This window comes from Erpetoichthys calabaricus, chromosome 17 (assembly GCF_900747795.2).
Source record: "Erpetoichthys calabaricus chromosome 17, fErpCal1.3, whole genome shotgun sequence".
In the NCBI taxonomy this organism is placed as follows: domain Eukaryota; kingdom Metazoa; phylum Chordata; class Cladistia; order Polypteriformes; family Polypteridae; genus Erpetoichthys; species Erpetoichthys calabaricus.
Genome location: NC_041410.2, coordinates 6,286,992 through 6,399,634, shown reverse-complemented (window position 1 = coordinate 6,399,634; position 112,643 = coordinate 6,286,992). Strand labels below are relative to the sequence as shown.

Genomic DNA, 112,643 nt, shown 5'->3' with positions numbered 1-112,643 from the left:
GCATATAGGAAAATCATGTCATAAGCAAAGTGGCCAGGTCTGCTGCTGTCTTATGGTGATCTTCTTCACTAAAAGTCTTCTTCTTCAGCTGATCAGTAGAACTGGCAGCTTTTAACTCCAACATCTTGGGTTTGCATCTCATTTCTATTGTTTTGGGGAGAAAGATGCGAGAGTGTGGCAGCATCACCCTGAGTGATTTCTGATTGGTTTATGCAGGCAGACTAACATACAGAGCTGCTGTTCAAGAAAGCTGTGTCATCAGCTAATTTGCTACTGGATCTTAGAGATCTTCTTTAGCTAAGTGATTAAACTGGCGATTGTAATTCTAGTATCCTAGGTTTATGTCCCACCCTGTGAGTCATTCCACATTGGTGACTGGTGTGGAGAAGACATTAACATTATTTGAAACTGTAAGCATTCACACATTTATCCTATTTATTTCCTCAACTCGTCTTTTCCTTTATAGATTTGCAGGTAGCTGAAGGGCACAGCCAGTCCTACACAGAACACCAGTCACTTGTACAGAACACATGCTCTCATTTCGGCCAGTTTAGAGTCACTAATCAACCACCCAGATGATGTGTTGTGGGTGTTAAAGTATTTGGAGTAAAGACACAGACAGCAGGAGAACATGCAATCGCTATATAGACAGTATCCATGCCAGAATTTGAAGTCTAGCTCCTTGAACCACAAGAAGCAACAGTGCTGACTGGTGTGCCATCTTCCTGCCATTGTGAATTTTGGCAAAACAAAAACTTTGTCTGTAGACTGGCTGAAAAGAGTCCTTCAAGGGAATTAATGAAGATAGTTTGGACACATTGGATCGATGGTTTTGGGCACTTTATTGTGGGGAAGGAGGCTTAAAATATAAACAGCATTTTTATGCATTTTAAAACGATCAATAAATTATATAATATAAAACATTACCAAATAAATAAATAATTTACACATGTCCATAAATACAAAATTTCGTTTTTGGCAAGAGATATACATGCCCTTTGTCAAGTGGGCATGCATATTCCTTGTGTATATGTATATATCGATATACATTTTTAATGCACATAGACAACACGCACCTGTCCTAGTGAACTGTAAGATCATCTTAAGCTTGCTGATGGCAGAAGTTGGAGCAGTTACAGTCTTTATAGTTTATTCTTGAAAATACGCGGTGCCTTTCTACTTGAGAAATTGGAGCTGGCAGCTAGCAAGCTTCTCCACACAGAATTTGCACTCATGGAAAGAGTCAGCATTGGGCACAGAAACAGCAGGTGAATTCTGAACGCATGACACTGGAGTTAAGAATATTTGCTTCATAGGATAGAAAATAAATAAAAGTATCATCTGCGATTTTTAGGGCAGGCGCATGGAGAGGAATTCCACAAGCTAATTTTTTTTTCTGTGCTGAAATGGCTTAGAGGACGAAAGAGGTCCATGTATGGAGAATTGTTTTGTCTTTGGTGCAGCAGTGATCCCAGCCAGTCCATGTTTCTTCTTCCATTTAGCCCACACATCCGCACGCTGAAGCTGACAGTTTTTCCACCTTGTGCCATTGGTGACTAGTGTCCAAGAATGCCACATCCTCATACCTGGTGGGTCGACAGCATGGGTCACTGTATATTCGCTCATGGTGTAGGGCTGGAATGGAGCTCTTCTGCAGTAGCACAGAGAGAGTCAGGTCATGGTTGGTACGTGCTCGGGGGCAGCCCCCACTGCAATATTTAAAGAGCACGGTCTCCTCGGAGTCATAGCCCAGTCCAAGATCCCGAACCTGCAGTAGCAATGTACGGAGACGGCAGTCGTCCAAAGAGCGCTGGAAACGGCGCGGTAGTGCTCCCAGTTTATTATCTTTCCAGGAAGGGTTCTGGTGTGGCTCTGTGGAAAGACGATAAAAGTAATATAATCACTAAAGAGCAATGGATGGAAGCAATCTTTATATTAGACACAAGATTCTGAACCTGCTTAACTTAATTCAGAGTCACAAGGAGGAGTGAGGTGGGGTAGGATTTTGAGAAGTGTACTGTAGATTAACTGGCAATTCAAAACTACTTCCATATGAATGAGTGTGGGCATGTACTGTAAATGAATATGCCCTGATTTAGACTGGCATGTTCTGCAGAGTTTATTCATGTCTTGTGTTTGGTGCTGCTAAAGTTTAATGTGTTAATTTATAATGTCTCGTCTGAGCCTAACCTGTATTTGAAGTGTCAAAAGAAGATGTAGCATCTAAAAAAAATCTCCATATAATAAAGTCAAGAGTGCCTATATCCATTATGATAGACAGTACCCCCAAAAGAAATATCGCTAGAGAGCAGAGCAAACTGTTTATATAAAAAAAAAATACCTACTATACATATAGTCATATTAAAAAAAAAAAAAAGTAAGGGCACTCTTTTTTTAATATTGCAGTTTTACAAAGCCGGACATAACTAACTATTTAATCCCCGCGAAGTCCCAAAGTAAAATAGGTTTCAAATTCAATGATGGAGTTTTCATGCCAAATTGAATAAGGAGATAGTAATGGTACTCATTCAATTTCAAATAGATACCAAAAAGTGTACAATTTGTAAAAGCTTCCACTCCATTAATGTACATTCTCATCCATTATCAAACATGCTTAATCCAGTTCAGTCACTGTGTCTGTAGCCGGTCCTGCTCAGTTTAGAGTTCCCAGTTTATCTATTACACATGTCATTGGGATGGAGCAGGATAGCAGGACTTACCGGGGGGGAAAAAAAAGCCCCAGCAGAGATGGGGGGATTATGCAGACTGCCCACAATTCAGTTCTCGGGCCAGAATTTCACCCCAGGACTCAGATGGCAAAGCTAATCACTTGCCACCCAAATGATGCAGTTATCATTTATTACAAATTGCCGTCACCCCACCTTAACTCGACGTTCACTAACAGCAGATGAGTGTTCAGCTCACATCACACCATATATTCATGGCTTGTGCTCTCCCAAACAACTTGGGCTGCCCATCTTTATTTACATAACAGGACCCCTTGGTCTAAATTGTATTTTCGCTAGTCAGGACATAATCCCCAGAATGATAACACAATCGTTGTTTGAAAAACTGCATTAGCCAGGCGTTGTGTCAGCGTTCATGTTATCATCCAACTTTCAAAATATTTCAAAAACAGATGTATGGCGCAATGGATGATCTTACCTGGCAGTGACTGGACCCGACTCATTCGTTCTTGCCTTTCCTGTAGTCTGCTCCTAATGAATTGGGACCTGATCCAGTGAATAGAACAGAGCAGCATGACAACATTAAGCAGACTCTTCATCTTGCAGCTACCTCTTGTCTCTTGGGGCTGAGCAAATGACGAAGAGAGACACAAGGTTCCCCGACATTTATACCCTTCCGTCCTTGTGCGCTGGGGATGCCCTCCTCTCGCTAAGGTGAGCATTAACCTCCTGTGTACCAGTAGCAGTCACTGCGGGACCATAGAAGGATGGGCCCGTTACGTTACGGATACGTAAATAAAGGAATAAACCCTAAACTTATTATTTCCATACTTTGGAAATGGAAAATGAAAGATAGATGTATTTGATAGAAAGAGCCCAGGTAATCCTTGAGTAAATGAGTTAAAGCTGCATGATAGACTGTCTTAGTTGGACAACGGGAGCCGCAGATGTTGTAGCTGTTATTAATTAAAATATAAATACAGAAGGGGCATAGAGACATATTTGCAGACGGGTCGTGCTTCAAAGAGTTAACTGGGAAGCCAAAAACTATTTTAATGGAAATTCCAAGTCGCCTTCTGAATGAACGCATAAATTATGAGGTGAAGAGGGGGATCTGGAAGAATGGAAAGGAGTTTAATCAAGCAGAGGAGAGGGAAACCATTTCGGACAGCAGTGAGGCTTTTTTCTTTTACTGGCGGATACCTTCATGGACTATCAATGAGCAGCAAGAGGGAAGCATGCCAGTGTGCTCCCTTGGGCTATGGTGTCACCTTCATAAATCAATGAGGGTTTGGCTTCTTGTGATTGTCTCTCACATTCCCGTCCACAGTCTGTCGTTTTTTTTTAAATAGTACCTTTCAGAGGAAGTGCCACCACATGGCCTGTTCCAAAGCAAAGCAACAACATGACTTGGTGACTGGTGTTCAATGACGGTGCCTATTACTAAAATTCAAACTAAAGTTTGTTAATGGTTGAGCTAAGGGTAAATGACGCAGATGCACCCCACTGTCCTCATGATCTAAAAGTAAATGTGATTCATCAGATCAGGCCTCCTCCTTCCATTGCTCCATGGTCCAGTTCTGATGCTCATGTGCCCGTTGTAGACAGCATGGGTACTCTGACCAGTCTTCTGCGATGCTCTGTGTTTTCTGACTCTTTTCTCTCACGGCCAGCATTACGTTTTTCAGCGAGTTGTGCTGCAGTAGCTCTTCTGTGGGATCAAACCAGCGGGGCTTAGCCTTCACTGCCCATGTGTATCAATGAGCCTTGGGGGCTCGTGACCCTTCAGTTCACCTATTGTCCTTTCTAGGACCACTTTTGGCAGGCACTATCCACTGACCACTTCTAGAAACAGTTTTATTAATTTCACCTGTTAGTGGTTTTAATGTTGTGGTTGACCAAATATATTTGTTGTGAACCAAAAATAGCGTGGGCTTTATTTGTGGAGATGGAGAACAGCAAAGCTACATGTCTTTCAAATTGCATGGACAGAGAGTGTTAAAAATATAAAAAAGCTCTCTTTAAAGCTCGCTCAGAATACTATTCTACAATAATAGATAGCAATAATAAAAATCCTCGGGTACTGTTTAAAACAGTGGCTAAATTAACAAATTGGAATTCAGATCTACAGTGCAAAATACCAACAGATATTAGCAGTACAGACTTTATGAACTTCTTCAATGAGAAAATTAAAAATATAAGATCCCAGGTCTCAGCATCACAGTACAAACCGCATACTAGCTTAGCAGACCCTGCCTCACATTGCATTCAGCACTTTAATAATTTTAATCCTGTAACTGAGCAGGAAGTCTTAACTTTAATTTCTAAAATGAAACCCACCACTTGTTCCCTAGCCGCAGTGCCAACAAAACTAGTAAAAAGTGCAATGGATATTCTTGCAGCGCCTATTCTAAACATTATTAATAATTAATTATTCCATGGCACAGTACCTGATGCACTAAAAGTGTCAGTCATTAAACCATTACTTAAAACGTCAGACCTAAACCCACACATACTAAATAATTATAGGCCTATTTCAAATTTACCCTTTCTCTCTAAAATACTATAAAAAGTAGTCACCAATCAGCTTCAGTCACACCTTACGCATTACAATTTATTTGAGAAATTCCAGTCTGATTTCCGCATTGGTCATAGTACAGAAATGGCACTAACGCGGGTTGTAAACGACTCTCTGATATCCTTTGATGAAGGAAACTCCACTGTAATTATGTTGTTAGACTTCAGCGATGTTGTCTTTAATTAGTTGTATTAGTGAATTAAAGGAGTGGATGGATGAGAACTACTTGTCTTTAAACACCGATAAAACAGATAAGTTAATTGTTGGAGGGAATGACGCTGATCGCAATAATATTTTGTCATCATTTAACTTGGTTGGAATCACCATTAATTTTACTGAATCAGCCTCCAATCTCGGAGTTCTCTTTGACTCTAGCATGTCATTTAAAGCGCATATTACAAAGTTGTCTACATCAGGTTTCTTCCATCTTAAAAATGTTGGGAAATTAAGGCATTTTCTAAATAAGCAGGATTCTGAGAAATTAATTAATGCATTTATTTCTAGTAAGATTGACTACTGCAATGCGGTCTTCACCGGATGTTCAAATTGTTCTTTATACAGCCTCCAGTTAATCCAAAATGCTGCTGCAATAATTATTACAAGAACAAGAAAATACGAACGCATAACTCCAGTTCTTAAATCCTTACACTGGCTCCTGGTTAAGTTTAGGGCAGATTTCAAAATCCTCCTTTTACCATATACAGTAAAGACTTAAATGGCCAAGGTCCAGCTCACTTATATGAACTTATCATGACTGACAAACCAGAGCGCACATTAAGATCTCAAGATGCCGGTCTGCTTATGACTCCAAGAATTAATAAAATAACAGTGGGAGGTCGAGCTTTTAGTTACAGGGCCCCTAAACTGTGGAATGGTCTGCCTGCTACTATAAGAGATGACCCTTTGGTCTCAACTTTTGAAGACTTCGATTTAGCACACCCTGACTAGAGCTGCTGATTAACTGTGCATAAGTAACATGATAGTTATAATTTGTTACGAACCCTCCTCACCTATTCTGTTTCTCTTCTCAGTACTCAAATGTGGCACTTGGTGCCACTGCCCACCTGCCAAGTTGTTTTGACGGCCTAAGGTAAAGTCACCTTAGATAAAGGAGCATTGGAATCATCAGGTAGAGGGGTTCTTTCATTGGATTGGCTGGCCCAGCGCTGTTTCATCTCTGGAATGGCCAATAGGCGGAGGCAGCTTGATGGCTGAGGGCTCCAGGACTCTAAACAAATCCAAATCCTATTATGTGATATCATCTACTGTAAAAATTCTGTTCTGTACTTGTACATTTTTTCTTTTTATACTGTATTGAGGATTTGTTCTGTTCTGTGTATTGTATTGCATTGTATTGCACCCCCCCCCCCCCCCCCTTCTTTTTGACACCCACCGCAAGCCCAACCCACCTGGAAAGGGGTCTCTCTTTGAACTGCCTGTCCCAAGATTTCTTCCATTTTTTCCCTACAAAGGTTTTTTTTTTTTGGGAGTGTTTCCTTGTCTTTTAGAGAGTCAAGGCTGGGGGGCTGTCAAGACGCAAGGCCTGTTAAAGCCCATTGCAGCACTTCTTGTGTGATTTTGTGCTATACAAAAATAAATTGTATTGTAATCACATATCGGCTTGTCTTAAAATCCAGTGACACCCTGCTATTTTTCCTGTTGCTGACTTTGCTTCTCAGTTGATTTAGTTACATACTGTAATTTTCATAGCCATTGGTAGATGGTGCATGGATGTAACAAAGAGTCCTGTTTCCAGAATATTTTAATTCTACTAACTTAATAATATTAATGCAGTTTATAATGTTTTCAAATATAGTATCTTGAACTCTGATTGAGAATAAGTTGGCAAACTTCGTGTGGAAGGCATGCTTTTCAGTGACTTAGTATACAGATTTTCAGTTTATTCAGACTATAACTTTCCTTATTTTATTTCTGTCTTGCACTCAGTGCGGCCTGCATTATGTATGGCTCCCGTGACTCTAAACTGGATTAAGCAGGATTAAAAATGGTTGGAAGGGTTAGGGTATGGACCTGGACCCCACAGCCTCAACAGCTTAACTCTTTCAGGGTTGATGTTGACTTCTTGTCGAAATTCAGGGGTAGAGGACGGTAAAACTGTGACAAAATTCGCCCTTACGTTTTAGTTCGACTCTCTTTGCTTGAAGGAAAGTTACATAGCTTTGTCGATTTGACCTCGATTCCCTGCATGTGCATGTGTAGTGAAGAGCAAACAGCCCCTGAAATTGAATCAACTTCTGGCGAGACTAAAGCAAATGTGCAAAGCAAAATACCCCATGGACGTTTTATGTATTATTGCTGAACCGGACTCTGACTTTGATGCAAGTGATCTGGAGATGGATATCAAAAACGAAAGTAAGGTGCCAGCATCAGCCTATCGGTCAACTGCAGATCGTGATGCTGAACACGTTTGTGTAGCTGATACGCTTACAGCAGTGTTCGCCTAGGTGGACCACCACTTATGACGATAAGAGGTACAAACCATATTGCGTCACACTGCCACTGTCGCCCACCTGCTGTGCGAAGACGGAGAGGTAGCCAGCCCGCTGTGCATTCCTGCTGGCCATCAAGCCGCCCCTGCGCTGCCACTGCTGCCAGACATGCCAAACAGGCTCTAACAGCAGCCACAGCATGCAGCAACAGACGATTTATGTTGATCTGTGTGACAGCAGTGCATTGTGTGCTTTTCGGAAAACTGAGGTTTTTTGGAAAAAATATTCAGCCCTCAAAGAGTTAAACTGAGCAGCTGAGTACAACTCCAATAATCAAAAATGGCTGTACTGAACTTGTGAGGCCTGGCATGCTCACACCCCTAACTTTGACCTCTCTGCTTATCTGTGTCCCGAGTGACCTGTTGAAAGGATGTGTTTCGTAGCTCAGTTTCTTACAAGTGAACATCCTTTTAATTCGTGAGTACTCCGTGGCACGTGACCCGGAAGCAGGCAGACCAGAAGGGACCAGTAGAGACTGCAAGACATCCCTCCAGGGCCTCACATCATGTCATCCAAATTCCAATATTGAATCAAACAGATCAAGCCCGGCCTCTCCTGTAGTCTGCAGTCTTCCAGGATCTGGCTACTCCGTGGCCTGAGAGTACGAAATAATGAGAACAAGCTGCTGCTGCCTGAGCCATGAGTGGGGAAGGAACGTGGGGTCCAGGATTATCCCATACATCAGTCAGCTAATCCCAGGATCGTAGGTGAGTGTCAGGTTTGGAGAGCGGGCATAAATCTTGAAGAAGCGATAGGGTGAAGTCTGAACGCCAGACTGAATTCTTTCCACTTCTGCCACTCTGGCAGTGGGGCTGCAGTGTCTTAACAGTCATGACCTGCATCTAGTTGTGCCTTTATGTAATGCACTGCACAGTATATGAAATAATACTGGAAAACACTGAGTGGGTGAAACTAATAGAAAACTGGGCTGTCAGCTGGAACTATTGTTTTGAAAGTTATGTTCATCCATCCATTCTGAAAGCCAGTTAACTCTAAATTGGGGAAGAGGAATCAACCCTTGGTAGGAACTGAGTTTGTCATGGGGCACACTTAATATTAATACTGCCCTGTAATGTCTAAGACTTCAACCATTGTTACAGCTGTGTTGTTGTGTATGTTTTCTCACACAGATGCAAATGCTTAACAGCTAAAGTAAAGTAAAGACTGTAAATCACACCAGGGACCCCCTGCATTACTCTAGGTGAGTAATTTCATTCAATTCATTTCAATTCAGTGTATTCTTATTAAGTGCTCTTCCCCTTACAGTATGTGCTTTGTGCCCTACACAATAATCACATAGATAATCTGATAAGGGGCTGACTACAGAAATAGTGGCGAGGCTGGAGGAACCGAAGTACTGAGGCCCTCTAGTGGCTAAAGCATTGGGCTACAACCTTGAGCATGGGAAAGGCGCTATATAAATAAAATGTACTATTATTATTATTACAAACAAAAGCTTCAGAAGGGAAAAAAAAGGTTAAAGGTTATTTCCATGCTAAATAGGAAAGAAGGTTAAATACCTAACATTTTGGCAGTATGGGCGGCACGGTGACGCAGTGGTAGTGCTGCTGCCTCGCAGTAAGGAGACCTGGCTTCGCTTACGGGTCCTCCCTGCGTGGAGTTTGCATATTCTCCCCATGTCTGCCATGGGTTTCTTCCCACAGTCCAAAGACATGCAGGTTAGGTGCATTGGCGATCCTAAATTGTCCTTAGTGTGTGCTAGTTGTGAGTGTGTGTGTGTCCTGCAGTGGGCTGGTGCCCTGCCCACGGATTTGTTCCTGTCTTGTGCCCTGTGTTGGCTGGGATTGGCTCCAGCAGACCCCGTGACCCTGTGTTAGGATATAGCGGGTTGGACAATGACTGACTGACTAACAGTTGGGTTGGAATGAAAATCTGTAGCCACTGCGGCTCTCCAGGACTGACATTGCCCACCCCTGGTCTAGCGGAACATATAATGGACGGATGCAGGAATGTGCGCATACTGGAGTACCTTGATAGGATATGGAAAGGTGCTCTATAGAATAAATGTATTTATTCAGTCCTCGTTTGCCCTGAGGGTCTCGCTTAACCTGTGAGTGTTCTTGTTGGTTAAAAAAAACATGCAGACATTTAACCTCTAGAGCAGTGATTCCCAACGTGGGGCAATTTGATTTTTTTAGGGGGGCAATTCGAGAATTTAGGTACGTTAAACAATTTATAAAATGAAAAAACAGAAATTCACTGTTACAAATGATAGAAAAAAATAAACAAATAATGTGTATTGTTTTATGGAGACATTTATATATGTACTGTATATAAACATAGAAGGGATGGTGAAGAACCCTTTAATTTGTGATTTTACAACCGGCTTGGGTTTTTCTACTTAGAAATAATTTTTACTATTAAAATAATATGAATTGTAACAATGATTATAAAATTTTGCAATATAACAAAAATACTGTGGTGGGCTGGCACCCTGCCCGGGATTTGTTCCTGCCTTGCGCCCTGTGCTGGTTGGGATTGGCTCCAGCAGACCCCCGTGACCCTGTGTTTGGATATAGTGGGTTGCCTATAACAAAAATATAAAATGATCAAAATATTACAGAAAAAGCTGTCATGAAAGTTGTTTTATATTTATAAATATCACATTTGTTATTATATGTTTTCAGAACTGTATTTGCTGTATTTTCATCCACCCATTATCCATCCCACTATATCATATTATTTCATATTATATATATATATATATATATATATATATATATATATATATATTTTTTTTTTTTAACAATTTCTTAGTGATTTCTTTGTCAGTACTTCAACTCTCCTTTCCCTCTTTTGTTTCCATGTTCTTTGGAAGCTTGTTTAGACCAAATGAATGACATTATGGGCTTCCTCCACGTGAGTAGGAGTTCACTTTTTGAATAGGTAATAATAAGAATAAGGTATATGTTACAGTGGGGGACATCATGATTTTAGAGAGGCCTAGGTGGGGCATGGCCAAAAAAAGGTTGGGAACCACTGCTATAGATGAATGATTTGTCATAGTGAAAGTTTTCATGAAGGGACCTTTGTGGAAGGGCAGCATGGTGGCGCAGTGGGTAGCGGTGCTGCCTCACAGTTAGGAGACCTGGGTTGGCTTCCCGGGTCCTCCCTGCGTGGAGTTTGCATGTTCTCCCCGTGTCTGCCGTGGGTTTTCTCCGGGTGCTCCGGTTTCCTCCCACAGTCCAAAGACATGTAAGTTAGGTGCATTGGTGATCCTAAAATTGTCCCGAGTGTGTGTTTGGTGTGTATGTGTGCCCTGTGGTGGGCTGGCACCCTGCCAGGGATTTGTTTCTGTCTTGCGCACTGTGCTGGCAGAGATTGGCTCCAGCAGAACACCGTGACTCTGTAGTTAGGATACTGACTGACCTTTGTGGAAGAAAATTGTTACTCTAAGACCCCTTGAGTCAAAAAATCAGCCAGGAGGAAGCTTGCTTGTGTGTCTTTGATTTCTCTTTGTAAAGATGGAGCCCCCCCTGTTACAGGAGTCTGTTAATGGAAGTCAAAGTCCCATATTTATAGACAGTTGAGTTTACATCACAGTGCTGAATTAATGCTTACATGTGACATTTACTCCGATTGGTTCATTAGCTTACACATCTCTTCTACACCTAAATACAAGTCTCATTCCATTCCAGTCTTTGTCATTCTCAGTATCTCTTTAAGTTCAGCTTTTACCCTTCTATGGATTTCCTGTGTACGTGACAGCTATCAAGTCTTCCAGTTACCACTTTCTTTCATCATCACTCAGAACATTCCAGCTCCTCGTTGCTCACACAGCCTTCATCTGCTTTCCTAATATGCTTGCTTAACTCTTCATGCTACTTCTAAGACAAATGCTGTACTTTAAGGTGGAAAGCACGCCAAGACACTTCAGAAGTCAGAATAACTTTATTGTCATTGTAACAAATACAATGAAATTAGGTGCAGTCCCTGTGGTGTCAAAATATAAATAAATTTAATTACAAAAGGATAAGAAGAAATGAGGTAGAACACAAACATTCAACCTAAGACCTTAATTGCACATGGACACTATTGCACTGCTGCATTGGAGGTGATGAGGTGGCATTCAGTGCCCTAACAGCAACAGGGCAGAAAGTGTTATTTAGTCTATTTGTCTTTGTTTTGATGCTCCTCTATCTTTTGCCTGATGTCATGAGCGGTGTGTGAGGAGTCTTTTAAGATATTTTCCGCTTTCCTGAGGCAGCGAGAGCTGTGCAGGTTATCCAGAGAGGGTAAAGTACAGCCGATGATCTGCTGGTCCATCTTTACAATCCACTGAAGTGTCTTCCTCTGCGCTGTTGTGCAGCTGGAAAACCACACGCAGAGGCAGTTAGCCCAGGATACGCAATAACCAAGTGACCCCTAAATAATTATGTGACCCCTCTCAAATTCTCTTCTCTTTTCTCAGATTGCCTATTTCAGATGTGTATTTGAAGCTCAGAGATTTTTGTCCGCAGGCAGTGATCATGAAATAAAAAAAAAATATATAGACCCTAAGAGTAGTGATATTTCAAACCTGACAATTGTCTTTTCTTGCTTCCAGTTTTTTGTTTTCTTCAACCCTGCCAGAAGGCTAATCCCCAAAAGCCGGTGGTCTGTCTGGCCAGGGGCCGAGCTCCATTGTGTTTTCCTTTTCAAAAAACCAGACAAATTTTCCATACCAAAAGATTAAAAAAAGAAAAAAAAAATAGACAGCGGAAAACTGGATAACGTTTCTATTTTTTGCAGCAGGTGTTTTGAAGCCCCGGACTGATGTAACACCTGCATGCCAGCCAGCGCGCTTAACCCTTAATGAGCTCCTCCGACTGTTACTTGGTGTTCCACTTTTCCTTTTGCAATGATTTTTTCTGTTTCTTCTTGGGAAGGACTTTACTAAGTAAAATAAGGTGCTTTGTTTTGTGGTTAGTTCTGCGTTGTTCAAAGCGGTCGCCTCACTTCCATTGTGGTCGTGCTATACCCGTCCTGGCCGTACTCCACTGGATTGTAATTGTGGCCTGCGTCAGATCCAAGTGCTGCCTTATATTCAGTGGCCAGTTACACCCACTGCATGGTGAATGTCATCATTAAGGGCTATAAAATCTGCTGGTCCTGGGTCAGTGCTGGTGTTAATGTATTTCATTGGGAGAAAGTAGGGTGAAATGACACCTTTTATTGGCTAAGTAAATAGATTACAAATGCAAGCTTTCGAGGCAGCTAAGGCTCCTTCATCAGGCAAGGTGTAACTATGTATTGTATGCTATGTATTTCATTGTTATTTTTGAGATATGATGTGTCATATATTTATGTATTTTCCATTATGTCTATGAGCAGCACGATGGCGCAGTGGTAGCACTACTGCCTCACAGTAAGGAGACCTGTGGTTCGCTTCCCAGGTCCTCCCTGCGTGGAGTTTGCATGTTCTCCCCATGTCTGCGTGGGTTTCCTCCCACAGTCCAAAGACATGCAGGTTTAGGTGCATTGGCGATCCTAAATTGTGCTTGGTGTGTGTGCCCTTTGGTAAGATGGCACCCTGCCCAGGATGTGATCCTGCCTTGCACCCTGTGCTGGCTGGGATTGGCTCCAGCAGACCCCCGTGACCCTGTGTTACAATATATGGATAGGTGGATGGATTATGTCTATTAGTATGTCCTGTCTTTTCAAATGGACCTCTGTTATTTGTTCCTTGTGGGTGGAGCTCCCAGGAGGTGGGGCCACCCTGACATCACCACTCCTGACCCCTCCCTCTGACCATTTAAAGGATAAGCTCAGTATTTTTTGAAGTCAAGCTTATTTCTTCACAAACATGGTATTTATGCATTCGCCACATAAAATTGTGTTCCAAAGTCCAGCATTTTCTATAACCTTTAAAAAAAATAACTTGCCAGCACTGGAGTTTTGCATTGGAATTAATGGGACATGGGGACTGTCGGAAAACAAAAGGCATTGAAACTCACCTACCGTATATACTCGTATATACTCACATTTTTGAATGGGCGTACAAGTCGGGGTCTGATTTTATGATTGATTTTTCGTGTTTCAAGACCCGACTTATATGTGAGCATATACAGTAATACTTTCATTTTTCAAGCCAGGACAGATGTCAAATATAGATCCGCATCCTGCGATTATTACGCACACATTGTAAAATAGTTGATACACATCATTTTTGAAATTAAACATTTTTAAAGGAAACCAGCTATGCGTGATCCCTCAACGCTTGTCCCAGTTCTGGTTTCCTCTCAAAAGACTAAATCACAGTAAACTGTTTGCGCCACATGGTTGGTTTTGTTTTGACTTACTTCTGTATTTATGTGCGAACTCACACAAGCAAACAGGAAACATATCCTTACCTCTAGAAAAATACTACCAGGAATATGCGATAAAATGATTATTTCCAGATCCCATTTGTTGTCAGAAACACGGAAGGCATGTTTTCTCATATTGAAAACTTTTGTGCAGCTTCTTTGGTAAGTTTTTAGCATTTACTTCCCAGTGCCCCATTAGCCTCCATTGTAAAGTGTAAGTGTGAAAAAATTTCTCCTAAAAACTTATCGAAAATGCTGTACTTTGGAACACAATTTTGTGTGGCAAATGATTGAACACCATGTTTGTGAAGAAATAACTGACTTGAATATGAGCAAACGTATCCTTTAAGTTGGCTGAGAAGGCTCAGGTGCAGGACATCATTGTGTTTATTGTGGAGTCTGTTTGGATTTACTGAAATCACTGCTTTGGTTTCTTGGATTCTGTCTATGGATTGGGTATTGGGACTTGTTTGCTGTGAATTGCCTTTTTAGACAAATCTGTGTGCCTTGTTTTTATTCGGTGGAACATTTTTGCCTAATTTTCTGTTTTGTTAGTAAATGTTCGATTTATAAAGATTTCATGCATTTGTTAATGGGATATTTCAGTTTTTCATTTTTAACACACGAGTAAACATTCCTAAATCCTTGTTTTTGTGATACCAGTCTGAGGTATTGAATGTGGTGTGAGGTGGGGAAAAAATAATTTAAAAGATTTTGACACAAACCTAAAAAAATGTGTAAAAAAAATGAAGGGCTCTGAAGACTTTCTGAAGGTGCTGTACACTCAGCGGCTACTTTATTAGGTACACCTTGCTAGTACTGGATTGGACCCCCTTTTGCCTTCAGAACTGCCGTAATTCTTCATGGTGTAGATTCAACAAGGTCCTGGAATCACTTCTTGGGGATTTTAGTCCATATTGACATGATAGCATCACGCAGTTCCTGCAGATTTGTTGGCTGTGCATCCATAATGTGAATCTCCCGTTCCACCACATCCCAAAGGTGCTCAGTTGGATTGAAATCTGCTGACTGTGCAGGCCATTTGAGTCCAGTAAACACCTTGTCACATTCAAGAAACCAGTTGGAGATGATCTGAGCTTTGTGACATGGCGCGTTCTCCTGCTGGAAGGAGCCATCAGAAGATGGGGACACTGCGGTCATAAAGGGATGGACACGGTCAGTAACAATACTCAGGTAGGCTGTGGCATTTAAACGAGGCTCTGTTGGTACTAAGGGGCCCAAAGTGTGTCAAGAAAATATCACCACACCATCACACCACCACCAGTAACCCAAACCGTTGATGCAAAGCTGGATGGGATCCCTGCTTTCATGTTGCTGACCCAACCATCCAAATGTCGCAACAGAAATCGAGACTCATCAGGCCAGGCAACATTTTTCCAATTTTCTGTTGTCCAATTTTGTGTGAACTGTAGCCTCGGTTTCCTGTTCTTAGCTGACAGGAGTGGCCCCCAGTGTGGTCTCCTGCTGCTGTAGCCCACCTGCTTCAAGGTTTAACATGTTGTGTGTTCAGATTTGCTCTTCTGCTCACCTTGCTTGCAACGAGCGCTTATTTGAGTTTCTGTTGCCTTTCTTTCAGCTCAAACCAGTCTGGCCATTCTCTTCTGACCTCTGGCATCAACAAGGCATCTTTACCTAGAGAACTGCCAACCACGGGATATTTTCCCTTTTTCAGTCCATTCTCCGTAAGCCCTAGAGATGGTTGTGCGTGAAAATCCCAGTAGATCAGCAGTTTGTGAAATACTCAGACCAGCCTTACCTGGCACTATTTTCTACCTTTTGCAGAGTATCAGTCTGTCCCTGATGTTTTGTTTGGCTTTTTTGCTGCCCTTCTTGACCCCCACCAGGCCATCCTCCAAAAGTCTTCCCCTCCCTCCCACCTGCCTTCTGCCATTCCCGACCAAGCTCTGCCCTGGTGGTGCCCGCAGCGGAATCAACTTGGGCGCCTTGATGCTTTCTTGACCTCTCTATTGTAACTCAATCAGTGTGACAGAGTGACCTCCAGCCGTGGCCTCGTCAACACTGTCACCCGTGTGAACGAAAGGATCACTGAAATGACGTCAGCAGGTCCTTTTGTGGCAGGAATGACATTCAGTGGAAATGAGTTTTCGGGATTAAATTCATTTTCATGGCAAAGAGGGACTTTACAATTACTGTAATTGCAATTCCACTGATGGCTCTTCAGAACATTCTGGAGTCGATGCAAATTGCCGTCATAAAAACTGAGGCAGCAAACTTTGGGAACTTTCATATCTGTGTCATTCTGAAAACTTTTGGCCACGACTGTATAAAGAAGTAGCAACAGCCATTAGCATCTGTCCATTGTCAGAGGAGGTTAATAATCCAATCAGATGGTCATAAGCGGCTGAGACTAAACTTGGACATCAGTTTAGGGCTGGGGTCCCCAACTCTGGTCCTGAAGGGCCCCAGTGGCTGCAGGTTTTCATTTTAACCCTTTTCTTAATTTGTGACCTGCTTTTGCTGCTAATTAACTTCTTTTGAATTCATTTTGAAGACTCAGGCCCCTTCATTGTTTGTGTTCCCTTAATTAGCAGCCAAACAGTAATGAGATACAAAATGAGCCAAAACAACTGGTGTCCATCATACAATATCTGAAAATAAAGCAAGATGAAGGTCTCAGGAATGTTGGTCTGCTCAGGTCCCCAAAACATTTTACCAGATATCTTAGAAAAGAGAAAATCCACAATTTCTTAAATGTCTGCTATTGCACAATGAGAGCAGCAACAAGCCATGGAATTAAAGAACGAGTTTAACAGCAAGCAGCAGCGCCTAATTAAGAAACTGGCTGGAGTATGAGGCCATGACATAGTTGGTCTTCTGTCGGCTCACTCACTTCACGTTTCATTTCTGTTTGGGTGCCATTTAAGGAAAGAAATGAAGCAAATCAGAGGAACAAATCTTTAAAAACAAGTCCATTTAAATTTAAGGAAAAAGGAGTTAATTAGCAGCAAAAACTGGTGACCGATTAAGAAAAGTGTTAGAATGAAAACCTGCAGCCACTGTGGGCCTCCAGGACTGGACTTTCCCCGAGACCACTGGTTTAGAGCTCTCCTGAAAGCACAACACAAGTGGCACACATGCCATTTGAGAACTTTAGCTTTATTAACTGCAACATCTTCTGAACAAAACAGAACAGAAAACTAAGCTTCTTAATTCTTTTTCAACCTTATTGGGACACGTACACCACGAGGTGATGTTTCATTGTCCTGACAGACCCCAGCCCTGCACTGGACGGCGTCTCGCGTGCCGTCAGGTTTACACAGCAATGCAGACGCATCCATCTGGGTTATCGTGCACCAGACGAATAGAAGAGGAATGCAAACAGGGCTGGCGGTGAATGATCTACTGCAAGTATTCCTCCTGCCAAGACATTCCTTAAGGGAAAATATTCAACCAAAGCCCAGTCTTAGAATCATCTGTGGACTTACTGTAACTACAGTAGGCACACACAGGTCAGTGACAGCAACAGTAGCAAATGGGGGTGTGAAAAGGCTAATGGCTAAAAGGCTAATATCCAAATCCTATTATGTGATATATTCTACTGTTAAATTCTGCTCCGTACTTGTAATATTTTTATTTTTATACTGTATTGAGGATTTGTTCTGTGTATTGTATTGACTTGACCCCCTTCTTTTTGACACCCACTACACGCCCAACCTACCTGGAGAGGGGTCTCTCTTTAATACTGATGCTTTAATCAATTTTAATACAGACTGTTCAACAAAAGGATATTTTATTTAAGGGCAAAATTTAGTTTTTAAATATTGGATTGTTTTTTTCTTAGTCTGATCCCATTTTTTAAAAAACTGAAAGCCGTTTGTCTTACCTTTATTTGTAAATGAAGTCTATGTGCCTATCCTTCTCCACGACAATCTCCATCAATTTCTTGTAAAGGTCCTCCTTATATTCCTTTAGTTTTAAAAAATCTTAAGTCTTCCATTTTGGCAGTCAGTCAGAACAAAAAAGTAAAATAAACGGAGTGCTGCAGTGCACTTGACTTTCTGATGTTGCTAACTTATCGGTGCCTCTGTGTAGAAGAGCAGCAGCCACGAGCACCTGCTGGGCTCACATGTGCACATTCATTAAAGATATTAGCCTGTTTGTCAGACATGGCCGCTATCCAGTGACCCGAGATGAAGACTCAACTCCTTCATGTGTGTCTTTTCAGAGAATCCTCGGGTACTGCTGGTTTGACTTTGTGTTGCTCATGGAGTCCCGACTGAGGCACATGAACTTCATTGTGAGGGAGCGTCAGTTACGGCACTATGGCCATGTGGTGCAATTACCCAAGGGTGATCCAGCTCGCAGGACCCTCATTGTTGAGAACCAGGCCAAGGGAATGCCCACGTAACACCTGTCTGTGGCAGATAGCGGGTCATTTGCGGAGAGTGGGACTGGAGTGCATGTCTGCCTAGGGGGGTTTGCCAAGCAGGATCCCAAGCTGTTTGGTCGTGTGGTGGGTGTGATAACACACTGTACCAGTGCATGCCCCCCAATCTGACCTGACCTGCGGGTTATTGGACTAATCGAGGGTCCAGGTTTAGGGATGCCGGCTAATGCATAGGAAATGAAAAGCAGCCCTGCATTCACCCCAGTTAAAGACTTCCAAACTCCGTGTTACCCAGCTCCACATGTCTTGTTTCCATACAGTCCCCATGTTAAGTCAATTACGGTATCGACTTTTATTTCTATCAGTGGTTATGCCAAAACAATAGCTAAGAGACATATTCCACCTTTATTTATTACATTAGATTTTTTCAGTGGGTCACAAATTCCCATACACCAAGCTGAATATTTGTTTTAAAGAGCCTGGAAGATTCCATAAATTGATGTCATGACTTTCAGAAGCCTCTGATTGCCCAGTTCTCTTAACTGAGGGTGCACCTGTACTTTTACAGCCAGTGCCAAAATCCAAGCAACTCTGCCAAGACCTTTAAGAAAAGGTGGACCTTCACAAGGCTAGTTCTTCCTCAGAAATAATTTCCTAAAAAACTAAAAGGTACCACAAGCATCTGTACAAACAATTGTACACAAATATAGATATCTAGAGAGCACACACATCATTCAGGAAGGAAGCACAAATCAACTTCCCGGATGTCGTGAAAGGCTCGAAAGAACCACAAGTCAACAAAGGAAGAGGTGAAAGAGCTGGGAGGCATCAGGTACCAAAATACAGTACTCTCTAGTACGTCCACCATTAAAAGAGATTTTCATTGCTGTGCAAGAAAGAAGCTCCTACTCCAAGAGCGATGTACAAAAAGCCAGGCTGAAATTTGCAGGTCGCTCACCAGGACAAAGCCCTGGCCTTTTGAAGGAATGTTCTGTGGTCAGAGGAAACACAAATGGAACTGTCTGGCCATGGAGATTACCACCATGCATGGCAGAAAAAGGGCGATGGCTTTTAAGCCAATGGCCACCATTCCTACTTTGAAACATGGGGTTGGCAGTTTCATATGGTGGGACTTGGGGGTACTACAGAAAATAAATAACATCACGAGGTAGGAGGATTATCTAGAAATTCTGAAGCAACACCTCAACTGGAAAGTTCAAATTTGGTCTCAGGACATGGATTCTATCAGACCCCCTCAGAGCTGTAACAAAATTACATAAAGGCAACAAGATGAACGGATTGGAGCGGCCATCATAAAGGCTTCACCCGAATCCAACAGAAACTCAAAAAGGATGTCCAAGCAAGGAGGCCCACAAGCCCAGCTGGCTTACACCAGGAGGAACGGGGAGAAAAGTCCTGCTACGTATTGCGAGAGGATCTTGTGGAAGGCGACCCCCTAAGTGAAGCGATTAAAATGCAAGACCACCCAATACAAACACAGTGCATGTAAACTTAAATAAAGGCTGAAATTAATCTGTCCCATAGCTATCGCGGCGACATGGCCACTTACAGAAATGAGGCCGAGAGCCCAATGGACTTAACACGGGGAACATGGCGACGTGATGCGTGTGCGGCTGGGAAGTCTTTAGCAGAGGTAATGTCATTTCATACATCTCAGATGGCTTCTCTTTCACTAGTATAGCTGATGCACAGTATTCACGTACAGATTGTCATTTTTTCAAAATCTTTTTATTTACTCAGATTAGAAAAGTGCAATGTAAACATCGCTGTAAAATAAAAACAGATAATCACAGAAAAGTTGAAATGTGCTAGCGGCTCTACAAAAGGTACAATATTTATGTACAGCTTCTCTAATGCAAGTCCTCATCTCCGCATTTCCACATTTTATGATGATGCTCCTGTGCGGAAAGCGGAGGAATCCTTGCATTTGCTCGCACTCGGTGTCTTTTGGGTAAAATTCAGGAATGGTTTAATTTTCCAATAAGGTGTGACAGACAGCTTTATGGATTGGCTTGCTTCCAGGATCAAGCAGAAATTTGTATTAATTCCCAGCTATTTACCCTAAGATTCCAGCGCAGCTGCCGTCTCCATAAAAGGTCCGGCTGCTGAGCGGCCGACGGGTGACAGCGATCGTCAGGAATGCTTTGAACGGCTCAGTGGCTAATGCGAAGCATTCTCGTGGAATTAACATGGCATCCAAAACATTCCTGCCCTTGCAACCTCCGGCTAGCTGCTGTGTTTACGCCATCAATCAGCCCGCAGGTCAGTGACGACACGTTAACGGCCTTCCTTCTATTAGGAGAATGCAAATGTGCTGCCCATCATGCACAGTGGCGCACACGACAGGCCAAAAGTGCATCCCCCATTCCGCTAAAGCGCAAAAGTACGCACACCTTGGAAAAACTGCAAATGCACCCAAGTACAACTTGACCATTTCTGTTATTCAAAATGATATAAAGCAGTTTTTAATAATAAAAAAAATGACCTTTTAACAATCGCCTCACAGTCTCTGGCAGATTACTTGAGGAGGGAAAAACAAACAACTCAAAAGAAAATTCCTGTCCCTGACCTGCTACTGTGTTTCTTACTGAAAATAGAACTTTTAAATGGCAGGCCACCTTATAAGGATGCGGTCAAGTGTAACCCCCCTGTTTCTTTTTATCTTACATGGCTTACTCCTTTAGGAAAAAGTGCATCTTGTCGTTTATGCTCTTGCGCTCAGGGTTGAGCCTTTTCAGAATCTGGGCCAAGACGTTGACAGTCTGCTCACTGCTCAGCCCCGTGCGTTTCGTCTGAAATTTCTTCAGTAGGTCCTTAGTGGTCATTGGCTTTCGGATTAGATACCTGCGGACCGCATCTTCCGTCAGCTGGATGTCACTGTTGGTGGGCAAAAAAAAAAAAAAAAACAAACAAAAGGTTTTATAAGTTAGCAGCTTGCTTCTCCTGTCGGTTTTAAGTTTACTCTAAGCTGTTTGTTCAAAAATAACTAAAATGCCACCAATAAACAGGAAACCCAGTGACTCATGGGAGTGAATTTTTTTGATCAATGAATGATGGGGAGAGATGGGTCTTCAAGCCATAAAGGCAATCCCATAAGTCTTTGGGTTAATGTAATTCAGGAAGAAACTATTAAACAATCTTCTTCTTTCAGCTGCTCCTGTTAGGGTTTGCCACAGCGGATCATCTTCTTCCATATCCTCTTGTCCTCGTCATCTTGCTCTGTCATCCCCATCACCTGCATGTCCTCTCTCACCACATCCAAAAACCTTCTCTTAGGCCTTCCTCTTACCTGGTAACTCTATCCGTTTCACCCTTCTCCTAATATACCCAGCATCTCCCCTTTGCACATGTCCAAACCAACGCAATTTCGTCTCTCTGACTTTGTCTCCAAACCGTCCAACCTAAAATGACCCTCTAATGTACTCATTCCTAATCCTGTCCATCTTTGACACACCCAGTGTAAACCTTAGCATCTTTAACTCTGCCACCTGCTTTCTGGTCAGTGCCACCGTTTCCAGCCCATATAACATAGCTGGTCTCACTACCGTCCTGTAGACCTTCCCTTTCACTCTTGCTGATACCTGTCTGTCACAAATTACTCCCGACACTCTTCTCCACCCTGCGTACACTCTTTTTCCCCTTCTCTTCCACAATCCCCATTACTCTGTACTGTTGATCCCAAGTATTTAAACTCATCCACCTTCGCCAACTCTACTCCCTGCATCCTCACCATTCCCCTGACCTCCCTCTCATTCACACATATGTATTCTGTCTTCTTCCTACTGACCTTCATTCCTCTCCTTTCTAGAGCATATCTCGACCTCTCCAGGGTCTACTCAACCTGCTCCGTACTCTCGCTACAGATCACAATGTCATCAGCAAACATCACAGTCCACGGGGACTCCTGTCCAATCTCGTCTGTCAACCTGTCCATCACCATTGCAAATAACAAAGGGCTCAGAGCCGATCCCTGCTGTAATCCCACCTCCGTCACTCCTACCGCAGACCTCACCACGGTCACACTTCCCTCGTACATATCCTGTACCACTCTTACATACTTCTCTGCCACTCCCGACTCCCTCATACAATAAAGAAACCATTAAACAATACTACAGCCAAAAAAAAAATGTTTGGTATATTTTAAGATAGCGACTAGATAAAGGCACGTGGATTATGCAACACAAGCAACATCAGATTTTTTTTCTGTCTTTCTTCAATGGTCATTTTTCACAGGGCAATTCGCGAACTGTGTCCATACTGTCCAACAGACTCAAGGAGGAATGGGGAAACACTGGCAAATTGTATTGCAATTGGTTTGTACAGATTGATCCAAATAGGATTACGGCACCAATTCCATCAAAGTCATCAGCTACAATCTCTGCATATCTCATCAATACTGCAACCTCGATGAAGGAATGCCATTTTCAGTTCAACCTGGCAAAGACGGACCTTATTTTTCTCACCTTGGCTGTCTATTCAGCACCCCATCTCTGTTCAGCTTGGTTCATTATCGCTAACACCTGCCAAATTGGTATGCAACCTAGGGGTGGTGACTGATGACCACCTGTCCTTCTAAGATCATGTTTGCTATGGTCTCTCAGTCTTACAGATTCTCACTGTACAGCATCTGCAAGATCAGATCTTATGCACCACAACTCCTGGTCCAGACTCATGTCTTTTCATGGCTGGACTACTGGCAGGAGCACCTTCATGTGTCACCAAGTCGCTGCAGAGGATTCAAAATGCAGTGTTATGTCACAGCCAAGGCAGGCACATGTCACTCCTCTTTTCTGATTACTACACTGGCTACCCGTAGTGGCACATATTAAGTTCAATTCCTTGATGCTTACCTACACAGTAGTCAGTGGGTCTGCACTTATATATTGTATGAGGAACGTTTCCGCACTTTTTTTAAACTCTATTAAGAATTTCAAAAACAAATTACATCACTTTTCTACATAGTCACCTTCATTTGCGATGTAATTTTCCCAGTGTCGTACCAACTTTTTAATGCCCAATTACTACTCCTCCTGCCTTCATCGTTTCCAACGAAAATATAAAAGTGCAGAAACTTTTTGAAAGTCCCTTGTATATGAGGACACTTGCATGGTCCCATGTTTCTTCTCGAGCACTCAGGTCTGCTGATGAACAGCGTCTGGTGATGCCACTTCTGCGTGTTATCAACTCTCAATCCAGACTCTCGTCATTTGTAGCGCCTGGCTGGTGGAACGCGTTGCGCTCCTCCATTCAGAATTCTGGACTCCCTCAATGTGCTCAAGAAGCACTTGAAGACTCTCTTGGGTTTTGTAAATCTGTGAATTGTTTATATTTTGCTCCGAGGTCTTCACTTATGGTAATCAATTTTGTCCCCTTGTCCTATAACACTTGTTCCCAAACAGTCCCCCCCCAAACTGATGTTACTTGATTATGTTGACCTCTTTTTGCAAATCATTTTGGATAATTCTTTTTAACTTTGAATCCAAAATATGAATATCTATTTCACTTGGAAGTGTGCGTTACAACATTAATAAATAAAATAATGATTAATTTGTTAAGACAGGAATTTTCATTCAAAAAGGTGGCCAGTAGTACTTTTAAGGATTATTTTAAAAAGGCTTTACAAATATCCAAAATAAACAAAAACAACAGTTATGGACAGATTGCTAAGGCTTACCTGCTGCTAGGTGTGGATTTCCCAGACTGCGGCTGAGGGGTGGATTTTCCTGAAGGGCTCTGTGGGTTTGCGTCCATTTTCAGCCTCTTCGCAGCAGGTGTATCAGAGTTGCTCTGTCCCTGACGTTTTCCTGAAAATAAGAATGATCAGACTGATCACCAGGATCTTCTACAGTAGGCCACCCAATACTACATGAACACATCTCTTTCACATCCCACCTTGCTCTAACTTGGTGGCTGCAGCTCTCAGGGTGGAAGACGTGTTTCCAGATTCTATGGAAGGAGTGCCAGGGCGGCTACTCGTCCGAGAGCTTCCTGCTGAACCCTTGCCGCTGGGCTTCTTAGGCGGAGTCCGCTTTTTCTACAAGGAGATTAAAAGTAAGAATCTTATCATCTGAGGTGTGGGTACTAATGAAATGAAGAGTGAAAAAAATACCATAAAAGGCTTTAATTTGCCTGCTTCCACGCGACAAAAATTAATCAGTTTCATGATTTCCGCCACCTTTGCTGACTAGCTGCCTGTGCCGCAGCAGCTGGCTGTATGCCTGGTGTGCAGAAACTAATAATAAGTTGCATTCATAGCGCCTTTCACAAAACCAAGGTCACTTTACATATAGATGGAAAGGAAAAAAAAAAAAGATCACACAGAAGACAAAAATTTGTCGAACAGGGACAATTTGAGTTGAGATTTAAAGGTGGAGAAAAAGGAACAATTTTCGGAGAGACTGAGAAAGAGAGTTCCAGAGCTGAAGGGCCATAACATTGAAGGACCTGCCTGCCAGGGTGGAGAGACAGTAAGGAGATGACTGCATGAGGACTTGAGAGAGTAACAAGGAGTGTTAAGGAGCTAGGAGCAGAGTGAGGTAGAGAGGGGCAAAGGTTATGTAGGGCTTTGAAGCCGAGGAGCAGAATCTTGAATTCAATCCTCGACGGAACCGGTAACCAGTGAAGTTGGGACAGAACAAGGGATATGTGAGCAGAACGTTGTGTGGCTGCGGAGTTCTGAATGTACTGGTGCTTCTGTATAGATTTTGCAGGGAGTCCAATGAAGAGGGAATTACAGTAATCACTACAAGTCATTATGAAACAATGTACCAGAGTTTGAGCATCGTTAAAGGACAGAAATGGATGGAGTCGAGCAATGGTACGGAGAGGATAGAATGAAATTTTGGGCAGAGATCTAATGTGTAATGAAGTACTAATGAAGTACCCCCATTCTTTGAACATTTCGAAAACTATGCCATTATATTGTTCTTAACAGTTTAATTTTCTTTGTCTTAGATGCCACACAGACGTCCAAGGCGCAGACAATGACAGCAAAGGTGATGGGCTGGGACTCCTAGATGACTGACCTCAATCCTCAGGTATTCATTTCACACCAGTATTACAGCTTTGAAGATTTTCTGTTAAATTCTTTATGAAAATTCTTACATTTTCACCCTTTAGTAACACCTTCTGCTGGAAATAAGAAAACATAATAAAGCCAATTATACAGTGTGTCTAAAGAGTATTCATCACCTTGCAAGTTTTCACATTTTATTGTTATGTAACATTGAATCACAGTGGATTTAATTTGGCATTTCAGGCAGAAAAAAAGACTAATTCATTTAGACCACTTGGTAGAGTTCTGTTTTTCACTGTGCCATTAAAGATTCTTTTTCTTTTGATCAGTGTCAACCATGCCAAATTAAATCCACTGGGAATCAATGATGTGTAACAATAAAATGTAAAGACTTTTTATGGGCAATTTATATGTTGATGTATGGAAAGTATTGTGACAGGGTGAAAATTTTAACTTCATATTTTCAATCCTTTTTAAACGTATAGGTGTTCTTCAACACGATTTTGACTATTTTTGGAGTGCTGCCTGTGTGAGTCAATTCCACTCAATTCCCAAATAACTCGGGCAGTTATTAACAATGTAAAGTGGTAGAAGCCTATTGATGAAATCAAATCAAACTTTACTTGTCACACACAATTATACATAAGCCATTACCAGTATCAAATAATATTAATTGTACATTATTATACTTGTGCTCTCTCTCAAAATGAACAGAATTCTGGTGTTTTAGCTTAACCCTCAAGAGACAGAGGAGCAAAGAAAAATATCTTGTACATGCACACAGTTTAAACACATTTTTAAATGTATTTACAACTTATTACCGTATATACATGAGTATAAATTGGGTCCGGAAACCCGAAAAAATCAATCATAAAATCAGACACCTGTTTTTACACCTTCTTGCCTCCACCAATCCCGCACCATTTTCTCAGACACATCAAATTTTGTTGCAGCAGCGCAGTTACCAATTTTTCGCTACTTCAACAACTTTTAATTTAAAACCAGCTTCATATTTTCTTCTGATCGAATACTCCATCGTAGATAAGGGATGCTCTTACGATAAAGGTGTATGAGGGTGTGAGATACATAAAACACAAAACGGAGCAAACGTCACTTCAGAATAGTTTGGGTATTACCGTGTGGTCACGTAGGCACAAAAAGGCCTTGTGCTCCGTGGTTCCTCTCTCAGGTGGACGTTAGCATATCATAATCTCTTGGACCAAAAGAATGAGTTTTCCACATTTGAGTTATAGGACCTACATTATAAAATACCGGAAATTATACGATAAAATCAAGCTCCGACTTATCCGCAGGAAAACTTAAATGCAAGTAGATATGGTATATATCTTAGCTTGTTGTTTTCATTGATGGGAAGCACTTTGTGGCATCTTTTAGTCTTTAAATATCTGCTAGCACCACTACATGTACTTTGGGCCATTATTAAGCCAAATTAATGGTTATTTTCACAACAACACTGTGGTAAAATGGCAATGAATGAAGAAAGCAAGAACAGTAGAGGTTAAAAACCGAAAATGACGTCAAACACTGAGGTGCACCCCCCAAAGAACCTTAGGCATTGCTGCCATGCGCGGAGTTTACACTTTATTTCATTTACATTTATTTCTGAAATTTTCCATTTAATATTTTCTGGACACTGTAAAATGGTGATAACTAAAACTGTGAAAACTGTATCCATTGATATGGGAGATCTGCTCTATATAGGAAACAACAAAATGTCTGGGGTCTGGCTGTAATGTCATCTAGCATCCACAAGAGGTTTGCAATGTCCAATGAACAAAAGCACCAAGAAACACAGAGAAAGAGGGCTGTGAGGCTTAGTACTGTTTATCCGGTAAACTGAGGCTCCTATGTGCACAACGTGAATAAAACCAATGGACTTGCCATTGTACACATTTTGCTCAAGGGGCATTTGGCTGTGCTCGTTATATTATATAGATTGTGAACAAAATTTATCCCATAGATTTTGCACATGTCATAGGTATAGATGTAGGGAAAGTATTGTGATTGGGACAAAACTTTGAATGATTAATGTGTTTTAGGAAATGTACAACAATTGATATTTCTGTGTCTGTAGGTCAAAATGAGTCTGTGGGAATGATGAATAAAAAAAAAAAAAAATCACTCCATTTAAAAAAAAAAAATTAAAAAATGGCAGCAATTAATACTGAAAACCAACAGCTGCCCACTGATTTTGAACCAAGGTTTTTTTTTTTTTGTTTTTTTTTTTTTAAATTACCGAGTTGATTTTCTGTATTTTTCGGACACCTGCGTCCTAATTAACTGCAGCACAACTACTGAAAAATAAAGTGCATCCTCCTTCCACAAGACTTGTCCATTTCATTCCACATTGTAAAATACGTGCCTGCAACATTTTACTGCTAAAAACCAGTTTTATGTAAGGAATGCTGTGTGCTGGACACATCAGAATTTTTGAATATTTTCAATTCCATAGTTTTAGGCACATGTACATGTAAAAATTATTTTTCCACATATTAAATAAAATGATCTTAATTATAAGAAAACAATACAATAATAAGACAGAACAGAGTGATTGTTTTATTTAATACTGTGTCAAGTCTACAAATTCAGAGTCTTACAGTTGATCCTTCCAAGATGACAAATTATTTTATGAGGCACAGGCCTAAAAAGGCAGCCACAGTGACAGAGCAGAGAAAGAATTTCCCTCCGAGCTATAAATAAAAAGGACTTGGTGTTTGTCTTTTATCATTTTCCAGGAGAGGATTTATTAGTTATAACAAAATGACTCTAAGTGTCATATAGATTTATTTCCTTTACAATTCTGATTAGCAGGTGCACATAATGCGTAGGGTGGCGCAGTGGTAGCGCTGCTGCCTCGCAGTTAGGAGACCCGGGTTCACTTCCCTGCTCCTCCCTGCGTGGAGTTTGCATGTTCTCCCCGTTTCTGCATGGGTTTCCTCCCACAGTCCAAAGACATGCATTGGCGATTCTAAATTGTCCCTAGTGTGTGCTTGGTGTGTGGGTGTGATGTGTGTGTGTGCCCTGCCCGGGGCTTGTTTCCTGCCTTGTGCCCTGTGTTAGCTGGGATTGGCTCCAGACGACACCCATGACCCTGTAGTTAGGATATAGCAGGTTGGATAATGGATGGATGGATGGACATAATGCATACTTGGGTTGAGTGGACAGTGCATCCTTTAGAAAAGTTTCAGTTAAAAGTTCTAAACAAGGACTTCAGGTTATGTGTTTTTTTTAAATATTATTTCAAGACCTGTTTAAGGTTCCTGAAGTATTTTGATCTTAAAAGGGGTCTTTGAGCATATCAACGAAACAAAACAAGTGAAACATGCATCTGTGAGAGTTCTGACTTGACCTTAACGTAGCAGTCTAGAGAGCTCTGTTGTCAACATTAGAACCATTAGAAGATGATTTTCAACTCCAGTCCTTGGGGACTCCTATTTCTGCAGGTTTTTATTCCAACCAATTTCATAATCAATGCCTCATTCTTACTCTCAACTGATCTCATTGTTTAGTGAGTGATCTTTTTTTATTCTCCAATTCTAAGAAATTCAGAAATATTTGTATTTTTACCATAATCTCTCTCTATATAAAATCCAACGTCTGTCTGCTTTTCACGAGAGAACAACTTAACGGATTTAGATCGGGTTTTTTTCTATAATTTGCTTATCATAGTTCGCATGAGGTACTGATTTATTTGTGCAAATCCAAGAGACAGGCAGCGGGCCGAAGGCCTCCTCACTCTTTCACCAGACTCTGGGCATTCGCTTAGCTAACGAACGAGAGAACTACTTAACGGATTCAGATCGGGTTTTTGTCTAGAATTTGCTTGAACATTCCAGTTGATTTTGCAACTACTCTTATTGCGCCAAGAATCATAGTTCGCTTGCAGGAGCGATATATTCGCATTAATCCGAGACAGAGGCTGTGGGCCGAAGGGAGGGGGAAGTGTGATGTCAGGAGTGGGGAGCCGGGCGGGACCCTCAACCCTGTCCTGAATCACTACTACGCGGGTGAAGCCTTGGAAGATGGCTAGTATACAATATTTCAATTTCCTTTGTCATTTTAATAAACCATTTTCATTACTGTAGGTTTTCCTCTGTTACCAGCAACACTGAATGCTAAAGGGGAGCAATGGCTTCAATGACACATTCACGTGTCTGTTCATTTGTAAGAAACACTTTATATGAAAAATTGAAAAATTGCAATTTATACAAAATATAAAGTAAAAATACATAAAACAAATTAACCTGCACTTTACCTTTGAAAAGAATCATGGCTGGTGTGAGTGAGTTTCTAAACTCTTGTGGGATTCCACCCAACGGGACGACACGCAGAAGAGCGTCCCAAAGCAATCGCAGTCTCCCAGCACTGTAGCAGTTTGCCGTAAAAGTGAATCCGAAAAGATTGCAGACATGCTATAAGTGCCTGCCGTCGACGGGTGATACAAGGAACAAGGAACATTATAAATGCGCAGGGCACAGTACTACTTGGCCACGACCCTGCCTGACTGCTGCGTCTGTGTATAGGGGAGTGGCAGATCCCGCTACAATAAATAACTGCGCTGTTGCTGTTTCAAGCTGAATAAAGCTGGTGTTGCTAAAGTACTGAGACTCAGCTTCGTGTTTTGGGGTGCAAGACAGGGACTCAAACGTCACAGCACACACAGTCACAATGCTGTAGTAAACGGTATACGCTCGTATGGATGTTGACTATATAAGTGAGGCATGCCGACTCAGACGGAGAATAGCAGACGATTGCCCACAATTCTGCGGCAAGAGAGAGAACAACATTCAGCTCAGTTGTGATCACATGATGCTCAGCAGACAAAGCGTATACATACTACTCGTATTACAAGACCTTGTTCATTTATCAAGTCAAAATTTATTAAAAATTTTAGCTCGTCTTGCAAAACACTTGTAAACCAAGTTACTCGCAAACCGAGGTTCCACTGTACCTCAGGGTGCGTCTGAATAACAGGCTTGAGTGCAGTACCAGCACACAGGAAGGGTCAGAGTCGCCTCTATTTCCTAAGGAGAGGGAGGTCACTTGGTATATGCAGGCCACTCTTACATGTTTTCTACCAGTCTATAGTGGCCCAAGTGGGAGCCTTCTGGGGAAATGACATTCGAACAGGCGATGCCAACAGACTAAATAAAGTGATGTAAAAGCCTGGTTCAACCTTGGGAGTCAGGCTGGACTTATTGGAGGTTGTGGTAGAACAAGAGGGTCACTCAGCAAGCTGCTTACTATCCTGGACAATGACATTCACCCCCTGTATGAGGGGCACCTTCAGTAACAGGTTGAGTCAACTGCATTGTCCAAGGAGCGTCATGTGAGACACCAGGCTTTATAAGAGTTGCTCCTCGGCTGAGGTGGGTTCCCAGTGTGCTAAATGGGAATCGATCTGGCAGACATCTTAATGTAATTTCCTTTGCGATTAGTTTCTACTAGTTTCTACTCTGAATTCAATTACTTTCTCCATTTCCACACTGATGTACACTCTATTCTTGATGTCATGTCTTTTCAAGCTACTTCTACTCTGTGCCAATAATGTAGCCTTTTTTTTTTTTACTTTTTTATTGTAATTCAGTTGTAGTGATTTTATTGTGGTACAATTTTTCCAGTATGTATGGGAACGGATTCCCCCACAATTTCTCATTTAACTGAACCTGGTAAACCTCTCTCTGTCCCAAAAGACCTTCACACTATAAGTACATAATGAAAATCAGCATCCTATACAAAACTCCCCCATCAACACCACACGTTCCCACCAGCGCCACCATTACATAGTCTTGACTGTTCTTTCTCACACCGATTTGTTTCCCATCTTACCGTCATGAAAAGCGCAGATGATGCCTCTCCGTCAATATCGCTCTCCTCGGAAGAGTCTGACTCATCGCTGCTGTCTATAAAACAAGAATACATGAGAGTGAGCATCGGAGAGAAAGCCAAGTTAACTGGTTTGCCAGTGCAGAAGCCTGATCAGTCTGCCTGCCATAAAAGCCAGGTGTTCACTTTTACCACATATTTGTCTTTGTGAAAAATTTGTTACAACAGACTGAATATTTGGGGCTTCTCTCTCAGACATACAGAAATTCACCTCTTGTAGAACTGAACTACAGAAAAGGGTATATATAGTTACTGCAGCTGACAGAAATGCGCACTAATTTTATTCACTCTTAGATGTCTTTTTGTGTCCGACATTTTCATCTAACAACCTCCATCCATCCTCTTCCACTTATCCGAGATTGGGTCGCAGGGGCTGCAGCTTGAGCAGTGATGCCCAGACTTCCCTCTCCCCGGCCAGTTCTACTAGCTCTTCTGGGGGAATCCCGAGGTATTCCCAGCCCAGCCGAGAAACATAGTCCCTCCAGCATGTCCTGGGTCTTCCCTGGAGCCTCTTCCCGGTTAGAGGTGCCCGGAACACCTCATCAGGGAAGCGTCCAGGAGGCATCTGGATCAAATGCCCGAGCCACCTCATCTGACTCATCTCGATGAGGAGGAGCAGTGGCTCTACTCTGAGCTCCTCCTGGATGACTGAGCTTCTCACCCTATCTTTAAGGATTAGGGTTAGAGCCACCACCTTATCGTGGTGGAGGGGTCTGTGTGTCCCAATGATCCTAGGTGCTCTGTTGTTGGGGGGGCTTTATGCCCCTGGTAGGGTCACCCTAGGCAAACTGGTCCTAGGCAAGGACAAAGAGCGGTTCAGAAAACCTCCTATGATGTACAAAAACTTTGGATGGTGTTTTCCCCTCGCCGGGGCCCCCCTCTGGAGCCAGGCCTGGAGGTGGGGCTCGATGGCGAGTGCCTGGTGGCTGGGCCTGCACCAATGGGGCTCGGTCGGGCACAGCCCGAAGAAGCAACGTGGGTCCCCCTTCCCATGGACTCACCACCTGTAGGAGGGGCCAAGGAGGTTTGGTGCAGTGTGAGTTGGGTGGTGGCCGAAGGTGGGGACCTTGGTGGCCCGATCCTTGACTACAGAAGCTGGCTCTTGGGACGTGGAATCTAATAACCTACTAACACCAAATATTCTGACATAGACATTAAGATCTGTCATAATGCTTAATAGCAACCTAATGCCAATAAATGCAATATTGGCCTTCTGGAATTAACTCAGCTTTATTCTTTAAATTAATTTGTCTTTAATGGTTAGACGCAGACAATTTCATTGCTACTATTAAATACCTGCACTGTGTTGCACTGCATTTTATTTTTATGGGGAATTAAACTGAGGTGATGATTTATTCATTTGTGGATGCACCAGCAGTATGACATGTGGGATTGATGGTGCATTCCCATAAAACAGGAGTTTTTGGAACACCCACTTCAATGCGTTCACATGAGCTGCTGGAGAGATTTGTGGGAGAAATTTGAGGTTGTTGTTCATTTGATGTTTAGTCCAAAGAACACATTTAACGGAAGTACAGAGAAAGCAGTGCATCACTTCACTCCTGATACAATTATGCCACAGAAATTACTATTTTTTTTTTTAAATATTTTCTCTTATTGACCAAGTTGAAAGACCAATGTTATGTCACAATTCTGAAAATTCAGGTAGGACTGTTTTCTGCAAAGTGCGTGACTCGAATCTCCTACTTCGAGGGCATTGAATTTTCTGACTGGGAAACTCTGCCTGACAGCATGTGAATGTAGCATAGTAAACTTTATGCTGAATCAATCTGTGTTTGTGGATTCTGAAACTGTACCATGGTTGTCATTGTTTGTTACAGTTAAGATTTCTATTTGACTTCAAACATCCATGGAGCTGATGTTTAGTTCAGACTCCAAATTTTCCAATAACGGATTGGCTACGTTGAATGCTGTCCTGACATCCGCAAATAAGAAACCCTGCCTTTCTGTCAGCTTATTGCGTCACCTTTCTTTTTCCTTTTCTCCTGCTGCACCGGAGTTTTTTTTCCATCTTCTTCTTCTTCCTTCTTATCCTCTTCATTCTGTTTCTCTTCTTCGCTCTCCTCACTGCTTTCCGATGCTTCATCAATTCCTGACCACAAACCAAATTTGAAGTTATATTATATCTGCATGTTTGCAAAAAAGTGACCTGCTTCCTTTGGAAATTGATACATATACCTGAATGGGCCTCATACCTTTGGGAACATCATTTGTTTTTGTATTTGCTGGCTCGTCTTCTTCAGAGCTGTGAAGGAACACAAAAATTAATCAAAACCACTAAGTTTATGGCATGCTAGATTATTTATGTATCTAGTTTTCTCTGATAAATGTCCATGAGAGAACTATGCCTCTCTTCTAGTGTTGCTGTTTAATGTGCCTCTTAAGTATTTATGTCAAACCAGTACAATGATGTGGTGTAGCAGCAAAAGCCACACTACTAATCAGATTGGATTGGTTTACATGGGAAATTAAAATAAGAAATAGAATTTACAGTTTTCAGACATAGGCAACCAAAGTTTTTATATATTACTAGCCGTTCCACGCATAGTAGTGAAACAGGACAGGACTTTAAAAATCAATAAACAAACAGGTATCGCTAACTAAGTGGTGGCAAGGTACACTCCAAAACACAGCCAGAGGTAGATTGACTTGAATGGAGGCTGCCTTGTGAGTGAGGATGGCCCTGTCCAGCTCCCCACTCCTGACATCACGCATACCCCTTCCCTCGGCTCGCAGCCTTTGTCTCGGATTTACATGAATAAATTCGCTTCTGCAAGCGAACTATGATACTTGGCACAATGAGAGAAGTCGCAAAATCAACCGGAATGTCAAGAAAAAAAACCCAATCTAAATCTGTTAAGTAGTTCTCTCGTGAAAAGCGGATGGACGTACAGACAGAGAGGATGTTGGATTTTATATAGACAGAGATATCATCTTTAAAAATAAAGAGCCACAATTTTCAGATCTGCCCATTCAAGCTGTCAGCACTGGAAAAATAAGAAAATGCTTTGATGAATAAAAATCAATTTGCTCAATTTATTTTAATTGTTATTCAGCTAATGTCTAAATAACATATGAAGGTCCGAAAGCTGATATGGTCTGCTCCATTGTTTATCTGTAGTTTGTAATGTGAAGAAATACTTACCATCATTTACTTGACAAACTAACCAACAGGAAAGTACTGGAACAAGTTTGCCTTTATTTGGGATATCTCTTCAATTTCCCCATTCTAAGTTGTTAGTGGGGCTGTGTGTTATTCCGGTACTGGTAAAGCACCAAAAAAGGTAAATTTTAAAACGGTATGGTACCACCATTTGTTGGATTTTTGGTACCAAAAATAAACGTCAGCTTTCCTTTCAATCCTCACTGATGCACACTATTTCATTTGTGGAAAAATGTTTCTTTAATAGATGCCAGGAAACGAAACTACATGCTTCAACGTGACCAGAACTTTACGGGAATTACCCAGCTGTCATTGCTTTGATGCAATTGGGACATTGTGCCCAACCCTCCCGATCTGGACTTCATGGGGGACGACCAGAAAGCTTCAACATGATTGGGACTTCACGGCTATCAAGAAGGAAATGGCGCGTAGTGCAGCAGGATGACACGGCACACCAGGGAGGCTTGGGAAGGGTTTTGGAATCATTCATTACTTGCTTTGGAACTGTTCTGCTACCGGTACTGAAGTCAGGTGGTAATCTGGTGCTAGGATTAGTCAGTATATGTGCAGCAGTACAACAAAACCAGGACTTGCAAACAAAATTTAAAGAGCAATAATGCCTTACTACTTTGTGTAGTTGATGATGCAACAGAATACTTGCAACAGAACAAACTTATTCCACTCACCTGCTTTCATCGGACATATAGTCAACCTCTAATCCCTCAAAATCGCCATCATCACTGTCCTCTATGGCTTCGCTGTCTGAACCCTTTTTTTTCTTTTTCTTGTTTGTGACCTTCTTTTTCTTGGGCTCCTTCTGTCCACCTAGATCCCAGCATAAATGATGAAAGTTATACTGAACTCTTGGTATGCTGCATGACCAGTGGGGCAATATGGTACATGAACAAACATTTTTACGAGAGTATTGTGATAAAGTTGGGAGGGATTACGCCAAGGTGGTTTCCAAAAAGGTGTTACCAGAAGGAACAGAGAGGAATGAATCTCACCTGAGGGAATCTCAAGATCACAGAAGGTGAAGGGTGGGAATTTGAGGTGATTCTAAGTAAACCAGATAACGGACTGTGGTATGCGTGTGTGTACACCTGTACATAGTGTTTAGGGAAGCAAGCACTGGATTTTTTATTGGCTTTCAATTTCTAATAGTGAAGAGCAACTGACTTTTTGTCATGTATGGTGGTTACGTTCAAAGAGTCACATTTTGACTGGTGCCAGGAATTGGGACTGTTTTCCAAACAGTAGAATATAGCACCTTCTTAAAAAAACAGCACACAGCTAAGTGTTTGTGTAGATCTGTCTCTCTCTCCCTTTTAGCAGTCAATATCTAATGATTAGCAAAAAAGCAATGTGAAAAAAGGGTGACACAAAGCCAAGATGGGAATCTTGGCATTGGACCTCGGCAACATACAAGACAGGTAAGCTACCAATAAACTGATGCTACAGAGACGTTTTACCTTCCTACAAAGCTACAGTACCCTAAGGAGAAAACGGCCCACCAGACAAATCAACATTTGGATTTGGAATCAGACAGACCACAACATACAGGAGAGTTATTCATACGCAATCCCTCCACCAATTCTCACGTCAAGTCTTTGTGTTCTGACATGAGTGTATGGTCTACATCATTAAGAGCTCATCGCTGGAAGCCATATTTAAGTCAATGACTAAAATGTATAGAATGATGAACACAAAAACAAACACTAGGATATTGTACTAGTTTGGTATTTTTCAAATTGAAGCTGTTTCTTCACAAATATGGTATACTGTATTCTATTCATATTAAGCAAACACTAATATGAATTTAACTTAAAGCAATCAATTTCTAAGATTGGCTCTTACATCTACCATCTAGAACTCTGATTCATATAGAAAAATAAGTTACAGCAGAAGCCTTATTGAAAGGCCCATTAATTATTGGCTTTGCCAAAAAGTAAATCTGACAATTTATTAAGTAACTCTTCAATGAAACTCACTTTTCTTCCATGAGGGCTCTTCAGCCATTCCACATACCTTCAGCCTCGCTATCGTCACTCTCATCGCTGCTCATCTCCAGATCATCTTCCAGGTCATGAATTTTCAGTTCTGAGCCTCTCTTCTTCTTCTTTTTCTTCCCCCCTTTCTTTTCTTCTTCATCCTCATCTCCGTCATCTTTGTCCTGGTCTCTCAGACGCCGCTGCAACATAATGCTGAAATGGTTCACCACCTTATTCCTCCTACAAAGAAAAGCAAAACCAGTGTTTAACAGCAGATAGAAGACATCTGCCTCTCATCAGTCTGTTTTGTAAGTCGAGGGTTTGAGTGGGAATGCACAGAAAAACATGTAGCCACCTGCCCCATTCTTCCTCTGCCTCTTCTGCAGTTAGCGTCCTGTGCTTGGCAATTGGAATAAAGTTGTACCAGGCATTAACTGGGAAGGCCTCAAATGCTCCATCTGGACATTGTGTAAAGATGTAGTAGGAGGCATTTTCTGTTATGCCTCCCTTTTTCTGACCTTTAAATCTGAAAATAAATGAACGGTTACATCAGTATCATTTGTAGAGTGTGGAGACATTCCTGCTTCCAAATACCAAGGTTAAACAAAAACAAAAAATACCTTCAAACAAGTAAACTTTTAATAACACACCTTGTATATGTGGCTCAAAAAAATCAAACATTTTGTTTAATTAGCTTTGTACTGATGAAAAAATAAATCTGAAAAGAAATTTGCTTGGACTGGAATTTCACGTAATTAAGCACAATACTGGTTTTACTCACTTCATCTTGCTAACCCCTAAATTTCTTTTGTTTCACTTAATGTAGAATTTTATACTTAATAATGTAGGCACTTCGTTGATCTGTAAGCCTGCAGTTATTTATTTTTCTAAATACAGAGTATGCTCATCTCTCTATATATAAATCTTCCTATATAATACGCTGCCGTGGCTGTCTGTTTGTCTGTCCAGGATTTTAAATCACCTGTAGCTTGCAAACTGTTTGACCTATTGACCTGAAATTTGGTACATATATACTAGGTGATGTCTACTATCTGCTATTGGGGTTATGATTGACCCCCAAAGTTATTTCTCTTTTTATTTTTATTTTATTGTAGAATCAACTGTTGGCAGCGGACAGCAGGGAGGCTGTGAGGTGCATGAGTACGGGCGTCGTTCTCATCCCTACCACCTTCGCCGTCACTTCCCCTACCTCTTCATATCTTAAATCATTCTTGAGGCAGATTGAAGACTTATGTACCATCTTAAGTGAAAAATTAAGGAAAACGTACTAAGTAATTGCAACACAAACACCGACTTAATCATTTGTAATGCGAAAAGATGCTGACGAAAGAAGAGAAGAAGTGGGCCGCTAGGGTGGAGAAAAGAAGAGCTGCTCACGAAGCAGCAAGCGCATCGACCTCTGAACAAACGAATGGTAAACGTACAGAGAAAGAGGGTGAAAACTAGGAATGCTCAAGTCAAGTGTATTCACTGCACGTTATCGTGCAGTGTGCCGTTACTGGTATATATATATATATATATATATATATATATATATATATATATATATATATATATATATATATAAAATCCAATGTCTGTCTGCTGTTCACAACAGAATTACTTAACATATTTAGATCTTTTTTTCTATAATTTACTTGAACATTCCGGTTGATTTTGCGACACTGCACTAATTATCATGGTTCGCTTGTGGTACCGATTTATCTGCGGGAATCCGAGAGAGACGCAGCAGGCCGAGGGGAGGGGGCGGGGCCCTCCTCACTCATGGCCAGCCTCAAGGCGTATCTTACATCTGTTTAGCTAGCGGATGAGAGAACTGCTTAATGGATTTAGATCATTTTTTTTCTAGAATTTGCTTGAACATTCTAATTGATTCTGCGACTTCTCTCATCGTACTAAGTATCGCAGTTCGTTCGCTAGAGCGATATATTCATGCTAATCCGAGACAGAGGCTGCGGGCCAAGGGGAGGGGGAAGCGTGACGTTCAGAGTGGCGAGTCAGTCTACCTCTGTGTTTTGGAGTGTATCCTGCCTCCACTTAGCTAGTGATACCTTTTTGTTTATTGATTGTTAACGTTTGTCCTGTTTCACTACTACGCGAGCGGAGCCATGGGGTATGGCTAGTCTTTTCATAAAATGAAGAATCTGAGGCAGGTAGTATGGCATAGTGGTTAAAGTTTTGGACTTCAAACCCTGAGGCTGTAGGATGAAATCCTGCAAATGACTCTGTGCGATCAGGAACACATACATCTAAGCTGTGCTCCAAAAAAAACAATGAAAGAAATATAACCAATTGCACCTCTTAAAAGCTGTAAGTCTCTTAAACAAGGACGTGTCAATTAAAAAAGTAAGCCTCTCATTTCCAGCTTTTGATCTTGCACTTAGTTTTCCCAAGTTCTCAGCATGTACAAGGTGCACTCTTGATAATTATGTCCCCAGAAGCAAACAAAAACATCCTGGCCTCAGGGCTCCTTTTAACAGTACCTTACAAGGACATGAAAACGAATCATGTAATTCTGAATTGTAATCAACATCTGTAATTTAGTCATTGCCTTCCCATTACTGCATGGCTCCATGCTGGAAATAAAAGCTACTCCTTCCAGCCTGAGAACGGCTCTGTGAATGGATCTTTGACAGCTTGGCACTGCGAGCAGGGTCCCCGCCTCAGCCACTCACCTATGGTGCCAGATAAAGTAATACAGCATTTCCTGTCAATTTTAGTTGGCAACTGGGGAGGCTGGAAACCAAACAACCCACACAAGCCCTTCCAGAATTGGTAACTGCCGGTCCACTGAAGCCAAATAATCATAAATGTCTATGCGTGGAAGTGTGTGTGTGTCTGTCTGTTCAGCCCGGAAGTGCAAGGCTACAGCATGAAGCTCAAAGAGCCCGCAAGGCGGCCCTAAGTTAATGAGCCGGAAGAAATACGAGCCTACAGCATGAAGTTGAAAGAAAGCGACTCCATTGTCTAAGTGAAACTGCTGAGGAAACACAACGAGAGGGAAATTTGCTTAGCCGCTGATAAGACAATAGGGGCGAGGACGTCCGCAAAACGAAACCACCGACTCTGCATTTCAGTTTTTTTTTTTTCTGACAACTTCAACAGTTTCTAGAAGCCCAGGCTTTTTACAGCACGGGCTTACACAGCTAGTAAGTAATATTTGAAAGTTAAGTATGGTGTCCAAAAAGGCTACAAAATTAATGAATCTCTAACAGGTTGAGGCATTTAAAATGCTACAGGTAACATTAGTGCAATGCTAGCAGTTTGGTGAAGTAAAAATGGATACTCTTTACAGGAGTAAAACCAAACAAGAAATACTTTTACCTCATTGGTTGATTGTGGGACAATATAAAAATGTATAAAATAGAGTACATCCTGAGGAATTACAGTATAAGCCCACCAAAAGACAAATTATGGAATGCTTTTTGCTGTACTGTGCTGAAGGGAATATTGTTTCCTTTGTGTGCTTATTTTAACAGTCCTTATCATCAGCATTAAAACAAGTTAACCGCACCTTGTCATCGAATTTTGCTCTCCTCTACCCATTGTGGGAGTGAAAAGACAAGAAAAGTGTCAACGTTTAACACTAAAAGAACTGAATTACCAAGTAGTTAGGTAATTTCTGCTTGGTACATACATATCTGAGCAATGCCTTTATGGACAGCTACCTTTTCCGAATTCAACTACCTTTTGTTATCTTTCATTTAATGGGTGAGCCAAAAGTCCTTTTTTTTCCTTTTAACCCTGCTACACCTCTTCTTCCATAGGCAGATACCTCAACAATCATGATGTATGAACACAGAAACACTGGACACTACTGATACTCACTTGCGACCAGCTTTACCATTGACGCGCAGCAGCCAGGGTTGGTCCTCTGCTCGAAACTCTCGTGTTATAATGCCATACTTTTTCCGCCGGGACTCTTCCCTTTGCTTCTTTCCAAACTCGCTACCTGCTCCAGACTCTGGCATTTCTTCCTCCTGATACATCTTTTTGTTACTCAGATCACGTTCCATTTTTGCCTTAATTAACATGACACACAAAATGTCACAGTCTTTTAGTAAAGACAAGCTTGCTATTTATTGCACAAAGGATGCTAAAGAACCTGAATAGTTTGTAAAGTGTGGTATCAGCTTTTTGAAAAATATGCAAGAGGTTATTAAGTGTTCCTATGGCTAGCGGGTCTTCAGTAAAGAGGGTACTTACCTGCGTCCAACTGGAAAAGTTAACTTTGTCCCCAACATTGAAGGCCATCATGTTGTATTTCTTATTGGTATTCCTATAACAAGGTATAACAGAACTATTAATACTGCAAATTTGCATGGATATACAAGTTTACCATTTAGAGCTGGGCTGTCAAACTCATTTCCTTGTTGGCTGTAGTGACTGTTCAGTTTTGTTCTTGCATTCTAATTGAAATCATTTGACCGCAGGATTAAAAACAAAGAGAACTGAAGTTGGATCACTAAGGGCTACAGTAATTGCTGAATTTAATTCAAGCCCCACTCCTTATCAAAAAGCTCATCAAATGCTTTCATTACACTACTTGTTTAATTATGCCTCTCATTTACCAACATCTGCATCATTGAGGACAGACATTATTATTTTGCAAGATCCCTGAAGCTACAGATATCCATGTGCTAAATTGAAAACAAATGACATCTTGCACTTAGTTGTTTAAAATTAAAAATCCAAATATTAGACTCAAAGAGAAACAAGCAGCAATATTATGAAAGATTTCAGGCTTGAATTAAAACACCTGCCACTACCTCTGCCCTCCTGGAAAAGAATCTGACATCCCTCAGTCATGGAGTCTCATATTACAGTGAAATAAAACAGTCCAGTAGTACACTTTAGACAGGGAAACAAATAATCACACACTGCCAAATCTACACAGTGACATGCACCGGATGTTGGTCCCAGGGTAATAGCATACTAAAAGGGCAGCAATAAGATAAACATAACCACCCCATTTCATTAAAGAAATTATTTTAGTAAAAAATAAATAAGTAAAATAAAATCAGACTAGGCCAAGTTTACTCAGAAAAAAGGAACAACAACTTTGAAGATGTAACACTGCCACATACTTGGGGACTCTGACAGTGTATTCAGTAGATGACGTCCCACTGGTTCCCTGCAAGATAACCAAACACAGTCTTATAATTTGTAAGATTTTCAGACACTTTTATTCAAGCATATAATACATAACTACATTAACTGACTACTGCAACCAGAAATGATATTTTATATGCTACTTACTCCATGTGATTGGTAATGATGACCAAGAAAAACTATTAATCTTTAGTTTTCATGGAGAATGGAGATAAAAAACTTTATGATAGAATACAAGCTAATGGAGACCAATGCTGTACAATGGCAAACGATACGAAAAACATCCATGGGGGTGGAATCTCATGTTACTCTGTATAATCCACGTGTTAGTAATCCAGTTGTTTGCTTACAACATGCAAAACACATACATTTTATGTTAAAATATTTTTAAATAAATGCTTCCAGAAAATCAGCGCATATCATAAACAGGGAAAGCAATTCACACGAGACTGAGCTTATGGACTGAAGATTCGCCTCTCCTCTTCACTCATTGGTCAAGAGTCTTGTCTTCAATTTAAAACTCAGTCCCCTATAACTTGACCCGTAACTGACATGCTGATTGTGTGACACAATGACGTGAGATTTTTCCCCCCTGTGGATGTTTTTAACATTATTTGCCGTAGGACAAACGTGGTAACCATTGGCTTGTATTCTATCATTAACTTTTTTTCTACTGTGATTCAGTTGAGACACAACAAAAATAAACTACTAAATGACAACCAATACATTCTCAGTGCAAAAATTCAGATGGCAATATATTAGCCCTTACCAGCGTAGTCATGACTAGAGGAACAGCAGACCAGTGCTATGAAGGAAATCGTTTTCCTCTGGAAAAATGACAGAACAAGATAAAGGAGGTTGACTAAATGTTCACAGCCATTAGACATCAACATAATCTTTAATTTCATTAAAATTGAGGGAAAAAATATATATTTATGCTTCAAGAAAGAAAGAAAATGTCCGACTCGGCAGTTACAGTCGTACTGAGGCTTTATACATTCGGAGGGAAATATGAAACACAGGTACATCTCAATAAATTGGAATGTCATCGAAAAGTTAATTTATTTCAGTAATTCAATTCAAAAAGTGAAACTCGTATATTATATAGATTCATTACACACAGAGTGATATATATCAAGCGTTTATTTCTTTTCATTTTGCTGATTATGGCTTATAGCTAATGAAAACCCCAAAATTCAGTATCTCAGAAAATTAGAATATTGTGAAAAGGTTCAATATTGTAGGCTCATGGTGTCCCAATCCACTCAGCTAATTAACCCAAAATACCTGGAAAGGGGTCCTGAGCCTTTAAAGGGTCTCTCAGTCTGGTTCAGTAGGCCACACAATCAGACTGCTGACTTGACAGTTGTCCAGAAGACGGTCATTGACACCCTCCCTCCACAAGGAGGCTAAGCCACAAAAGGTCATTGCTAAAGAAGCTGGCTCTTCACAGAGTGCTGTATCCAACATGTTAATGGAAAGTTAAGTGGAAGGAAAAAATGTGGCAGAAAAAGGTGCCCAAACAACAGGGATAAGCGCAGCCTTGAGAGGATTGTGAAGCACAGCCCATTCAAGAATTTGGGGGAAGATTCCCAAGGAGTGGACTGCGGTGGAGTCAGTGCTTCAAGAGTCACCACACACAGATGTATCGGGGACATGGGCTACAACTGTCACAGTATTCCTTGTGTCAAGCCACTCCTGAACCAGAGACAATGTCAGAAGCGTCTTATCTGGGCTAATGAGAAAAAGGACTGGATTGTTGCTCAGTGGTCCAAAGTCCTCTTTTCAGATGAAAGTCAATTTTGCATTTTATTTGGAAATCAAGGTTCCAGAGTCTAGAAGAAGAGTGGAGAGGCACAGAATCCAAGTTACTTGAGGTCCAGTGTGAAGTTTCCACAGTCAGTGATGATTTGGGGAGCCATGTTATCTGCAGGTGTTGGTCCACTGTGTTTCATCAAGTCCAAAGTCAGCACAGCCATCTACCAGGAAATTTTAGAGGACTTCACGCTTTCCTCTGCTGACAAGCTTTATGGAGAGGCCGATTTTATTTTCCAGCAGGACTTGGCACTTTCCCACACTGCCAAAAGTACCAATACCTGGTTTGATGACCATGGCGTCACTGTGATTGATTGACCAGCAAACTCACCTGACCTAAACCCCATAGAGAATCTAACAAGAGGAAGATGAGAGACACCAGAACCAACAATGCAGACGAGCTGAAGGCCACGATCAAAGCATCCTGGGCTTCCATAACACCTCAGCACTGCCACAGGCTGATCGTCTCCATTCCACACTACATTGATGCAGTCATTTATGCAAAATGAGCCCCGACCGAGTATTGAGTGCGTACATGGACAAACATTTCAGTAGGCCAACATTTCTGTATTAAAAATCATTTTTTTATTGGTCTTATGTAATATTCTAATTTTCTGAGATACTGAATTTTGAGTTTTCATTACCTGTAAGTCATAATCAGCAACATGAAAAGAAATAAACGCTTGAAATATATTATTCTGTGTGTAATGAATCTATATATGAGTTTCACTATTTGAACTGAATTACTGAAATAAATTAACTTTCGATGATATTCTAATTTTTTGAGACGCACCTGCGTAATGTTAACAACTGACACGGGTTTTACTGTCATCTTGAGATTCTACTTTCTTCTCCACCGCCTCTGTGCGCTCTTAACTGGACCCACTTTTTCAGTTCAGGATCAGAGGGAGCCACCGAATCAGATACTAAAACCAACAGTTGTGCCGCGGAGCAAAGTGACCATTTAGTGTAATGAAATATGAAAATCCTGTAAATGGTATTATGCTGCCAGGACCAGATATCGGGCTAAGCGAAACCGAAAGGAAACAAGTTGAACGTAAGGAGTTAGGGGTTTAACTAAAGACAGGTCTGTAGGTGTATCTAATGCGATTAAAATATACCATACCATACCATACCATTTTTATTTGTTAAGCACTTAAAAACACAGCATTACAACTGACCGAAGCGCTGTACAGTTAAAACAAGCAAGACTAAAAGCAAAATATTAAAAACAAACATTAAGAGAGAATTAAAACAGAGACACTAAAAACAGGTCGGGGACCCAATAAAACAGAGAAATAGCAAAAAGCAAGTGGAAATAAGACAGGTTAAGAATTAAAAGCCAATGTGAAGAAGTGCGTTTTTAGGTGTGATAAGAACATACAACAAAAGCAAATGCCAGAGTCAAACCTGCCGGTGGAGTTCACGAAAGGCTGCTGAACTTCTTCGGCGAATAAACGTTCTTGTTTCAGTGAGGTCTTCGGGATATTAATTAAGAAGAAATGAAAAGTCCATAAAGCTACATGCGCCAACAGGCAGAAAACAAGCAAGCGAGCGAGAGGCACTGTCCCGTGGGTCAACACATTCCGTGTAGAAACAAATTCATGAAAAAATGGGAAAGAAAAACCGAGCCGGAAGGTTAACAGAGTAACCCGCCCACGACTGCAGTTCGGTCTGACACGTGACTAGGGCTGTGCGCCTCCTGGTCGTCAAGTCTGAGAAGTCAACTAACGCAGGTACGTTCACATTTGATACTAATTGTCAGAATTGTTTTTTTGCAACAGGATTGTACATCCACACTTCTGCTTCATAGCTGAAAGGCAAACCTTCCATTCGACCTCACGGTTTTTTACGGAAATGCAACGGGGGTAGGTGGGCGGGCGTGTGTCGCTTAATTAATACATCAGCAGCCCCTCTCACGTGACTGGAGTGAACGCAAACATCTTTTCACACAACCTCGGACGGCTCACTGAGTTACGAGCGGGGTTCAACAAGGTACATATTGTGAACGAGTGATAACAACGGTGTATTCTGATGTGATCACATACACGGTGTGTTGAAATGTGTGTCTTCAAAGAAAGGGGGTTGTACCTGTTATGGCTGATGCTGCCTGGTGCAGACGTGTGTTCCCTGTTAAGTCACGTAGTCCTGCTTATTCCAGCATTACCTCTTTATTTAGACCCGAATCCTGTGTGTGAAAATCGAGTCTGCTTCTTTGTTATTAATCAGTGCGGTGAATGCCATTCCGTCTTCACATCGGGTGTCATTCTTGGGTTCTTTTATGTGTGTGGTCGGTCGCTTTGTTACTGTTTCTGGGCAGTGGAGCTGGTTTGTCTTCTTGGTGAGGTCTGCCCAGAAGGTACTGTTAGAACATTAGACAAAAAAAAACGAGCAAATGACCAGATCGGACCGTTCAGCACAGCAAGCTTTGTCCAGTTCAATTAGCCCAGTTTCTCCTCTCCAAAATGACATAAGGTCGAATTTTACAAGTCTCCATAGTCGGTCCATCACATTACGTGGTTGCTTTTTACATATGTCTGTGATTCTCGGCATAAGAAGAAAAAAAATCTACCGTTGACCAGTTTCCATCTGTATTCCCGCACTCCTTACTAAGGAAACTATTTTAAACTAACAGTTGGGAACCCCTGTACTAATTCCCATAACAATTTTAAGCAACTTTAATCATGTCGGCTGTTGAGTTTGGCGTGTTAGAATCTTTAAGGTTGAGTACTATTGGTTGTTTTCGTACCCGTGCCAGCTGCCATACCACACTCACTTCAGACCAAGTCATCCATCTGAAGCTAAGCAGATGAGGTCCATATGTGGCCCGGACAGCACTTAGCACTTTATTAATCCCAAGTGGAAATTCACATACTCCAGCAGCAGCAGCATACTGATAAACAATATTAAATTAAAGAGTGATAAAAATGCAGGTAAAACAGACAATAACTATATAATGTTAACGTTTACCCCCCCGAGTGGAATTGAAGAGTCACATAGTGTGGGGGAGGAACGATCTCCTCAGTCTCAGTGGAGCAGGACGGTGACAGCAGTCTGTCGCTGAAGCTGCACCTCTGTCTGGAGATGACACTGTTTAGTGGCTCCAGTGGATTCTCCATGATTGACAGGAGTCTGCTCAGCGCCCATCGCTCTGCCACGGATGTCAAACTGTCCAGGTCCATGCCTACAATAGAGCCTGCCTTCCTCACCAGTTTGTCCAGGCGTGAGGCGTCCTTCTTTATGCTGCCTCCCCAGCACACCAATGTGTAGAAGAGGGCACTCGCCACAACCATCTGATAGAACATCTGCAGCATCTTATTGCAGATGTTGAAGGACGCCAGCCTTCTAAGGAAGTATAGTCGGCTCAGTCCTGTCTTGTATAGAGCATCTGCATTGGCAGTCCAGTCCAATTTATCATCCAGCTGCACTCCCAGGTATTTATAGGTCTGCACCCTCTGCGCACAGTCGCCTCTGATGATCACGGGGTCCAGGAGGGGCTTGGGTCTCCTAAAATCCACCACCAGCTCCTTGGTTTTGCTGGTGTTCAGGTGCAGGTGGTTTGAGTCGCACCATTTAACAAAGTCCTTGATTAGGTTCCTATACTCCTCCTGCCCACTCCTGATGCAGCCCACTATAGCAGTGTCGTCAGTGAACTTTTGCATGTGGCAGGATAGGAGACCATCTGGGAAAAGCTTGGGCTGCTGCTGGAAGAGGTCTTGGTGAGGTCAGCAGGGGGGTGCTTGACCTGAGTTCTGAATGTGGATCCCAAAATCCCAGTGCAGTGATGGGAACACCGTGCAGTACAAATGATGCCATCCTCCTAATTTCTATATATATATATAAAATCTAACATGTCTGTATGTATGTATATCTGTCCGCTTTTCGCAAGAGAGCTACTTAACAGATTTAGATCTTTCTTTTTCTATAATGTGCTGGAACATTTAGATTGATTTTGAGACTTCTCTAAAGATCATAGTTCGCTTGCAGGATCAATATATTCATGTTAATCCGAGACAGAGGCTGCGGGCCGAGGGGTGGGGGGAAGCGTGACCTCAGGAGTGGGGAGTCGGGGAAGGCCCTCCTCATTGTACTGTTTCACTAATACGCGGGCGGTGCTGCGGGGATCAGCTAGTGATTCATGAAACAGAGGTCCTGACTCTCTGTGATCATAAAAGATCCATGGGCATCCTTTGTAAAGAGTAGGGTGTATCCCAATGTCCTGGCTAAATTGCCCTCCATGGCCTAGTCAATCTGGCCCCCTAATCATCCCCCATCTCTAACTGGCTGTCTGTCTCACCTGCACACAACGCTGGACGCTCGTTGTGGGTCAAAGAGTTTTTGACTAAAAACAACATTATTGTTGCTTCACAGCCCCTCTGCCCTCCACCGTATTTGCTAGATCTTATTTCTCTGTGACGTTTTTTTGTTTCTCAAGTTAAAATTGCAACTGAAGGGAAGATGATTTACTGTCATGGAACTGAAAAATGCAGGAGGTTGTTAACATGATAATAAAAAATGTGTATAGAAAATATTAACAGGGGTGGGAGAAGCAGAAGTATTCATCTGAAGGAGAGGATTTTAAATGTGATTAAAAGGGCATTGCTCTAAGTTTTACAATAAAGTTTTTTTTCCCAAACAATTCTGGAATTTTTTAGTCCCCCCTGTATATACAGTTTATAATATGTATAAGTACTGTATATGACTAAACTCTGAGGGACTCCACTTTTAGTATCAGTTAATTCAGAAAAAGTTCCTCATCGTTGGTTATTTCATCAATGTGGTGATTGTCCGAGTAATCTGCTTAGTAGTGAACCTCCTTGGTATTGTTTCTGCATGGGCATTGTGGTATTTTTGTTAAATTCATTTTGTTTAACAGATGTACTAAATTGTGTGTTTTTTTTTCTATTTGATTCAGGTTGTTGTAATTCCATTTTGTGAAGCGTGAACATCTTTTTGGGCATCTACACTTCTTCAGCATGGTGAGCTTTAAATGCAAATATTTAATGAAATGAAATGTGTATAGAAAGTGAAAATCTTGTGTAAGTTTATTTAATGAAACAATGATATGGTGAACAAACTAGTGATTCTGCCTCATAGTGATTGTATTTGCTTCTTTTGTTCATATGTACAGTATACATTTTGGGGAGAATATCCTTAAGTTAATTGGTGTTGCTAAGCTTCTTATGGTTAAACTTGTGTGCTTGTGTTCACAATTTGTTGCACGAACAGTGAATACAGAATGAGTGCCACCTTTGCATCTGTTGCTGTTACAGTGTGTAAGGAGTTCCTAGACTGTTGGCTCACTAGATTTGGTCACGTTTATATAAAAAGAAGGTCCAAAAAGTATAAAATAAATATAAATAATTCACATTGTTTCATTTTATTTGATTCTAGGGTGAAAGAAAAGGAGTGAATAAGTACTACCCACCGGATTTTGATCCAGCCAAAGTAAGTAGGCTTTTTTGATGTACTGCCATGGTTTATTCATGAAGGTATCATCTCTCTCTCTCTCTATATATGTATATATGTTCATATATATATATATATATATATAAAATAATGTATAATCTTATATAAAAAAATATTTCAATTTGATGAGACTTTTTAGGAGACAAGACTTTTTGGAAAGGATTTTTTCAAGTCCAGCGAGATGAGAATATTGCCATGATATTTTTAAAAGTCACGCCCTCCTATCGACCATTTCCAAACAAGACCACAGTACTCTCATCTCTCAGTCTTGTAAATGCTTTTGTCAGGCACACTTCCTGCACTCTCAGCTCTTATACTTTTTAACGTTTTCCTCACTTTAAGTTCCCAATTAAAGAAGACGTATTATGTCCAAATCTTATTGAAGAATTTCATCATGAAGGGTTGTCAATAGAGAAAAAATGAGTACACAGGCAATCCTAGTACCAGGAAACAAAGAAGTCAAACAAATTTACACCAAAAATGTCGATCGGTAATATGGCAAAATAGTTAAATGCGTATCAATAGACTATGGTGATGAAACAGTTGGTGGTGATCATGTGGAAGATGAAAACAACAACTTACAATATCACGAAGATTATCTACAACCATTAACACTGTCAAGTCTTTCACCGCATAAATTGCTGTAGAAAGAAGGATGTATCCAAGAAAGGTAATGCATTACATCTTCCACAGATAATATTAGACAACAAAGGAGATCTTGAAATGCCATTCGTATTAAAATGTTAACAGTTTCCCGTTAGAATAGCTTTTGCAATGACAATTAACAAATCAAAGCGACAAACATTTTAATTCAAAAAATTGTTTTTACTTAAGTTTTACAGTAAAAGTGTAAGTTTAAAAAGTTTTTGCATGTTAATTTCAAAGCTAAACAGAACAAAATTGTTTTCTGATTTCTAGATTGTTCCCAAAATACAGAATCTGGGAAATAACAGTTCACTTAATTAGCCCAGGAGTCCAATTAAAAACAGAAGCAGGTTGGAACAAAAACCTGCAGCCACAGGGGGTCCCAGGACTGAGTTTTAAAACCCCTGCTCTAAGTGGTTCCTGTGTCCTTTCTTGAATCTGTTTCATTATTGGCTACATTTTGCAGAATTTATTTTCGTGGCCTTAACAATTTTGAACACCTGTATGTGGTGTTCACCAACTGTTTTTCTGCCCTAAACCTGTAAACAAATTGCTGCCTTTTACCCAAATTGCAGTATTTGAATGTACAGCTTGTGTCTCTGTGTGTTTCAGCATGGCTCCATCAATGGATACTGGAAAACGCACCCTCTTCGAGAACGGGCACGGAAGCTGTCACAGGGCATCCTCATCATTCGGTTAGTTTATCAATATTTATCTTCTTAAAGCCATGTAGTAATATGTTTTTTTTTTTAAATGTTAAGATCTGTAGTCTTTTTTTAGAATCTCCACAAATGGTTATCAGATAATATAAAAATGATTGTAACAGAAGTAACAAGTTATTTCCCAACATCTTTTTCACCCATTTGTAGACTGACACTATTGAACACAGTCCTTCTCTTCCTACATACTCATCACATTCTCAGTGATATTAAGAATAATAATGGTATTCTATGTTCAGGTTTGAGATGCCCTACAATATCTGGTGTGATGGATGCAAGAATCATATTGGGATGGGTAAGCTGTTTTCTGTAAATATAAACACGTGCTGTACCTTAAAAATGTACGAGAATAGATAGATAGATAGATAGATAGATAGATATATAACTGGGTATACAAAGCATTGGTCGTTACCAGGCACATGTAGGTCAGTCTGCTGTCAATGGAATGATTTGAAATTAATGCAGTGGTTCTCAACCTGTGGAGTGGGCCCCCCTAGGGGGGGCGCAAAGATGTGAAAAAAAGAAACAAGAATCGAAAATATGAAGAATACATCTATTGAAACCAAAACAAATTAACTTAAACTACATTCTGATACTAGAAAAATAAATATAGTTAGATAAATGTCGATAAAAGTTAAGTAGGTATAATAAAATATGCATCTATGATATATCATTAAGGGCGGCACGGTGGCGCAGTGGTAGCGCTGCTGCCTCGCAGTTAGGAGACCCGGGTTCGCTTCCCGGGTCCACCCTGCGTGGAGTTTGCATGTTCTCCCCGTGTCTGCGTGGGTTTCCTCCGGGCGCTCCGGTTTCCTCCCACAGTCCAAAGACATGCAGGTTAGGTGGATTGGCGATTCTAAATTGGCCCTAGTGTGTGTTTGGTGTGTTTGCGTGTGTCCTGTGGTGGGTTGGCACCCTGCCCGGGATTGGTTCCCTGCCTTGTGCCCTGTGTTGGCTGGGATTGGCTCCAGCAGACCCCCGTGACCCTGTGTTCGGATTCAGCGGGTTGGAAAATGGATGGATGGATGGATATATCATTAATTAAAAAAGAACAAATTGGTATTAGTGGGCTCCTTTCAAAAAAACATTAGGGGGGCGCGATTAAAACTGTTAGGAAAACTCGGGTCGCAAATACTTAAAGGTTGAGAAACACTGAATTAATGGTTTGTCACTGTGTTGTATCCCATTTTGCCACAAGACTATACCTTTCCTCAAGTTTGACTCATTTTCAACATACTCTTTAAAATGCTTGCTAGTAAAACTTAATGGGTATCCTTAGTTGGCTAAGTAAGGAGATGATAAAGAAATTACTAAAGAAAAGGCAGGCATATTGGTTGTGTGCTACTGTTTGTGAGTCATTCATTTTTCTAAAATATTCAAAAGCACAATGTATTTGATAGTATTCATTTTCGGAGTGCACTCCAAATGGTATGTGTCTGTCTCTCCACCGTTCTCTTGTTGATCTTTAATAAAACAGTGGAATTTCACTGTAGTGAGTCGCCTCTTTTCAGCAAAATGGTGTAGTGGATGATGCTGCTGCCTAACAGCGACAGGAGATTGAAGTTCATGTGCTCTTCCCATTTCAGTGGATTTTTCTCCCAGATCCCAAAGATGTATGTTAGGTTAGTGTTATGAGTGAGTGTAAGTGTGGCCTGTGATGGACTGGTTCTCCATTCATGGCTTGTTTCTCTTCAGAACCTGATGCTCCCCCTCGCCCAAAACTGGATTAAATAAGTTTGACAATGGATAATATTGGTTTCTCTGCAAACATAAATGCTAATTATGAGCATTCATTTCAACTTGAGCAAAGCAAAGGATTAAGAATGTATTTTCCAATAACTGGAATTGTACTATATTAAAGTAAAATTTACATAATTTCATTAAATAAAAAAAAAGTTTAAATGTAAAAATCTTTATATATAAAATATGCTACTGTGGGTGTTCGTTTTGTTTGCCCAGGATTTTAAATCACCTGTAGCTCGCAAACTGTATGAACTATTGACCTGAAATTTGGTACACATATACTACATGACATCTACTATCCGCTTTCAGGGTGATGATTGACCTCCAAGGTTATTCCTCTTTTTATATTTATTTTATTTTATTGTAGAATCGGCTCTCGGCAGCAGCCAGCAGGGTGGCTGTGCGGCGAATGCATACGTTCGCCGTTCTCATCCCTACCACCTTCGCTGTCACATCCCTACCTCTTCAAATATCTTAAATCATTCTTGAGGCAGATTGAAGACTTAAGTGCCAGCTTAAGTGAAAAATTAAGGAAAATGTACTAAGTAATTGCAACACAAACACTGACTTAATCAGTTTTAACGTGAAAAGATGCCTACATAAGAAGAGAAGAAACGGGCCGCTAGGGTAGAGAAAAGAAGCGCTACTCAGGAAGCAGCAAGCGCATCAACCTCTGAGCCAACGAATGGTAAACGTACAGAGAAAGAGGAGGAAAACTAGAAATCCAAGTCAAGTGCAGTGCGCCGTTACTGGTAGGTGATATTTAGGCCTTGGGGGTCAGATTCTGGACTGTACACCATGAGGTTGCCTGGTCAGTCCCCACTACTACAGTACTGAGTGATACATGAAGTTATTTCCAGGTACAAAGGTAACTTTCCCCCATAACTCAGCTGTTCTGGTTGTCATGCACGTTAGGAGCGTGGTGGTATATGGACGCCTGTCAAAAGAGCTCCATTTTCTGATCTACAGCAACAGGCCTTAAAGCAGCGTCTGACCAGCTGCAGTGTTTATGTGTGTTACTGAATGCTTCTGGATACGGCGCAGTTATTCACTAAGGCTTTGTGGTGGATGTCTTTGTCGTGGATCAGTTTATAATCCACGCCACCTGAAAAACCAAATCAGTACAGAAAGAGCTGTACCATTGTGATTTGGATTTTAACATGCAGCTAATAAAACAAAAGTAAATGAGATATCGTTAGGCACCTTTGTGGGTAAAGAAGACTTCACATGTAGAGACTTTCGGTTTTTAAAAGTTTATTTAATTTATATGAATTTAAATTTTTACAAGGTAGTATTCATATTTTGCCATGTGGTGCCCTGCCTCTTAGCTTATTTAAAATATGTTGTTTTGTTTCTTGATGAATTTTAGGAGTTCGCTACAATGCAGAAAAGAAGAAAGTGGGAAATTATTACTCAACACCTATCTACAGGTACAGGACTATGGTTGACCAATAAATTAATCTGTGCAGCAGTTGCAATTTTTGTGTCTGCATGACCAATTTAACTTAGCTGTTAGAAACCTAATAAAATTGAATATGATGCTGATTTATATTGGTCTTAATGCTTACTACTGTATAGATTGGTTAGAAAAATAACTGTCCTTCTAAGCGGACTAATAATAACTTTTTTCAGATTTCGGATGAAATGCCATCTGTGTGTAAATTATATTGAAATGCAGACGGATCCAGCAAACTGTGATTATGTCATTGTGAGTGGAGCCCAACGAAAAGAAGAGCGATGGGACATGAAAGACAATGAGCAGATCCTCACAACAGGTAAGTGGCTCTCCCTCTCTCCTTTTGCTCCTTTTCTGTACATTTTCACAGACTGAGATCTTATAATGCATCCCTGCTGCCTAGTGAACGCCAGCAGGTAGCGGCCATATTTACTGAAAATCATGTTTTTCTGTTACAGCTGTTGGTGTTCACCGCAGGTCTTTGTTGGGATTTCTTACATTTGTAACAGTTACAGCGGGGAAAATTAAGTATTGAAGGTGTCAACATTTTTCTCAGTAAACATTTTTCTATGCATGTGAACAGATTCCTAAATGCACAATGTGTTTGAAACAGATGACCATGGTGCCTGTTTTACTAAACAGGCATTTTGCTGTGCTAGCTAAATGGCAATTTACAGTAGTTCATTTATATTGCTGCAAAAATCACATTGCGTAATAATTCCACGTAACACATACAGCGTAGAAAATGAGTATTAAACACGTCAATGGTTTTCTCAGTAAATGTATTTCTAATGGGGCTATTGACATGAAATTTTCAACAGATGTCAGTAACAACCCAAGTTATCCACACATACAAAGAAATCAAAACAAATAAGTCCATAAATTAAGTTATGAGTAATAAAGTGGAATGACACAGGGAATAAGTACTGAGCACTCTTACTGAAATTTATTTAATACTTCATAGGAAAGCCTTTGTTAGTAATGACAGCTTCAAGACACCTTCTGTATGGAGAAACCAATCATTTGCAGTGCTCAGGTGTGATTTTGGCCCATGCTTCCACACAAACCGTCTTCAAATCTTGAAGGTTCTGGGAGCGTCTTCTATGAACTCTGATCTTCAGTTCTTTTCTTTGATTTTCAATTAAATTCAATTATGGTGAAATGATGTTCTTTACACTTCTGGATTATGGCCCCAACGGTGATCATGGGAACATTCAGAAGTTTAGAAATACATCTGGGATCGATGCCATCAGTATGTTTTGCAACAATAAGGTTGCAAAAGTCTTGAGAGAGCTCTTTGCTTTTTACCTTGGAAATGAGAAACCTTTTTATAGGCCATTAATTAGGATTAAACCAGCGGATATTCATTTGCACTGATAGGGGGCTATCAGGATTTCTTTCTAAATACTGGCAGATTTCAGCTGCTTTCTTAGCTTTCCAGGCCTTTCTGCACCTCCTGTTCCCAGTGTCATTCCACTTTATTACTCATAACTTAATTTATCGACTTATTTGTTTTGATTTCTTTGTATGTGTGGATTACTTGGGTTGTTACCAACATTGAAAATTTCATGTCAATAGCCCCATTAGAAATACATTTACTGAGAAAACCGTTGACGTGTTTAATACTCACTTTCCCCGCTGTATGTGTTAAGTGGAATTATTACGTAATGTAATTTTTGAAGCAATATAAATGAAGTACTGTACATTGCCATTTATCTAGCACAGTGAAATGCCTGTTTAGTAAAACAGACTCCATGGTCATCTGTTTCAAACACATTGTGCATTTAGGAACCTCTGTTCACATGCATAGAATACACTCCCGCTCCATATGCACAAAGCACATAATCATTCAATTTAAAATCTTTTATTGAGCACATTTATCTCATTAAAGATTGTCTAAAATTTATTCATGGCAAAATTCAAACTGTGAACGTTGCAGTGTAGTGCCAGCCTCACTGGGCCACATATTTTGGGTGTGCATCATTCTGGACAGAAATCTTTGAATGCCTATCAGACAGCCTTGGTGTGACAATCAATCTTAATCCTAATTGGTAGACTCCCAGGTGGGCTGAAAGTGGAGAAGGACAAACAAACTGTAATTGCCTTTATGTACTCTCTCTATATAAAATCCTAATCCTAAAAGTGCAACGATTTTATGTGCCTTTTTTGTCATGCTTTAAATCAGGCTTATTTTAAAACCTACATATATATGTTTGACATCATTCTTTTCAAATTTTATCAAACTTTAATGTGATGTGATTAGGTTTTCAGATTCTTATTCCATTTTAAAATTATAAATCAAAAAATATCAAGAACTCGTGTCCCGTGAGACGAGACTTTCTGCCAAAAGATTTAACCATACCCTGGGGCCAGAAATAAAAGACATAGAGTAGATGACAAAGATAGCTGCTGTACAGGCTTTTAAATGTTTGTAGTGCTGTGCGAGATGCAGATCACGCAGCACAGCAGCAGCAGCAACTATTTGTTTCCCATTTTATCACCATTTCAGAGGAGGTTTCAAAGGCACGACCGCGTCTCCTTGGGTTGCGTTCAGCCCACCTCTTCACAACACGAGCAGCAGAGATGCAAAGTGGCTGGCGCATAGTTCAGGCCAGGGGCTTGGCAAGCGAAGCGAGCAGGGGGCGAACCCCCTAGTCTCACTATTAGCACATAGACTTGTCTTCCTCAACTGGAAGAATCCCACCCCACCACTTTCAAGTCAGTAGGTAGCTGATGTTCTATACTATTTGAAACTGGAAAAAAAACAAATTCTCACTTAGAGGATCTGTTCAAAACTTTTTGTAAAATATGGCAGGATCTAATCAATAACATTTTAGAAGCTTCTATATCAGGCAAAAGGATTCTTTTTCTTCCTGGCAGCTTTTAAAGATTTGCTCTGGTTGTTGGCTCCCCTCTTTTTCTCCCGCGTGGGTGCTGAATGTTGTTTTTTTTAAGTTTGACTTGATTGTATGGAATATTATTTGCCTCAAATTAAAATGAATACGAATATATAAAAAAGGAACCCCTGTTCACTAGGCTATAAATTAGTTCTGGAAAGTATTTGAAAAGCTGCGGTGGGTTGGCACCCTGCCCAGGATTGGTTCCTGCCTTGTGCCCTGTGTTGGCTGGGATTGGCTCCAGCAGACCCCCGTGACCCTGTGTTCAGATTCAGCGGGTTGGAAAATGGATGGATGGAAGTATTTGAAAAGTGTTCAGAATAAGTTACAAATTTTGTGTATTCACTCTGAATACATTAAGGACTGTATATTCAGTATTCAGTAACGAAACACTTTATTTTAGAGTTTTCAGCCCATCACTGTCGAACAGTCATCCCTTGAGGTCACCAGCCTTGATTTGGCTTGACATACATTTGAAACCAAACAACATGCTTTAAAGTTAAAACAAGCAGTGTCATCGGGTCCTTTTAGGTTCAAATATTTTATTTTTTTTTTGCAGCTCTGCTGTAAAGGAAATGAAAAGTCAATTTTAGATACTTTTGGGTGGATTGCTTGTTAGCTGTGAAGATGCAGCACATCAGGGACACAGTGGTGTTGGGTTATTGTGTTAATGCAGACCCTTGTCTTCACCTTGGACTACAGAACATGGAGAGAAGGAGAAGCTGGAAACGGACGCAATGTTTAAACTGGAGCATGGCACACAAGACAAAGAGAAGCTGCAGCGTGCCATCCCATCACTAGCCAACATCATCGATATGCAGGAGGCCTGGAAGGACGACTTTCAACTGAACTGTCAGCTGCGTAACAAGTTCAGGGTAAGATGATTTCTGTCAAGTACTGTAAAGATCATTGTGTAAAGTCAGGTTTAATGTCATATATATGCTGTACAATGAAAATCTTTCTAACGTGTCCTTGGAACAGTTGATAAGAAAACAATACCAACAAAAGGCACAAACACACACGAAAAATACAGCCACCCATCCAGATGTGAGAATTTTACATTTGCGGTTTTGGGTATTTGTGACTTGGCCGTGAATAATTAAATGGGAAAGTTTTTGGAGCTTGCTGAAAGATCACAGAAACTAGCAGATGATGCGTAAGCCAAAAATGTATAAACTATTGTGATAATGACTTGTTTCATGTAAAATATATATATATATAATAAATTATTGTTTCTGTAAGTGAATATTATAACTTTGTTTATTTTTGGTTCACTGCTCCAGCTGGTTTGCACTCTGTCTCTATTGGCTCTTACCAGAAAGCTGCGTTACACTCTCACCATCCTTCTCGGCTATCACCTTTCTCAAGCTTCCACTCACTTGCTCACTTCTTGTTTTCCTTTCTCTCGATTTCTTTTCTCTTATATTACTTGCCCCTCTCAATTTTGTCTATGTGGCCAACCCCAGCTAAAGCTGTCCATTCGCCAAGCTGCTAAATGGCAATCGACTAAATAAGATGAGCGCACATACATGCTGGTGCCGATTAATCAGCAGAGCAAGTTTAAAAAAAAAAAAGAAGGAAAAAAAATTAATAAATTGAACCACAAGCCTATCCTGCTGTGACACTCCCCAGCACAGTTAGCGGGGCTCAAATATTCTCACATATGTCCCTAACCGTTGTGAATCTGAAGGGTTGACCTGTATGTAACAATGAACATATACAGTATACATACAGTGAAGAATAAGAAGGATCCACAATATTGAGTCACAGTGGATTTACTTTGGCTTTTCTCACATTTACAAGCAGAAAGACTCTCTTTTTAATATCAAAGTGAAATTAATTACGGAAATATTTGTAATTAATTTAGACTGTGCTGCAGAGATCTCTTTTCACTTTGATACTAAGGTGTCCTTTTCTGTTGAACAACGTAAACACAGACAAATTCAATCCATTGTAATTTAATGTTACATAACAATAAAATGTGGAATCTTTCACCCAAGGGGGTGAATACTTAGATAGTCTCTATCCATCTATCTATCTGTCTGTCTGGTTGAAATAGTTTACTGTCGAATAATGCAAAGAGTACACGACATGTGTTTCACCCTAATTCTAGGCTCATCAGGCGTACACACTCACTGCACCCCCCTCTCGGGGAATCGAACCTCGGACGTCAGCGCTAGAGGCGAAGCCTCTAACGTTGCGCCACAGCGTGTAGTTTGTTCATTTGACAGCATTATTTGACAGTAAACTATTTCAACCATTCTATGATCTGCTTCTCGCAACTGAAAGAGGGCACCATGGCGGATGTTAGCCGACTTGCTGACCAACCACAAGCATTACCTGGTAGGTAACCACCCATACAATCAGATTGTGATTCAGACTACGAATGCCATGAATATATATATATATATATATATATATATATATATATATATATAATATATGTATGTCTTTCTATCTATCTATCTATCTATATATATATATATATATATATATATATATATATATATATATATATATATATATATATGTCTATCTGTATTGTAAAAGGCGCTATATAGCACCCGACCCGGCACAGACTGACACAGAAGCACGTGTAAAAACACATAAGCACTTTTATTTTTCTTCAGCTGGAGGGCACGTCTTCTCTGTAATCCCTCCAGCCACAACACAGTCCCAAATAAAGCACTTAAGACCAATTCAATCCTTCCTCTGGCACCACCACTCCTCCCAGGCAACCTCGTCCTCTTCCTCCCGATTCTGGCTCCTGAGTGGTGTATGCCGGCCCTTTTTATAGCCCACCAGGAAGTGCTCCAGGTGCTTGATCACCTGTTGCTAATTGCACCTCCGGGCGGGGCTGTAGGGTTGTCCAGGTTGGCTCCGGGATCCATGCAGCACCCCCTGGAGGACACCCCAGATCCCCACAGGGTTGTGGAGAACTCCATCTCCCATGGAGCCCTTCGGGAAACTGAGGCACCATCGTCATCCAGGGAGGCTGCCAAATGTCTTCGTTTGGACATAAACCCAGCATATACAAACTTAAGAAGAACATGTTCATAATAAATAAAATTTGTGACCAATACCCCCCCCCCCTGCACACACTGACCTAAGACCCCCCCCCCCCCCCACCACTTAATTTTGCTATATATTGCCTTTGATGCCTCTGATGACAGCTCCTGGCAGGGGCTGGAAGCTCAGGAATAAAAGCTACTTTATGATACGTGATTCATCTTCTCCCTTTGTGGATCTCCAGCTGCAAATTTATATATATATATAAAAGATATACACACACACACAAACACAGTCTTATACAATATGATAATTTAAAAAAGGTTTTGCAGCAAGAACAGTTCACAAGTTGCATCACGTGAACAAATTGTCTTCTACTTGCAGATTTTCAGTCTGGAGCCTTTCATGGTAATTAACCTTAGACCACCTTACAAACAAACCCGACAGATTAATATATTGATGAACTCATTGTATAGTGCAATGTATGGGCAAGTAGCAATTGAGATTCCGATATAAATGATGTTGCAATCTCAAGCCTTCTAAAATAATGCACATTCCTGTTTTCAGGAGGAAAAGAAGCTCATAAAGGAGGAGGCAGAAAAGGATGAGACATTGCTAAGAAAAGCTTCTTTATGTATCCCGCTTGTGAAGGAGAACAAGGAAGACAGGAGGCTGGCCTCATTGCTAACGTTTCGCAGTGCCAACTGTGAGTCATGCCACAGCAGTTTTTGGATATTTTTCTACTGTGACATTTATAGTAAATCTTTACCATCATACAGTTGGGTCTTCATCCATTATTAGACACATTGAATTTTAACTTGGTTTCATGAAGGTCAAAGAAACTTCAAATGCAGTGGGCCATCCTGTATTCAACCAGCTGAGACGGGCACATTTCACTTCAGATCACTTCACTGGCTTCTTGTAGCAGCATGCATTGAGTTCAGATCCTTGATATTCACCTACAGAGTAGTCAGTGGGTCAGCACCTATGTACTATATATGGAGACACTCATGAGGTTCTCTGCTCCTTCTCACTCACTTAAGTCTGCTAATAAGCCGTGTTTGGTGATACCACCTCTGCATGGCATCAAGTCTCCATCTAGACTCTCTTCACAGGTAACTCCTAGCTGGCAAAGTGAGCCGATCACCTCCATCCAAACTGCTGACTCCCTCAATGTGTGTTCCGTGAACATCTGTCTAATTGATAAATGTTTTGTTGTGAGCTTCTTAGTATCTAACACATTGTCACTCATTTTCTTACCTGCTTATTCCTGAACAGAGTGGCAGGGGATGCTAGAGCCTATCCCAGGTAGTATACGGTGCAAGGCAGGAACAGTCCCCTGGACGGGTCACCAGTCCATCACAGGGTGAACAGGCACACACCAACCACATATTAGGGCCAATTTAGCGTCGCCAGTTCACCTAACCTGCATGTCTTTGGACTGTGGGCGGAAACTGGAGCACCCGGAGGAAACCCACGCAGATATGGGGAGAACATGCAAACTCCACACAGGGAAGGACCTGGGACACGAACCCTGTTCTCCTTACTGCGAGGCAGCAGCGCTACTACTGTGCTGCCCCAAGTCTTTATTGTGAAGTTGTAAAATAATATAAGGAGGAATTTTTCAGACAAAGGTAATTAAATAAAAATGAAATAGATAAATAAAGAAATAAATATATTGTGGAACATAATATTAAATAAAGATTCAATGATATGCGAGCATATAATAAAGTGGCTGCTTTGCATGTTAATTCTGGGCAGTTTGTTCATGCACTCCTATCCACTGCAGACACACCCTGTCACAACTGTAATAATTCTTTACATTTATGTATTGTGCTTTTCTCATTACTCAAAGAGCTTCAGTGAATGGGGAGACACGTCAACAAACACCAATGTGTAGCACCCACCTGGATGATGCGACGGCAGCCATTTTGGTGCCAGTATGTTCAACACACATTAGCTGTAAGGTGGTGAGAGAGAGCGCAAATTAGAGACGGGGGATGATTAGGGGACCAGAATGACTAAGCAATGGAGGACAATTTAGCCAGGACACTGGGATACCCCAACTCTTTATTTACAAAGGATGTCCAGGGATTTTTTATAACCACAGAGATTCATGACCTTGGTTTTATGTCTCATCCGAAGGACGATGCCATTTTTAAAGCAGAGTGTCCTCCATCACTGCACTGGTGGCACTGGGATCCCCATTCAGACCACAGGCTAAGCACCCCCTGCTGGTTCACCAACACCTCTTCCAGCAGCTACCCAGGCTTTCCTAGATGATCTCCCATCCAAGTGCTGGCCAGGCCTGCACTTGCTTAGTCAGCTTCAGGTGGATGACCTTTGAGTAGCGATAATTCACCAATCAAAAATCAATACCCGTTAGAGCCCACCTTCTCAACCATTGTGGTTTATGTTGTGTGCAGTGTCACTGAAATATATAAATGAAGAAATAATTTAATAAGTATATAAATAAGTAAACATATTCCAATGTTGCATTAACTTATTTGCGCTCACGTGTCTTTATTTATTGTCACATTTCACAAAACTTATTTGCTCATTTCTTTCTTTATTTTGTTGTAAATATTCCTCCATATACTTAGATGAAAATGTCGTACTTCTTTAGTTTTTGTGATAAATGGTTAAAAATAGCTCTTAAAAGTTACTCAGAAATGATTTAGAGACTAATCATTTGATGGATTAAACTTAAACAAAAGAACTGCTACATTTTCCCCTGATATACAGTACTAACTAGTTTCTCTCCTATTTCTTAACAGCTTTTGAGGATAAACAGAAGATAAAAAGAAAAGAAATCACTGAACGCCCCTGGTTTTTGACATCCCCTACTGACAAAACCGCTGGAACCCTAAAGAAGCTGGGGCTTATTGGCAAAGGCAGCATTGGCAAAACTGTGCTAAGCAAGCCCACCACTGGCACACTTGGCATCATCCGGAGGAAATCGGATACCGGAGGGCCTGATGGCACAGATGCAGCAAACTCGGCAGAAGGAAGAGATGCAGAAGAGACCAATGTGTCGTCTAAACATGAGCCAGTGGTGCCTGATGGTGAGATCACAGATAATCCATGTGAGGGACAGTCCGCAGATTCTGTGGTAAAGGTGGACGATGGTTACCAGGCCGAGGACGACAACAGCACTGCTTCTTCAGTTAACCTCTCGTCTCTCGTGCCCGATTATTCAGACTCTGGTTCAGACCCTGAAGCCTGATTAACAAAACATCGCTTTTAACTTCCTAAATGAACACAGCGTGGGGATCTCCTGAGATGTGCATACATAAAAGTGCAGTGGCTTTACATTTTCAGTCTGTTTGGCCTATGACTTGAAGTGGAGGTTGTTGGTAAGTTTGATGACAGAGGTGGCCTTAGAAACGTGACGAGTTAAGGCAAGAAGAGGTTAACAGCAGACAGGTAAAGGTAAGACCCGAGGACAGATAAACAATGGGGATGGGAGATCTCATCTGGAAGTCAAGTCTTGTGGTGGGCTGCTAAATGAATTAGCAGAGGAGGTAAGGGGAAGCTCGAGGGGCAAAACAAACTTCTGCTTTTTCACCTTTTGATGTTAGCAATGTTACAGAATGAGGCTGCGATCAGGAAAGGCACACTGGCACAAATCATTTCTTGGTAATTGTTTGTGTTGTCTTGTCCACAGTAATCTGTTGTTCTGATTGGTTGGCTGTATGTGAATCAGATCATCGGGTGTTTACCTTGTGGTTCACAAATAAAAGAATCCTGAAAAGGTCAACTGCTATCAGATGCTGCTGCCTAGCACAGCCTGGAGAATGGAGTGCTTGAGAGATTTACACAACTATGGCGCATTTGTTTTTTCTTCCTTCAGTCATAGTCTTTGCATACGTAATCTTAACAAATTAGAGACAGTTGGTGGCGCACTTAGTTATGTAGTCTAACACAGGGGTCGCCAACTCCGGTCCTGGAGGACCACCGTGGCCGCAGGTTTTCATTCTAACCCTTTTATTAATGAGTGCCCTGTTTGTGCTGCTAATTAACTTCTTGTGAATTCATTTTAATTGACTTGTTTTTTAAGATTTGTTCTTCTGAATTGCTTCATTTCTTTCCTTAAATAGCACCCAAACAGAACTGAAATGTGAAATGAGGGAAGACCAAGTAGGTCAGGGCCTCAAACTCCAACCAATTTCACTCCAACCAGCTGCTTAATGAGCCGCCGATTCTTGTTGTTAATTAAACAGATAGATACTTTATTAATCCTAAGGGAAAATTCACAAACATGTTCTTTAACTCTTTTAGGGCTAATTATTTTTTGTTCCTTTTGTCCCAGGGATGAATATTTTTCCAAAAAACTCAAGTTTTCTAAAAAGCACACAAGGCAATGATTTCACGCATAAATCAACACAAAATCCTTATTTTTGACAAATGTCACTCTGTTTTATGTTTTAGGAGCCCCTACAGTATGTTTGTCCCATCACTCATAACCTGAAGGCGCACTGTCTGATAAGAAACGTCTTGAAGTAGTCGAGTGGCTGCTAATCCATAGTGTCCACCAGCAGGCCGCGTCGTTTGGTGAAGTCCAGTTGCTAGCTGCCTCCCAGGGTGAACGTTTTCATTAGCGTGTCCGCTGCATGAGCGTGTCCAGCACTATGATCAGCTGGGGACCAGTCAGCTGATGCAGGCACCTGACTTTCGTTTTCGATCTCCAAATCACTTGTATCAAAATCGGAGTTCGAGAAGTCAGAGTCCGGAGGCTAGCGATCTGCACTGGCAATCGGAAGGTTGCCGGTTCGAATCCCATAAAATGCCAAAAGGGACTCTGCCCTGTTGGGCCTTTGAGCAAGGCCCTTAACCTGCAACTGCTGAGCGCTTTGAGTAGTGAGAAAAGCGCTATATAAATGCAAAGAATTATTATTAGAGTCCGATTCAGCAATAATACACAAAAAAAAAAAAATAATAATGTGCAGAGTATTTCGCTTTGTGCACTTGCTTCTCTCTCTCACCTGATGTCGATGCCATTCTAGACGTTGCTTACTTTACACTACTTATTCACACGCTGGGTTGCAATGTCAAGTCAACGAGTCTATCTATAACGTAATGGTGAGTTTTATCAACATTTACAGCTTTCTTTCGCCCTCTGCCCCTGATATCCATCCTCAACCCCTTGTGTCGACAATAGTCAACATCCACCCTAAAAGAGTTCATTCCATGGCTTGTTGCTGCTCTCGTGGTGCAATAGCAGACAATTCTGAAATTGTAGATTTTCTGCTTTCTAAGAGCTCCATTAAAATGTTTTGGGGATCTGAGCAGACCAACATTCCTGAGACCTTCATCGTTCTTTATTTTCAGATATTGTATGATGGACACCAGTTGTTTTGTATCTCATTATTGTCTGGCTGCTAATTAAGGAAAAAGAAACACTTAAGAGGTCTGAGTCTTCAAGAGCAAGTCGATTAAAATTAAAAGAAGTTAATTAGCAGCAAAAACCGGTCACTCGTTAAGGAAAGGGTTAGAATGAAAACCTGCAGCCATGGTGGTCCTCCAGGACCGGAGTTGGCGACCCCTGGTCTAACAAACCTAGGGAGTCAATCCAAATAGCCCTTGACTTGTCTCAAGGAAATCAAACTGATTTTGTCTTTAATCGTAGGGGCAGATCTGTGCACATGAGAGCGGACAACCCATGACTGCTCATTTGAAAATACAGTAGAAAGCATATAATGCAACAACGAGGAATAAGGAACACGTGGGTATGGTGGACTTCACAAACAGATGAGAGGCATGTCTGTCTGATGTCTCATGTTTTACATAACATGACAGAATGGAAAAAGAGAAAAAGGCAGAGATTGTGGCTGAACTCGCTGTACCTGTGAACCGTTCGTACAGCTCTGGCTCCATCAGGCATCACATTAGTGGCTGTCAGAAAAGGGTGGGCATGAATATTCTGGAAAGTCATCCCTAGATTTGTCACACCCAGTGACTTTCAGTCACGCAAGTTTACATAGTCTGCCGGCGAGATCTGACATACCCCACGGCTACAAGTCATATAATGTGACATCGGCTTTTAACATTTTTAATGGTAAAAATCACAGCAAAAAGTAGGGCACAACTTTAGGTGGAGTTATCCATGAATGAAGACAATCGCATGGTTTTATTAACTAAAAGAAATTGTTTTAATTTTTACAACAGACTTCATACATGTAAAAAAAAAAAAAAAATAGATTACAGCTCTCAAAAATACCCAAAAGCCCTGTGGCTCTCTAGTCCACCATCTCTTCCTCATCAGACTGTTTCCCCCATAACTGGACGTTTCCCTCCATTGCAGTAAGAAGTTTTGACTCCCGGGGGTGAAAGGACAACGATTGAACGACGCCACTTCCAATAGAAAAAGCCAGTGCTAGGGAACCCTGGGAAAGAAGGATAATTAACATTTGTAAATACCCAGAGTGGTCACTTAACTACAGTAAGTCTTTCTGTCCAGGAGTGGGTAGGACCAGCTTTTGACAAAGTCTGAATTCTTTTTCATGGCTTTGAGAAGGTGTGCAAACATATATACTGAAGTTTATAACACACTGGTGAGGCCCCATCTGGAGTCCTGTGTGCAGTTTTGGTCTCCAGGCTACAAAAAGATAAGATACTTTATTAATCCCAAGGGGAAATTCACAAAAAAAGGACTAAGCAGCACAGGAGGAAGTCCTGAGAAGAGCAATGAGGCTGATTCAGGGCTACAGGGGATGAAACTGAATGTCAGTAAATGTAAAGTACGACACGCAGGAAGTCAGAATGTGAGGTCTGAATACACAACGGGAGGTCTGATGAGTTATGAGAACAGATTAGAAGAGCTGAACCTTCTCAGTTTAAGCAATATGAGATGAAGAGGAGACCTGATGTGTGCAGTACAAGTCCAATTAATGCTTTATATCACACTGGTGAGGCCTCATCTGGAGTCCTGTGTACTCTTTAGGTCTACAAAAAGGACAAAACAGTGCTGGAAAAAGTCCAGAGAAGAGCAGCAAGGCTGACCCAGGGCTACAGGGGATGAGCTGTAAAGAAAGATGAAAAGAGCTGAGCCTTGAAAGGAGATGAAGAGGAGACCTGTCTGAAGTGTTTAAAATAATGAAGGGAATCGGTCCAGAGGATCAGGATGGTGACTTTAAAATTAGTTCATCGAGAACACTGGGACACAGTTGGAAACTTGTGAAGGGTGAATTTCACACAAACCTTAGGACGTTTTTCTTCACCAATACTTTAGGAGCTTTGAAGGCTCGAATTAAGTGGATAAGAACAGCGTGCTTTGTTGGGCTTGAATGGCCTGCTCTCGTCAATTTGTTCTTGTGTTCTGATTCCTTGAGGGGTTTCTACATACTGACCCGACAGCCCACGTTTTGGGCCAAACCTCACATTCCACCTATTCTGCCCTTGCTGTGTGTAAGCTTGGCCCCAAAAAAAGAGTCAAGCGCCTAATTAAAATGAACAAAAGTGGTTGTACATATTGGTACCCCTTCACTTAAACAAAAACCTCCTCACAGTTTTCCAAGTTCAGTCCAAGACAGACGTTGGATTTTATAAATAAATATATACAAAGGTGACAGGTGATAAAGATAGTGGCCTACAAATGTTGCTACCCAGATTCTCGGTCACCAATGAACTCGGCCTTCTTATAATTAATTTTAAACATGTGTCTGAGCCTCAGTAAGCTTTACATCCATCCATTATCCAACCCGCTATATCCTAACTACAGGGTCACGGGGGTCTGCTGGAGCCAATCCCAGCCAACACAGGGTGCGAGGCAGGAAACAAACCCTGGGCAGGGTGCCAGCCCACCACAGGGCACACTATAGACAATATAGAAACACCAATGCACCTAACCTGCATGTCTTTGGACTGTGGGAGGAAACCCACGCAGACACGGGGAGAACATGCAAACTCCACGCAAGGAGGACCCGGGAAGCAAACCCAGGTCTCCTTACTGTGAGGCAGCAGCGCTACCACTGCGCCACCCGTAAGCTTTACATACACTGTAAAATCACGATGGCTCACCTCCACAAGGTCCCAGAAGTACACCTTCCCATCTTCTGAGCAGCTTCCCACATGAGTGTCTTTGTCCGAGAAACAGCAGTCCAACTTGTACTTGCTGTTTTTATGGCCGGTGTACCTAAACCCAGGAGGAAATATATGCAAAGTTAAAAAATATAATGGCAGAGGGGCTCCTTGAGCTTAAGCCTTTATGAGGGCAGAGCCAAAAACAGAAAGGTAACAAAACAACGTCAAGCGTAAAGAAGAAGCCCTTACTCTCCAAGGAGCTCCCCTGTATCTTTGTCAATTAGCCGCAGTGTAGAATCCAAACTGGAGGAGAGCATGCACTGGCCATCTTTACTGAAGCTCACACTTGTGACTGGACCTGGTGAGACAAAGAACGAGAGAGCGTGAGAGAAAGAAAGAGAGCGAGAGTAAGAGATAAATGAGAGTTTGAGAGAAAGAGAGGGCACAATGAGGGGCTTTGAGACCTCAACTGCTCAATTCGCCCCTCTCCCCAACCCCATCGGCAGTCACCAAAACAACATTTATTTGCAGAGCACGTTTTCATACAAGTGGTGTTGTTCAAAGTGATTACAAGATGAAGAAAATTTTTTTTTTAAGAAATAGAAACATGAAAATGAGATTAGGCAATACTGAATAGCAATGAATAAAGTAAGGTCTGATAGCCAGGAGGACAGAAAAAACAAAAAAAAAAACCTCCAGGGGCTGAAGAAAACAAAATCTGCTGGGGCTCCAAGGCCACAAGACCACCCGGCCAGCCCCCCTAGGCCTTCTGCCTAACATAAATGATCTCAATCAGTCTTCGTGCTTTTCAGGCTACACATGAAAGAATTTGATGATGATGATGGTCACGTGGACATTTGGCCTTCCATCCATCAATGTAGGGACTGCATGGTGCCCTGATCAGGTGAAGAAGACACAAACACTCGATGACTGCTCTTGTGTGTGTGTGTGTTCAGCCTGTGATAAATTGGCATCTTAACCAGAGATTTTTCCCAGTGCCTGCTGGGATTGGCTTCGCTTTTCCAAGAACTCGCTCTGGATGAGCAGGTTTAGAAAATGGATGGATATCCAATATGCCCTCCCATATTAGCATGTGGCGCTGAGGGTGACCTAAGGGATTGTGGCCTACAGAACTGTCACACTCCCACCCATAACAGCTGCCAAGGTGGTCTCTCACGTGACCCTGGAGACACCCATTTTAGCTTGTGGACAACAAGCTCCTCTGTTTTAAGGTCTCAAGTGCCTGAAACACTTACTGCCAGTGAAGTCGGAGAACAGCTGTCCCACGCGCAGGTCGTATCGACGCACTCGGCCATCCACCGATCTGGAAAAGCAGAGCGGGTTTTCAGAATCAGTGGTTGGACGTACAGGAAAATGGGAGTCGAGGAAAGCTCCCCGATACAATCTGCCCGAATCAAGAGGCGAAAGGCACACAAACCCTGTTAGTATCTCCTGCTCAGACACTTGCAGACTGGAGACGCCATCTTTCGCTTCGTCCATAATCTGTATGGGCTCTGGTCGACGGGACCGCGTGTCCCAGCAGCGAACCGAGGAGTCAATTGAGCCTTGACAGTGCGAGGAGAATAATATTAATATTAAAATCATAAAGGCCAAATCACAAGTGTTTGCTACATTCACTTCATTTTTCTACAGTGTGAGCCCTGGCAGGTCGAGCGACTCACTCGGGGTCACACGGTGAATGAGTGGTGGGCTTACAGTCCATTCTCACCTGAGATGATGACGGAGGCCTCCTCATTAAAGCGGACACAGTTGACCTTCTGTGGACGGTGAGATACAAACACTGGTGTCAGCGGCGTGACTACAGAGCATGGTGTGTCTTGTACATGTGCTTGGCACTCACCCCTGCGTGGCCCCTGAACTTTCGGATCACCTGGCCACTTGCCACGTCCCACAGGATGACGGCCTTGTCAGAGCCACAGGAACACAGCTGGCTGTTGTCAAATGACCTGCGGAGTGGCAGAGAGGAGATGGTTGGCAGCACACATTGGTGAGACAGAACTGGCAGAGCTGAACAGTGGCAAGCGCGCTTATGGGGGGGGGGGGGGTCTGAGGTAAACTGCTGTGCTCGCTGGGACACCAGTGAGGTCTTCTTGTTGGACCGAGGCCAGGTGACAAACCCACATGCTAACTCCTTCCACAGGCACCCAAAATCAAGTGCTGGTGTAGACCATCACTTCCATATCACAGTCATTTTCTGTAGGATTCTGAGTAACTGATCCTGGGTGTGGCGGGGTCGGTGTCACCAATGGAATTTGAGCTCTTTAATCCGAATAAAGGCCTTGTGTGGCATTTTAGTAATCGAGATTTCTGTGAATTATCGGGTTATTAAAGTGCACGTAAAACGTGTCATTGAGGGAGTCTGAAGCTTGATTGACTCCTAAGGGTCACGCGCTCAGAACACACATCATGGTTGCTACGCGTTCCCAGCATTCAGTTGATGCATCCTCAGAAATGAACACGACATGTACCAGAAAAAAGAAATCAGGGGGGGTTATGGTTGGGGGTGGGGGGGGTGCGCAGTGTGTTCAGGTTGGAATGTGACGTCAGGGTCTCTGCTTAACTACCAACATGTGACAGAAAACCGCTATGCATATCCTAGAGGTGTGTTTGATGAACGGTTCAATGTGATGAAGCAAATCATTAAACCTACATGCCGACATACAAATGCATTTGTGGTACTTTTATATTCAGGCGTCGCATTATTCCCCATCGTAATGACGTGATACATTTTAAAGGTCTCACACGCCATCTATCATTTTTTTATCAGAACGTACGGCGGTGTATTTGAGCCACAGCGAAACAAAAATTAGGGATACGGTGAAGAGGGTATGTCTTGTGATTAAAGTGGAAATTTCTACTTTAACCCCGTTGTTTATTTTGTCATTAAGCCGTAAAACGTCATCTTAAAATGGACCCAGTTGTTAATCACTATGTGCTGCTGGCAACAATTGCCACGCAGAACGCATTTATGATATTCCAGCTCTCTGCACATTTAGAGTCCTTAAGATTTCTACTTGATATCACTTTCATGAAAAGTATGTTGAACTTCATTTAAATAATGAATACTGTTAATAATTACACACGGTAGCTCTGCTGCCTCGCAGGGAGTCACGTCCCTGGTGCTTCCCGCCTGCAGTTTGCACGTTTTCCTGGTGGGTTTCCACAGTGGGCTCCACTGGTTTCCTTCCAGGGACATGCAGGTTTGGGGATTTGGTGACGCTAAAATGACGCCAGTGTGTGTGTGTGTGTGTGCTGGCATTCACCTTGCAATGAGCTGATGCCCCATCCAGGGATTGTTTCTGCCTCATGCCCAATGCCTGCTGGAATGGGCACATCCCTAGATTGCTGGGTGTAATCATTAAACACCCATCCTTTTCAGAGATATTGTGGCAAGGTGTCCTGGGAATTTTAATGGACGTTTCAGGTAATTCACAACACAACGAAGCCAAATGATTTCTCACCGTGATGACATCTCACACTGCCACCTGGTGGAATCTTCCAGATTTACATAAAGTATGCGGCTTGCGTACGCTGGAGCAGGGGGTCGCCAAGTCCGGTCCTGGAGGACCACCGTGGCTGCAGGTTTTCATTCTCTCTTTTTTTTTTTTAACGAGTGCCCTGTTTGTGCTGCTAATTAACGTCTTGTGAATTCATTTTAATTGAATTGCTTTTTTAAAATTTGTTCCCCTGAATTTCTTCATCATTCCTCTGAGTTGCTTCATTTCTTTCCTTAAATGGCACACAAACAGAAATGAAATGTGAAGTGAGGGAGCCGACAGAAGACCAGCTAAGTCAGGGCCTCAAACTCCAACGAGCTGCTTAATTAGGCACCAAGTCTTCTTGTTAATTAAACTCGTTCTTTAATTTCGTGGCTTGTTGCTGCTCTCATGGTGCATTAGCAGACATTTCCGAAATTGCTGATTTTCTCTTTCTAAGAGCTCTGGGGTCCTGAGCAGATCAGCGTTCCTGAGACCTTCACCTTTCTTTATTTTCAGATATTGTATGATGGACACCAGTTGTTTGGGCTCATTTTATACCTCATTATTTTTTGGCTGCTAATTAAGGAAAAAGAAACAATTAATGGGTCTGAGTCTTCAAGAACAAGTCAATTAGAATGAATGGAAAAGGAGTTAATTAGCAGCAAAAACAGGTCACTCATTAAGAAAAGGGTCAGAATGAAAACCTGCAGCCACAGTGGTCCTCCAGGACCGGAGTTGGCAACCCCTGGTCTAACAAACCCAGGGAGTCAATCCAAATAGCCCTCGTCGTGCCCCAAGGAAATCAAACTGCTTTTGTCTTTAATCGTAGGGGCAGATCTGTGCACATGAGAGCGGACAACCCGTGACGGCTCATTTGAAAGTAGAATAGAAAGCATATAGATAGATAGATAGATAGATACTTTATTAATCCCAAGGGGAAATTCACAAATATAATGCAACAGCGAGGAATAAGGAATGCGTAGGTATGGTGGACCTCACAAACAGATGAGTGGCTCGTCTGTCTGATGTCTCACATTTTACATATGGACTTGGCGACCCCTGCGCTGGAGCACACGTTGTGTCGCATGAAGTGTATAAATCCGGCTCTAACATCTTAGTGTCATAAATTTTTTTCTTTGGGGGGGGGGGGGCGATGGTCGAGTATCTAAAATTGTGGTCTAATTTAACACGTGAAATAAGTAAGAATTTAACTGTTTCAGGGCGGATTGTCGACTTTTGTCAAAAGGAGGGGTTGACGGGGGTAATCAACTTTAAACGATGTTTTAGTTGGACTCTCTTACCCAGAAGGAATGTTAGATTCTTTTGTTTGGTTTGACCGAGATTCCCTGCACTCACGCGAGTAGAAAGGAGCAAACGACGGCAAAAATGGCATTGACATCTGCTGAGAGATCGAAGCGAATGTGTAAAGCAAAATACTCCGTGGACGATATTTTGACTTATCAGACTCCAAATTTGATACAAGTGATTTGAAACTGAGTGTGAGGTAGCAGCATCAGCTGGTCGTGGTGCTGAGCAGGTTTGTATACCTGACGTGCCTATGGCAACGTTCGCCTGGGAGGACCGCCACTTACAGTGACAAGATGTACAAACCAGATAACAATGGCGTACGACCACCACTGCTGCCCCCATCCCCCGCCACGTGAAGACAGCCTGGGAGCCAACGTGCCCAAAGTACGCAGCAACAGACGTTTATGTTCATTTCTGTGTGAAACTGCTGCTTTGTGTGCTTTTCAGAAAACTGATTTTTGGACAAAAATATTCAGCCCTCAAAGAGATAAGAAAAGACACAAACCCTGCTTCCCCAGACAGACCCCCTCCTCCCCAACCTTTCATTTAAACCCCTCACTTACCCATCCGCATCCAGCACTTCATACCCATGGCCGGTGTAGGACTTCAGTACAATCCCCCGGTAAGGGTTCCAGAGCTTCAGGGACTTGTCACTGCCACAGGTCAGACAGTAGTTGCCATCCACTATCAACATGAAGGACACCGCAGTTATAAAGACCATGGAAAGAGAAGAACAACAAGAGGACAGCTTGTTTAGTTAGCCAACAGCCAGCTCATCCCTACAGGAAGTCCACTTGGCCATCTTATGAACAATAAAAGCTGGACCAGAAGGAATGGGAAGTGTGGACAGGGAAATGGAAAAACTAAGAACAGTCGATAAAACAGGCTGAGGTCTGAATCTGCAGGACCAAAATCAGACCCTAAATCAAAGTTCAAAAAATAAATAAAAAATAAAACAAAGCCAAAGATTTCTAACTGCCTATCAGCCTTTTTCTACTTATCTGACCGCAAGCGGGTCTTTTGAGTTTTATTCATATACCCGGTAAATGGCTGAACTGCCCTGCCATCGTAACGAGTCGGGACTGTTGACACCAAAGGCGCAAGTCTGAAACAATGGAGGAACATTCCAAAATAATAAACAGATAAATACTCAAACAGATGTAACGTGAATTGTGGCAATGAATAAATAATAACAGCGTGATACGTGAGCATAAATAACTGATCATCGGTGCTCAGATTTATCAAGTGTTCCAGAGTCACAACACTCAGGGTGATGCAAATTTGGTCCAACACTGAGGAAGGCAAGTAATAGCATTTGATCCATTGTCCTAATTTAGTAAAGCACTCCGGAGACCTCTTGAGCTGTCCTAACACACAAGAAGCTTCCAGAAGATGGCTTTCAGGCAGAAATCGACACACACACATCCAGGGAAAGGCAGAATGTTCTGGAAACTCTGAACTGTGATGAACTCCTAAAAAGACAGCAATTTGGCAAAGATGGAATAATATTCGTAACAACAAATTTGATATGTCCCCAGGGAGGAAATTTGTCTTTTTACAGAAAGCTCAATAACAAAACAAACAAATCATTGTATATATACAGTATATAAATATATATATTGTAACAGTAGGAGGCGCTATCGCTCCCTTGAACCCTCAGGTACCACGCCAAACACCAGGTAAAAGTCCAATAATTATTATTTATAATAATAATAACGTGCACCAAGCACCCTCCACTCTACTATACTCATAAACACTATACAATACAACCACTAATCAATAACCAACAATCCTTCACTCCCCGACGCACTGCCACCTTTCCTCCCAGCTCAGCTCACTCGTCTGGGGTTTCCCATAGTCTTTTATAGTCCATGACCCGGAAGTGCTCCTGAACCCCTGTCCACGTGACTTCTTAGCACTTCCGGGTCGGATAAAAACTCTCCTTCTTTATCCCGGAAGCACGTCATTTCCTCTGTCGCTGTGACTAAGATGTACTTCCAGGTTATAGGGCACACGCAAGTCCTTGAGCCTCCCTGCAGCGTCCTCTGGTGGGCCCCACGGTATCCAGCAAGGTTGGGAGTAAAAACTCCATTCTCCAGGATTCCCTGCTGGTCTTCGGGGCACTTCCATGCTACAGGGAGGACTCCATCTGGCGGCCAGGGGGTATTGGCCGGGATGAACGGCCGGCCATTTCCCACAATATATAAAACCCAACGTCTGTCTGCATGTCTGTCCGCTTTTCACAAGAGAACTACTTAATGGATTTAGATTGGATTTTTTTTCTATAATCTGCTTGAACATTCTGGTTGATTTTGTGACTCCCCTCATTGCGCTAAGAATCATAATTCGCTTGCGGTACTGATTTATTTGCGCAAATCCGAAAGACACACAGTGGACTGAGGGGAGAGGGGCAGGACAGGACCCTCCTTATTCACACACCAGCCTTGGGGCGTATCTTACATCCGCTTAGTTAGCGAATGAGAGAATTACTTAACGGATTTAGATTGGGCTTTTTTCTAGAATTTGCTTGAACATTCCGGTTGATTTTGTGACTTCTCTCATCACGCTAAGTATCATGGTTCACATGCGGTACCGATTTATTTGTGCGATTCGGAGACAGAGGCTGTGGGCTGAGGGAAGGGGGAGGTGGGCGGGGGAATCGCTCTCCCTCTCGCCACGTGTTGGAGCGAACCTCACCTCCGCTTAGCTAGCGATACCCGTTTATTCAGCAGACATTATCATCTAGAAATTGTAAAGAAGTAACATTTGATGTTTTTGAGAGAGAGAGAGTGATCAGAGCTACGTTTGTTTTAGAGGGTACCTGCTCAATTGGCAGAGATATCATGGCCAGACTTGAACACTATCAGATACAGTGGCAACGTCTATTGATTTTTAAAGTTTGTCCTGTTTCACTACTACATGGGCACAGCTAGTTTATATATATATATATATATATATATATATATATATATATACACACAGTGATCCCTCGCTATATCGCGCTTCGCCTTTCGCGGCTTCACTCCATCGCGGATTTTATATGTAAGCATATTTAAATATATATCGCGGATTTTTCACTGCTTCGCGGGTTTCTGCGGACAATGGGTCTTTTAATTTCTGGTACATGCTTCCTCAGTTGGTTTGCCCAGTTGATTTCATACAAGGGACGCTATTGGCAGATGGCTGAGAAGCTGCCCAACTTACTTTCTCTCTCTCTCTTGCGCTGACGTAGGGGGGTGTGAGCAGGGGGGCTGTTCGCACACCTAGACGATAGGGACGTGTGCAGCTGCTTCCTGAAGGACATGCTGCACGGTGCTTTGCATACTTAAAAGCTCAAAGGGCACGTATTGATTTTTGTTTGAAAAACAAACTCTCTCTCTCTCTCCCTGCTCCTGACGGAGGGGGTGTGAGCTGCCGCCTTCAACAGCTTTGTGCCGCGGTGCTTCACATACTTAAAAGCAAACAGCCCTATTGATTTGTTTGCTTTACTCTCTGTTTCCTTTGAAGAGGAAAATATGTTTGCATTCTTTTAATTGTGAGACGGAACTGTCATCTCTGTCTTGTCATGGAGCACAGTTTAAACTTTTGAAAAAGAGACAAATGTTTGTTTGCAGTGTTTGAATAACGTTCCTGTCTCTCTACAACCTCCTGTTTCAGCGCAAATCTGTGACCCAAGCATGACAATATAAAAATAACCATATAAACATATGGTTTCTACTTTGCGGATTTTCTTATTTCGCGGGTGGCTCTGGAACGCAACCCCCGCGATGGAGGAGGGATTACTGTATATATATATATATATATACAGTGGTGTGAAAAACTATTTGCCCCCTTCCTGATTTCTTATTCTTTTGCATGTTTGTCACACAAAATGTTTCTGATCATCAAACACATTTAACCATTAGTCAAATATAACACAAGTAAACACAAAATGCAGTTTTTAAATGATGGTTTTTATTATTTAGGGAGAAAAAAAATCCAAACCTACATGGCCCTGTGTGAAAAAGTAATTGCCCCCTTGTTAAAAAATAACCTAACTATGGTGTATCACACCGGAGTTCAATTTCCGTAGCCACCCCCAGGCCTGATTACTCCACACCTGTTTCAATCAAGAAATCACTTAAATAGGAGCTGCCTGACACAGAGAAGTAGACCAAAAGCACCTCAAAAGCTAGACATCATGCCAAGATCCAAAGAAATTCAGGAACAAATGAGAACAGAAGTAATTGAGATCTATCAGTCTGGTAAAGGTTATAAAGCCATTTCTAAAGCTTTGGGACTCCAGCGAACCACAGTGAGAGCCATTATCCACAAATGGCAAAAACATGGAACAGTGGTGAACCTTCCCAGGAGTGGCCGGCCGACCAAAATTACCCCAAGAGCGCAGAGATGACTCATCCGAGAGGTCACAAAAGACCCCAGGACAACGTCTAAAGAACTGCAGGCCTCACTTGCCTCAATTAAGGTCAGTGTTCACGACTCCACCATAAGAAAGAGACTGGGCAAAAACGGCCTGCATGGCAGATTTCCAAGACGCAAACCACTGTTAAGCAAAAAGAACATTAGGGCTCGTCTCAATTTTGCTAAGAAACATCTCAATGATTGCCAAGACTTTTGGGAAAATACCTTGTGGACTGATGAGTCAAAAGTTGAACTTTTTGGAAGGCAAATGTCCCGTTACATCTGGCGTAAAAGGAACACAGCATTTCAGAAAAAGAACATCATACCAACAGTAAAATATGGTGGTGGTAGTGTGATGGTCTGGGGTTGTTTTGCTGCTTCAGGACCTGGAAGGCTTGCTGTGATAGATGGAACCATGAATTCTACTGTCTACCAAAAAATCCTGAAGGAGAATGTCCGGCCATCTGTTCGTCAACTCAAGCTGAAGCGATCTTGGGTGCTGCAACAGGACAATGACCCAAAACACACCAGCAAATCCACCTCTGAATGGCTGAAGAAAAACAAAATGAAGACTTTGGAGTGGCCTAGTCAAAGTCCTGACCTGAATCCAATTGAGATGCTATGGCATGACCTTAAAAAGGCAGTTCATGCTAGAAAACCCTCAAATAAAGCTGAATTACAGCAATTTTGCAAAGATGAGTGGGCCAAAATTCTTCCAGAGCGCTGTAAAAGACTCATTGCAAGTTATCGCAAACGCTTGATTGCAGTTATTGCTGCTAAGGGTGGCCCAACCAGTTATTAGGTTCAGGGGGCAATTACTTTTTCACACAGGGCCATGTAGGTTTGGATTTTTTTTCTCCCTAAATAATAAAAACCATCATTTACAAACTGCATTTTGTGTTTACTTGTGTTATATTTGACTAATGGTTAAATGTGTTTGATGATCAGAAACATTTTGTGTGACAAACATGCAAAAGAATAAGAAATCAGGAAGGGGGCAAATAGTTTTTCACACCACTGTATATACACACACCTGAATGACTAAAGAGAAAGAAACCTTGTGACTTGGCAGTTACAGTCCCAGTGAGGCATCATGCGGGCGTACTTTCTGCCAGTGGCATGACGAGGCCTCAGTAGAGTTTCTTGACACACTACTGCTGAATAAATCATTAGCTAAGAGTCCTCAGGATTAGTGCATCAAAGAGAGGATGTGCAGCATGGTTCATAATGGTACTCAGCTTGGTCTTCATTCTCTCCTCCACTAAGACCACCAGCGGGTCCAGGGAGCGCCCCATAACTAAGCCTGCCCTTTTAATTAGTTTGTTGATTTGGTGGGCCGCTGTTGAAGTGATGTGACCAGCCCAGCACAGCGGCCATCACAGAGTTATAGAAGAAGATGTGAAGGCTGTCACTTACCTACATTAAAGGGATGGAGTCACTTAAAAATAAAGAGCCTGCCGTGCCCTTTCTTCTCTAGTTCCTCCGTGTTCCAAGACTATTCCAACCTGTCGCTGATGTGGACCCCAAGTATTTGTAGGAGAGGACCCCCTGTACATCCACTTCCTGAACAGTGAGTGGACGAAGAGGCTCTTTAGTGTGGTGAGAGTCAATAAGCAGTTCCTTGGTTTTGCTGATGTTAAGATGCACCAAGAAACCAAGTTTTCCACTGGACTCATCCCTCTTATTGATGAGCCCTGTTAGTGCAGAATCACATGATATGACCTGCCGTTATAGTCTGAGGTGTCCAGAATGAAGAGGAAAGGGGACAGCGCTGTTCGTTTGTGGTGTTTCGGTGTTGTTCACATCCACCCACATCAGAGACATACGATGAGGCAAATGGGGGTGGGCGTTATCCGTGTGTATGAGTTAACTCCCATACAAGCATATTGCACGAAGGTCCCGGTTGAGGACTGTGAAAATTTGGCCACCTTATCCATCCATCCATCGTCCAACCTGCTGAATCCGAACACAGGGGTCTGCTGGAGCCAATCCCAGCCAACACAGGGCGCAAGGCAGAGAACCAATCCCGGGCAGGGCGCCAACCCTCCGCTGGACACACACACCAAGCATACACTAGGCCTATGTAGTTTCATGGACCGTTGCGTCCAAATAGGCCAATTACAATACAATACCATTTTCTGAGCCCGCTTAATCTGCTAGCGAAATAAAATAAAAGTTTGCTGACCTACCGTTGAAACGGACGGCTCGCACAGCTCCCTGCTTGCAGTCGACAGTTCGCAACAACTTGCTTGGCATCTCCGCCTTTTCTGGCTTCGGTTGTGGGAATGCCATTCTATTAAAATAAATAAATCAACTTTATGATCCCATTTAGCATATCGTGAAGCTGGCGCGGAGCTTCCTCCTACATGATTTTGTTAACAGTTTCGTGCACTGTGCTGTTTATAAGCAGGCGAGCACACATCCCTTCTTTCCACTCGATTCCACAGACCGCTGTGCCGCACGGACCTCGACAACTCTGAACACTCGTGCTCCTACTTCCGGCACAGGGAGGAACCAATGAGCTACTCCGCTTGTTTACAATCGTAGCCAATCAGCCGTCCGGAGAGACACGACGAGAAAACTGCAAACGGTGGAATGTTGTATGTTAGAAAAAAAAAAGTCAAATTGATTTTGTAATTGTACGTTCAACGTGAATAAATACAGTATACAAACAATTTGGTCATTTTACCGGTAGGAATATTTCAGCACGGAAGCGGAAGGGCGGGTCTTAATGTCAGCTGGACGTACGGGAGTCGGACGAGTTTCCACTACGCGTCGAAGTGCCTGGTGTGTGGATTTGAATTATTGAGTCAAAATGTCTTCAAACAACATGAACGATCCTCGCCGACAGAACAAAATCTTCAGGTGAGTTGAAAAGGAGGTTATCCAGTTCAGTGATGTTAGCTGTCTATCCATTGTTGTGTGAATTCGCACTTTGCGTTCGATTGGTCCGTTCCGTAAAGCAGGGGTCACTCGTTCAGTCCTATAGATACACACACACACATATATAAGAGATAATATATTTATATAGAGATATAAATAGATATTGATTAGCATGCATATTAATACAACGTTGAAGTAGTAGCTCTGATTTAACATTTCAGTGTCATTTACTCCCGTGTCTGCAAAGCTCATCACTAATTTAAGTGTTTGGATATAATTAAAGGAATAGACAGATAGATAGATACTTTATTAATCTCAAGGGGAAAGTCACAACTACTTGAAAAATCCATGTCCAAGTAGTAAAAAGTGACCTGGGAACGAGTCCACATAAAAGAAAGTGATAGGAATTAACAGTGAAATAGAGAAAAGGTAGAAACATAAAGTCATACACGGAGCTGCTGGAATAGCTGCCACTCGCGGCGGCGCCTGAGTCAATATGTATTTCAATAAACTGTACAGGAAAGGGTGAAATAATTAATTAGATACATAGATAACTTTATTCATCCCGTCTGGAAAATTCAGGGGTCCAGTAGCTCAAACACATCAGTAAAAATTGTTACAAATGATTATAAAAGCAAGGATCAAATATGAAGAAACAGTCAAAAGTACAAATGGGTCAGTTGATTGTTAGGTGAGAGAGAGGTTGGGAGCATGCGCTGATAGCACCACATGACGAACCACCGAGTGCAGCGGGTGACAGACACCTCCGCACCACACTAGAAGGAGTTGGAGGACCCGCTTGCAGGGTTAGGATGCGGATTAATGTCTTACCCAGGACGAAGCAATCGCAGGTTAAGGGCCTTGCTCAATGGAGTAGAGTCACTTCTGGGACTTACGGGAGGTAGAATTTATATGCTATATATGGCAAAAACTGCAAATGTCTGAATTTTGTTTACATGTAAATATACAAGCACGTATTTCAGAAAGCAAAATAGGAGAAAAAGACCAGCTAAACATTTCGATTGCTTAGAATTAAGTCTGAAGTAATTATTTGTGGAATGAAAGCATGCAGCCACAGAGGGACCCCAGGACTGAACTTGTAACACCCGGCTGTAAGCAGAGAGCAGGGCTGCATGGGATGCTAGCTTATCACAAAGTGGCACCAATGGTTTCCCAGTTCATTTAGCATGTGCATTTATAGGATGAGGGGTGAAGTGCACACAAATGTGGGGCCCAAAGCAGTGGCTCTACAGCAGACCTTATTTAAACATCATGGCTTCTTTATCCTTGTTTGCTTGTTTATCTTGTTGCTTTTTAAATGTGTATTAGGTTAGGCTTTGCTTTCCTATGTGTGACTAGACTGCATCAGCCTGCCTCAAAGTATGGAGAGGTGTACCTGTGTTTGACATGTAAGTGTGATGCTTTTCTACTTTTCCGCCTCATTTTAGGTACAAGCCCCCAACAACAGAAAATAACCCCACTCTGGAAGACCCAACCCCTGACTACATGAATTTACTTGGGATGATTTTCAGCATGTGTGGACTCATGTTGAAGGTGCGTGTAGCTTAGTGGCTGAAGCTTGGTGCTCTAAATGCTGAGTGTTGAGGTACATCTGCCAGGCTCCAATTCACTGTGGGGGGGGGGGCATTACCTTACCTTAACTTACTGTAAACAGCTGTACTTCTAAAGCACTTTGGGAAGGGGAAAACTATGAAAAGTTACTAAAGTGAATCTGGAAAGTATTCAGGCCCCTTCACTTTCATACTTTATTGTGTTGTAGGTTTAATTTTGAAAAAATACATTTGCTGTTTTCGCCCATCAAACTACCGTCGGTAACCCATAATGACAAAGTGATGACATGTTTTCAGAAAAGTTTACTAATTTATTAAAAATCAAAAGGTGAACTTTCTCATTCATAGAAGTATTCAGAACCTCTGCTGTGGCACTCCATATTGTGCTGCGCGCGGTCCATCCTGTTTGGTTCAATTCTTTTTGAGATGTGTAAAACTTGATTGGAGTCTCCCACCCGTGGCTAATTGAATTGATTGGGCATTGTTTTGAAAGGCGCGTGTGGACCTGTGCACATAACGTCCCCCAATTTACACTGCATGTCAGGACAAAAACCAAGCCATGAAGTCCAGGGAACACTTTGTAGGCTTCTCCAGTCAAATTGTTATGAGGTGTACAGAAGATCAGGGCAAGGGGGTCAAACCATTTCTAAAGCTTTTAAGTGTTCCAAGGAGCAAGTATGGCCTGAATAATAGATTACAGAAGCCCACCCATACACTGTTATGGAGCTTTTGAGGGTCTGCAAGGTGCAACGCAATAAACTGCCCAAATCCAGGAGTGCACAGCTTGTAGAGACTTGGCCAAGAAGCCCAAAGGTGGAATTGCTGTCAAGGGGCTTCTACAAAGTCCTCAATTAAGGCTTTGTAGTTTGTAGTACCATTAGCATTATGTTTCACTCCCAGAAAAACAAACCAAAAAGTTGAAATATTTTTTTTTCCAGTAAGAAAAAAAAATATTATGCTTAACAGAAATGTGTAAATACCAAAACATCAGTATAAATACAGTAGGAAAGTTATGTCTGGTGTCCAATGCTGTGCTGGTGCAGGTTTCCTACATGTCCTTTGTGTGACGTATTTTGAAACCGTCACCAATGCAAAGCCCGATGTTGCAATCGGGACAGTAAGCCTGCTTCTTTATTTGCACATAAGAGAGCAGAATCTGCGGTGGGTTGGCACCCTGCCCGGGATTGGTTCCCTGCCTTGTGCCCTGTGTTGGCTGGGATTGGCTCCAGCAGACCCCCGTGACCCTGTGTTAGGATTCAGCGGGTTGGGAAATGGATGGATGGATGGAGAGCAGAATTTCAGAGCCTGATCTGCATGCTCAACACGCCCCTTGTGATATTGTAGGCTACCACAGCGCAAAACTGAGTGACTTCCACATTTCCTGTATTGGAACAACGCTTAAGGGGCTACCATCTTTCTTGTTCTTCCACTTGATTGCAGTCATTTTGCCACCGTGCACTTACCTGCACCATGGTGAATCCTCAGGTGGCTGAATTTACAAGGGACGTCGCAGCAGTTTGGTCGCGCTGTGTCGTATGCATTAATTTTAATAACAATAATTCTTTGCATTTATATAGCGCTTTTCTCACTACTCAAAGCGCTCAGTAATTGCAGGTTAAGGGCCTTGCTCAAGGAGCCCAACAGAGCAGAGTCCCAATTGGCATTTACGGGATTCGAACCGGCAACCTTCTGATTGCCAGTGCAGATCCCTAACCTCAGAGACACCACTCCGCCAAGTTTCCATTAGTTTGACTATCCATGTCAATGTCTGACACTGTCGATTTCTATCAATTCATCCATTGGTTCAATTTCAGTTTATTCTAAAACCGGCTTTACAGCTTTTTGTTTACACGCCGCTATGTTTTGCCTTAAGGTTTTGCAACCCCCCCCATCCACTCATGAATATTGACGAGTTACCTTAGAGAGAGAGAGAGAGAGGTTAGGAGCAGGCGGTGACACAGCACATTGCCGCACCCACCACATGACAAAACAACTCAGGATCTTAGATTGGGACCCAAGTGCAGCCATGTGACAGGTGACACCTCAGCACCACACAAGTTCAGAGAGTGGCAATAAAAATATTCATGTTGTTTTTTTTTTTTTTTTTTTTGCAGCATAATGTTATTTTATCCACTAGATGGCAGCGCATTACTGTCCCGAGTGTTATTCGGGCTTAATACTGTACATTGAATTGTAACAGCTTAGCCTGTGCAACGTTCAGGACTAACCACATTTAAATTACAACTCCAAGTCTGAAAGCGTCTCAGGGTTAATGCCAAAGAGGTTAATAAATTTGCAAACCATTCTGAAAACATGTTTCCACATTGTCATTTTGGGTTATTGAGTGTAGATCTTCTTCTTTCGGCTGCTCCCGTTAGGGGTTGCCACAGCGGATCATCTTCTTCTTCCATATCTTTCTGTCCTCTGCATCTTGTTCTGTTACACCCATCACTTGCATGTCCTTTCTCACCACATCCATAAACCTTCTCTTAGGCCTTCCTCTTTTCCTTTTGCCTGGCAGCTCTGTCCTTGGCATCCTTCTCCCAATATACCCAGCATCTCTCCTCTGCACATGTCCAAACCAATGCCATCTCGCCTCTCTGACTTTGTCTCCTAATCTGAGCTGACCCTCTAATGTCCTCATTTCTAATCCTATCCATCCTCGTCACACCCAATGCAAATCTTTAAATCTGCCATCTGTGCCACCTCCAGCCCATATAACATAGCTAGTCTCACTACCATCCTGTAGACCTTCCCTTTCACTCTTGCTGATACCCGTCTGTCATAAATCACTCCTGACACTCTTCTTCACACACTCCACCCTGCCTGCACTCTCTTCTTCACTTCTCTTCCACAATCCCCATTACTCTGTACTGTTGATCCCAAGTATTTAAACTCCTCAACCGTCGCCAACTCTACTCCGTCATCCTCACCATTCCACTGACCTCCCTCTCATTCACACACATATGTATTCTGTCTTGTTCATACTGACCTTCATTCCTGTCCTCTCTAGAGCAGATCTCCACCTCTCCAGGGTCTAGATTGATGGGCAAAAATGGCAAATTTATCCATTTAAAATGAAATCTGCAATACGATAAAGTGTGCACAGAGTGACAGGGCCTGATTACGTCCTGAATCCACTGTATATAAAGTACAGATGTGTGAGCTGATTGCTGATAAGCAGTGGGTTCTACTGGACTTCTGTACCATACAGTACGTAGCCCAGTTGGAGTATCAGTCTGCCTTTGCTTTTACAAACAGTGATGTGTTATCAGAACCTCATCTTTAAATCAATGGCATGCAACAGTGCAAACAAATTACAATCATCTGTGACTGTTGCACTCTCATCTTGTAGTGAACACTGGATTGTGTGAGATGCTACACATTAATAAAGAGGGATGGATGAAATTGGGGAAATGCCAAAACCCTACTCTTTGTTCCCCTCCACCACCCATTTGTAAAGGCAATCACACCAGGAAAGTGTTTTTCTGCCACTAATGATGAAATTGATTGTCTTATGTTAGCAAAAGAGTCTCAGTAGCAGGTGGACGGGTATGGTTCAAACACTCCACCACAGCCTTCTCAGTCTGACAGTATCTGCAAATCCTTCAACCAGAGATCAAAGTTTACTACAACAACCTCTCACTGATGAAGTTGTTATAATGATTTAAAGGTAACATGTTCTGTCGTAATCTGCTCTCCCAGTTTATGTAGTTAACAGTGCATACAAACTAATAAAAACTACAATACCCAGAAGTCCCTCCATAAACATGCAGACCCTTTTCAAAGATATTTATGTCCCAGACATCTGTTCCAGTCGGTACTCCTGTTAGTCATAACAATAAGCGAGACATACAAACGAAGGACAACCCAATATATGGCATTGCTACCATCTATCGAAGGTTATCTGAAACCCTGAAACGGCCTGTCCTGCTGTGTGTATTCTTACGGATAGTCTGGTCACCCGGGGCTGGTTAAGAAGATGGATGGATGAATATTCAATTCTGAGAGTGTTGGGTTTTGTTTCTTTGTTTCTTTGTTTGTTTGTTTGTTTGTTTGTTTGTTTGTTTGTTTTAGTTAATTTCCATTCCCGACTTGTTGCATTTGCCCGTTTCTGGAATAACTGATTTTTTTTTTTGCTTCCATTGCCAGCTTAAGTGGTGTGCCTGGATAGCAGTCTACTGTTCTTTCATCAGCTTTGCCAACTCCAGAAGCTCTGAGGACACCAAGCAGATGATGAGTAGTTTCATGTAAGTTTATTGATTCAGTCATCGTTTCTAGTATAAAAAGAAAATTACAAATTAATACAGAAATGCCTTTAGGTGAGCAGTAAAGGGTCCTTATATCATACAAGCTGTAAAAAGCCCGGGCTCCTAGAACCTATTGAAATCATCAGAAAATATATTGTAACGCAGAGTCAGAGGTTTCATTTTGCGGACATCCTCGCCCTCCCCTTGTCTATCAGCGGCTAAGTGAGTTTCTCTCTCATTTGTCTTTCCTCGGAGGTCTCACTTTGATGACGGAGTCTCTTTCTTTCCGCTTCATGCTGTAGCCTCGTACTTCTTTCTTCTTCCGACTCGTTAACTTGAGGCTGTCTTGCCGGCTTTTTGAGCTTTATGCTGTAGCCTCGCACTTCCGGGCCGGACAGACAGACACACACACTTGCTTCCACATGTAACGATTTTATATAAGACTAGGGGGTTAACCCCTCTGCGGTGGGTTGGTGCCCTGCCCGGGATTGGTTCCTGCCTTGTGCCCTGTGTTGGCTGGGACTGGCTCCAGCAGACCCCCCCATGACCCTGTGTTCGGATTCAGCAGGTTGGAAAATGGATTGAAATTGGAAGCAAACCCGGGTCTCCTAACTGTGTGGCAACACATAGAGATTTCACTTAAAATTCTTTTTGTTGCCGATAGATGGCAGCACCTGCCCTGCATTCCAAAATGGCAGGGAGACGGTTGTCAGTCGAACAGTTGCACAATTAGATCTGGACCACCCTGGAAGTAGCAGGTTCAGATTGATTACACCTCCATGTATGTCATCACTGTTGTCATGATTAGGGGTTGTGCAGTCATAAATGGAAGAATGTAGGAACTACAAGTACATGGGAAAGATGGTGGACCATTTCATTAAAGAGCGCAAGCTTGCACACATCCATAGTCCCTCACTCTGGGCCTTTTAGCTCAATACGCATGTCTTTGGGATGTGAGAGGAAAACCTGTACGGACAAATGGAGAACATACAAACTCCACAGACACTGCCTTCTCACCTGGGAGTGGTAACCTCTGCACACATTTTTAAATTCTGACACATAATCTCCGATGGATTAAGGGTGGCGAGCGCTGTGATATGTGCACTCTGGAACACTGAGTGTTTGTTTGTTTGTGGAAAGTGTTGATGGGGCTCAAATATTTATAGTCGTATGTGAATTTTAACTGACAAGCAGGTGTTCAGTTTATTCATTAAATACCTTATTGTTATGTTAATGTTGTCATTTAATGTTGTCTCCAACATTTGTGAATTTCCCCTTGGGATTAATAAAGTATCATCTATCTATCTATTATATAGTGCCTTTCACCTATCTATCTATTTATCTATGATATAGTGTCTTTCATCTATCTATCTATCTATCTATCTATCTATCTATCTATTATATAGTGCCTTTCATCTATCTATCTATCTATCTATCTATCTATCTATCTATCTATCTATCTATCTATCTATCTATTATATAGTGCCTTTCATCTATCTATCTATCTATCTATCTATCTATTATATAGTGCCTTTCATCTATCTATCTATTATATAGTGCCTTTCACCTATCTATCTATCTATTATATAGTGCCTTTCATCTATCTATCTATCTATCTATCTATCTATCTATCTATTATATAGTGCCTTTCATCTATCTATCTATTATATAGTGCCTTTCACCTATCTATCTATCTATTATATAGTGCCTTTCATCTATCTATCTATCTATTATATGTGCCTTTCACCTATCTATCTATCTGTTATATAGTGCCTTTCACCTATCTATCCATCCATCCTTCCATCCATCCATGCCTGCCTGCCTCAAGTGAGCTCTTCAAAATCATGTTTGGGGAGCTCATGTTTACCCATAAATTTCTAATAATGGCACCAATTCTGTCTCTGCCTTGAACGAATATACTTGGTTTAAACTTGTGGTGCCTGGCTAGTCTGTCTGACTAATTTTATTGTTGGCTAATATTTACTTTTATACAGATTACCATTGATATATTTTTCAAATTTATTTACAATGGATTTTGTGTGTTAGGAGAATTTTTTTCAGCCCTTGTAAATAATATTATAGTCTTTCCCCAGATTTTGAGAAGCCAGAATCCTAATTTTGAATTCTGCTTGGTCTTCGTGAAGCAGTTATAGTGAGGGACTGTGGAAATTCCCAGCAGTGTTTATTTAACTTGAAACCTCTGAAAAACGTTTTTAGTTCACACAAGCCAGATAAGTGGTACTTTCTACCAAGGGGGAATATTTTAACAAGCAGATGGCAATCACCAACAATGATTACCATTAAAGGAAAGCTGGTTGTGCTAGGGCCTACTCATGTGTTATAACAAGAAATGAATAAGGTAATACAACATACTTTATTTTTTGTATTAATTTAGAAGTTTTCTTATTTTTTTTAAGCCTTTTTTTGTGTTGGAGGAAAGAAATCCTTTTCAAATACATTGGACCTCCAGTGGAGTGTGGTGAATGTTTGGTATTTTGAGCCACCTTAAATTCCACAGTAAATAAGCCTATTTTCGCAATTATAATGAAATCATTTTTTTTTTCCTTCTATAACTCTTTCAGGGCAGTTGTTCACTTACGTCAACACACAGGGTTGAGTCAGATGTTGACATTAATCGACATCGGGGGGTAGTGGCCAGCAATCAGCTGTAAACGTCGACAAAACCCATTATCAAGTTATGTTTCACCTCAATTTGCCAGCGGTATGCTGCTTGAATTGTGTGTTTCAGTGGTGCTGCTATTTTAGGCGTCTGTTCCTACATACTGTGACAGCTGTCAGCAACTCTTGCCTGGCTGATCGAAGAGTGCAACAGCAGTGCCAGTGTAACATGGCAGTGCACACCATTGGCTGCTTCTACATTAACATACCTTACAGAACTGTGCTGTGAAATAGGGATGTGAATTCACATATTGTATGTGGACGCTCATGGAACATAAAACACATGGCAGACATTTGAGATAACTAAATATTTTATGTTGATTTATGTGTGAAACCATTGCTTTGTGTGCTTTTTAGAAAGATAGAATTCTTTGTCATTATGCATACACATAACAAAATTTTTTGTTGGCAGGACTCGGCTTCAAGGCAGAATACTTAAAATACACAGTACACTAGAAATAATAAACATAATAAGTATAAAAGACAGCAGCAATAAAACATCATCAAGTCCAGACTTTTCCTGGAGGTAGTACGCCTGCAGAGACCAGTGATGTGTGTGTGTGTGGGTCTGCAGGGGAGGACTATGAGGGAAAGTGCGTGTGCATGTCTACAGGGGGGCAGGTTAGGGGTAGACGTGTGGGTATCACCAGGGCAGATGGACTTCACAGCTCTGGGGAAAAAGCCATCTTTCAGTCTGCTGGTACGTGTTTTTATGTTTCTGTACCGCTTTCCCAAAGGCAGTGGTACAAACAGTCCATTTCCCGGATGGGTGAGATCCGCAGCTATACATTTGGCCCTCTTCTGCACCCTTCCAGCATATACAGAGTCCAGGTCCATATAGGACTTCCCACAATCCCCTGTGCTGTCCTCACCACCCGTGCCAAGTCCTTCCTGTCCTGTCCTGTGCTGTGCAGCTGCCGTACCACACTGTCATACTTGTTTTCTGTAGCGGATCTGTAGAAGTTTGTGAGCAGCCAAGAGGAGAACCCAGCATGTCTCGTCTTCCTGAGGAAGAAGAGTCTTTGTTGGGCCTTCTTTACCAGGTGAGATGTGTTCAAAGACCAGGTCAGATCCGATGTGATGTGGATGCCCAAGAACTTGATATTGTCCACACACATTACAGCCTCCTCACGTATGAATATAGGAGTATGTTCTGTCCTTCTGGACCTCCTATAGTCCACAATGACGTCTTTGGTCTTGCTGGTGTTCAAGATGAGGTTGTTGGCTGAGCACCATAGTGTAGGTGTTGTATCTCCTCTCTGGAGTGAGTCTCATCATTGAAAAGTGAGGATTTTGGGGTGTTTGGATTTTTTTTTCTCCATTTTGGCCCAAGGATGAATATTAGCCCTGAAAGAGTTAAAAATGCCAATAAATCCCAGGTATGTCTTAAGTGCCTTGAGTATGGGAAAGGCACTATATAAATAAAATCCATCCATCCATCCATTTTCTAACCCGCTGAATCCGAACACAGGGTCACGAGGGTCTGCCGGAGCCAATCCCAGCCAACACAGGGCACAAGGCAGGAAACAATCCAGGGCAGGGTGCCAACCCACCGCAGGACACAAACACACCCACACACCAAGCACACACTAGGGCCAATTTAGAATCGCCAATCCACCTAACCTGCATGTCTTTGGACTGTGGGAGGAAACCGGAGCGCCTGGAGGAAACCCACGCAGACACGGGGAGAACATGCAAACTCCACGCAGGGAGGACCCAGGAATCGAACCCAGGTCCCCAGATCTCCCAACTGCGAGGCAGCAGCGCTACCCACTGCGCCACCGTGCCGCCCTATAAATAAAATGTATTATTATTATTATTATAGCTAGATTTTGTTTTTGTGTTCATTGTTTATTTACCAGTAACATGTACTTTTTGCCTACAGGTTATCCATCTCTGCAGTTGTCATGTCTTACTTGCAGAACCCTCAGCCTATGTCTCCCCCGTGGTAGCTGGACTGTCTGGCCATGTTGGGCCAAGGAGACGGAGACCCAGCTTTCCCCGTTTCACAGTGGAGCTTTTGTTGGCCCATAGAGCAGTTACAACAAATCCTCCATGAAGAAGACAGATTTTAGAAATTATAGACTCGGACTACTGTTGATGGAAGTTACGACCGCACCCTCTAATGTCCATCTCCAATTCTGAACATTTTTAATGTGATTAAAATGCACCTGACACTGTTTTAATGTAATTTTTTCATAGACTGTATCCTCCTGTGATAGCTGCTGTTTGGTCTAAAGGATTAATGTAGTGTAATTGGCATATCAGTTTTAACAGTTTGATGAAAATGTACGGTTACAGCTGTTCACATATGTCTTCTATTAGTCAGTTTTGTCAGAATCTCCGATTCTAAATAACTCGTCCTCATAACCTAATCTGTGTGCAAAGGACACTTCAATTAATCCATGAAAAGAAAAAAAAAAAAAGGAATTCAGACCAAAGCCGAGTACACGTGTATATCCATGATTAGACGTTTGGTGACCTAGTGTGGATCACTACATCAGACTAATATATTACATGACACAAATCCAATTTTCAAACTGCTTTAGAATACTGTAATATGGTCATTTTGTGGTGTAAATATTACACCAGAAAAATATTCTCTTTTTCACTTAGGAATAAATTATTTTTCAGAGTGTTGCTACAATGTAAGGAAATAAATGCAGCTCTTGCTTTTTACAAGGTGTGTCTATTTTGACTGTTTTTGAAAACTTTTTTGAGTTATGCAAGTTCCCTCCTAGAGTGCTGACTACCCGTTATGAGTATTTCTGTATTAGACAAGTTAATCCGCTCCACAGAGGCAACAGTGGGACTCCGTATAGTGTAAAATAAGCGCTCTATAGCACCACTTGAACCCTCAGATGACACGTCAGACACCTGGTATAAGTCCAATATCTTGACTTTTTATTATAATAATACTGTGCATAAGCACCACTATTTCACATGACTCCAATAAACACTACAATAACAAACAATTAATCCTCCACTCCTCCCAGCAGCTCTGTCACAATCCCTCCCATCTCCGGCTCGGGCTGCTGGGGTTACCCATAGTCCCTTTATACTTCTCGACCCAGAAGTGTTTCTGTCCCTCAGTTCATGTGACTCTTAACACTTCCAAGTCAGGTGAAACCTCCTTTTCTTCAACCCGGAAGTACTCCCGGGTTATAAGGCAAATAGAAGTCCCTAGGTGACAGCAGTCTGTGGCTGAAGCTGCTCCTCTGTCTGGAGATGATCCTGTTCAGTGGATTCTCCATGATTGACAGGAGTCTGCTCAGCGCCTGTCACTCTGCCACGGATGTCAAACTGTCCAGCTCCGTGCCTACAATAGAGCTTGCCTTCCTCACCAGTTTGTCCAGGCGTGAGGCGTCTTTCTTCTTTATGCTGCCTCCCCAGCACACCACTGCATGGAAGAGGGCGCTCACCACAACTGTCTGGTAGAACATCTGCAGCATCTTATTGCAGATGTTGAAGGACGCCAGCCTTCTAAGGTAGTATAACCGGCTCTGTCCTTTCTTGCACAGAGCATCAGTATTTACAGTCCAGTCCAGTTTATCATCCAGCTGCACTCCCAGGTATTTATAGGTCTGCACCCTCTGCACACAGTCACCTCTGATGATCACGGGGTCCATGAGGGGCCTGGTCCTCCTAAAATCCACCACCAGCTCCTTGGTTTTGCTGGTGTTCAGGTGTAGGTGGTTTGAGTCGCAACATTTAACAAAGTCCTTGATTAGGTCCCTATACTCCTCCTCCTGCCCACTCCTGATGCAGCCCACGATAGCGGTGTCATCAGCGAACTTTTGCTCATGGCAGGACTCCGAGTTGTATTGGAAGTCCGATGTATATAGGCTGAACAGGACCGGAGAAAGTACAGTCCCCTGAGGCGCTCCTGTGCTGCTGACCACAATGTCAGACCTGCTGTTCCCGAGACGCACATACTGAGGTCTGTCTGTAAGATAGTCCACGATCCATGTCACCAGGTATGAATCTACTCCCATCTCTGTCAGCTTGTCCCTAAGGAGCAGAGGTTGGATGGTGTTGAAGGCGCTAGAGAAGTTCAGAAACATAATTCTTACAGCACCACTGCCTCTGTCCAAGTGGGAGAGGGATCGGTGTGGCATATAGATGATGGTAAAACAGAAACCTACATAAGCATCAGAAACATCATGGGCCCCTGGCCAGTGCCCATTCATTAAGATGGCCCTGCCTTCGGAGGATTACAAAGGAAGGGAACTTATATTTAAAACATGTTTTTTTTTCTAAAATAGTGCGTATTTTTATTGTGTTTATTAGTTATCGTTTTTATTTTATTTGATCACTGGCCTCCTGGGTTGGCTCATGGACCAGGGCATTATGCGGCATTCGGGTTGCCTCAGAGCCCGGGTGAGCGGAGTGAGGTGCTGTGTGAACAGACAAAGCGACAAGCCAGCTGGAAGCGCGTGTCATTGCAGAACATCTGAGCTGCGTGGCGAAAGCGGCGCTTTTAGGGTTACTCGCAAGTAATTGGCGCAAACAGGCTAATTCTGTTCCAGTTTCTTGCACACTCCGGGTCGTTACATGTGTGACAGAGGTGGGATAAGAACAGAATAAAGACCCTTTTAGCATTAACGCTGGAGGACCCCTCGATCACGCTTCACACGCTTCACGACGGCTCGCTTCTGGTAGGGCAGACTAAATCATCTTATAACCCTTGAATGTCCCGGCGGATGGAGTTCGTGCTACTCTCACGACGAGCGCTTAAAAGAAGTAGGCAGTACAGCGACCCCCAGGAGCCGGACCTGAGAGGGTCATACTCCTCAGGTGGCCGAGACCTGTGCAAACTGGAGAAGCCGCCTATAAAAAGCGGTTCGGTGAGGGGTGCGCAGACTCTGCACTTAAACAGCACAATACAATACTCACCTCTCTTAAGATGATATGCCAAATGCTGGCCCTGGAAAAGAAAGCTAAATACAAAACCTCAACATATAATAACTACAGAAAAGTGCCATTTACGACAGTAATTGTGTACTACAAGTTAATAACTTAAAAATACTCCTCTTGCTTTAATCTGTTGCAAATGTGTAAAACAGTGAAATAAACTGGAGCTGCGACCTTTCTCTTTCTGTAGGATCTCCACAAATAAAATAATGTGTAGTTTCTTGGTTTAGATTTGTAGTTTAAAAAGCTCACTCGAGCCGTGAAGCGTCACTCCGAGTTGGCCCACAATCGAGCCAACCAATACGAAAGACGGCAGGCACAACACCGCCCCTTTACTTCCGCCTACGCCCAATTTGCACCACGTGACTTCCCCTCGCGCGCTCACCGCCTATTAAAATCGCTGCAATTGACCTAAAGATAGATAGATAGATACTTTATTAATCCCAAGGGGAAATTCACAAAGTGGACCGCTCGTTGTCGTTAACCGAATGTACCGTCTACCTAACAGCTAATGGAGAAGAAGCAAAAACAAAGAGGTGGGCAGGAAGTTTCACTGGCCCGCAGCGAGCATCTTTCCAGTTAGTTAGCGCTCTTGTACCTGCCATGATGTGCCCTTAACGACTGCGGGAAGAGCTCTTCCGAGACCGTGTCGCGTTCACAGGACCCTGCGAACAGAAGGACTCTTCGAACTGGAGTCCAGTGATGTCGAGGAGTTGGGCTATCAGAAGAACCTTCTGGTAATCATTTGAAGTGCAATTAGTGGATGCATGCTTTCAACCCGCATGTTTCATTTTAGGGTTGTGACAAGCATCAGTGGTAAGGCATAAACAGGCACGCGTAGATGCCACACTCGGTTAAGGCTGGAACGTCAACGGCGCCGCCATCTTGGGAAGGTCAACTTTTCCTTTAAAAGACGTTTACGAAGCTGCGATTTACTTTTGACTCGAACGGAATGCCTCAGAACTGCGCGGCCTACGGGTGCAAGGCGAGGAGAAACCTGCAGACGAGGAAAGAAGGGATCACTTTTCACAAGTGAGAGCGCTTTAATTTCAGTACTAGTTTGTATTTTCTGCCATCATCTCTGACTGGGGTATCCCAACATGGTGTGATAGACTAAAGATACAAGTGTAAACGGCAATATGCTGATATTTTATTTTGTTTAAATGTTTTGTTATGAATACATTTTGTATTTCTTAATTGGAAGAAGTTCAATACCATTTTTTATTGTCCTGTCTCAAGATACCTGGGCAAAAATGCATACTTAGATTGTCCAGAAACTGGGTTATATTTATGTTTTCTTAAGTTCCATCCATCCATTATCCAACCCGCTATATCCTAACTACAGGGTCACAGGGGCCTGCTGGAGCCAATCCCAGCCAACACACGGCACAAGGCAGGAAACAAACCCCGGGCAGGGCGCCAGCCTACCGCAGGGCACCCACACACTAGGGACAATTTAGGATCGCCAATGCGCCTAACCTGCATGTCTTTGGACTGTGGGAGGATGTTTTCGTAAGTTAAAAGATGTTTTCTTTTATGAGAACAAATATTTTAATTATACCATTTCATTTGTGATCAATTTTTTTGTGTCCATGAGGATTACTCAGGGATACTTTGAATCACTTGGTCCTGCACCTTCTGGTATGAGAACCTCCCCTCCCAAAACATATGATATACCTTCCCATATCTTTCCTGATGCCTAGTTGTGCAAAGCCATCAAGCTTTTTGTGGTTTCCTAGACAACATCCTCACTTTAAGGCTTTTTTTATGGACCAGGATATTACATCTTTATGATGAAGAGTAAACCAATAGTTGTCTTCCTCAAGAATGATCAGAAGGACTTGAAGTTGTCCATGCTACATAAGCCATCCCCAGGGGTTTACCACCTTGTATCTCAGGTGGTGAAGTTACTTCTTTTCACCCTCGACATGTGGAGTTTTATGCTGTTTTGAGGTTGCTGCCCACAAATCTGATCATATTTTTGAAACTTTAGTCTTTACCAGTGGTCCTAACCCTCTAAGAGCCAGTGCCAGAATGTTAAAAAAGAGAAAGTATCCAAATTGCTTTGTCCTAAACAGGGTTGTGTGAGGGGCTGGAGCCTATCCCAGCTAACATAGGGTGCAAGGCAGGAATGAACCCTGGACCGAGTGCCAGCCCCATCACAAGGTGGACACACACACACACACAGCAAAGGCTGTGAATACTTATGGACATGGGATTTCTCAGTTTTTTTTATTTTTAATAAATTTGCAAAAATCTCAAGTAAACTTTTTTCACGTTGTCATTATGGGGTGTTGTGTGTAGAATTCTGAGGAAAAAAATGAATTTAATCCATTTTGGAATAAGGCTGTAACATAACAAAATGTGGAAAAAGTGATGTGATGTGAATACTTTCCGGATGCACTGTACAAATTTAGTGTTTAAATAAAGAATTAAAGAGGATGTGTGCTGTTTTACGACTCTATTAGGTATGGTTACATATCAGTCTGCTGGCTGCTTGTGAACTCTTGATATCATCTTGGATTTCACAGGTTTCCCACTGATCCCATCCTCAAGAAAACCTGGGAATCTGCTCTTGGGAGAGAGCGCTTTTCTGCAAGTTCCTCCACAGTTCTCTGCAGCCAGCATTTTGAAGAGGCTGATGTGGACAGGACTGGGCAAATTGTGCGCATTAGAGAAGGTGCCATTCCATCTGTTTTCAGCTTCCCAGCACACCTTCAGAAAGTATGTCTGTGATTATATACAGTATACCCTATGAAGAAAGTTGTTAAATTAATTAGTCACGCACTCATATTTTTTTTTTTTTTTACTTTTTATTTTTACTACTCACTTGTTTCAGAAACCCCTGGCAAAGAGGAAAACCAAAACATCACAACGGGCTGCTATCCCATTTGAAGTAACAACTAAGATTGATGTTGGTGCATCAGAAAGCCTACCTTGTGATGTAAGAATCTGCTACTCTAGTAACAGTCCTGAAGGCGTAACTTTATCTCATGAAATGAATGACTAATTAGTGACAAACATACAGTAGTTAAGGAATGCTAGGATTCATATTGTCAATATATGTGGTCTGAGGTTAAGAAATGTGTGTGCTTGGCAGGAACACTTGTATGCTGCGCCCCCTTCACCAGACAGGCTGAAGGACAAGCTTACGCAGGCTCAGGCGAGAGTGGAAGAACTCCAGCGACAACTCCGCAATGCCAAAGACCGGGAGAGGAGGTGCAAGATGACATTGAAGAGTTTGTTGGTTGACTTAAAGGATAGGAATCTCATCACTGAGGAACTGAAACAAAAACTAGGCCTTTATTCAGGTAAACTTGGAAACGGAATCCTTTAAATTCAGCTAGGTGGTTTATACAGGGTGGTACTGTAGTTACTTATTGGACATTATTGTGAATTTCCCCTTGGGATTAATAAAGTATCTATCTATCTATCTATCTATCTATCTATCATATAGTGCCTTTCATATCTATCTATCTATCTATCATATAGTGCCTTTCATATCTATCTATCTATCTCTGTTATATAGTGCCTTTCATATCTATCTGTCTATCATATAGTGCCTTTCATATGTCTGTCTATCTATCGCCTTTCATATCTATCTATCTATCTATCTATCTATCTATCTCTATCTATCTATCTATCTCTGTTATATAGTGCCTTTCATATCTATCTGTCTATCATATAGTGCCTTTCATATCTCTATCTATCTATCTATCTCTATCTATCTCAGATAGATATGAAAGGCACTATATAACAATCTGTCTATCATATAGTGCCTTTCATATCTATCTGTCTATCATATAGTGCCTTTCATATCTCTATCTATCTATCTATCATATAGTGCCTTTCATATCTGTCTGTCTATCTATCTATCGTCTTTCATATCTATCTATCTATCTCTGTTATATAGTGCCTTTCATATCTATCTGTCTATCATATAGTGCCTTTCATATCTATCTGTCTATCATATAGTGCCTTTCATATCTCTATCTATCTATCTATCTATCTATCTCAGATAGACAGATTGTTATATAGTGCCTTTCATATCTATCATATAGTGCCTTTCATATCTGTCTGTCTATCTATCGCCTTTCATATCTATCTATCTATCCATCTATCTATCTCTGTTATATAGTGCCTTTCATATCTATCTATCCATCTATCTATCTCTGTTATATAGTGCCTTTCATATCTATCTATCTATCTCTATCATATAGTGCCTTTCATATCTATCTATCTATCTATCTATCTGTTATATAGCACCTTTCATATCTATCTATCTATATCTATCTATCATATAGTGCCTTTCATATCTATCTATCTCTATCTATCATATAGTGCCTTTCATATCTATCTATCTATCTATCTGTTATATAGCACCTTTCATATCTGTCTATCTATCTCTATCTATCTATCATATAGTGCCTTTCATATCTATCTGTCTATCATATAGTGCCTTTCATATCTGTCTGTGTATCTATCTATCGCCTTTCATATCTATCTATCATATAGTGCCTTTCATATCTATCTATCCATCTATCTATATGTTATATAGTGCCTTTCATATCTATCTATCTATCCATCTATCTATGTTATATAGTGCCTTTCATATCTATCCTATCTATCATATAGTGCCTTTCATATCTATCTATCTATCTATCTCTGTTATATAGTGCCTTTCATATCTATCTATCTATCTATCTATCTATCTCTGTTATATAGTGCCTTTCATATCTATCTGTCTATCATATAGTGCCTTTCATATCTCTATCTATCTATCTCAGATAGATATGAAAGGCACTATATAACAATCTGTCTATCATATAGTGCCTTTCATATCTGTCTGTCTATCTATCGCCTTTCATATCTATCTATCTATCTCTGTTATATAGTGCCTTTCACATCTATCTATCTATCTCTATCATATAGTGCCTTTCATATCTATCTATCTATCTATCTATCTATCTATCTATCTATCTATCTATCTATCTATCTATCTATCATTTTTACTTAATTTTTATTTCCTTGTAAATTTTTCTTTGACATCCTGTAAAGCACTTTGAGCTCCAGTCGGTGAATGAAAATCACAACAGAAATAAACGTTGTTAAGTGTTATTTTATTTTATGCTACATTGTGTTACATTATATTATGTCATGTTGTATTACTTTATATTGCTTGGCGTTATGTTATTATTCTTTATATTGCATTATGTTATGTTACATTATCCATTAACATAATACATATAGTATTGAATGAGGCATTGAACTCTAGCACTACTATGTGAGAATTTTTTGAAATGAGTTTCTTTTTTTCCCCCCCTAAGATATACCACTGGACCTGCTGTGAAGACAGACGTGCCTAAAAGCTAAAAATGGACGGAATTCAACACAAAATGACATCCTCTGATCCTATGCCAGATGAGAGACATTCCACATGAGTTTGTTGCTAATTATTCTTGGTAATGAAACTCTGTGTGGCATCGATGGTAATACTTTTGCATCTTCCCGTGAGTTGTCTGACACTTCTCCAGGTTAAAGCAAAAGCACATTGCCATAGTGAACTTGGTACAACTGCAGTCTTGAGGTTTAAATGGTGAGGAAGGCAGGCTCTGCTGTAGGCACGGAGCTGGACAGTTTGACATCTGTGGCAGAGCGACGGGCGCTGAGCAGACTCCTGTCAATCATGGAGAATCCACTGGAGCCACTGAACAGGATCATCTCCAGACAGAGGAGCAGCTTCAGTGACAGACTGAGGAGATCGTTCCTCCACCACACTATGTGACTCTTCAATTCCACCCGGGGGATAAACATTAACATTATATAAAGTTATTGTCTGTTTTAACCTACATTTTTATTACTCTTTAATATTGTTTTTTGTATCGGTATGCTGCTGCTGGACTATGTGAATTTCCCCTTGGGATTAACGTATCTATCTATCTTTAAGAAAGACGCTGTGCAAAGTGATGAATATTTCAAGAATTTTTAATACTTTTGACCTTGGCTGGGTTTGTGGTTACACTTCCTGGCAAAAGTACGTAATGAATGTTCATATTAATCATTGTATTGAATTCAAAACCAGTTGGTTACGTTGTACATTTAAAGTAAATTGACATCAAAAAGACTCGAGATGTGCACATCCCTAGACAGATTGGCATTTGGACCTCTGGTTTACAAGTGCCACCCAGTGTAAATAATAATTGTATTATGATATGAAAATTATAACAAATTCTGCACATTTTGTAATAAATATTCTTATGAAGATTATGCTATGCACCTCTTGAAAGGATTCAGAACCCTTGAGCAGCCTACTTTTTTCATTTCTCCGGTTTGGGTAAGCAATTGTCAGTGGCATATGACCAGTGGCACAGGTACAGTTACAGCTCCATAGCTTTTTTATGACAGTGTTGAAGGCCATGCTCCTCTGATACTTGAGTTTTCAATAAATCTATTTTTGGGTTTGTGGTCAGGACTTTTTTTGACATTTTGGTATTTTAATAGGTAGATAACATTTTTATTTTGGATATACAGTGGAACATGTACATGTTGTGAATTATTAAACTGACCCTGTTCTGTGGAGTGTAAAATACATACTGTATATTGGATCTTCTCTTAACCCCTTGTTGCCTAAATTTATTTACAACTAGCTGAAATACCCAGCGTTGCCCAAGAGGAAAAGAAAGTGTTTGTTTTTCTCAAACAATTAAAAAAAAAAAAAAAAACTATAAAAATTAAATAATAAAGACTCACTAATGTCCTTATCTTGCAGTCGTGTGTGTATGTTATCATCGAGTTGACGCTCTGAACCAGCCAACTCTATTTAATTTGAAAAGCAACAGGCAGTGGTGACGCTCAGACATATAAAACAGGGGTAGGCAATGTCGGTCCTGGTGAGCCGCAGTGGCTACAGGTTTTCATTCAACCCAATTGCTTAATTAGAAACCAATCATTGCTAATCTCAGACCTTATTTAATTTTATGGCTTGTTAGTCTGTGCAATGTAAGGCTTTTATATCGTAGATTTTTTTCCTTTCCAAGGATATCATCCAAATGATTTGAAGCCTAAAACAGATCATTTTCAGTCTGTCACATTTTTCTATTAAGTGTTTTATTAAATCAAACCGTGCATGTGAACACACACAGATGTAATTGGAAAAAAGCTAGCTGGAGAACTGCTGGCTGCTTTGTCTTTTACATCTTATTGCTAATAAGGAGCAATTAAAACACTGAATGCAGCAGTTTAAGATTGAAATAAGCAATTAAGGTTGGAGAACCTTAACAAGCGAGACCACTAAAATGAAGCATTAAAATGTCACTTAAGCAATATGTGCTTCATCAGCAATAATTGAGTTCTCGTTAAGGAACTGGGTTGGAACAAAAACCTGCACATACTGTGGCACTCCAGGACCGACGTTGCCTACCACTGGCCTACAGAATGCTGGCAGTCGCCTGCTGTCTACTAACTGGGGTGTCGAAGTCCGGTCCTGGAGGGCCGCAGTGGCTGCAGGTTTTCATTCTAACCAAATTCTTAATTAGTGACCAATTTTGCTGCTAATCACTTCTTTTTAATTAACTTGACTCGGGCCCTTTAGTTGTTTCTTTTTCCTTAATTAGCAGCCAAACATAAATGAGACACAAAACAAGCTGCCACATCCCACAAAATCTGAAAATAAAGAAAGGTGATGGTCTCAGTAAGGTTGATCTCTCAACTCACCAAACACTTTGACGATGTGCTTATAAAAAACAAAAAAATCAACAGTTTTGGAAATGTCCGCTGTGGCAGAACGAGAGCAGCAACAAGCCGTGGAATTAAATAACGGGCTTAATTAACAGCAAGCATCGGCATCTCATTAAGAAACTGGTTGGAGTTTGAAGCCCCAGTTTAAGTTGGCCGTCTGTTTGGCTGTCATTTACTGAAGAAACGAATCAATTCAGAGGACTAAATCCTTCTAACATAGCTTTTAAAATAAAGGGGGGGGGAGTGAATTAGCAGTGAAAACTGAATAGGAAAAGGGTTAGAATGAAAACCTGCTGCCACTGCGGCCCTCCAGGCCTGGAGTTTGACACCCCTGGAGCCAAGCACGGGATCCTACAAAGTCGTCAGAACTACTCTGGACATCTCTCTGCTAGGAAGGATTCGTGTTGCCGACGTGCTCGCAGCTTTTGTGCATTCGCAGGTAAGCGACTGTCTTTTCTTCAGAGGTGTCCTTTTGCCGGTGTGCTGGCCTCGCTTGCGTATCCTCGGAGCTGGAGCCCTCACCCCGACTGTACCTCTCACGTCTTGGCCGGACAGACACACACACATTTGCACGCGTGGAACTTTATTTAATTTGAAAAGCAACAGGGGTGCTGTGGTGGCGGCGGCGCTCAAACATAAAGAATGCTGGCAGTCCCCTGGTATCCGTCAATAAGGGCGCGCACATAAAGGCGACCTTCAAAAGGGTGACGTCAATTGGGCGCAGCGAATCAAGGCAAACGCAACAAAATTACAGAAAATGTATTAGATAAAGGCAATGATTGAACGTATAAAAAGGTGAAAGCAAGAATATTAAAACATCCAATTAATTAATGCATGAACTTCTAACGAACTATTTCTAAAGCTCTCTATAATTCGTTGTTTTCAGAATTACAGAAAATTCGATTAAGGCAATGACTGAATGTATAAAAAGGTGAAAGCAAGTTACACTTGAAGCTGTAGATTATGTGCAATGCCACGTAGATATTCGAGATGCGGTCTATTAGTATAATCAAGGACAATTAATTTAATTCGCTCCGAAGGTCATCCTTTTGAAGCGCTCCTTTATTTACGCGCGCCTTTATTCGGCGCTCAATTGAGGTCGCCCTTTTGAAGGTCGCCTTTTTGTGCGCGCCCTTATTGATTAGAACCCAGTCCCCTCCAGTTCGCCCTCTGGTGGTCGTTCCGAGTGTCATTGGATGATAACATGCATACAAGACCGCAAGATCACCCCCACCCAACCCAGAAGGGCTGATTTCACCCTACAGTGTTTTTAGTCGACCAATGAGAAACATGTGTACCAAGTTTCATGAAAATCGCTCCAGCCGTTCGGACGTGATGGTGGCACATACATATACACACACACACATTGAGTTTTATATACTGTGTATAGATTATGATAAAAAAAATTGTGTTTTTGCACACAATTAAACAATAAGCTGGTAGATATTGTTATCTTAGCACATCTTTCCTCAAATTTGGGTAATTTCTTTTGGTTTGGTACTGATGACTGACCTCTGGAGGGATGACGTCTTTTATTGTCCCGTTACCCTGTATTACTAGGGTGTTGTACCGTGTTAGCCATTATGAATGTAGAGAAAAGCCAAACAAAATGACACTTTTTATTGGCTAACTTAAGCAAGTCCCTTAACCTGCAATTGCTGAGCGCTTTGAGTAGTGAGAAAAGCGCTATAGAAACGCAAAGAACTAAAAAGATTACAATTTTTTTAGTTAGCCAATAAACGGAGTCATTTTGCTTGGCCCTTCCCATTACCCTAGAAATGCCTTCATGTGGCTGTAGTAACGAAATGTGACCACTGGGTGTCGCTGTTTCAGCACACTGCGTTTCACTCGTAGTTTAAGGCGAGGACCTCTACGTAGGATTTGTCTTGTGAAGTTGTACTTTTATCTGTTTATGATAAATGATCTTTGTTCTTTATTAGTATCTTCAGTGTATTTTGAATGGAACTTTATGAACCGCATGCACAGCCTTTCTAGGATGTGGCCGTTTATGATCTTCCTTAAGCAAATATGATATTACACAGCATATACGGCCAGAGACGATGTCAAACCTGACGACTGCAGTTGATGATCTTGTCGCCTGACTATCAGATTACGTGACTGGAAATCACCGGGCAAGTTCAATGACCCGATTGCACAGCAGCTTTTCAGCTCCGTTTCACACTTCCAAAGAATTGCACGCCCTCCACTTTTTTTCTGACAGGCGGTAATGTGCAGCCCGTCAGAGCCAGTGCTGTATGAAGGGTTGGCAGGTAAACCCCCATCCCCAAAAGAGGGGGACCTTGCCAACAGAGGACAGAGTGCCACCGCGCCTGCCACACTCCTAAACCCTTTGCATGGTCACCGACTCAGTCGGGCAGCTCATTGATTGACTGCAGAAAAAGAGACGAGCCAGCAATACTTGGGGACACTGCAGTGTCTCATTTCTACTTGTGGTCGGCTCACGTCACATCACAGGACTAAAAATAGCAGGGTATGTCAGATTAGACCGCGCCGTGCCTTTGAGCTTGAAATTTTGACTTTAACCCCATTGTTCATTTTGTGATTCATTTCACGCCACTAATAAGAAAGATGCAGGGATATTGGTGGTCATCCCAGCTAGCAATCCAAAGAGAGTCTGTTGTTCTACAAAGCATAGTGAGATAGCTGATCACATTCATTGACCCTGAAGGCATGAAAACTGAGAAGAAGGCTGTCACACCAAAGCCCCATGGCACTGTGTCTTAGTGCCTGTTACAATAAACTGAAGTCCTATAGACGGCATTGTAAGTCACTGTTGTCTTGAGGAGTTTGGCTGCTTTGTCGTTTGCTTGGAGGCGTACGCCACTAACAATGACCTGAACTCTGCTGTAAAACTACATGAGAGGATACCCGTAATGACAGGGGTGCAGAAAATGGACACGTGGAACATTCCAGCATATCTACAGCTCCACCGAGAAACCTCTCATTCATTCAGTCCAATTCCAGTGATGTGAAGGGTCAGGGCGCCCGTGGAGACTCATCTCCTGCTCGGCTGGAAGTCTCCAACGTGTTGAGTGTTTCATTAGTTTATCGAAAAATTACTGCATTACAAGTAACTGGGTCCCCGTTACAAAGCTTCCGTTCTGGATGTGGTTACCGACCCGTTACGAGAGTCCGAAGCCAGCAGTGACGTGCGGGGAGGTTCATGGCTGGTGACTCCTTCAGAGTGAGATTTACAAATATATGATCTCTAAAGAGTAGCTGGCTGTCTATTCAGCAGGCACTTTGACTACTAGTTATGTTTCATATCTCATCAGATTTCTTTAGATATACACACACACAGGTAAGGCGCATATTTGGATAAGAAAGAATGTTACGTTTATAGCGCCGAGAGAGAGCGCATGTCTTCTGTCCTCCATGTGTTCTGAATTTGCCGTTGCAATTCCACAATTCACACTCATTCAATACAAATGTTCCTGCCATGCGCCCTGTGTTGGCTGGGATTGGCTCCAGCAGACCCACGTGACCCTGTGTTCGGATTCAGCGGGTTGGGAAAAAGATGGATGGATGGATCAATAGATAGATAGATAGATAGATACTTTACAAATAAAAGTATAGAGTGGTGTACAAAAAAAAAAAATATAACGGATTTCAGTTTTGACCTTCATTGAAATATTTAGTTGTTTTTAAAAGCGTTTAATTCTGATGCTTTAATCAATTTTAATACAGACTGTTCAACAAATGGATAACAAGAAAAACATAAGAATATTTTATTTAAGGTCAAAATTTAGTTTTTAAATATTGGATTTTTTTTTTCTTAGTCTGATCCCATGTTTCATCCATCCATTTTCCAACCCACTGAATCCGAACACAGGGTCACGGAGGTCTGCTGGAGCCAATCCCAGCCAACACAGGGCACAAGGCAGGAACCAATCCCAGGCAGGGTGCCAACCCACTGCAGGACACACACACACACACCCACACACACCAAGCACACACATTAGGGCCAAGTTAGAATCGCCAATCCACCTAACCTGCATGTCTTTGGACTGTGGGAGGAAACCCACGCAGACACGGGGAGAACATGCAAACTCCACGCAGGGAGGACCCGGGAAGCGAACCCTGGTCCCCAGATCCCATGTTTTATAAAATTGAAAACTGTTTATGATCTTTACCTTCATTTGTAAATGAAGCCCATACGCCTATCCTCCTCCACGAAAATCTCCGTCAATTTCTTGTAAACGTCCTCCTTATTTTCCTTTAGTTTAAAAAATCGTAATCTTCCATTGTGGCAGTCAGTTGGAACAAAAAAAATAAAAATAAAAAGCGGAGCGCTGCAGCGCACGTGACTTTCTGATGGCGCTTCTGCGGAGAAGAACCGCAGCCACGAGCACCCGTTGAGCTCACATGCGCCCCCTTCAGGACGGCACTTTACTGTCTGCCTCACCTTGTGCCTTTTCACTGCGACCATGTCCAACCAGCAAGACGAAATATGTCACACGCATTCATTAAAGATATTAGCCAGACTGTGGAATGTCAGGGTGTATAATAAACGTGTCTGCAAACCTTAGATTGGCGACATGCAGAGGGACAGCGACAGGCGCGGGACAATAGGCAGCAACCTCCGTGTGCGAGGAGAGCGCAGTCCGAGGGGAGGTGAGACTCGTCACTGCGGCACCTTGCGTTTCTCTCCTGTATTCAAACAGGAAATGCGCAAATTCAGCGATTTTTGTCTATAAAAACGATCAAAATGATTACAGAATCATAAGAATATAAATTTATAGCACAGACCAGTGGACACATTTATGTTGTCATCATGAAAAGTAAAAAAAATTAATGATAAGTGAGTCTTTCCATTACTTGTCATTTCTTTCTCACCTCATTTTGATGACTATACGTGTGAGAAACGTCGGACTGTTTTCGATCTAACAGATATGCCTCAGAACATCTCAAATGAGCAGAACAGTGTTCATGTTCGCGTTGACAATGACAGTGACCGTGAACAAGACTGTGTCAACTTGCAAGTCTCCTCTCTGGTGCTACTCCAGTTGAACCTCTGAACTGATGCTTCCAAGAGCATTGGGCTTTCCTACAAGCTCCTGCTAACATGTCGAAGATCAGTCTCTGTGTTGAAGAGAATCAAAAACCGCCAGAGAAGCACAATGGCGCAAGAACATCTTGAGGCGTTCATGTTGATGTCGGTGGAGAAAAATATCCGAGCCAAACTTGATGATGTGCTGCTAAAAGCTGCGAACTGCTTAAGCTACGAGCCTACACTGAAAAAAGTATAACAACAACAACATTTATTTCTATAGCACATCTTCATACAAAAAGTAGCTCAAAGTGCTTTATATAATGAAGAGAAGAAAAATAAAAGACAAAATAAGAAATTAAAATAAGACAACATTAATTAACATAGAAAGGAGTAAGGTCCGATGGCCAGGGTGGACAGAAAAAACAAAAAAAAACTCCAGAAGGCTGGAGAAAAAAATAAAATCTGTAGGGGGTCCAGGCCACGAGACCACCCAGTCCCCTCTGGGCATTCTACCTAACATAAATGAAATAGTCCTCTTGGTAGTTAGGGTTCTCACGGAGTCACTTGATGCTGATGGTCATACAGACTTCTGGCTTTTAATCCATCCATCATTGTTGGAACATCATGGTGCTTTGGGTAGATGGTGGTGGCACAAGCCACCACCAACAGGACACCGGAAAAGGAAACAGAAGAGAGAGTAGGGGTTAGTACAGATTTTGAATGAATAGTTATTATAATGAATTGGATATACAGAGTGTCAGGATTAAATTACAGTGAAGTTATGAGAAGGCCATGTTACAGTAATGTGTTTTCAGTAGTTTTTTAAAGTGCTCCACTGTATTAGCCTGGCGAATTCCTACTGGCAGGCTATTCCAGATTTTAGGTTCATAACAGCAGAAGGCCGCCCGCCTCACCACTTCTTTTAAGTTTTGCTCTTGGAATTCTAAGGAGACACTCAGTTGAGGATCTGAGGTTACGATTTGGAATATAAGACGTCAGACATTCCGATATATAAGACGGGGCGAGATTATTTAAAGCTTTATAAACCATAAGCAGAATTTTAAAGTCAATCCTGAATGACACAGGTAACCAGTGTAGTGACATCAAAACTGGAGAAATGTGTTCGGATTTTCTTTTCCTGGTAAGGATTCTAGCAGCTGCATTCTGCACTAGTTGCAAACGATTGATGTCTTTTTTGGGTAGTCCTGAGAGGAGTGCGTTACAGTAATCTAGCCGACTGAAAACAAACGCATGAACTAATTTCTCAGTATCTTTCGATGATATAAGAGGTCTAACTTTTGCTATGTTTCTTAGGTGAAAAAATGCTGTCCTAGTGATCTGATTAATATGCGATTTAAAATTCAGATTACAATCAACGGTTACCCCTAAGCTTTTTACCTCCGATTTGACTTTTAATCCTAATATATCCAGTTTATTTCTAATAGCCTCATTGTATCCATTATTGCCAATCACTAAGATTTCGGTTTTTTCTTTATTTAATTTGAGAAAGTTACTATTCATCCATTCTGAGATACAGGTTAGACATTGTGTTAGCGAATCAACCGCCATTCAACTTAAAATAATTAAGGTAATGATTCATACTTAATATTTTCAATCTGAACCAATATAATTCTTTTTATCTTATTGAACCCACAATTTTTTAAGTTGAGGCAAATCATTTAGAGTGATTGGATGTACCGTAATTCACTTGTTTTATACTGAAGTCAATTTTTTTTTAAGTTATAATTTAAAAGGGTTTATTGGTCATAACTTGTTTTTATGCTATTAGAAATATTACAAACATAACACATTCCAATGCTGTACTTTTTACATTTATTTAAAAATGTAGTGCAAATACATAAGCATTTTGCAGTGGAAATCTTAAATATACAACAAAAAATTATTAAATGTTTCTACAGCTTTCTTGAAAGTATGTTTTATTACAAGTTCTTATACTTAAAATTTAACAGTTGAGAAACAGGGTTACTTACCAGAAATCCTCCGTTTATAAAAGTCTGCTGCTGAAAATGACCAGAGCTGGATAGTCACGTCCACTCCACTCGGGAAAGTGTTCTTCTACACTGAAAAAAACAAAAGTGATGATTCACACTTAATATTTTCAATCTGAACCAATAGAATTCTTTTTAGCTGATCCCACAATTTTTAAGTTGAGGCAAATCATTTAGAGTGATTGGGTGCAATTTACTTGTTTTGTTACTGAAGTAAATCTATTTTTTAAGTTGTTCTTCTTTTTTGGCAGTTGGAAAGCCAACACACTGGAAAGTTCGACCGAAAGAAAATACAAACGGCCCCTCGCACACAGCACGTGAACAAACTAAAATATTAAGTTAACTGAAATAAGATTTTTATGTTTATTCCTTCCACCATAACTTACTTTGGTACAAACACATTTTTTTTTATTTTGATTGAGATCTGAACCCAAATATTTCAAGCTACAACACTAAATGACTAAACTTAAGTTACTTGAAAGAGAAAATTTACGTTGAATGAACATCATCAATGTTCTACTTTTTTCAGTGTGTGTTTCTGTAATAAGACCATTGGAGGGTAATGTACTTTGTACTTGTTTATAATGTTTTTACGTATTTATTTTTATGAAACGGTTTATAAGATTTGCACAATTAAGGTTTAGTCTCCGCCTACTCGCTGATCCGCTGTCCTTCATCTCGAGGCTCCTTTTAACTCTTTGAGGGCTGAATATTTTTTCCAAAAAAGGATGGTTTCACACAGAAATCAATTTAAAACGTCTGTTGCTGCATGCTGTGGCTGCTAGTTTGCCAAGAATGAGTGGCAGGCTTGTTGCCAGGCTGTCTTCACATGGCTGGGACTGCAGCAACGGCGGCCACGGCCACGTGCATTACAATCTGGTTTCTAGCTCTTATCATTGTTAAGTGGCAGTTCACCCTGGCAAACATTGTAAGTACCATGACTAGCTGGGGACCGATCAGCTGAAGCTGGAACCTCACATTCAATTTCGATCACTTGTATCAAAATCTGACAAGTCCTAGTCCAGTTCAGAGATAATAGACAAGACGTCATCCACGGAGTATTTTGCTTTTCGCATTCGCTTTGATCTCTCGCCAGATGTCAGTGTCATTTTTGCCGTTGTGTGCGCCTTGCTACTCACGTGAGCGCAGGGAATCTCAGTCAAATCTAGTGTTCCTTCTAGCAATGAGAGTTCAATGTAACAGTTGGTTTTGTCACAATTTACAGTTGATTACCATCGTCAACTCCTCCTTTTGACAAAAGTCTACATCAGCCCTGAAAGAGTTAGTCAAGGAGAGGCTGTCTGACGTGAACTGAACAGGACAGTAGCTGGGAGGACTGTGACAGTGTGAGACTGTACCCGTCATGATAATTAACTCTTTGAGGGCTGAATATTTTTTCCAAAAAACATTTTCTGAAAAGCAATGGTTTCACACAGAAACATAAAACATCTGTTGCTGCATGCTGTGGCTGCCAGTTTGCCAAGAATATGCATCAGGCTTGCTGCCACGCTGTCTTTGCATGGCTGGGACAAAGTTGCAGTGCATTGCAATCTGGTTTCTACCTCTTATCATTTTTAAGTGGCAGTCCTCCATGGCGAATATTGTCAGTACAACGATTAGCTGGGGACCAATCAGCTGAAGCTGGAACGTCACATTCATTTTCGATCACTTGTATCAAAATCTGAGTCCGACAAGTCATAGTCCAGTTCAGAGAGAAGAGACAAAACGTCGTCCACAGAGTGTTTGCTTTACGCATTCACTTTGATCTCTCACCAAATGTCAGTGCCATTTTTGCCGTTGTTTGCGCCTTGCTACTCACATGAACGCAGGAAATCTCGGTCAAACCAATGAATCTAACTTTCCTTCTATCAACAAGAGTCCAACTAAAACATACTAGTTGGTTTTGTCAAACTTTACAGACGATTACCATCGTCAACTCCTCCTTTTGACAAAAGTCGACATCAGCCCTGAAAGAGTTAAGGTAGGTCTTTAGGACCGAATCATGCCAGCTCATCCTGAGAAGAAGCGGCTGACGTCTAACGTTATTAAGTCCCGTCGACCCCAGCCGATTGATGTAGGCAGACTCGTGGTGTCGGTGACACAATCTATCTGACAGCAGCGCTGCTTTGAATGTGTAAGATCGGATCTGCAGGCGGGGACCTTAAATTGCCAGCCTGCCTGGTGTTTTTGCTCCAGAGAGGATACAGTGGGGAGCCTGACAGAAACAGAAAATCAAAGCAGGGTGGGAAGTCTGATTATTACGACAAGCAGAGGCGACCTGGAGACGTGTGTGTGTGTGTGTGTGTAAAAACCAAATGAAGAAACTCTTCTTATCTTCAGGACTCTCTCCTCTACCACCTCACAACCTTCATGTTTTCCTGTGTTTGTCCTCCCTGACATTTTCTCTCTGTCTTTGTACCCGACCTTATGCTTCATTCAGTGCTCTTTCCCTCAACAGTCCTGTCTTTGCCATGTGGCGCCTGCGATGGCTTCCTTCAGGTTCAGATTGCATGAGAAGTTCAAGGTGTCAGATTCGGATCAGGCAGTGGCTACAGTGGTGTTCACACCATGCATTAGTAACCAATCAATGCTGCTAACGGAACAGATTCTGAATTTGGCCAACTTCAGATTATGACGTCAATCCAAAATGGCCAACATATACTACAACAACAACATTTATTTCTAGAGCATGTTTTCAAACAAATGATGGAGCTCAAAGTGCTTTACAAGATGAAGAAAGAAAAATATTAAAATAAGATTAGGCAACACTAAGCAACAAACAACAAAGTAAGGTGTGATTAGAAAAACTTCAGAGGGCTGGAGAAAAAATTTAAAAAATCTGCAGGAGTTCCAAGGCCACGAGACCAAAAATATAAGGTCTAAACCAGGGGTCTCCAACATGTCGCTCATGAGGTACCCCTTTCCAAGTAGCTCACCAAAGGGTTAATGAATCCTACATAAATTTGAAAACTTGATTAGTCAAATTAGGGGTGGGCGATATTTCCAAAAAAATCCTATCACGATCCTTTTAACACAAAATCACGATCCACAATCTGAATTGCAATCTCTCGTTTCAGGGCGGCAGGTGGCGCAGTGGGTAGCACTGCTGCCTCGCAGTTTGGGGACCTGGGTTCGCTTCCCAGGTCCTCCCTGCGTGGAGTTTGCATGTCCTCCCCGTGTCTGTGTGAGTTTCCTCCCACAGTCCAAAGACATACAGGTTAGGTGGATTGGCGATCCTAAATTGTCCCGTGTGTGTGCTTGGTGTGTGTGTGTGTGTCCTGCAGTGGGTTGGCACCCTGCCTGGGATTGGTTCCTGCCTTGTGCCCTGTGTTGGCTGGGATTGGCTCCTGCAGACCCCCGTGACCCTGTGTTCGGATTCAGCGGGTTGGAAAATGGATGGATGGATGAATTTCTTGTTTCAATGTGGCGTACACTTTAGAGAATATCCGGACTCGAACTCATCAAGACCTAAGTAACACTTTGAATTCAACTTTGTTAGATATTTAAAATAATTGTTCTCTCGTTTGCTAGCTAAGCGGAGTTAAGTTATATGAAAAAATTTGGGACCCCCTCTCAGCCTGCATAATAATTGACTCTCCTTCCAACAATAAAGATAACAGTGGTATGTCTTTCATTTCCTAGGAACATCTGAGCACTGAGGTATTTTTCGAACAAAGATTTTTAGTGACGCAGTATTTAGTTGTATGAAATTAAATCAAAAGTGAAAAACTGACTGTGCACAAATGTGGGTCCCCTTGTCATTGTGCTGATTTGAATGCCTGTCACTGCTCAATGCTGATTGGTGTGATGAGCTCATTAAGCCTTGAACTTCATAGACAGGTGTGTCCCATCATGAGATATAAAGGTATTTAAGGTGGTCAACTGCAAGTTGTGCTTCCTTCCCTTTGACTCTCCTCTGAAGAGTGACAGCATGGGATCCTCAAAGCAACTCTCCAAAGATCTGAAAACAAAGATTGTTCAGTCTCCTGGTTTAGGGGAAGGCTACAAAAAGCCATCTCAGAGGTCTAAACTGTCAGTTTCAACAGTAAGGAATGGAATCAGGAAATGGAAGGCCACAGGCACAGTTGCTGTTAAACCCAGCAGGTCTGGCAGGCCAAGAAAAATCCAGGAGCGGCATATGAGCAGGATTGTGAGAATGGTGACAGACAACCCACAGATCACCTCCAAAGACCTGCAAGAACATTTTGCTGCAGATGGTGTATCTGTACATCGTTCTACAATTCAAACATCTGTATGGCAGGGTGATGAGAAAGAAGCCCTTTCTGCACTCACTCCACAAACAGAGTCGCTTGTTGTATGCCAATGCTCATCTAAACAAGCCAGATTCATTTGGAACAAAGTGCTTTGGACTGTTGAGACAAAAATGGAGTTATTTGGTCAGAACAAAAAGCGCTTTGCATGGCAGAAGAACACCGCATTCCAAGATAAACACCTGCTACCTACTGTCAAATTTGGTGGAGGTCCCATCATGCTGTGGGGCTGTGTGGCTAGTTCAGGGACTGGGGCCCTTGTTAAAGTCGAGGGTCTGATGAATTCAACCCAATATCAACACATTCTTCAGGATAATGTTCAAGCATCAGTCACACAGTTGAAGTTACGCAAGGGTTGGATATTCCAACAAGACAATGACCCAAAACACAGTTGGAAATCTACAAAGGCATTCATGCAGAGGGAGAAGTACAATGTTCTGGAATGGCCGTCACAGTCCCCTGACTTGAATATCATCGAAAATCTATGGGATGATTTGAAGCAGGCTGTCCATCAAATTGAACTGAACTGGAGAGATTTTGTATGAAGAATGGTCAACAATACCTCAATCCAGAATCAGACACTCATCAGAGGCTATAGGAGGACAGTGTCTAGAGGACAAAAGGAGGC

The 112,643-nt window shown here is 41.7% G+C and overlaps 5 protein-coding genes and 1 long non-coding RNA gene across 7 annotated transcripts; 4 read left to right on the top strand and 2 right to left on the bottom strand.

Moving 5' to 3' along the window:
• Nucleotides 1–7,978: 7,978 nt before the first annotated feature.
• LOC127526164 (uncharacterized) lies at nucleotides 7,979–12,623 on the top strand. Its single transcript, XR_007933788.1, has 3 exons — nucleotides 7,979–8,482; nucleotides 8,906–8,976; nucleotides 12,343–12,623. It is a non-coding gene; the product is annotated as an uncharacterized LOC127526164 (long non-coding RNA).
• Nucleotides 12,624–20,188: 7,565 nt separating this feature from the next.
• gtf2f1 (general transcription factor IIF, polypeptide 1) lies at nucleotides 20,189–45,074 on the bottom strand. The gene is made up of 14 exons (XM_051920699.1): nucleotides 44,929–45,074; nucleotides 42,473–42,530; nucleotides 41,679–41,725; nucleotides 40,798–40,870; nucleotides 40,420–40,613; nucleotides 36,926–37,096; nucleotides 36,608–36,810; nucleotides 35,266–35,404; nucleotides 33,612–33,661; nucleotides 33,383–33,508; nucleotides 31,339–31,412; nucleotides 24,366–24,507; nucleotides 24,148–24,277; nucleotides 20,189–21,350 (listed from the first exon to the last, which is right to left on the bottom strand). Exons 2-14 carry the CDS (start codon nucleotides 42,482–42,484, stop codon nucleotides 21,146–21,148), a joined length of 1,566 nt encoding a protein of 521 aa, XP_051776659.1. The 5' UTR covers nucleotides 42,485–42,530; nucleotides 44,929–45,074; the 3' UTR covers nucleotides 20,189–21,145.
• Nucleotides 45,075–45,169: 95 nt separating this feature from the next.
• Nucleotides 45,170–63,216, top strand: yju2b (YJU2 splicing factor homolog B). 2 transcript variants are annotated; one of them, XM_028822515.2, is made up of 10 exons: nucleotides 45,170–45,254; nucleotides 48,434–48,497; nucleotides 48,913–48,966; nucleotides 50,245–50,327; nucleotides 50,591–50,646; nucleotides 53,464–53,524; nucleotides 53,727–53,869; nucleotides 57,150–57,322; nucleotides 60,024–60,162; nucleotides 62,234–63,216. In XM_028822515.2, exons 2-10 carry the CDS (start codon nucleotides 48,495–48,497, stop codon nucleotides 62,680–62,682), a joined length of 1,161 nt encoding a protein of 386 aa, XP_028678348.1. In that variant the 5' UTR covers nucleotides 45,170–45,254; nucleotides 48,434–48,494; the 3' UTR covers nucleotides 62,683–63,216. The 2 variants fall into 2 exon arrangements, with proteins under 2 accessions (XP_028678348.1, XP_028678347.1); XM_028822514.2 differs by lacking the exon at nucleotides 45,170–45,254 and adding an exon at nucleotides 45,405–45,513.
• Nucleotides 63,217–65,489: 2,273 nt separating this feature from the next.
• Nucleotides 65,490–79,147, bottom strand: wdr83 (WD repeat domain containing 83). Its single transcript, XM_028822601.2, has 9 exons — nucleotides 78,877–79,147; nucleotides 72,850–72,970; nucleotides 69,340–69,445; nucleotides 69,208–69,256; nucleotides 68,917–69,043; nucleotides 68,735–68,802; nucleotides 67,728–67,836; nucleotides 67,476–67,590; nucleotides 65,490–65,842 (listed from the first exon to the last, which is right to left on the bottom strand). The coding sequence occupies exons 1-9, from the start codon at nucleotides 78,977–78,979 to the stop codon at nucleotides 65,696–65,698; spliced, it is 945 nt and encodes a 314-aa protein (XP_028678434.1). The 5' UTR covers nucleotides 78,980–79,147; the 3' UTR covers nucleotides 65,490–65,695.
• Nucleotides 79,148–79,391: 244 nt separating this feature from the next.
• wdr83os (WD repeat domain 83 opposite strand) lies at nucleotides 79,392–90,109 on the top strand. Its single transcript, XM_028822603.2, has 4 exons — nucleotides 79,392–79,552; nucleotides 81,019–81,124; nucleotides 85,294–85,391; nucleotides 89,956–90,109. Exons 1-4 carry the CDS (start codon nucleotides 79,503–79,505, stop codon nucleotides 90,020–90,022), a joined length of 321 nt encoding a protein of 106 aa, XP_028678436.1. The 5' UTR covers nucleotides 79,392–79,502; the 3' UTR covers nucleotides 90,023–90,109.
• Nucleotides 90,110–93,364: 3,255 nt separating this feature from the next.
• LOC114667331 (THAP domain-containing protein 6-like) lies at nucleotides 93,365–98,416 on the top strand. The gene is made up of 5 exons (XM_028822602.2): nucleotides 93,365–94,016; nucleotides 95,516–95,708; nucleotides 95,824–95,928; nucleotides 96,085–96,295; nucleotides 98,312–98,416. The coding sequence occupies exons 1-5, from the start codon at nucleotides 93,937–93,939 to the stop codon at nucleotides 98,332–98,334; spliced, it is 612 nt and encodes a 203-aa protein (XP_028678435.1). The 5' UTR covers nucleotides 93,365–93,936; the 3' UTR covers nucleotides 98,335–98,416.
• The last annotated feature ends 14,227 nt before the right edge of the window (nucleotides 98,417–112,643 follow it).

What these genes read in the sequence shown, in the direction of transcription:
- gtf2f1 (XM_051920699.1), bottom strand. An exon ending in ACTTTTCCAGTTGGACGCAG is followed by an intron (nt 40,614 to 40,797) that starts GTAAGTACCCTC and finishes ATGTTAATTAAG; the next exon opens with GCAAAAATGGAACGTGATCT. An exon ending in AACAAATGATGTTCCCAAAG is followed by an intron (nt 33,509 to 33,611) that starts GTATGAGGCCCA and finishes GTTTGTGGTCAG; the next exon opens with GAATTGATGAAGCATCGGAA.
- yju2b (XM_028822515.2), top strand. An exon ending in CGGATTTTGATCCAGCCAAA is followed by an intron (nt 48,967 to 50,244) that starts GTAAGTAGGCTT and finishes TGTGTGTTTCAG; the next exon opens with CATGGCTCCATCAATGGATA. An exon ending in TGAGCAGATCCTCACAACAG is followed by an intron (nt 53,870 to 57,149) that starts GTAAGTGGCTCT and finishes CTTGGACTACAG; the next exon opens with AACATGGAGAGAAGGAGAAG.
- wdr83 (XM_028822601.2), bottom strand. Translation starts at nt 78,979, where the DNA reads ATGGCATTCCCACAACCGAAGCCAGAAAAGGCGGAGATGCCAAGCAAG. An exon ending in GAAGTGCTGGATGCGGATGG is followed by an intron (nt 69,446 to 72,849) that starts GTAAGTGAGGGG and finishes GCCACTCCGCAG; the next exon opens with GTCATTTGACAACAGCCAGC. An exon ending in ACTTCTGGGACCTTGTGGAG is followed by an intron (nt 65,843 to 67,475) that starts GTGAGCCATCGT and finishes CTTCTTTCCCAG; the next exon opens with GGTTCCCTAGCACTGGCTTT.
- wdr83os (XM_028822603.2), top strand. Translation starts at nt 79,503, where the DNA reads ATGTCTTCAAACAACATGAACGATCCTCGCCGACAGAACAAAATCTTC. An exon ending in TGTGTGGACTCATGTTGAAG is followed by an intron (nt 81,125 to 85,293) that starts GTGCGTGTAGCT and finishes TTCCATTGCCAG; the next exon opens with CTTAAGTGGTGTGCCTGGAT. An exon ending in CAGATGATGAGTAGTTTCAT is followed by an intron (nt 85,392 to 89,955) that starts GTAAGTTTATTG and finishes TTTTGCCTACAG; the next exon opens with GTTATCCATCTCTGCAGTTG.
- LOC114667331 (XM_028822602.2), top strand. Translation starts at nt 93,937, where the DNA reads ATGCCTCAGAACTGCGCGGCCTACGGGTGCAAGGCGAGGAGAAACCTG. An exon ending in TCCCAGCACACCTTCAGAAA is followed by an intron (nt 95,709 to 95,823) that starts GTATGTCTGTGA and finishes CACTTGTTTCAG; the next exon opens with AAACCCCTGGCAAAGAGGAA. An exon ending in CAGAAAGCCTACCTTGTGAT is followed by an intron (nt 95,929 to 96,084) that starts GTAAGAATCTGC and finishes TGTGCTTGGCAG; the next exon opens with GAACACTTGTATGCTGCGCC.